The sequence below is a fragment of the Megalobrama amblycephala genome, linkage group LG1 (assembly GCF_018812025.1).
Source record: "Megalobrama amblycephala isolate DHTTF-2021 linkage group LG1, ASM1881202v1, whole genome shotgun sequence".
In the NCBI taxonomy this organism is placed as follows: Eukaryota; Metazoa; Chordata; class Actinopteri; order Cypriniformes; family Xenocyprididae; genus Megalobrama; species Megalobrama amblycephala.
Window position 1 is genome coordinate 40794148 of NC_063044.1, and position 144179 is coordinate 40938326.

At 37.1% G+C, this 144179-nt stretch overlaps 3 protein-coding genes across 8 annotated transcripts; all 3 read left to right on the forward strand.

The window, feature by feature from the left end:
- The first annotated feature begins 514 nt into the window (after positions 1 to 514).
- ints1 (integrator complex subunit 1) lies at positions 515 to 39341 on the forward strand. Of its 5 annotated transcripts, none has more exons than XM_048192882.1 (49): positions 515 to 642; positions 1044 to 1134; positions 1230 to 1517; positions 1658 to 1854; positions 1940 to 2077; positions 2156 to 2315; positions 2405 to 2510; positions 5453 to 5639; positions 5733 to 5878; positions 6969 to 7110; positions 7340 to 7516; positions 7602 to 7710; positions 7959 to 8009; positions 8480 to 8600; positions 9793 to 9870; positions 9965 to 10122; positions 10271 to 10367; positions 10587 to 10678; positions 10764 to 10824; positions 10905 to 11102; positions 11189 to 11318; positions 11394 to 11573; positions 12168 to 12317; positions 12400 to 12579; positions 12671 to 12775; positions 12868 to 13035; positions 13115 to 13226; positions 13309 to 13467; positions 14673 to 14819; positions 14906 to 15004; positions 15138 to 15262; positions 17956 to 18210; positions 18303 to 18462; positions 18626 to 18757; positions 21920 to 22100; positions 23267 to 23390; positions 24088 to 24218; positions 24301 to 24388; positions 24766 to 25013; positions 31355 to 31484; positions 31587 to 31720; positions 32712 to 32904; positions 33157 to 33278; positions 33741 to 33850; positions 33940 to 34056; positions 34659 to 34729; positions 34826 to 34917; positions 35005 to 35114; positions 38977 to 39341. In XM_048192882.1, the coding sequence occupies exons 2-49, from the start codon at positions 1080 to 1082 to the stop codon at positions 39090 to 39092; spliced, it is 6630 nt and encodes a 2209-aa protein (XP_048048839.1). In that variant the 5' UTR covers positions 515 to 642; positions 1044 to 1079; the 3' UTR covers positions 39093 to 39341. The 5 variants fall into 5 exon arrangements, with proteins under 5 accessions (XP_048048839.1, XP_048048869.1, XP_048048855.1 ...); XM_048192898.1 differs by having other exon boundaries at positions 529 to 642; positions 1050 to 1134; XM_048192891.1 differs by lacking the exon at positions 515 to 642 and adding an exon at positions 649 to 844.
- An 11520-nt stretch (positions 39342 to 50861) lies between these two features.
- Positions 50862 to 56270, forward strand: si:dkey-43p13.5 (paired mesoderm homeobox protein 2). The gene is made up of 3 exons (XM_048192927.1): positions 50862 to 53132; positions 54073 to 54230; positions 55377 to 56270. The coding sequence occupies exons 1-3, from the start codon at positions 52907 to 52909 to the stop codon at positions 55800 to 55802; spliced, it is 810 nt and encodes a 269-aa protein (XP_048048884.1). The 5' UTR covers positions 50862 to 52906; the 3' UTR covers positions 55803 to 56270.
- A 3910-nt stretch (positions 56271 to 60180) lies between these two features.
- On the forward strand, positions 60181 to 79250 carry micall2a (mical-like 2a). Of its 2 annotated transcripts, XM_048192942.1 has the most exons (19): positions 60422 to 60560; positions 60778 to 60915; positions 62416 to 62464; positions 64060 to 64201; positions 67319 to 67641; positions 67782 to 67912; positions 68041 to 68550; positions 69965 to 70161; positions 70500 to 70572; positions 70978 to 71138; positions 71234 to 71338; positions 71414 to 71512; positions 71736 to 71797; positions 71887 to 72010; positions 75580 to 75682; positions 76313 to 76386; positions 77668 to 77782; positions 77920 to 77966; positions 78190 to 79250. In XM_048192942.1, the coding sequence occupies exons 4-19, from the start codon at positions 64117 to 64119 to the stop codon at positions 78273 to 78275; spliced, it is 2295 nt and encodes a 764-aa protein (XP_048048899.1). In that variant the 5' UTR covers positions 60422 to 60560; positions 60778 to 60915; positions 62416 to 62464; positions 64060 to 64116; the 3' UTR covers positions 78276 to 79250. The 2 variants fall into 2 exon arrangements, with proteins under 2 accessions (XP_048048895.1, XP_048048899.1); XM_048192938.1 differs by lacking the exon at positions 60778 to 60915 and having other exon boundaries at positions 60181 to 60560.
- The last annotated feature ends 64929 nt before the right edge of the window (positions 79251 to 144179 follow it).

The following is a 144179-nucleotide window of genomic DNA, read 5'->3' on the forward strand; positions in this document are numbered from 1 at the left end:
TATGCTTTTTTAGTTTATTATTTTATTTTATTTTATTTTATTTTATTTTATTTTATTTTATTTTATTTTTGGAAAAGTAAATGTTTTTTTCAATTTCTTTAAACCTCATAAAAACATAAGCTTATCATGTTTCATTATGCTTTTTTAGTTTATTTTATTATTTTATATTATTTTATTTTATTTTTATAAGCTTAAGCCTATTTTGTTTCATTAAATTATATATATATATATATATATATATATATATATATATATATATATATATATATATATATATATATATAATAGTTATAATAGTGCTTTTCTGCTGGTTTGCTTCAGGACCTAGATTTTATATATAATGCACATGAAGTGGCAATCCAACACAGTACCAATTACACACAGTGATTGTTAATTGTACAAAGTATCCCTAAAACAACTAATGAATGTTTACTGTTTTTAATATTGTTATTAATTTTACCTTTTGTTAATGTCCATTACTGCCTGTACATTTTCTCTCGGTCACACCGGTTGGCCGCTGAGTCAGGCTCCAGAGCTGTAGGTGGCGCTGTCGCACTTTCAGGAAACTCTCCCACTGCAGGAGCAGAAGTAGAAACACACCGTACACGGCAAATCATGTAGCAGCGCCTTTGAAAGACTGAGGTAGTTTATAAATATTATTTTCATATCCTGCACTTCCTATGTCAGTAACGTTATATTAAACATATTCTACTGTTAGCACTAGATGTTTTTTTTTAAAGTACATTGCGGCTAAAGTTTGATGTTTTTGCTAAGACGCTACCTGACAAGTACATCTTGTAAACAAACACAGAGACAGTCGAATTTAAAATAACAGCTATTAAAGGTAATAAAAGGTGTTTTTCATTCCTTCTCAGTGTTACAATGTCAATGTTACCAGCTCCAAATATGCCATATCAACAGCATACAAGCTCCATACAGCATACAGTTAACCTGAATGCAGTTTTTGTATGGTATGATAATATCATTGTAACTTAATTCCTCTAATGTGATTCAAAGTTTTTGGTTGTTTACGTCTCTTACAGTTACAGTAAGTTGAAACTTGTGGAAATTGTGTAACAATGAATCGACCAAAGCCAACAAGCATCAGGCGTCCCAGTAACACCAAACCATCAGGTAAGAGTGTTTAGCTGTGATTACGGCAAAGACGTAGATTAATTAACCATGTGTAATATTCAGACACATCTTTATCATCCTGTGATGTCCCTCAGGTCACCCACCTCCAGGGGATTTCATTGCTCTTGGAGCGAAGAGTCAAGGCAGTGAGCCGAAAGCAAACCCGGCTCTCTTGAAGCCACCGTCCACCGTTTTGCCCCCAGACCGCAAGAGGGAGGCAGCTTCATCCCTGCCCTCTTCCTCCAGCCTGTCCGGTCTTTCCAAACGGCCCAAGCACTCTAATACTCCACCCAGTGCCCTTTCTCGCCTCGCTGAGGTGGCTGCTGTTGACAAGAGATCAATATCCCCTTCAATCAAAGAGCCATCTGTAGTTCCTATTGAAGGTGAGATTCAGAAAAAATCTATTTAACTTGGTATGTTATGTCTTACTTTAGACATCCATTTTCCAATCCAATGTTCATATTTTCATAGACGTTGTTTTTACACACAATGTGAATTCACACAACATGTGATTATTTTTCAGTCTCCCCTGCTGTTCTTCTGGATGAGATTGAGGCAGCGGAGGCAGAGGGTAATGACGACCGCATTGAGGGTGTGCTCTGCGGGGCTGTCAAACAGCTGAAGATGAACAGAGCCAAGCCTGACATGACGCTGTACCTCAGCCTTATGTTTCTGGCCAAAATCAAGCCCAATGTCTTTGCCACAGAGGGTGTGATAGAGGTAGATAGAATCTCCTGTGCTATATTACTGTAATTTACTGTTACTGCTGGTGACGTGGCTTATTGTGTTGAACGTCTTTGATCAGGCTCTCTGCAGTTTGCTCCGCCGTGATGCCTCAATTAACTTTAAGGCCAAGGGGAACAACCTGGTGTCCGTGCTGGCCTGTAACCTTTTGATGGCCGCCTACGAGGAGGATGAAAACTGGCCTGAGATATTTGTCAAAGTAAGCAGTCAATCTGGCCAGCTTTCCTATCCCACAGTAATCGTAGTACTGATACACTGTCATTGTGGTGTTCCACAGGTCTACATTGAGGACTCTCTCGGTGAGCGGATCTGGGTGGACAGCTCGCACTGTAAAACATTTGTTGATAACATCCAGACTGCCTTCACAACAAAGATGCCTCCTAAGAGTATGCTGCTCCAGACGGAAGCAGGGAGGTCAGGAGGCGACCTCAGTGCAGGTTGGTGGTACAAGACTATTCTCAGTCATGGATTGAAATGTGTAGGTTAGTAAAATATGGTTTAACTGACGCAAAATACTGTATTTTAGGGAACAGCCCTCATCCTTCCACTCCAGATGAAGATGAAGGTCAGACTGAGCTCCTAATCGCTGAAGAGAAACTCAGTCCAGAGGATGATGGACAGGTTATGCCCAGGTAGGGAAGTACAGATATTTCAAGACAATGTAGCAGTCTTTAAATTTTTCAAAAATGAAAATTATGTCATTAATGACTCACCCTCATGTCGTTCCACACCCGTAAGACCTCCGTTCATCTTCGGAACACAGTTTAAGATAATTTAGATTTAGTCCGAGAGCTTTCTGTTCCTCCATTGAAAGTGTATGTACGGTATACTGTCCATGTCCAGAAAGGTAATAAAAACATCATCAAAGTAGTCCATGTGACATCAGTGGGTTAGTTAGAAGTTTTTGAAGCATCGAAAATACATTTTGGTCCAAAAATAACAAAAACTACGACTTTATTCAGCATTGTATTCTCTTCCGGGTCTGTTGTCAATCCGCGTTCACGACTCCGCAGTGACGCTGCTGACGTAAGACGCTGCTGACGTGTTATCCGGTGCGCCCGAGCTTCGTTTACAGTCTGAGGGAGACGCACGCTGTAAACAAAACAACCTTTGCAAACATGTCTAAGGATTTCGACACAGAGGAAGACTTGCATTTTTTTGCTCAGCCATATTTATTTGAACCCGAATACACGGACGAAGAACTAAGAGCGATGGAAGAAGCTCCTACACAGCAGCAACCGCTGTCACAAGCAGCGTCACTGCGGAGTCGTGAACGCGGATTGACAACAGACCCGGAAGAGAAGACAATGCTGAATAAAGTCGTAGTTTTTGTTATTTTTGGACCAAAATGTATTTTCGATGCTTCAACAAATTCTAACTAACCCACTGATGTCACATGGACTACTTTGATGATGTTTTTATTACCTTTCTGGACATGGACAGTCTACCGTACATACATTTTCAATGGAGGGACAGAAAGCTCTCGCACTAAATCTAAAATATCTTAAACTGTGTTTCGAAGATGAACGGAGGTCTTACGGGTTTGAAACGACATGAGGGTGAGTCATTAATGACATAATTATCATTTTTGGGTGAACTAACCCTTTAATTATAAAGAACTACATTACATTGAATAATTATGTTGAGAACTTGAAGTAATATTTGCTAAATTGAGAATGCTACATTACATAGTTTTGAAGTTTGGGGTTGGTAAGAATTTAATACATTTATTCAGCAATGATTCATTAAAGGGATAGTTCACCCAAAAATGAAAATGATCCCATGATTTACTCACCCTCAAGCCACCCTAGGTGTATATGACTATCTTCTTTCAGACGAACAGAATCAGAGTTATATTCAAAAATATCCTTAGTCCTCCAAGGTTTATAATGGTTGTGAATGGCTGCCTGCATTTTGAAGACAAAAAAAAAAACATCCATGTATAAAAAAAATTAATCCATATGACTCCAGGGGGTTCATAAAGGCCTTCTGAAGTGAATCGATGCGTTTGTGTAAGACAAATATCTTTATTTAAAACTTTATAAAGTAAAATAATGAGCTTCCAGCGCGACAGTCATACGCATTCGACGTACGTCCACTATGCCATGACGTACTACGTGTTATAGCGTAGGACATTGCGTAGTACTTCATGGGGTAGTTATTTGACTGTTGTTGAGTTTAAGTTTTAAAAAAGGATATTTGTATCCTATATGAAATAATATTTTGCAATGTTACTGTTTTACTGTATTTTTGTTAAAATAAATGCAGCCTTGAAGATTTTCTTTCAAACTTTTTTAAACAGTTGTATATATGTAACTAATATGTTATATAGATATTTTTGTTCAATATATATATATATCACAGTCCAAAAGTTTGGAACCACTAAGATTTTTAATGTTTTTAAAAGAAGTTTCGTCTGCTCACCAAGGCTACATTTATCTAATTAAAAATACAGTAAAAACAAGAATATTGTGAAATATTATTACAATTTAAAATAACTGTTTTCTATTTGAATACTGTATATTTCACAAAGTAATTTATTCCTGTGATGGCAAAGCTGAATTTTCAGCATCATTACTCCAGTCTTCAGTGTCACATGATCCTTCAGAAATCATTCTAATATGCTGATCTGCTGCTCAAGAAACATTTAATGTGTACAATTGTACAAAATATTTGTGTACAATATTGTTTTTCAGGATTATTTGATGAATAGAAAGTTCAAAAGAACAGTGTTTATCTGAAATCTAATCTTTTGTAACATTATAAATGTCTTTACTGCCACTTTTGATTGATTTAATGCATCCTTGCTGAATAAAAGTATTCATTTCTTTAATTTCTTTTCAAAAAAATAAAAATTCTTACTGACCCCAAACTTTTGAACGGTAGTGTATAATGCTACAGAAGCTTTGTATTTCAGATAAATGCTGTTCTTTTGAACTTTCTATTCATCAAGGAATCCTGAAAAAAAAAGTACACAACTGTTTTCAACATTGAAAATAATCATAAATGTTTCTTGAGCATCAAATCATCATATTAGAATGATTTCTGAAGGATCATGTGACACTGAAGACTGGAGTAACGATGCTGAAAATTCAGCTTTGCATCACAGGAATAAATTACTTTGTCAAATATATTTAAATAGTACACAGTTATTTTAAATTGTAATAATATTTCACAATATTACTGTTTTTTACTGTATTTTTAATTAAATAAATGTAGCCTTGGTGAGCAGACGAAACTTCTTTTAAAAACATTAAAAATCTTAGTGGTTCCAAACTTATTTATATAATTTATTATCCCATGATTTACTCCCCCCCCCCCCCCCCCCCCCACAACAGAACATTTTTTAATATTTCTCAGATTGTGTTTGTGTCTGAAAGAAGATAGTCATATACACCTAGGATGGCTTTGCTGTGGTACTGAAATTGGTATCAAGAAATATGAATTTTCACTGGTACTGAAATGTTGGTATTATTACAACAATATGCTCAGGTATTTACATATTGTAAATCATTTTACAAAGCTGTAACATGTGTATGTGGATGAGTGTAACCATTATCTGCCTCGGCTCCAGGTACGAAGAGCTGGCTGAAAGTGTGGAGGAGTACGTGTTGGATGTTTTGAGGGACCAGCTGAACCGTCGCCAGCCCATGGACAATGTGTCCAGGAACCTTTTGCGCCTTCTCACAGCCACCTGTGGTTATAAAGAGGTCCGACTGATGGCCGTGCAGAGACTCGAGATGTGGTTACAGAATCCCAAGGTACAACAAGGTGGACAAAAGAGAGGAAGTGTCTTTGTCTGAGAGTGTGAAACCGCATATCTAAAGGTTTGTTCTTGTTTGATGCTTTTCCAGCTGACTCGGCCAGCACAGGATCTTCTCATGTCTCTGTGCATGAACTGTAATACACACGGCTCAGACGATATGGAGGTCATCTCGAACCTCATCAAGATCCGCCTCAAACCTAAAGTTCTCCTCAACCACTACATGCTGTGTGTCAGGTCTGCATTACACCTTCAAACCTGAGCTCTCGGGTTATACTCCACAAAATTATAAGTTAGTACTTTAAAGGGTTAGTTCACCCAAAAATGAAAATTCTGTCATTTATTACTCACCCTCATGTCGTTCCACACCCACAAGACCTTCGTTCATGTTCGGAACTTAAATTAAGATATTTTTGATGAAATCCGAGAGCTTTCTGACCCCCATAGAAAGTAATGTAATCACCAATTTACCAAGAAAAGGCAAAGAAAAGTAGTAAAGACATTGTTAAAGTTGACAACGTGACTACAGTGGTTCAATCTTAATGTTATGAAGCGACAAGAATATTTTTTGTGCGCAAAAATAACTTTATTGTGTCAGAGACTGACAAGGATTCAAGTAAATAAGTCGTTATTTATTTATTTTTTTCCCCCCAACCACTTGTGTGTACCAGTGGAGCTTTGCTGGCATCTAATGGGGAAAATTTGGTACTGTGCCCAAACAAAATCTTACTGACTTTTTTGAGATATCTTCCTCAATTTTGGAACATAACTTTAGATTTATGGCTTTTTTTTTTTTTTTTTTCACTTTTTAAACTTTTACTTCAGCAATAATCTGCCATGGGTCTTCTTTAAAATGAGACAACTTAAGTCTGTGATCCCAATCTTCAAATTTTTATGACACGGGCATTTTTGTCTTCTAAGGACCTCAGAGTAACGTTTTAAATTGATGCACAAGGGTTAAAGTCTAAAGTAATGTTAAAGTAGTGGTACACAAAAATGATGGTTCGGTACGTACGTACTTGGATCTTGCACTTATTCGGTAGCAGCTCACTCTTTGTCCTTCATTACAACATTGAAGTATATTGATACAAAAGATATTGTCCCATCTCAGGGGGGGAGCTCTGAGTTTAAAATTACTTTCCACACACAGAGAAGTTCCACAGGTGCAGTGGTTAAAACAACACTGAATTCATTCGGTACACGTGTACTAAACCAAAAGACCTGCACCAAAAGTTTTCACTATGAATACATGTACCGTTACACCCCAAGTAAAGTGTAAATGCTTTTTTGATTTTATGTACCTTTTTGTATTTCTCATGTTCTACAGGGAGCTTCTGAATGCTCACCGAGATAATCTGGGCACCATGGTGAAGTTTGTGATCTTTAACGAGTTGTCAAATGCCAGAAATCCCAATAATATGCAAGTCCTCCATACTGTTCTGCAACATAGCCCAGAGCAGGCACCCAAGGTGACTTTTCAACCAACATCGCTTGCTTCATACACAATTACAAAAAACTGTGATCAATGTTGTTTTCTAGGGCAAGTGTCACTGTTAGTATTGCTCATACTTGTTTTTAAGAGCCCAAAACCTTACTGTCAAACTTTGACACATTCCAGATGTGATATGAACGTAAAGTACGGACCTGAGAAGTTTAATAATATTTATTTTGAGTCCTGTTGTTTTGTTTTGTCCCCAGTTTCTGGCAATGGTGTTCCAGGACTTGCTGACCAATAAGGACGACTACCTGCGAGCATCACGGGCATTGCTTAGGGAAATCATTAAACAGACCAAACATGAGATCAACTTCCAGTCCTTTTGTTTAGGCCTCATGCAAGAGAGGAAAGAGGCCAGTTACGTGGACATGGAGTTTAAAGTGAGGACTATATAGATCTCTTTATTATGTGTAGTTTCTTAAAAGAAAATCTGTTTTGATGTATTGCCTGTACATATTTTTTCAGGAGCGTTTTGTCATCCAAGTGACGGATCTCTTGACGGTGTCCATGATGTTGGGGATCACGGCTCAGGTCAAAGAGGCCGGCATTGCGTGGGACAAAGGAGAGAAGAAGAGTAAGATGTTTTATACTCTTAATGCCTCATATCCAAGGGCCTGTTTACATCTGGTCACTTCATGTGTTTTTACTGATCGGATAGCTATCTGATTTGTTAAAACGGTTCCATTTACACTTGGCCGCATAAATGTGTCTCTCCCCAAAGCGAATATATATCCAATCTTCAATTCCCACGCTATATGCAAATTTAGCGGAGTTCAGGTCAATGAAAGCAACAGATATGAGCTGCATTTTATTTATCATCAGCTAATATCAAGACCAAAGACCGCAATAGGAGAGAGAGCGACATCTGCACTGGTAAGATAATTTTGTCTCACTACTTTTAATGAAGATGATTGTGTGTTGAGCGTCTGCGACTTTCTTTCAGTTTCATTTGCGGCAGTTTGCGCGTTGGCTTGCTGAAGAGATACTCAGCTACTAATCTGCGGCAATGAGTGTTGCTGCAGCGCTGTCATATCTGGCTAAAACATGTCATGTAGCCTATAATGTGCTCTCAGACTTTATTTATTTTTTTTACCATTTTTGGAGGAGTAAAAATTACATATGTGGTTTCAACAACCAGATGCATTTACACTTGTCCAGTTTCATCTGGAATGTGTCTCAGACCACCTCCTGAAGTGGTTTGAGCGATCGGATTTAAATCAATCTCAAGTGTTTCTGAGGGCTGTTACACCTGGTCTTTTCACAATCAGAAGTGACCAGGTGTAAACGCCCCAATATTCAAAATTCTTTCTATGATAAGCATTGCAAATGTGTCTGTATTTCAGATCTGGAAGCACTGAGGTCCTTTCAGAACCAGATCGCCGCCATCCAGAGAGATGCTGTGTGGTGGCTACACTCCGTGGTTCCTACCATCAGTAAAGTGGGACCTAAAGACTACGTGCACTGGTATGGATGAGAGGGATGTAGGACTAGTTTTGTTATTGTTAAAAGCACAATATGTAAGATTTTAGGATTAAAATATCCAAAAAACATTTTTGGAGCTTGATTAAATGTTTTTTTTTTTTTATTAGGAGGAGGATGTTTTAAGCTATGAAACTTGCAGGAAGTTTTAAAGGGGACCTATTATGCAAAATTCACTTTTTGCATACTAGCCTAAAATCCACCCACTCCATTTGTTTTTTATAATCCTCATAAATCATAAACAGTCTCCAAACAAGCAGTTCCAGATTTCCCCCTACTCTTACGTAAGAGTGGGAGCTCAGAACATAAGGCAAGCATATAAGGCTCCATAGACTCCCTGCATCTGAGCCACTGAGGACACCATGGTTGAATTTCATTTATGAAGGAAATGTGTCGGTAAAGTGTTACATATCTGCGCAAATCATTTTACGCCGGACTGCTTCACAAATGTGGGTCAGTTCAATGCTTGATTTGCATACAAGATTAGCATGATGGTACATGCTATTCGATGAGTTGAATCAACTTAACTCTACATAAATGTATCCACTAAACCTTCAGAAATGTACAGTTACATTCTAAAAGCTATAACTTCTTCCTGAGTCTCTCCATCAGTGTCCGACTCCGGTTCGAACATGTAAGGCTGAACACAGCTACTGTCAATTTCTGACATTTTGGCTGCGTGAGATTCTCCAGTTTTGTTGCAGGGCATGAGCTGTTAAAGCTCCGCCCTCTTCTGGAAAGGGGGCCGGGAACAGCAGCTCATTTGCATTTAAAGGGACACACAAAAACTGTGTGTTTTTGTTCACACCCTAATAGGGGCAAATTTGGCAAGCTATAATAAATGATCTGTGGGGTATTTTGAGCTGAAACTTCACAGACACATTCTGGGGACACCAGAGACTTGTGAAAAGGGGCATAACAGGTCCCCTTTAATGGTACAAAGACCTCTTATATGTCAAATTAGTCATATATGGCAAATTTGATTTTTCATCTCATGACCTCTTTAAAATGTGAGTCAAGTTTTTTTGCAACAATAACATAATTTATTTAATATTTCATGACCTTTTAACACCTTTGATGGAAATTTTCAATTTAAACTGTCAGTTGTAAGGCTGCTCGTAAGACTTTGCATACAGCAGGTTGTTATTTTGCTGATTGCTTCATTGTGTTTCAACAGTCTTCACAAGGTGCTTTTCACAGAGCAGCCTGAGACCTATTACAAATGGGACAACTGGCCACCTGAGAGTGACAGAAAGTGAGATATCTTCTCTGATTGAACGTCGTACTGAAAGACTGGTTGTTAGTCCTATTTTTTTCGTAGATGCTAAAGCATATCTCCTGTTTGTTAGTTTCTTTCTCCGGCTGTGCTCTGAGGTTCCTCTGCTGGAGGATACACTGATGCGCATCTTAGTGATCGGTCTCTCACGTGATTTGCCACTGGGCCCAGCTGACGCCATGGAGTTGGCCGATCACCTGGTGAAGAGAGCTGCAGGAGTTCAGTCTGACGGTAAGACAGCGCTCCTGGTTCGAATGTTTGAACGCAGCACACATATCTTAATCATTAAAAAACAGCTCAGACATTTTTAGTAGTGGTCTGGTCTGTTGTTAAAGCTAGCCATGTGATGATGTTTGTCTTCCTACATCTTCAACTGTAGACTTGGAAGTGTTGCGAGTCGAGAGGATCCAGCTCATCGATGCTGTGCTGAACCTTTGCACCTACCATCACCCAGAGAACATCCAGCTTCCTGCAGGGTACTGCATTTACCTTTCACCCAGTTTATTCCCTGCTGTTTTTAACTTCTGTTTTATTATGCAGTGATTCACCAGCTTTATATTGCCAAATAATTATTGGGTGTCATGGACTATTTGCTTTGAATGTTTAAGCCACACTGTGGTCTGTCCGCTCCTGGAATCTCTATTTGTGTTTATTCTTATGAGAGGTGAAATACTTTATTAAATGTTCCATTTTAGGTATCAACCTCCAAATCTGGCCATATCAACTCTTTACTGGAAGGCCTGGCTCCTGCTGCTTGTGGTGGCAGCGTTCAACCCACAGAAAATCGGTGAGGCCAGATATGATGCAATACTTGCATTTCATAATAACATCTCATTAGAATGCTATTATATCGCTGTCACTGATGGTTTCAGGTTTGGCAGCGTGGGATGGTTACCCCACTCTGAAAATGCTCATGGAGATGGTTATGACAAAGTAAGCGTTCTGCATATTATGTGGAAATGTGGTTTTATGGATATTTCAGCTCTTGACTCTTTCTTTTGCTCTCTTCTCAGTAACTATTCCTACCCTCCGTGCACGGTGGCCGACGAGGAGACCAAAACAGAGATGATCAATCGAGAGCTGCAGATTTCTCAGAAGGAGCGGCAGGAGATCCTGGCCTTTGAGAGCCACCTGGCAGCTGCCTCCACCAAGCAGACCATAACAGAAACCAACAGCCTTCTGCTGTCCCAGCTCACCAGCCTAGACCCCAAGTATGACTTTCCATTTGTCGCTGTAGCGATAAGCCAGTGTGTTTTTAAAGAAACTGACCCTGTCTTTGGTTTACTTCTTTTCTCAGGGGACCCCCACGTAGGCCACCACCTCTTGTCCTGGATCAAGTGAAGAGTCTGAACCAGTCTTTGCGCCTGGGCCATTTGCTCTGCCGCAGCCGCAACCCTGACTTCCTGCTCAATATCATCCAGAGACAAGTAAACACTTTCATATGCTTGCGGAGCTGTTCTTTATAAAGAGCCATGCTAAACTTCAGATTTTCTCCCATCCAGGCCTCCTCTCAGTCTATGCCGTGGCTGGCTGATCTCGTCCAGTCCAGCGAAGGGTCCTTGGATGTGCTGCCTGTTCAGTGCCTGTGTGAATTCCTCCTCCATGATGCCGCTGATGACGCCTCTTCCATTGATGATGAGGAGGAAGGAGAGAGCAAAGAGCAGAGAGTGAAGAAAAGACAGGTAAAGCTCAGCCTTGACCTCACATTTCTCTGTTGTCTTCTCTTGTAATGTTGTCTTTAAACTAAAGTTTAGTTTTACATGACAGTTTTTCTAAACCCTACTGTAGTAGATTTGTTAGGGTGGGCCAAGATGCTGAATATATAAAACTACCATTAAAAAGTCTGAGGTCACACTTTTATCAGGTCACATTTTTATCAGCAAGGATGTTAAACTGAACAAAAGCTACAGTAAAGATGTTTATAATCTTACAAAAGATTTAATGATTTCAAATAAATGCTGTTCTTTTGAACTTTCTATTCATCAAAAATCTTGAAAAAAAGGTATCATTGTTTTTCACAAAATTATTAAGCAGCACAACTGTTTTCAACATTGATAATAATAATAAATGTTTCTCGAGCATCAAATCATCATATCAGAATGATTTCTGAAGGATCATGTGACCCTGAAGACTGGAGTAATGATGCTGAAAATTCAGCTTTGCTATCAAAAGAATAAATTGCATTTTAAAATGTATTTAAATAGAATAAATTGCATTAATATTTTACAATATTATTGTTTTTACTGTATTTTTTCCCTCCTCATATTTCCCATCAGAGGCAGCAGAAACAGAGGCAGCTTCTTGGGCGGCTGCAGGACCTTCTGCTGGGTCCTAAGGCTGATGAACAGACCACATGCGAGGTCTTGGACTACTTCCTGCGGCGTCTCAGTTCTTCTCAGGTGGCCTCTAGAGTGCTGGCCATGAAGGTGCGGAGTTAATTAACCGTACACCGGTGCTTGGTTCATTTAGACACTTTAATAAGATGGTTGATTGTGATGTTTGTATCAGGGGCTGTCTCTGGTGCTGACTGAGGGAGGATTAAGAGATGGAGAGGAGAGGGATCAGCTCATGGAGGAGGACTCTGGAGATGCAGAGTTATTGCCAGGCTACCAGTGGCTCCTTCAGGACCTCCCCAAACTGCCTCTGTTTGATAGTGTGAGAGGCTTGACGGCCAGCGCCTTACAGCAGGTCAGTCCACCTACGGAGTTACATGATTATCAATCTTTGTAACTTGATCAGCTTATTGTGTTTGTGTGTTTTTTTTCTCTTTTTTTGTCAGGCCATTCACATGGAGACAGATCCTCAAACCATTAGTGCATACCTGATTTACCTATCCCAGCATGCACCAGTGGAGGAGCAGTCCCTCCACAATGACCTGGCCTTGGTTAGTTTAAACCTACAGCTTTTTATCTGTCTGAAAAAAGCTCTTGTCTAACCTCTTTCTTCTCTCCTCTCTGGTGTTTCCCGTCTTCTCAGGATGTGGCTCGTCTGATAGTGGAACGCTCCACTATAATGAACTGCCTGTTCGCCAAGCACTCCTGCAGGCCAGAGTCTGACGCCGTTCTCTCCGCTCTGATCACCATCTTCTCTGCCTACATACGTCGAATGAGGAAGACAAAAGAGGGAGAGGATCTGTACAGCTGGGTAAGGAACGATTAACTGGACTTGAAATTCAAATCACTGCTTGTGCACATGATTAAAGACCACATTTTAAACCTCACAGTCAGAGTCTCAGGATCAAGTGTTCCTGCGATGGACCACAGGAGAAACGGCCACCATGCACATTCTGGTGGTCCATGCTATGGTCATCCTGCTCACGCTGGGACCTCCCAAAGGTGAGTGTCTCCTCTGCTGCAGTGTTTAGTGATTGATTCTGCCTGTACTTGTAGTAACAGCTACTGTGATTGTGGTTTTTAGGGGAAAGTGAGTTCTATATACTGCTGGATATTTGGTTTCCTGATAAAAAGCCCCTTCCTACTGCGTTCCTTGTTGACACGTCTGAGGAGGCCCTTCTTTTGCCAGATTGGCTAAAATTAAGGATGATCCGATCTGAGGTCTCCCGATTGGTCGATGCAGGTAAACATATTTTGTTTATGAATACGGATTTCAAAATACCAAATTTGATGCCAAGAAATACCAAAGTTGCATTTATTTGATTAAAAATACAGTAAAAACAGTAATATTGTGAAATATTATTATAATGTGAATAATATAATATATTAATCTATTTTAAAATGTAATTTATTCCTGTAATAACAAAGCAGAATTTTTAGCATCATTACTCCAGTCTTCAGTGTCACATGATCCTTCAGAATTGGCTGCTCAAGAAACATTTCTAATGATAAATTTTTTTCAGGATTCTTTGATGAATAGAAAGTTTAAAAGAACAGCATCTATTTTGTAACATTGTAAATGTCTCTACTGTCACTTTTGATCAATTTAATGTAGGGCTGCAACGATTAATCGCGATTAATCCTTTGCAAAATAAAAGTCTGTGTTTACGTAATATATATGTGTGTGTTCTGTGTATAATAATTATGTATATATAAATACAAACACATACAGGTATAAAGTTTAGAAATATATGCATGTATTATAAATATATATATTTATATATATTTTATATTACATATAAACATAAATATTTTATATATAAATATAACATTTTTCTTAAATACATACATGAATGTGTGTGTATTTATATATACATAATTATTATACACAGAACACACACATATATATTACGTAAACACAGACCTTTATTTTGCAAACGATTAATCGCGATTAATCGTTGCAGCCCTAATTTAATGCATCTTTGCTGAATAAAAGTATTAATTTCATTCCAAAAAAAATCTTACTGACCCCAAACTTTTGAACGGTTGTGTAGTTCAAGTCAAGTCAGTTTTATTTCCAGAGCACTTAATACAATACAGATTGTTTCAAAGCAGCTTCACAGTAATGCCAGACAAATTTAATTACAGCTATAAGCACCTCTAAAAAGACAATAGTATCATAATTCAGCTCAGTTCAGTTCAGACTTGAGTTAAATAACTGTGTAAAGTTCATCAATTATAAAACAAGTTCAATTTCAGCTCTACAGGAGACAGAAGAGTGTCATTATTCAGCTCAATTCAGTTCTAGTTTTGTTCTCATCCAATAGTGTCAGTGCAGTCAAATAGATAATACTACTGAATATTAAGTGTCTTTTAAACCCAAAAGTGAGTTAGTTGTTAAACTAAGGTTTGTGTACAAGTCCGAATGGATTTCTCTGTCATTTGCAGCCCTACAGGATCTGGAGCCCCAGCAGCTGCTGTTGTTCGTCCAGTCCTTCGGGATCCCTGTCTCCAGCATGAGCAAACTGCTGCAGTATCTGGACCAGGCTGTGTCCCATGATCCCCAGACACTGGAGCAAAACATCATGGACAAGAGTGAGGATCTTTCATTTGATTTACTCTGTTCTCTCAGCATTCAGTGTGTGAAATGATCCTAATATCATGGATGTTTTACCTCTTAGACTACATGGCACATCTAGTGGAAGTCCAGCATGAGAGAGGAGCTACAGGAGGACACACATTTCACAGTTTGCTCAGTACTTCACTTCCTCAACGCAGAGGTCAGGATCTAACGCCTTACACCAAGGGTTCAGTCAGCACTGATTAATGGTGCTGTTTTACTCAGTTTGAGTTACTGAACAGAATTATTAAATTCTGTACTAATGAGTCCTTTGCTGATCTGATGTGTTACAGACAGCTCAGAGGTGAGCAGGGCTAAGGTTACCGTTGAAACGCCCCATGGCTCCGTAAAGATGAGAGCAGTTAGTCAGGTGCCAGTGATCGGCCCAGAGGATGATCTCACTGGGATCCTACTACAGGTACGACATCTCACTTTGATCTACTTATGCTGCTTTTTTAGTGGGATTTAATTCTACTATGTTAATAATATAATAATCTTTTCAGAGCTGTGGCACAGCTGCATGTGCTTCTGGCATGGTCAGTCTTAGTCCAGCATGCATGTGTTTTGTTCACATTCCCCCATTCTCTCTCCAATTTTTGGGTCACTCTCTTCTAAGGCTGGGTATTGCCAACTACCTCACAACATCATGTAGATTTTTTTTTAGATTAATCTAGATTTTGTAGATGGTTTAATGCTGCCTTCACGTTCTTTCGGAATTATCGTAAATACAAGTTTACTAGTAAAAAATTGGACATGAACACACTCTCAAGTCGAATTTACTACTGGAAAATTCAGAGATAATTTTGAGTTTGAGTTTCTGAGTTTGGATTGCCATAAACTGTAAACATGGCAGAGAGGCGAACGATTGCTGCTGTGAGTGTGACTGGTATTCTTTATTAGTTTTCTCCACAACAGCTACATCGCCTAATGTTAAAGTAGTGCATATTTACATATAATTTATAATAGTAATGAATAATAATAATTTATGAATAGTAAATTAAAAGAATCGCCAGCAGGCTGACTAGAATATTTACTTGGTTGTCACTGAATGGGATGCTAAATATTATTTTTGCTTTAAGATTTTTCCAATAAATAGGCAACAAAGCAGAAAACGCATGATGAGCTCGTAATCACAACTTCAGAAGTGGGAAGTAGGAAATTAAATAAAAAAATACATTTGTGTTCCGAAGATGAACAAAAGTCTTACGAGGGAACTACATGAGGGTGAGTAAATGATGACAGAATTTTCATTTTTGGGTGAACTTACCCTTTAATGCATCACAATATCATTATTGAAATGTGATTAAAACAGTGTCAAATGTGTAAGAAATACTGAATCAGTTTTAAAAAGATGAAAATGAAAATTCTGTCATTTACTCTCCCTCATGTCATTCCAAACCCATAAGACTTTCGTTCATCTTGGAAATACAAATGAAGATATTTCAATGAAACCTGAGAGATTTCTGTCCCTCCATTGAAAGTGCATTAAGAAAAAAAATTATATGCTTTAAAAAGTACATAAAGACAATATACAAGTAATGAATTTAGCAGTTTACTTTAAGAGTAATGGTTGCTAAAATATTTAATTTAGACTTTTATTCCAATATAAACATTAATCAGTGCACATATAGTACCTGTCAAAAGTTTGGAAACATTTACAATTTTTTTTAATGTTTTTGAAAGAAGTCTCTTATGCTCACCATGGCTACATTTATTTAATCAAAAATACAGTAAAAACAGTAATATTGTGATGTTAAGCAGCAACACAAAGAAATGTTAAAAATTGTAATATTTCTGAACTTTTGACTGGTGCTGTACATAGAGCACAACAGAGCTCAAATATGATAAACGGAAGCTCAACTGCACATACTTGAATTTCAAGAACAAACTTCATTGGTTTGTCAGGTTTTCTGAAAAATTTTCACTGACAAGCTGTTTTGAACCACCTAAACAAACTGTAAAAAGCCTTTGTTTTTGGCAGATTTTGTTCTAAATGATGTCACACACATTTGGTCTTTGGTTTAGCTTGAAGTCCTTTAGTCTCTTGCATAGCACCACCCTTCAAACTAGCTGACAAATCCCAGATTTAGACTTTTCAGTTACGTAGATGAACCTCTTCTTCATTAAAGGTCCCGTTCTTCATGATCCCATGTTTCAAACTTTAGTTAGTGTGTAATGTTGTTGTTAGAGTATAAATAAAATCTGTAAAATTTTAAAGCTCAAAGTTCAATGCCAAGCGAGATATTTTATTTAACAGAAGTCGCCTACATCGAACGGCCAGTTTGGACTACATCCCTCTACTTCCTTCTTTAATGACGTCACTAAAACAGTTTTTTGACTAACCTCCGCCCACAGGAATACACAAGAGTTGCGTTTGTAGAGTGTGTTTGTCGCCATGTCGTCGAAACGCTGTTATTTTCATCCCACAGTCCAATCACCGGGTCTGATTCCGGCTCAAATTGATAGGGTAAAATTAAAGACATGTTTACAATAACACTGAGCGCATGCATCTCCAAGTTATGGTAAGAGGCGTGATCTTTCCGGGCAAGGTTCGCTAATCTGCTGTCGAATCACAACACGGGAACCGCTGGCACAATCAGAACTCGTTACGTATTTCTGAAGGAGGGACTTCATAGAACAAGGAAGTCATCAGCCCGTTTTTATGACAGTGGAAACAGCGGTATACAGATAAGTAAATTATGTGAAAACACTGTGTTTTTTTACACGCGAAACATGAACACATGTTATATTGCACACTATAAACACAATCAAAGCTTCAAAAATCCATGAAAAACGGGACCTTTAATTAAACTCTAGAGATGGATGAGAGAATGCAAATAAAAAATAATTCAATAATATTTCATTAAAAAAATAAAAATACATAAATTAAATAACATTGATACAATCATTCAAATGATCAATTCTGTAAAAAAACAAGAAACATTTCACATCATATTGATTATTTTTGCAAAGTCAATGTGTACATATCAAATAAATAGAAAAAAAAACATTTCATATAAATTGTGGCATCTTGTAAAATGATTTTTAAGAATATCAGGTTAGATCTTTATGACTTGACAGTGATGGTGATGATTCTCTTTCCCCATCTAGCTCTTCCCTCTGAAGGTGGATCCTCGCTGGCCTCCGCCCCCTGTCCGGCCATTGTCATTAGCTCTGCAGCAGACCCTGGCCCAGGAGGTCCTGCGGGCACGGCAGGGACACATCCAGCAGGGTGGCGCTGCCGGACGACTCCTACAAGCCTTAGCAGCCCTTCTAAACTCCGCCCACGCTGGAGCCCTGGTCATGGCAATGCACCACAGCCATACAATCTCCTGCCCTCTACTGCGCCAACTCCATCTTTACCAGGCACCTAACCTACTCATACCTACATATTCACTTTCATCACTGGTGCTTCCTTTTGCTTGCTCACTCTGTCTACTTCTCTTTTTCTCCTCTAGCGGTTGGTGTCTCAAGATGTTGGCTTCTCGTCACTGTTTTTCAACGCCGTTATGCAGATGTTGACGTGGTTGGAGAACTCAGCGGTGGAGACGGGGCCACTCCACAGCCTGCTGAAATCTCTGGCAGCACAGTACTCTCACAAACATCGCATCACAGATGGTGAGTCACTCCTATTCCTGAATCTTAGCTGTGCAGGTCACATTTGAAACCACACATTCAAACTGACAACAGAATTAGTTGAATCAGGTCAGAAAATACAGTCAGTTGATCGTTTTTAGTCTTAGCATGCTATCCAGGTGTATTGACTGTGTCTTGTCATCAGTTCGTACAGGATTTCTGCACTTGGCTGAAGCGCTGGTGTATAGACGTGACTCTGAAGTGGCAGCGAGGGGCATTATTGCCTCTCTGAGAGCTGGAGAAAAATGCAACGCTGAACCTGAACTCATACGAAAAGGTATTTAAGCAGTACAGGGTCCTCCAGTTCTCACTTAAAGGGTCACATCACAATGAATCAAATTTTGTGTGATTCTTTTAAAATTAGAGAGTTCATTGTACTGTGAAAACATACTAAAATGTTTAGAAATCCTCCCAAATCCAAAAAATGCTTTTATTGAAACTAAGCTGCCAAAGTGTCGGTGTTCGGAGGAAGTAGATTAGAAAATTAGTAGATTATTCATAAATATCTGAAGAACTGAAGGCTAAATGAAATAGAGTTCAACAAACCTTGTGTTGTTTCTGGCTTGTGTGTAGCACCTGCTGCTCTTTTTTTTTTCTGCGTTTTTCGCATCCGTGGCACGCATTTTGAGAGATGTTTTGACAATTCAGAGCCACCGTAAAAGCGAATGCCAAAATACCGAATGCCATCTGACAAGTTGATCCATGATGTCTACAGCACAAAACAGCAGCACTGTATGACAAACAAAGTGTGGAATACAAAGAGACAGAATATAAAGACAGATTGTGCCAGTAGCAAAGCATCAAACTGAGCCACTGACATCCTGAAGTAAACTCTGAATTGCTCGGGATAATCACTCAGCTCCTTCATGAGGTGAACTCTCCTTTCTCTCTATGTAATCTCAGGATTGGATGGACCCAATATTTCTTCTTTCTTTTTCTCTTTTTAAGAAGAGAGAGGACATGCTCACTGCTTGAAGACTCCATTTTGTATTGTTTTGCTAATTTTTTCGCAACGGATTCATTAATGTGCATCGGACTCAGTGTGCAAGGTCTTTATTTTTTAGGATCACGTATACGAAAATTTCGGACTCAGCGTGCAAAGGCCTTTAAACAAACCTTGGGCTGTTCCTGGCTTTGTCACTATGCAACTAAAATACACATTGTCCCCAAAGGCCCCGATATATATTCACATGTAAGTTTTTTTTTTTTGTTCTTCGCTTAGAGGTAAAAAGAAGTTTGAAATATGTGACCAGTTATATACTGTCAGCAAACATCCCGACGCCTGCCACACTGCTGAGAGTGACGTTTAGATGAATATGTAAATATGTGCTGCACGCTTTTCTTTCAGCAACAAAATAAGTAAAAATGACAGCGGTGAGAATACAGTAGTTAAGAAAGCATCTAATTCATAGCGATGTGGATGTTTGCACCAGCTCTGCAATTCGGCCCTCTAGTAAAGTCACTTTATGTTTATTTATATAGCATTTTATACAATAGATTGCAGCTTTATAGTATTAAACATGAAAAAAAAAACTGTCAGTGTCTCTTTCAATTAGAATTACAACTTAAATTTCTACTATAAAGCAGTTCTCCGGTGTGTTCATGTTTTTACTTGAGGACATCTGACCTCGACAGACAGAAGATTTAACGTCAAGCAAAGCCTCAGAGCCACGCCTACCTATTATATCATTGCCACTGACCAATGGTAGTTTGAAGGTGTTTACCAGGCTAGACTTTTCCAGAAAGTTAGCCTTGGCGATCTGTTTTGAACTCTTGAAGCATCAAACGAAAATAGTTTTGGCCTGATTTTGTTTGAACAACCAGTTCGTTCTTCAATTTCGCTTGAAGTAGGCATTCATACAGTGTTAATTATAAGTTCATAAACATTATGAGTCAACTGCCCAGTTTCCATGCAAGTTTCACATGCGAGATGTGAGAAACAGGCCTAAGGGTTAGAGAGGATGGTCTTAAGAAACTAAATCATGACTGTTTGTGGCCCAGAAAAACTTTATTACCATAAGTGGACATCAGGGGCTGGATTCACAAAACATTCTTAAGAATAAAATTCTTCTTTACTGCTAATTTCTTCTTATTTTCTATCTTAAGAAAAAAGATAAGAATATTTTGTATTCACAAAAACTTTTCTTAAGATTGTTACTAAGATAAAATTTAAGAAGTGTTCATATTCTCAAAAAAAGCGTTCTTAAAAATCAATGTAAATAGTTTCTTAAAGTTAGGATAACCTTCAGCCTATCTTAAATACCCAAATGTAAGATGTTTAATGAATATATTGGGTTGTTTCAAACATTAGCTAGCTAAATATAATACATATTACTACTAGTACCATATGTGGATGAATACTCTGATCGATCATTTGAGTGTGTATTCGTGATGCACTCACTCAAGATAGAACTAGCAGTCCATAGATACAGGACGCATTCACTCTAGAGAGAGCGCAAGAAAGACAGAGCAAATAACGGTTGCATCTTCTGAAGACATGCTCTTTTAAAATAATGATTTTAACTTGTCATGCCATTAAAAACATGATGCTGAGTCATTAACTGGGATTAATAATCTGCAGGCAGTGCAAAAAGACAGGTTTTGAGGTGTTTTTCATTCATCTAGTCTTCAGCAATACCAATCAAATAACACCAAAGACTTTCATTTTCTTCTTAAGAAAAAAACTGAGATGTTCTTAAGAAAATATTTGAGACTTTGCACTTAGGAACATTTTAAGAATTTATCTTAAGATTTTTCTTATCTTATTTCTTAAGAAGATTTTCATGAGTCTGGCCCCATGGGGGGAAAAAAAATTATGATATAATCCCTTGAATGTTTTGTGCCTTCATTGCACAGCACTTATCGGTGTATGATGTTATTAACTTTAATTATAGCTCCTCTAGGAACCACGTGGTGTACTCAATTTATGCTTTGGAAAAAATTTTTGAACTGGTTTGTGGCAAACGTAAGGCTAACAGGCGAGGAGCGAAGGGTAAGTCAGCTCTCCAGAGGCATTTAAGTTCTGTGTGTTACTGTGTGTTGGTGTTGGAGTGGTTGCCAGCATTAGTCAGTCTCTCCGGAGGGCAGCGTTTGACTCATGCACCATCATCACCACTAACACTGTCCTTAATGTTTCTCTTTATGATTTTAACATTCCGTTCTGAAACCCCACCAAAACAAAAACAACCTCACACAGGGCCACACATCCACTCCAGGGCTTGTTTACGTCCAGCGACAGCTCCAACGGCCAGGGTTGACTTTTCAAACATGAGAGTTAGCCTGGTGGGGCTGGAGTCTGGGTTACTCAGAAGCAAAGCGTGTGGTCGTTCTCATTTTTGCGATGTGGGATTGGCTGCGATGGGTTGTTTTTCATTCTTTTGGACCTGTGTGCGTTTCACAGAGTGCCGATATTATAAAATAAAAACCTTGCGTGCCTTAGTGTTGCAGGGCCTCATGGAGGTGAAGTCTCCGTATCTAGAGGAGCTGTTGTCCCTGCTTATGACCATCGGTACGGAGAACGGAACCCCAGGAAACGCAGCAGGCCCAGTTGCCATGGTGATCTCTCTGCTGCTACAGGAAACAGAGGAAAGAGGGGTGAAAATAGAGGTGGATTCCAAAATGTAAGCGCGCCATGAGTCACTCTGCGCTGCCTAATCACAGATTTCCTTACTGTGTGCTGGTGATACTGTTTCTAGGTGGGGAAGGAACACATAGTAAAATTGGGTTAACACTTTTTTTTTAACAGCCAAAGTTAACATAGTAGGCCACAGTGAGACAAAATATGCATCATACGCAGTGTGATATAAACTAGTGCTTCACAACTTCCCAACAGTAAGACTCAAGTATCCCTTCCTCAACAGCAAACCAGAAATGTGTTCCTTTATATAATATTGGAAAATCACTATTATTACAGTTATTTGTAATATCATGTTCATAACATTTAATTGCATGTATGTGTGTATGTACACACACTAAAGTTTGGAATAATTAACGTTTTTTTATGTTTTTGAAAGAAGTCTTCACCAAGTGTTCACCAAGGCTGCATTTATTTTATCAACAAAACAGTAAAAACTGCAATATTGTTAAATATTATTGCAATTGAAAAGAGCAATTTTCTATTTTAATATATTTAAAAATGTAATTTATTTCTGTGATGTCAAAGCTGAATTTTCAGCATCATTACTCCAGTCTTCAGTGTCACATGATCAGAAATCATTCTAATATGATGATTTGCTGCTCAATAATGATCAATTGTTACTGATGCTCAAATAATAGTAATATTTTTATTATCTATGTTCAAAACTGTTTTTGCTTAAAGTTCATAAGAACAGCATTTATTTGAAATTGAAATCTATAAAACATAAATGTCTTGACTGTCTTTTTATTAATTTAATGCATCATTGCTGAATAAAAGTATTATTATTAGTAATATTTATTTTTAATCTTACTTACCCCAAACTTTTGAATGGTAGTGTATATGGGTTTCCACAAAAATATTAAGCAGCACAACTGTATTTAACATTGATAATAATAAATGTTTCTTGAGCAGCAAATCATATCAGAATGATTTCTGAAGGATCATGTGACATTGAAGACTGGAGTAATGAGGCTGAAAAATCAGCTTTGATCACAGGAATAAATTACATTTTAAAATATATTTAAATAGAAAATGGTTATTTTAAATTGCAACTGGTTGGGAATCACTGACTTAATTAGTGTATTATTTATTTGCTGGAAACACTGTGTATTGTCTGGGTTGATGACGGGTGTGTGTCCTCTCTGGCAGGACTGAGTCAAAGAAGCCTGGCTCGTGTTCAGGGCTGCTGGTCGACTGGCTGGAGTTGCTCGACCCAGAGGTCACCTCTGTGTGCTCAGATCTTCAGCAGAAGCTGCTTTTTGCTCAAAACAAGGTAAAATAGTTTCTCTATACGTGGGTGTGGCTACAGATTTAGATACGTACATGTGAGGGTGCGATAACAAGTAAACGTCTTCCTCTCTGTTAGAGAGATCAGAAAGTAAGAAGCGTACAGCTAATATTCCTCTTTTTGATGCGTTTAAGTTTGTTTTATTAAATATAAAATACAGGCTAGTTAAATTTACATTAATAATTTCGAAGTTTTATGGCACAAGTAGGTTATCCATTCTCTCATAAGCAGTGTTGGGGAAATGCATTACAAGTAACGTGCATTATGTAATAAGATGATGCAAAGAGTAAAGTAATGCATTATTCCATTAATCCACCTTATTCCTGACAAGCCTACTGCGTTTTGAATTTCACTTCCGGTTTGGGGAACTTCCATTCAAAAAGACTGAAACGAATCAATTCAAACCATAAGGTTGCCCTACAAATAAAGCTTATCTGTCAGTTTGACTGAAATAGCTGTCAATTTTCCATCATGTTTTATTTTCGGACATGCTACACGTAACGCTTGGTATTTTAACGTGACATGTTATAACAAGAATATCTATGGCAAGAGCTCTGAAATGCATACAGAGAAAATGAATGGGAGAAATACTTTTGGATCCAAGGAAACAGAAACAGTGGGCTGTTGCGATCTATCGCTTCTTTATATAAGATCAGTGTGATTTTCTCATTGTATGTCTCAGGCTAAAAGCAGCGGTGTGAGTGTGGCACCCTCCTACAGGCCATACCTGTTGGCCCTCCTCACGCACCAGTCCAACTGGAGCACATTACATCAGTGCATCAGCTCTCTGCTCAACAAGCACAGAGAGCAAAGGTGAGCGGCTTTGTCAGACACAATCCCCTCTTTTTGTTCTCACACCTCCGACGTGTGTAACTCTGTTTCATCTGATCTCCAGACTGGACCCAACCTCAGCTCTGGACTTCCTGTGGGCCTGCAGTCACATTCCCCGTATCTGGCAGGGGCGAGATCAGAAAACTCCACAGGTTTGGTCACAGTTAATATTATTAATATACAGCAGCTTGGCAAGGTTGCGGTTTCTCATTTCATATGCAGTTAGTTTAGACAACCATAACAGGGTTAGGGTTCCCACAATCTTGAAAAAGCAGGGAATGTAATTTACCTGGTAAGTTACCTGGTTTAGTAGCATTTCAGGGATCTGCAGGAAAGTAGATAATGGTCATGGCAAACTAAATTATGACTGTTTTAGTGTCCTTTAAAACTAGTTATATTGTTAACCAGACCCAAGTGCCATTTGTAGTGATCCAAATGTCTGAAACTACAATGTTTGGCCATAGATTGTATATTTTTAAGTTTATATTGGCTATGGTTGTGTAAGATGGTGTTTTGTGTGTCTCTGCAGAAGCGCACTGAGCAGTTTGTGTTGAAGCTGTGTTCTGAGGAGCTCATAAGTCTGGTGGACCTCATCCTTTCTGAGTCAGAGCTGAGCTGCCGTGACTCAGCCACCTCCAAAAGCGCTCTGGACCAGGTCTCCTGCTCTCTTCTCCAGTCCCGCTTGCCCCTCCTGCACAGCTGTCTCCACTCAGACCTGGACAATGTCAAGAAAGTCTCTGAGTACCTCATCAGCTGTGTTAAGAAGTGGGGAGACAGGTACATCCTTTGAGTCTGTATATGACTAAAGTTTTTAATATATATATATATATATATATATATATATATATATATATATATATATATATATATATATATATATATATATATATATATATATATATACAGTCCCCTCCAAAAGTATTGGAACAGTGAGGGCTATTCCTTTATTTTTTCTGTAGACTGAAAACATTTGGGTTTGACATCAAACAATTTATATGAGACAAAAGATCAACATTTCAGCTTTTATTTCCAGGTATTTACATCTGGATCTGATACACAACTTAGAAGATATAACCTTTTGTTTGAACCCACCCATTTCTCATGTGACCAAAAGTATTGGAACATGTGACTGACAGGTGTGTTTTGTTGCCCTGGTGTGTCCTATTACATTGATTATTCAAACAATAAATAGCACTAAATGTCTGCACTCAGTTTCAGATTTGGGTTTTGCCTGTGCAGACTGCATTTATAGTTAGACGTGTAACCAACATGAAAACCAGAGAGCTGTCTATGGGTGAAAAACAAGCAATTGTGAAGCTGAGAGAAGATGGAAAATCAATCAGAGCCATTGCACAAACATTGACCATAGCAAGTACAGCCATTTTGAATGTCCTGAAGAAGAAAGAAACCACTGGTGTACTAAGTAACAGACCTCGAATAGGTAGACCAAGAAAAACATCAGCTGTTGACGACAGAAACATTGTGAGAGCTGTAAAGAAAGACCCTAAAACAACTGTTAGTGACATCAGCAACAACCTCAAGAGGGCAGGAGTGAAGGTATCACAGTCTACTGTCCGCAGAAGACTTCATGAACAAAAGTACAGAGGCTACACCAGAAGATGCAAACCTCTCATTAGCAAGAAGAATAAGAAGGCCAGGCTGGAATTTGCCGAAAACTACAGAGACAAGCCTCAAACATTCTGGGGCAAAGTTTTATGGACTGATGAGACAAAGATTAACCTCTACCAAAGTGATGGAAAGGCTAAAGTTTGGAGAAAAAAAGGATCTGCTCATGGCCCCAAAAATACAAGCTCATCTGTGAAACACGGTGGAGGTAATGTCATGGCTTGGGCTTGCATGGCTTCTTCTGGGACGGGCTCATTGATCTTCATTGATGATGTAACACATGATGGCAGCAGCAAAATGAACTCTGAAGTGTACAGAAACATTTTGTCTGCCAATTTACAGAAAAATGCAACCAAACTGATTGGGAGATCCTTCATCATGCAGCAAGATAATGACCCAAAACACAGTGCCAAAGCAACAAAGGAGTTCATCAGGGGCAAAAAGTGGAAGGTTTTAGACTGGCCAAGTCAATCTCCAGACTTAAACCCTATAGAGCATGCATTTTACCTGCTAAAAAAGAGACTGAAGGGAGTAACCCCCCAAAACAAACAACAACTGAAAGAGGCTGCAGTGGAAGCCTGGAAAAGCATTACAAAAGAAGAATGCAAAAGTTTGGTGATGTCAATGGGTCATAGGCTTGATGCAGTTATTGCAAGCAAAGGATTTTCAACTAAATATTAAGTCTTATTCACTTTAATCTATTTTAAGTTAATCTGTTCCAATACTTTTGGTCACATGAGAAATGGGTGGGTTCAAACAAAAGGTTATATCTTCTAAGTTGTGTATCAGATCCAGATGTAAATACCTGGAAATAAAAGCTGAAATGTTGATCTTTTGTCTCATATAAATTGTTTGATGTCAAACCCAAATGTTTTCAGTCCTCACTGTTCCAATACTTTTGGAGGGGACTGTATATATATATATTATTGTATGTGTGTATATATGTGTACTGTGTATATATATATATATATATGTATGTATAATATATATATATATATATATATATATATATATATATATATATATATATATATATATATAATTTTTTATATTAGAGATGTCAAAATTAATGCATGTGATTTATTTTTTTATTTTTTTCAGTTTAGGTCTTAAAAACGCAGCATTCGTTTTTTTCTGTCAACCTTTAGCTAGCGTCACATTATGATCAGGCTATCATTCACTCAAGTGCTTTTAAAAATTAAAGTGTGATACAACGCAAAAAAAAAAGAACTTAAATCTGTGCTAGCACCGTCCACATTGAGTTCTCTTTCATGCTTGAATGGACCAAAATACACAAAAGTATGCCAAAATGCCCACTTTGTTGAGTATCCTCGTAAGAACAGTCTTAAATGAGTTAAATAATGTCTTAAATGACCATAAAGGGCGCTATTTTAATGATCTAAGCGAATGGTCTAAAGCGTATGGTGCAGGTGCACTTAGGGTGTGTCCAAAATCCACTTTTGCTAGTTTAAGGATGGGGAAAAAAGGTCGGCGCACCCGGCGTATGCTCTAAAAGGGTTGTCCCTATTCTCTTAATGAGTAATGGGTGTGTTTTGGGTGTAACGTGCAATAAACCAATCAGAATCTCATCTCCCATTCCCTTTAAAAGCCAGTTGCGCTCGCACCATGGTTTCACCATGATTCGCTATTTACATGGCGGAATTTGCAAGCGGAAAAACTGAATGCTTCTCTAGCGAGGAAATGGATCTGCTCGTGCACGAGCAGACCATCTACGGGACAAATCGGATTCCACCAAAGCATTTTTATCTTATGCACACAATAATAATCTTTTACATTGTTAATCTTTTATTTTTAATATTTGGCATGTTTGTGTGCTGCTGCACGTCTGTGTGTGTGTAATAAGCAGAGTGTACGCGGGTTGTGCATGCACATATTACTAACGCCCCCTTTAAATAACAAAACAAATATTGCCCCATTGACTTTAGAACAGGTTTCAGTTGGTCAATGGCACAGTTTATTTCTGTTGCCTCAAAGTAGTAGCGCACCAACAATGCGCCTGAACACACCTTGTCATTGCACCAGGTGTATGATAGGGCCCAAAGAGTTGTAAGGACATCGTGCGTCAGGTCTTAAAGTGACAGCAGCCTAATAAACCTGCTGCTGTCATTGATGTTAGTCAAAGAACATAAGACAGAGAAAATCACTCACTGCTCTTTACTGAGTAACTTTTGTAGCTTGCACTTGCACTGAGACCAGTGCAAAATTAGCTGTTTCTCTGGATTTACTGTTTGTTATTTATGCGTTATGTATTATATTTTATTTTATATTATATATTATTTTATATTATAATAAAATGAACGCTTTTGTTCAACATTTCTTCCAAATTTCAAGTAAAAACAATGTCATTTAGAGCATTTATTTGCAGAAAATGACAACTTGTCAAAGTAACAATAAATATGTAATGTTTTCAGACCTTAAATAATGCAAAGAAAACAAGTTTATATTCATTTTTAAACAACACGTTAGTAATGTTCAGAAATCAATGTTTGGTGGAATAACCCTGATTTCCACTCACAGCTTATGTGTTTTGACTTTATTCCATTCCTGGTGCAAAAATTTAAGCAGCTTGGCTTTGTTTGATGGTTTGTGGCCTTGTGTCCTTCCTCTTGATCACATTCCAGAGGTTTTCAGTGGTGGTTCAGGTCAGGAGATTGGGCTGGCCATGAAAGGGTCTTGATCTGGTGGTCCTCTATCCACATCTTTATTGGCCTGGCTGTGTGGCATGCGGAATTGTCCTTCAAGGAAAAAAACAATCTTTTGAGTTGGGGAACATTGTCAGAGCAGAAGCCATTTTTCTTCCTGGATAACTCTGTACATGGCTTAAGTCATGAGTACTTCATAAAAACGATTCCAGATCATCATCAATCATCCACCAAATTTTACAGTGGTTGTGTGACACTGGGTTGTAGGCCTTTCCAGGTCTCTGTCTAACCATTAGAGGAGCAGGTTTGAGCAAAGCTGAAAACTGGACTCATCAGAGAAGATCAGAATCAAGCAGATCCATCTTTGTGAAGGATGTGTTACTCAAGCCACTTACAAGGTTATCCTGGAAGAAAACTTGCTTCCTTCTGCTCTGACAATGTTTCCAATGATCTATGAAAAAGTGGGCATAAAAGCCCCCCAAAACAGCAAGGACAACAGTGTCAGACAGATGTCAGGGTTTGTACAATGTTACCAAACACTCTTCCACACTCACCACCATCGCAAAGCGCTGAACTTCTTCTTTAAAAGCCCCCTTAAAGAGGCTGATGAAAGTACGTGATACCGTGCCGTTCCTTTGCTTACAGCAGAAATGCGCTACATCAGGCACAATAGCGGGAAGAGCTGTAATTAGTTCTTGTGGTGTGAAATGAGAGGCAGCTGAAGTCGTTCAGCGCTGTGATCTTTGAGAGAGCTCAGTGTAGTATAATGAATGCGTGAGGATTAAGGCTCCAGCTCTTCCTTTGGCTTCTGTTGTGAGTCGTAGCTCAGACTGGGGCTGTCAGAGAGATCAGACTGGGGCTCTTTGTGGTGGCAGCCCCCCTTCCTTTCATGAATTTGCCTTTGGTTATTAAACCCCCTTAATGAGGGGGAGAAAACTTTGGACAAGGTCAGACAAAAAATTACTCCCAGAAATACGATATTTTTAAGTCTAGCTAAGCTGTCTTATGGTCGAGAATGGGCTCGAGTAATACTGGCATGTAAAGCGCATGTTTGGTGGGATAAACGCTTGTGTTTGTTTGGCATTCTCCTCATATCTGTTGCTTGTGAGCACAACAGCGGATTAGCAGGCATAAACCACAATTAAGCAACAAAGTTGTTGGTAAGAAGGCCTTTGCTTGATTGGACAAGCAGTTATGACTGTGTGTTCTTCTGTTGGTAATAAAGTCTTTTATTGATACTGGCTGTTTTTTCTAGTTAGACTGTGTTAATCTCTCTATTTTTTTTAAATCTTCATTGTTTTTCTTTTCTTGACTTTAAAATACTTTTGGAAAGTTGATTTGAAATATATTTACATAGTATTTTGCAATAATTTAGAATTATAATAGTTGTTAAAATGGCCCAAAATATTTATTATTATTTGTATTCAATACATTATTTGTATTTGTATTCAATACATCATTCTCAATACAATTATTATTAATATACTATAATTATTATATACTATTATTAATATAAGCAGTTATGACTTCATGGTTTCTGGATGGTTTTAAATGATTCTCAGCATTATAAACAGCATTTTATGTATTTAATTAAGAAATATAATAGTTGTTAAGTCAAAATACCATTAAAAAATATATATATATTTTGCTATCTTTTTAACAAATGATTATAATAATTGTTAAAATTACCAAAAAATGTCATGTTATTAATATTTATTATACTACTTATGTATTTAATACATTTTTGTCAATAATAATTATTATTAATATTCAATATTAAAGTGATTTATGATGTCATAATTAATTTGGAAAGTTAACATGCTATTCTCTACGGAGGAGGATTAGGGCCAAGCAATAATAAAAAAATAAAACCATCTCGAGATTAAAGTTGTTAAATTCCGAGAAAAAAAGTTGCGATAAAATGTTGAGAATAAACTTGTTAAATTACGAGAAAAAACTCGTTAAATTTCAAGAAAAAAGTCGAGATAAATGTTGAGAATAAAGTCATTAAATTACGAGAAAAAAGTCGTTAAATTACGAGAACAAATTTGTTAAATTATGGGGAAAAATGTTGTTACATTTTTAAAAATGTTGAATAAACTCATTAAATTATGAGAAAAAAGTAGTTAAATTACGAGAACGAATTAGTTAAATTACGATTATTTGTTCTCGTAATTTAACGACTTTTTTCTCGTAATTTAATGACTTTATTCTCAACATTTTATCTCGACTTTTTTCTCGAAATTTAACGAGTTTAATCTCGAGATGGTTTTATTTTTTTATTATTGCTTGGCCCTAATCCTCTTCCGTAATTCTCTGTCTAAAATGATTTGAAATAGTATTTTGCTTATTTAATTTATAACTATAATAGGTGTTAAAGTAAAAATTCATATTATTATTATTAATATTTATATATATTTGAATAATTATTGCTTATTTAATAGTGTTTTTTTTTTTTTTATTTAAATTATAACTAATCTATAATAGTAAAGCTTTATATATAAAAAAAAAATTACATATTCATATTAATTGTTTTAAAAATTCGATTCATTCACCATAGGACAATTTAAAGTGAATTTGTGAAGGCAAAAGTGATTAAAAATGGTGAAAAACTGAAAGGAAATAGTAACCAGTCACAGGACCTTACACCTTAACTCTTGATGTTGTTGAAAAAAATGTTCATGGTCATCCATCAAGTCCCCTTCTATGAACTTGACATTACTCGTGGAGCCTCTCCTGGAACCATCTGCAATATAACGGTCAGCACTGTTGTGTGTGACATGTCTAAATTCTTCTTACTTATTATTTTCATATGTGTGATATTTCCAGTATAATGAGTAAGAGGTGTCAGACGCTGCTGCTGCAGATCTATCTGCACTTCCCAGAGGTCATCCAACACATCCGCTTACCAGAGGCCACCCTGAGTGCTGAGGGGGCAGCAGATGGCAGCACCTGCAAGGTAACCGCTGCAGCTTGAGACACCTCATGTTATGGGTTTCCTGTTAACAGCAGCTGAAAGATTAATACTCTTTATTTTCTGTGTGTACATGTGCACCTTCAGCTGGATGTTCTCGTGCATCGTCTCATCACTCTGCTAGCTGACACAGGAGACTCCAAATCAGCTGAGAACCGTGTGTCCGATGCCAATCTGGCCTGCAGGAAACTGGCCGTATCTCACCCCGTGCTTCTACTCAGGTTTATTACTCAACAATTTTCTGTTCAGTTTAAGAACCAGAAATGCTCTAGTGTCGGGTTTCCCAAATCCCTGGGGTTGATAAAAAGCTAATAATTAATGAAATCAAGGAAATGTAAAATTAAAATAAATGAATAATTATAAAAGCAATTGAAATAAAACACTAAAAAGATGAGGGTTTTTTGTTTACCTGCATGTCATGTGACCAGTAAAGGTGCTGTGTGTAATTTTTTTGACTGTACTAAAGCATACAAATTCCTTGTGTTTGCAGAGATTTAGATACATACTTATTTAGAGTTTACATACTTGTTTCTCCGAAAAACAATGCTACAGCCAGTTATTCTAAATGTGTGTTCCGGGTCAGAATGTCTGTCTTTGTTTTCGTCTGTGTGATCCCGCCCACTGCCAATTTACCCAATAGTATTTCAACACCCTGAGTTGCCAGATTCTAAACTTAGTTTAAGGCTCGTCACCTTCCATTGTCAATTGTGCTCATTCCTGATGCATGCCCTCAGGAGAAACAAGTCTCCAATATTTTGAATTTGGACTGCAGTACCTTGCTATAGTTGTGCATCTTTAACTGACATCAGAGGATCGTAATAATGCAAATGTGTTGTTAAATTATTGAAATATTAACTTGAGCTCTCAGGGACTTAAGCATATAAAACGCAACAGTATTCGAAATGTATGTAACTTCCATAATGTAACTGAATATTCAGGTGGAAATAATATTTTTCCCTGCTCGCACAGCCTTGGTCATGTAAAAAGGTCATTTCTGAAATGGAGAAAATGATTAAATTTAGAAAAAATAAATAAATAAATAAACCATTGTTTCAAAACATGTGAAAAATGTTTTACTTCACATGCTTAACATGCACTGATGAATTATGCCATTGTGACATTTATTAAGAAAATAAACAGGGCTCGTTTAAATTCCACGTTGCTCGAGAGTTTATGTCCTGAATGTGTACTTGAGCTGTTTGTGTTTTTCAGACACCTGCCCATGATCGCTGCACTCCTGCATGGGCGCATCCACCTGAACCTGCATGAGATCAGACAGCAGACCCATCTGACCTTCTTCAGTGATGTTCTAGCTGTCCTGGAGCTGCTGCAGCCGCTGGTTTTCCACTCTGACCACCAGAGGGCACTGCAGGACTGTCTGCTGTCCTTTATCAAAGTACTGCAGGTATGAAGACCTCCTCTTGTAATGGACAATGCTGCACCACATTTATCACATTTTTATTTTTAACACACCACAATATTAAATACATAGTGACATTTAATAATTTTTGATAATGGAAATGTTCTTGGCACTATTACAAACCTCTCAAACTTGCTGCTTATCTGCTAAATTAATATTAGTTTGTTTTAATGAAACCATACAAGCTGATTGTAAAGAATCTTGTGGGAATATTTTTTTCATGTATCTTTCTTGCAGAACTTTAGGAGATCATCCCGTATGCCGATCATAAACAAATTTGTGCAGTTCATCCAAAAATACATAACCTATGATGCAGCATCCGCTGTGCCTTTCCTTCAGAAACACTCAGATGTGCTACAGTAAGAGCTTTTTTTGTTTGCATCAGTCTTTGGATCTAGTTTTGATCCCAAGAAGAAAAAATCAAGTCAATTTTAATTATCAAACCTATTTCTTTTTGTAAGCTGCAGCTGAATATCATGAACAAATATCAGTAGCCTAAAGAACACAAGAAATTTTGCCTATGGTTTTCACAAAAATACAACAGGCCGAACAAAGTCCGGGGACAGAAATTGAAATCAGTTTAATCAAATGTAAAATAACACTGCTTAGTTTTATACAAATAAATAAAATATAGATGAATCCATATTAAAGCTACAAAAGTTTTACAAATTTTATTTGATAACAAGTACCTGATTCCTGATCTTAAGTATCCAACTTCAGGATTGATTCTCAGCCCTACAGAGCTACATTTACTTTCTTTTTGCAACATATTTCCCTTCGTTTAAAGAGTTTCCTTGTGTTTTCTTTTCTCTCTTTTTCAGGGGACTATCCACTGAGAATCCAGACCTGGTGCAGCTCAAGTCTTTGCTCGCTGGACTTACTCTGCCTGTGAAGTCTGGTTCCTCTGAGAGCGCTGCTGAGGACAGAGACGGTAGGGGCTCCAACACCTCACATCACAGGAGACAGAGTAACATGTGAGATGATCTTCACGAAGCCTGTCTCTCACTCTTTGTATTTCAGCTGAGGATTCATCCTCAGGCTCCCTCCCTTTGGTCAACATCTCAGCCTCCGTGCCTCTGACTGCAGCCGACATGACTAAATGCCTGAAGAAGATCTCCAAAGGAGAAGCAATTGAGGGTGAGATAAATAAATCTGTTATCAGACTGCTTCCTGATACACTGTTCTTTAGTAGATAGATAGGCCCACCGTAAATAAGTGCATGTTCTTCATATTTTCTGAAAAATTCTGTGGCATAGATTAAATGGAAAAATTGTGTTTTAATAAAAATAAATTAAACATATTAAATTGAGCTGAGAGTTCTACACTAATGTTGGAAACTGAAGGCCATTCTTTTTCAAAATAAAAAAAAAAGGTTAATTAAATTTAAAAGAGGAATGATAACAATTGCATTTGAATTTTGCAAGTTATGTAGTAATTATTATTATTATTTATAATTTCATCAATGTTTTTTATAACATCAATAAAATATACATTTAAACATAAAATAGTTTTACATTTGGATATTAACTTCTATAATTAAATATTTTTTTAATAATTATACTTGTTAAATAATTTATAAATTATATGTTTCTTACATTTTGTGTAATTGTTTTAATAAAACAAAAAATAAATATTATTTGAATATATATATATATATATATATATATATATATATATATATATATATATATATATATATATATATATATATATTTGTTTTTTGTTTTTTTTTGTTCTAGATGTGTTTGAGGGTTTGACTGAAGTGGATGAGAAATCCAAAAGAAATCCAGAAATCATTCAGTATTTTGTTGTAAGTACATTGTACAATTGCACACAAAATTGCAGAATGGAAAAAAAAAATGTAGCAAGATTTAACAAGCACAAACAACTTGTCATGTATTATCAGAATGATCTTCAGCGGTTGATGAGTTCCCCTGAGGAAGTGTGCCGCAACATGGCGTTCAGTCTGGCCCTGCGATGCATCCAGAACATCCCCAGGTGAGATGCCTCCAGGGAAGTATGTAATGTATATTAGATCGAAATGTCATGTACAAATACACTCACCATTATCTTTGCTAACTCTAGTATGGCTGCTGAATTCCTGCCAACTTTCATGTACTGCCTGGGAAGCGGAAACTTTGATGTAGTGCAGACTGCTCTGAGGAACCTGCCTGAATATGTGCTGCTCTGTCAAGGTACACAAACAGATGATGACCTTATTCATTAAGAAACCACTATAATTGTAATTTTTCCATTTGTTAAATGAGTTTTGCAGGTTCAAAACAATTTAAGCTCTGTTGACAGCATTTGTCACATGCTGTTGATTACCTCGAAATAGTTATGACTCATCCCTCAGTTATTAACATCAAACAAAATACAAACAAACAATATTATTTTAAAGCTCTCCCAGTGGAAGTCTTAAAGGTTTAGTTCACCCAATATGAAAATTACTCCATGATTTACTCACCCTCAAGCCATGTTAAGTGTATATGACTTTCTTCTTTCAGACGAACACAATCTGAGTTATATTATATAATATCCTGGCTCTCAAAGCTTTATAATGGCAGTGAACAGAGAATGAGATTTTGAAGCCCAAAAAAGTGCATCCATCCATCATAAAAGATATCCACACGGCTCCAGGGGGTTAATAAAGGCCTTCTGAAGTGAATCAATGCGTCTGTTTAAGAAAAATATCTATGTTTAACAGACGGCTATACACGTCGATTTGCGATGAAAAGGATAAACTCTACCCCAACGTATTGACAAACATGGAAGCGTAGAGGATAGAGCAAAACAAAACACCGGTCACAAATTAGAAGTCTAAAACGAGAAATTTTAAAGAGAAATTCAGAGGATTTCGATATAAGAGAAGAAAGGTAATTTATTCCTGTGATGCAAAGCTGAATTTTCAGCATCGTTACTCCAGTCTTCAGTGTCACATGTTCCTTCAGAAATCATTCTAATATGCTGATCTGCTGCTCAAGAAACATTTAATGTGTACAATTGTACAAAATATTTGTGTACAATATTTTTTTTCAGGATTATTTGATGAATAGAAAGTTCAAAAGAACAGTGTTTATCTGAAATCTAATCTTTTGTAACATTATAAATGTCTTTACTGCCACTTTTGATTGATTTAATGCATCCTTGCTGAATAAAAGTATTCATTTCTTTAATTTCTTTAAAAAAAATAAAAATAAAAATTCTTACTGACCCCAAACTTTTGAACGGTAGTGTATAATGCTACAGAAGCTTTGTATTTCAGATAAATGCTGTTCTTTTGAACTTTCTATTCATCGAGGAATCCTGAAAAAAAAAAAAGTACACAACTGTTTTCAACATTGAAAATAATCATAAATGTTTATTGAGCAGCAAATCAGCATATTAGAATGATTTCTGAAGGATCATGTGACACTGAAGACTGGAGTAACGATGTTGAAAATTCAGCTTTGCCATCACAGGAATAAATTACTTTGTGAAATATATTTAAATAGTACACAGTTATTTTAAATTGTAATAATATTTCACAATATTACTGTTTTTTACTGTATTTTTAATTAAATAAATGTAGCCTTGGTAAGCAGACGAAACTTCTTTTAAAAACATAAAAAATCTTAGTGGTTGCAAACTTCTGGACTGTACTGTACACTCAAAAAAATAACTTGTTGGTCTAACTTAGTTCAATTATGACACCTATTTCCACACAGTTGAACTGATTTATTTGAACTTAAGCTAGGTTAATTGTACTAATTGAATGAGATCACACCAGTTTCATTTGACGTGTTCTGTGAATGTTTCCTGAACATAATTCATTCTTGTTGATCCAACCAGTGCTATTGTAATTCAGACTGGTGCCCCGTGTGCAGAGTTGCTCAAGTTTTCTGCGCTTTCAAGGAAATGGAAAGACCTGTTAGTGTTTAAGTGTTTAATGTTTAGTTATTTTGAACATTTAAAAGAGTAGCGTATAAAATATATATATATATATTTTTTTTTTTTTTTGTTACCATCGTGATGAAGATGTGCACTTGTGCTTAGGTTGTGAGTAGCTGTTGTACACACACATACATGTTCCATGACCGTTGAGAAGGGTAAAGCTGATGACAATATGTAGACTGTGTAAATTATGTGCTGGCTCTCAAACTAATTTATTTATATTTCTATAAAAACTAAACTAAACACTTTTTCATATGCTAAGTGTAACATTTGTAGCATGCAAGTATTGATCAGAAAAAGAACTTCTCATCACTGGCTTTAGCACAGTTAAAGCTTGTTGAAAACAACGTAGATATATATCATGTAGCCACCCAGAGCCTAACCACAAGGTCTACGCTTCTTCAGCATAATGGTAACCTCAAAAAATTGACATAACATAAACTCTTTTAAATGTCAAATATAACTGAACAACAAACTTTATAAGGTATTTCCCTTTACTAAAAAACACATTAAACAGCACTTAATTTCAACATTTACTGTCCCGATCTATCCCTACGCAAAGCATGTGGGGCTGTCAATGGTTTTATCCATCAGCTGGAAAAGTAAATCATTCTGAAAGTGATTCCAACGAAATCCTTCCTCTGTCATTATCGTTATAGTTGTGATGTTGTGATATTTAGAGCAATTTTTAGAACTATATCCATAAGTTTCCTACGCCCCATGAGGCCTTGCGTCAAACGTGGAAGCGTCTTCCGGTTCGAAGTAAACAAGCTGGACGTGACACTCATTCATTCAACAGTTGACAGTCATTCAAGATTTAACGATCCAAACTTGCGAACGTTTGTTTTTTACTTAAAGATTTAAGATTCCAGCATCAATATTTGAACAATGTTTTACAATAAAAAATGTTACAGTAATAGTAATGTATTAATTTATGTCAGGAGTGCACATCAATCATGCTGAATCTAACTGATATTTATATTGACATAAAAAGAAAACACAGACCTATTCAGTTGCGCCTGCTTCCTTTTATTTGCGATCACAAGAAGGCAAAAAACAACTCCACTAAGGCTTTTAAATCCAAAGGCTTAAACATTTAGAAATATATTGATAACATACCCTATGTTTACGTCACTTTTCGGAGCATTTCTATTTATTTTCCTCTAAATTATGCGATGATTGCTATCCGAGGATGTTTGCGTGATCTCTTCGTCTATCTATCCTGATCCTTTCAGCCAGAGCAACAGAGGGAGCTCATGAGAAGACAACAGGAGTTGAGTTAGTTAACCGGAGTGTGTGAATCTGTGAAAGATATGCATTTGTCAGGAATCAACAGGCACAGGGAAGAGAGATAAAACATTAAACCAAATAAATACACGATTATAATCATATAAGAATTGTCTTCGTTCCTCAAGCAGTCTCTGATATTTTCTATAAACGTGTGTATTTATTATCCCAATGGTTAACATAAGTAGCCTTTAGCATCGCATACAGTGGAAACGCGACTGGCTCTGGCACGCACGACACGTTAGGAGTCAATAATATAACATCATAAGGCTTTGGTGCTTGCATCAGTGACAGGTGAAGTATAGACAGCGGGTTGTTCATGTATTGCAGGGTCAGGATGCTCTAGTCATGCAGCTCCCCTTTTTGGAAGGTCAGTAAAGTAAAGAGCAATTAAGGGCACTAAAACTGTTTATTGTATTGTGATATTATTACTAATAAATGTACTAAACTGAGATGTTGTCCCTGAGCACCGTAACGACATCTCTCATAAAGATTTGCAACTTTACAAAGTAAACAATGATCCAAAAAACACTTAGCCTCTTCGCTAATTAGCACACAAAATACTATTGGTATGCTGCTTCCGCCGCCTCACCGGAAGTTGTACCCACGTTCTCTTTTACAGTAGCGCCCCGCGGAAACAGGTGGATAGTTATCGTCCTTTGTGTGAACGGGCCTTTAGGGGTGTTTTGAAGGGTTTAAGCAGAAATGTGCAACTTGTATTGTTAAAGTGATTATTTAAATTTTTCTGAACACAAACTATGTTATTTGGGTATATGTGTGTAAATCTGTGATAATGGACAGAATTTTAAAGAAATATCTCTGTTTTGTTTTTCCCAGAACACGCTGATATCCTCCTCCACAAGGCATTTTTAGTGGGCATCTACGGTCAGATTGACACCAGTTCCATGATAGCAGAATCCATGAAGGTCTTGCGCATGGAGGCAACGACATAGACGTCTGTTTTAAACATGTTAGTACACAGAGCTTCGCTTTGAGTCAGAAGTGTCATGCACTGTTGATCCTGTTCAGATCTGTGTTCAGATATAGCATTCCACATTCAAATTTCTAAAAATGCCTCAGATAATGAAAAGCATTTGATGTTTCCAGTGAAATTCGTGTCTGCTGGGAGTAAAGCCTGTCATAATTCGTTTTGTCTTCTGCTTTGAATAATAAAACAACGAGTTGTAGAAATGCTCCTAAAATTGTTTTAGTTTTGTTTTACTTCATTTCCCTCTCTCTCTCTCTCTCTCTCTCTCTCTTTTAACACTTCAAGATTGGTATTGTTTGTAAAATAACTCTTTCCATAGCAGAAGAGGAGAAGGCTGTGATCTTTTTCCTTTGCATGACTGCAAATGAGTGAGTCTGTGCTTTTTGGTCCCCCCCTTCCTTCCTTCACATTTTATCCCTAACAGATCTCAGCTATGCTGTGAATGCTGTGATGGAAAGTCTATTTGCCATGAAAGTGCAAGTTGTTCTTGTCCAGTGTCACTGATTTCATCTGTATGGAGACGAGAAGAGAGAACAGCGCGCCGGCATGCCGGTGAGAGCCGATCTCAGCCACGGCTAAATTAACCGTGGCGGTAATTGTTCAATCACACAGACCAAAGTCCCCTGTCTGAAGAGTGCATGAGGGCAGGCTGTTCAGAGCCGGGCTGAGAGTGAGTGTGTGGGTGTCTGGTTACACTGGGGTCTGAGGAAGCGGGTTATCTGTGTTTTGTAGAGAGCGATCGGTGGACATGCCCGCACTGGCGGCTGGAGGACTGACAGGCTCTCAGCGAGCGCGGCAAAGTCCGCCTGATGAAAGGTGCTTCTTCCTGTGTTCAGTTTCATGCTCTCTGCTCTGCTTTTAACATGTCATATAAGTGGAATTTATGAATCTTCGTCTCTTCTTTGTTTTTAACTCTGCCTGGCATTTTCCACAAACTGACTACAGGAAGGTGTCCCCCTCAAACCCCTTTAAGAACTGTGTAAATTTTTACAGCATTGACACATGAGATTAGCATGTACAGGATGAAGGCATGGCATTAAATGTTGCATACATTGCAAAAAAAAATCTTCTTTTTTATTTTTGTCCTGTTTTCGAAAACAAATATCTGAAGATGAAATTAAAATACATTTACTTGAGATGCATATGTGAAATGAAGTCTGGAAAAAAAATGGACAAAATTAAGTGAGTTTATACTTAAAACAAGAACAAATATCTGCTGAGTTATGAAAACTTTCATTACAATTAAGTTGATTTTTCAGAGCCCACTGGCAGATATTAGTTCTTTTTTTTTAATCATAAACTCAACTCAGTTTGGTAAATTTCTCAGACTTCATATTTTGTGTCTTTTTGCATTTCAAGGAAATGTATCTTGATTTTTTGGATCTTTAGATATTTCTAATGGCGGTACGATCAGGAGATACTGTAAAAGTTATTTCCATATTCTAGTGGCTGGGAGCAGAGAAATTAAAGCTAATTTTTTTGCAAAATTAATTAAAAAGTAACAGATTTCTGTTGAGAAGTCGTATTTTCAAACTCTGAAGTGTTGGTAATACATCTCATTGTGTTTCTTCTTAGACAATTACATATAGAAAACATATTGATGTATTGCTTCAATAAATATTAATTCCATAAATTTCCTTTTCTTGGTTTTAAAGAGGTCTTCATAAAACCTGCAGAAACCCTATGTTATGGAAAATTAGTAGAGAAAATGTGACATTAATGTAAAATACTAAAATACATAAAATACTAAAGCACATTTATGCGTTTTGATAAATGAATAATGGCAAATTAAATAGAATTACACTAAAATAGATGTCTTATACAATAAATATATCTGAATTAGTAAGTAATATTGTGAAATATTATTACAATTTAAAATAACTTTCTATATTTTAAAATGTAATTTATTCCTGTGATCAAAGCTGAATTTTCAGCAGTCTTCAGTGTCACATGATCCTTCAGAAGTCATTCTAATATGATGATTTGATGCTCAAGAAACATTTATTATTATTATGTTGAAAACAGTTGTGCTGCTTATTTTTGTGAAAACGTGATACATTTTTTTCAGGATTATTTGATTAAATAGAAAGTTCACAAGAACAGCATTTATTAAAAATGGAAATCTTTTGTAACATCAATGTCTTTACTCTAGTTTGAAATGAAAAGTTAAATTAAATATTATCCACAAGTCTTCCATTAACAAATTGGCATAACCTTTCATGTAACATATAAATACATACATCATTTTTATCCGATGACAAAAATTAAAATTAACCACATTTTTAAGCACTTTTTCAACATTTTTAAGCTTCTAAGTTCATCAATTACAAACCATAATTTCACCTGAAACCATCTCAGTCTACTGGGTAAAAGCTTATTTTAGGCATTTTTGATTTGTCTTTTGTTTTGTTGGTTGCGAATTGCAAACCTTATTGAAAACAAATAGAAACAAGGTTGACAGTCGACGTTTTATAAAGGATAAGTAACTCCTTTCATTGAAAAAATGTAGGTGCTATTTTTTTACCCTAATCATACAAAGTGCCATCCCATTGATTTGTTGTGCCAAAGAAAATTGCTGCCATCCAACTTAACCTTCACATTCTGTGATAAATTAGACAAGAAAACACCCTGCTGTCATTTGTTCACATTTGTACAAAAAAATGATTTGTGCATAAAGGGTAGATGTCATAATTGTCTTTTCTAGTGTTATGTCTACTTAACGCTAATTTCCTTGGAGATGCTGTAGTCAATTTCCATCATCATTTGTCTTGTGTTAGATACGCTTGATCAGTCTTAATTGCACCTGTAAGGTGTCACATAACACGGGTTCCTTTCAAAAGTGCTGTTGGTGGAGTTTCATCGGTTCAGACGCTTTAACTGCCTGTGCTTTTGGTCAGATTCCCAGGCAGGTTCCCATAGGCTGGCTCGCACTGGGGTGGAACGGAGATGAGTGACAGCATGGGTTGGGTGTGAGTGAGGAGTGAGTGTGATGAGCCACTGACACATCGATAACCACTAACCTTTTCATGAGGCATGCCCTTGCTGCTCCGTAAAACAGCTGCACTGCCGTGTGTTGTTTTAACATTTTTTTTTATAGTTTTTGGCACGTAAAGGTGAAGAACATTTTAATAATCTAAAGAACACTTTCTGCTATAAAGAATGGAATGGAAAGGTTCTATGGATGTTTAAGGTTCTTCACGAACAGTGTTGGGGGTGACGCATTACAAGTAACTTGAGTTATGTAATCAGATTACTTTTTTAAGTAACTAGTAAAGTAATGTATTACTTTTATGACATTTTTTCAAATAAATAATGCAGGATACTTCGTTTTCCCATTGACTGACAGCTCTCCTGTCCCCATGTAGAGAGAAATCAGGAGTAAGTGTAGAGGCGTTGTGTGCGCTGTGTAAACATGATGCTTATTGTAGTTCTAGACTAAATGTGAACAGGCCAAATTTGCCATTTTGTCCGACTAACAAACCAGACAGGAGAATTGGTAGATTAACGTTGGTGGACTTTAACTTGTAAAATGATCTGTATTGACATCTTTCCGTGGTTGAAACAACATACCTTCTGATGTTCATTCATGTTTATTTTGTGCTATAACTAATAGGAAGAGATGATCGGTTCATTTGCTGCTTGAACTGAGGCATTACAGCGACCTGTCTTGAATTTATTTAAAAAATGACCATTTTTAAGCTGAGACATTTCATACCAAAAGTAACGTCCTCCATCTTGTCCGTCGATGTGTTGTCAGTGTCCTCTTTGGTCCGCAATGTATTTTTCACTGCGTGAGAGCACCATGGCTTGTTGCAACAAAGGGGGGCAGATCTTTGTGAAGGGTCAGTTAGTTACTTTTTTAGGGAGTAACGCAATATAACGTTACTTTTAAAAGTAACTTTCCCCAACTCTGTTCATGAAACTTTATGAAAATAAGGAATCATTATTTTTAGAGCATTTGAATAGCAAAACCAAAGACACGGGTTTGATTCCCAAGGAACACACTGGAACACAAGAAAAATTGGTGTAGGGTTTATTTTTAAACAGTTTTCATGTGGAAATTGCATTTAAATTTACAAAATCATTACAAAGAAACAGCAAGTAACAGATCAGAATAAATGTGAAGTTGAAAGACTCATAAAACATAATCTATTGATCTTGTTTGTTTGTTTTGTGAAGATTGTTGGTTATTGGCCAGTTTTTTTATTTATTTTATCAATGTATTGATCAATATTGAATTTACATGGTTCAATGTTGTATATTTAATTGTGCTCATTTCCCATATTTTTACATTTAGTTTATCTTTCACTTCATCTAACGCTCAACGCTGTGATGATGTGATGCCTGACATGTAGCATGTGTATCTATTGATATTTATTTTATTTTTTATTTGCTTTTCAAAAGATGTAATATAAGTCTAAGGTGTCCCCTGAATGTGTCTGAAGTTTCAGCTCAAAATACCCCATAGATTTTTTTAAATTATATTTTTTAACTGCCTATTTTGGGGCATCATTAACTATGCACCGATTCAGGCTGCGACCCCTGTAAATCTCTCGCTCCCTGCCCTCCCGAGCTCTGGACTATAAGTGCAGTTATACAGTGCATAAACAAAGTTCACACAGCTAATATAACCCTCAAATGGATCTTTACAAGATGTTTGTCATTCATGCTGCTTGCATGCTTCAGATCATGTGAGTAAAGTATTTATTTGGATGTTTACATTTGATTCTGTATGAGTTTGAGGCTATGCTCCATGGCTAATGGCTAATGCTACACTGTTGGAGAGATTTATAAAGAATGAAGTTGTGTTTATGAATTATACAGACTGCAAGTGTTTAATTATGAAAATAGCGACGGCTCTTGTCTCTGTGAATACAGTAATAAACGATGGTAACTTTAATCACATTTAACAGTACATTAGCAACATGCCAACAAAACATTTAGAAAGACAATTTACAAATATCACTAAAAATATCATGTTATCATGGATCATGTCAGTTATTATTGCTCCATCTGCCATTTTTCACTATTGTTCTTGCTTGCTTACCTAGTCTGATGATTCAGCTGTGCACAGATCCAGACGTTAATACTGGCTGCCCTTGTGTAATGCCTTGAACATGAGCTAGCATATGCAAATATTGGGGTCATACATATTAATGATCCCGTTATGTTGAGATTCGCCTGTTTTTCAGAGGTCTTTTAAACAAATGAGATTTACACAAGGAGGAGGAAACAATGTTGTTTGAGACTCACTGTATTTCATTTCCATGTACTGAACTCTTGTTATTCAACTATGCCAAGATAAATTCAATTTTTGATTCTAGAGCACCTTTAATATCAGTACCATTTCAGTTATAACTTTAATTATTGGTATATTGCATAAGACAGTTTTGATATTGTTCATTACTAACAATTTTTGTCTGTATTTAGCCAATAGATGCTGCTGTCACAAAATTGTCACAAAATAGCCTTAAAACCTTGCCATGCAAACATGTTGATGTGTTACTTTCCAACAGTGTAAGTTGCATAATTTTGTCCAGTATTGTCTTAAGAGCATCTGACCCAAATTTGATGAAGATTTTCAAGAAGTTTCAAGAAAACCAACATATACAATAGCAGTTTATGTACCCTCTGTGCTTTGGCCTTTGGTGAATATGAAACAGTTTTTTTGTACAAACTGTAATTTTGACACTAAACTGCACTTGAAAATGTATGAATTTTATTGGATTAGACCACAAAAGTTGCATGATGCTAAAAAATTCCTTAAGACATAACTTCACTTTTCTTACCCCAATGGTCCCAGTTAAGGGACCATTTACATGACACTGTTTTCAACTAAAAACTGCAAACTTTTTATGCATTTTGGCTGTTCATTTTGGGGCCTGAAAATGCAAACATTTGAAAATGGGTTTCAAAGTGCAAGTTTTTGAAAAGGATACCGTTATCTTCTCTGTGTGAACTACAGAAACGTGAATTGTGAATTGTGTCTGTAGGTGCGTAGTGTTTCTTGACAAATTGACATCGCCAACTACTGGCCTGGCATGAATGATACAGCATTTTTAGTTTGTGTTCTCAGATCTGTGTAAAAGAGGATTGTTTTGTCAATGTTCACTTGTATACAATGTTTTTAGTACATCATTGTCATGTAAACGTGTCTAAATATGATTTGGGGCAACTGTAACAAATTGCCAAACTTTTATTGTTGTTACAGAAACTCTGTTAACCATGATTAATTGCCCTGTTAATTTTTTGTAAGGGTAGCAAAATCTCCACAAGTACCAGCAGGTGACCACTAATAAAAGTAAAGAGCCAGAGTGGAGCAGAGAGGAGTGAAGCACTGCTTATGTCTCACCTTTGGGAGGGACAGAGATGTGCCACTACCTGCCTGTGCACACCTGTCGGCTCTGTGTTCCTCAACAGCTCCTTCGCTTAGATCATCTCCTCTTCCTCCATGCATGATTTGTGCCTGGCTAGCGTGGAAAAAATGTGGACCGGCTCTCGCCTCCCTTTTCCCTTGTGCTTTGAAGTGTAAAGTGTGATTGCTTTTGGATCGTGGCCGCTCTCCTTGAAGGTTTTGACATGAAAAGCAGGCAGGGCTCTCAGGTTTATCCCATTGCCAGTGATCCAGGACTAAAGCAATCAGCTCACTGCCTGGGAGATACAATTACCAAAGAGATACTAAAGATGACAAAAATATTCTTACCTATATATTACTTTTGTTGAGAATCACATGGTGATTTTTGTTTGAATAGGAAAATTACATTTTGGTTTGCATTGGCTCACCATATGGCCATATGACTAATATGGCCATTCACCAGAAGGCTGTCTAGTGTCTGTAAAGAATGGTTAATGAAAGGAAATGGAAGGAATTACATCCTGTTGTAATTAGTGACTCAAATAATGGATTAATTTTCACTTGCACTTTGGATTTGTAAGAGTACAACAGCAGTTTTTGTCTGTAAATGAAGGCATTTTCCCATGACTCAGGGACAGTCATCTATCATGTTTAGTGTTTCAGGTGTTGTGTATACTTAAGTGTCACTCCAATGAGTATTAATGTTATTATGCATTGTTCCAAGAGCCTGTGCTGGCATATCCTCAGGAGAATTTGATCGCTTCAAAGCTGATATCAGAGGCTGTGGATTGAGATAAGATTGAAAAAAAGATTTTTATGTTCACCAAGAGTAAATTTATTTGATCAAAAATAGAGGTGAAAACAGTAATATTGTGAAATATTATTACAATGCAACATTAAAGGATTAGTTCACTTTCAAATGAAATTTTCCTGAATATTTCATCCAAGATGTTCATTTCTTTCTTTCTTCAGTTAAAGAGAAATTAAGGTTTTTGATGAAAACATTCCAGGATTTTTCTCCTTATAGTGGACTTCAATGGGCACCAAACGGTTGAAGGTCAAAATTACAGTTTCAGTGCAGCTTCAAAGGGCTTTAAACAATACCAGACGAGGAATAAGGGTCTTATCTAGAGAAACGATCGGTCATTTTCGGAAAAAAATATAAATGTATTTGCTTTATATAAACAAATGATCGCCTTCCATGTGCTTCCGCAAAAACCACACTTTTGTATTCTTCAAAAAGCTTACGCTATATGTCCTACACCTTCCCTATTCTACTTACAGAAAAAATTTTCATTCCGTAAGTAGAATCATTTCTCTAGATAAGACCCTTATTCCTCGTCTGGTATCGTTTAAAGCTCTTTGAAGCTGCAATGAAACTCATTTTGACCTTCAACCATTTGGGCTCCAGTGAAGTCCACTATAAGGAGAATAATCCTGGAATGTTTTCATCAAAAACCTTAATTTCTTTTCCACTGAAGAAAGGAGGACATGGACATCTTGGATGACATGGGGGTGAGTAAATTATCAGGAAAATTTTATTTGAAAGTGAACTAATCCTTTAATCATGTATTTCGAATCAGTGGTTCGGAGCGTGTATCAAACTTCCAAAGTCACGCCCCGCAGTGGTGAACCGTTGAAATTTCAAAACACTTATGATGTAACGAAGCCTCGTTTATCATGTGACAGTTTGATACATGCTCCGAACCACTGATTCGAAATAAAAGATTTGTAAAGCTTCATGAAGCAGTGTTTTGAAATCACCCATCACTAGATATTGTTGAATAAAGTCGTTATTTTGTTTTTTCGGCGCACAAAAAGTATTCTCCATCACTTCATAACATTAAGGTTCAACCACTGTAGTCACATGAACTGATTTAAATATGTCTTTAGTAGCTTTCTGGTCATTTAATGTGTTAATTATCTTGCCGCCAATGGAGGCGTCACTGAGCCATTTTTGGGTGAACTAACCCTTTAATGTTGAAAACAGTTGAAAATGGTTGAATAGTGATTCTTGTGAGCAGGAAGTTTGGAGAACGACATTTATTTGAAATAGAAATCTTTTGTTGTATTCATTAGTTTAATTTTTTTATGAACTCAAAGCATTCTTAATGAATAAAAGTAAAAAAAAAATCATACTGACTCCAAACTTTTGAATTATAGTATGTACAGACATTATTTATTGATTGATTATTGACTATAATAGTAAAAAAATATATAATCTCAAAGATTTATTGTAAGGACATTTAGTTTAGTTTTTAAATGAACAATGTAAAATCTAGGTCCTGAAGCAAAACTAGTTGAGAAACGTTTAAATTCACTTCAGTTTTGGTATAGGATGCAGACCGAAGAATATGGCTATAGTTTTATGGGGTTTTCATTAGTGAGTTACCTTTCTCTTTGAGATTTTAACAAGAAGTTTATTTCTGCCTTCAACAGCCACATATTAATGCAAGATTCATTTCCAATTTCTGAAGAAGCAATTAACCCCTCTAAATTATAATCCAGCATCAGAAATATATCAATCAAGAGAACTTATGCCACATTAAGAAACATTTGAAATGGGAAGCGGCATCTTGAATTAAGCCTATCAAATAGTATTCTCTGTTTATTGTTTGATGATGTTGGACGACCCATTCAGGCAGTCTTATATTTCAATGATTTGCTTTAATTAGGATTCGGTATTAAAACAACTGACATTAGAGACTTCACCCTCAGTGGAGTTTTCACGCTCTTGTCTTGATTCCTCTGTCTGATTTAAAGAAAACTTAATCTCTTTGTATGTTTTCGGTAAAGCCCAGAAGCACTTTGAGTCATTGTTGATGCTGTGAGTTGTTGTTAAGCCCCTGTGTATTCAAATGACGGCACACAGTCTCGGACAAGTGCGAGTCTAAAAGATCAATACAGGCCTGCATGATCTACTGCCATTGTTGCCCTAATGCCTCCTTCGATAATGCTCTAAAATCTCTTTGGCTCCTTTTTTTGGTTTCACATACAATTTTTTTTCAGGCCTAGTGGTTACAAATCTCGGCTGGCAACTGGAAATTTGTAGGTTCAAAGCCTGCAAGTAGTGATTTCTAAGCTTTCACCATTGTGCCATTTAGGAATGTAACCCCAGGATGTCCCACGCTTTGGATAAAAGTGGCCTTTCTATATTTCCAGATGTATTTGAACCCTGCCAGATTGTTGCTGGAAAAGGATATACAAGCATTCTCTGATAATTACCATTCTGAAAGTATGAGGAAAGCAGGTAGGACTTAGATCCCTCGATGTTTTGACAGCTGCATGAAGAGTTTTTGTCCTTCAGTGCTGTTGTGGCCTTAAAGTCAGTGACTCACTCAACCAAGATCTGCCCAGCTGTGTACCGTGGATGTCTGGATCTGATCAAAGTTAGCGCAGGATTAGCGGTTAACACCGATGCTGGTGACAGCTCTTGAATCTCTCCGCAGTTTGATCTGATTAGCGGATAGAGGGTGGATAAAGATGATTGCGAGGTGAAATGTTCCTGGGAATTAATTCACACACCTGTGTTTTGTTCTCAGAGAGATCATGACAACTCTTCGCGTATCCGTCAACAACAGGGATGCAGATGTTTGGCGTGTGATGCTGTCTGCTTTCAGTATAAATGTCTGAAACAGGAAGAATTTCTGTTATTCCAAGTTATCAATCATCCATAGCCTCTTTTTAAACATTATTGTGTTGTAACCAGTCGTTTCGGTGTGACTTCACCCACATATGACACTTCTATCATCATTTACTCACCCTTGTGTTGGTCTGAATCCATGAGACTTCTATAGGACACATATTTTGAGTCTTCTGAAGTCATATGATGGCTATGCATTATGTACAGATCACAATTTTAGTTGTTATACACTGATCATTTTTATTTCCAGTGAACTAATACAACCAGATCATTGAGTCGAGGAACTTGAAGCTGCAATATGCTACATGAATTTTGCCCCGATTTACAATCTGGAAGAATTGACAATAGTGGCCGGGCAGGTGGAGTGTACACTCTAAAAAAAGCTGGGTTGAAAATGGACAAACCCAGCGGTTGGTTAAATGTTTGCACAACCTGCTGGGTAGCTTTATTTCACTCAACTATTGTTTAAAAATTACTGTATTGCTTGCTTAAAATGAACCCAAAGTATGTTGAAATGAAGGTGAGACACCCCAGGTGAATAGGGTAAAAAAATTAATTAATAGATATCACCATACTTCCCCAGCTGATTGATTACATAAAAAATTGCAAACATTTTTTGTATCGCAAGTTTTATAAAATGTAATGTTTAAATATGCAAATGAGACGTTATCTAATTAAATATGCACTAATTTGCATAAATTTCTAGAACAAAAATCGGAATATTGGATGATGTCAGGTTCACAGTTCTCGTTTAATTTTTTGGACATATTAAATTCAAAGGTTTTTATAGAGGGAATTTTGGATATCTCTTTTTATCACTCCATAAATCAGAAAATACTATCAACAGCCCGAAAAATATATATATTTTCACCATTTATTTTAGGAATAAAATGTTGTATAAAATCAGGCAAATTATATATCATCAAATCCCTCTGTAAAAACCTTCAGAATATAGATAGGGATAAAACTGTAAAGTTTGGTTTATGTAAGTTCTGCTGAAGTGGAGATTTCTGACTCAGAGCAGGAGAAAAAACTCATTTTGAGAAAACGGCCTTTAAAGATATTTACTGTAACTGAAATCTATAGATGCAAATAGATAAAGTGCTATAAAATGTACACTTAAAAGTGCATTTTGGATGTTTTCTTTCCACCAGTCTGAAAAAAACACTTTATGAAAAGCCAAAAAGTGCAAAATCTCAAAATTGACAGGTGCCTGAAAAAACAGTGTTTTTGGCTGTAGTGTCTCCCCTTAACATTTATTAATGTTTAATAAGTGAACGTTTATTAATAAGTTTAATGAATAATAATTAAACAATAAACATTTATTAAATTGCTTATTAATAAATGTTCACCAATATTTGATATTGTTGCATCTAGTAATTATGAGTCTGATTATTAATTTCCAACCTATTTTGGGTTCATTTTAAGCCAGTCATATAGTCATTTTTAAACAACAGTTGGGTTAAGTAAAACTGCCTTTGTTGGGCAAACATTTACCCAACTGCTGGGTTAAAATATAAGCCAATTGCTGAAATGTCCATTTTTAACCAAAACTTGGGTTGTTTTTAACCCAGCATTTTTTATGTGTTGGGCACAAACTCAGATTTTTTTAAGTTCAGACTATCTTAGAGTTGTCAAAAGTGCCGACTTTGGTACCAATCGGTACTGAAATTTTAAAAATGTGACACTTTGACCGCTGTTGAGCGGATTCGTAAACACCTCTGATTGGTCGTTGTGTTGTGATTGGCCCACAATGATCAACGCACGGGAGCATTTGAAAGCACACGTCTATCAGCGGACTGGTTCGCGATAGACGCCTGCTTTCAAACGCTCCTGTGTGTATCTGTGTAAGCACTTGGTGAAGAGCTTCATTGATGACTTTTTACCATGTTTTTGAAGCGTTGATCATTGAAGCCGATCACAGACATATCTGATGAGTGCGTGAACACAATGGCCAATCAGAGCAGAGGTGTTTACAAATCCGCTCAACGCGTCATATTTTTGAAATTCCAGTAACTAGGTACCAAAGTCGGTACTTTTGACAGCTCTACAGAGGATATTAAACATGTTTGATATTTTGAGCCGATTTTAGAGCACATATTGTTTTCATTTGTCACATCTCCTAATTTTTAGCGAATTGAAAGTCTTTTATTGCACGATGCCCAGTTTTCTCCCTGTAACCATTTACAAAGTTGCCAAATATTGTTTTAAAATCTGTTCAGATTTTAAAAGTTGTGTAGTGTATTCCAGCCTTTAAGAATCATTCATGCTAGTGAATTGGGATGGTCCAAGCCATTGATTCATCCATGTCATCAATACTACACATCAGTTTTGGAACTTGACACTCTCAATTCTCAATAAATTTCAAAATGGAAAAGAGGACGTTCTTCAGAAATTCACCTTTTGTGCTCATGCCGTCATGCAGTCAAATACATGAGGGTGAGTAAATGATGACTGAATCATGGGTGAAGTATTCATTTAACAATTCTCTATTATCTACATGAAAAGAGTATAATTTTTTACTCTGTTTGACATGCTGTAGTGAATAGTGTGGCATTCCTCTCTAAGTACAATTTGGTCTTAGTTGGGAAAGTGATCTGTTTTCAAAGACCGGAGATCCATGACCCAAAACCATTGTTAGTGAACTCTGTCCTTAGCTCAGGACTGAACAATACACCTTGTTTGGACAGGTGATCTTATTCCTAATGTGAAGAAGGCTTTGAGTGAGATAACAGGCTTAGGCGTCTTTTGGAACAAAGGCGTTGGGTTTTAATCTGACAGCAGAATTCCCGGTTGATGCCACACATTCTCCATTTCAGAGGGAAAAACGCTTTCGCCATGTTGATTATAAAAACTCATCAAAGCCTTTCCTGAAGGATTTTTTCATTTAGTCATGTTGTATCGCAAATGAATGTCATACAAACACCCAAATGCTGCAAATGGGCTTGTAAATGAATGTCAATTATGTGGGCCAATTAGTGTGATGTGTTTACTGTGTAAACAGAGGCTGTTTGTTTGTGCTCTCTGCAGATTTCAACTAAAGCTCTGTTTGTATTGGGTTTCCTTACTGAACGTTTCTCAGCTGTGAACCTTTTGATTCTCCCTTAATGATTTAATATCCATCTGTTATATCTGCGCGTTTTAAGATCTAAACCTTGTACGCGATTACACAGAAAGCAAAGCGAGAGCGCCAAACAGGTCTCGCTGGCGGTTGTACGTGTCTTTGAAAGCATTTGCAGCTCACGAACGGTGCATTTCCCCCCGTTTTCTCACCGCACTCCAATTCCAAATGTCTGCTTTGTCATATTAATAAGTGAACACAGAAGCTGAAGAGTGCCCAAACTTGTCCATGGAATACTTCAGAATGACAGGCCTTTCCATATACTCCTCCCCAAATGGAGCTGGGAGATATTACTCATTTACTCCTTCAGCATAGCCGAGGTGTGGATTAGGAGGCATTAGGTGTCACCGTGGATGTCTCCTGAAGAGTGATGCTGAAGAAGCCTCTCTTAAATGAAGCATGGATTTAATGGTCCCCTATGATTGGGTGCTTCCCTTCAAACCCAGCCCTGTTTTACTAGGATTATTGGTCATAGGTGAGTCATGTGACTCAGGGAGAGGGTGGGACTCACACCTGATTCAGGTGAGAAAAGAAGTCTTGACTCTGGAGCTATGAAGGTCTTCTAAGGAGCTCTCTTCCAACTTTGTTCTTCTGTAACCCTTCAGACCATCTATTTCTGGAATTTTCTCTGGACCAAAAGGACCTTGCTGAACTTGGGCCATGTTTGGCACTGGGCATTTGGTGTCTCCTCTTTCTTCTGCAGTTTTCCACTCTTCGGCTGCACACTTCTTCCCAGCGTTCCCCAGCAGGTTGAGCTCACCACAGATCCTCATCCCCGGGCCTCTGTTCAGCTACGAGCTCCTGCGCAGTTACCTGCAGCCTGAGCCCTGCAAACAGGCTCTGCTATTGGCCGCTCAGTCTGTAGGACACCATGCTGAGAATATCGGTGAGCTCAATGCAACTTATGGGTCATTTATGTTGTAACAACTAATATTTTATATGAAGTTTTCATTTGAGAGTGTATATATATATAATGTATAATGTATAATATGTGTGTGTATATATATAATATACATTATATATATATATATATATATATATATATATATATATATATATATATATATATATATATATATATATATATACACACACGCACACATACATATATACAGTACATATATATATATATATACATATTAGTACAACCTGCCTGTCATGTTTTGTGATAATGACTGTCCTACTGTACATTTTCCCACTTGCTACAAGATAAATAAATATATGTGTATGAAATATTTATTTTGCGTTGAAATCACTTTATTATGTGCGACGACAGAGGCCACATAGTGATACGAGAGACATTTAGGAAATTGATTGCCTACAGCAGCAATCAATTATACAGTTTAATAAATATTTGACCGCAGAACCGTAACTGACTAATCAGAATCAAGTATGCCAGAGAGCTGTGTAATAAAATATATAAATAATATATGTGTAATAAAATATGTAAATAAAACCTTTGAGATAAGATTGCTCTCTTATATAAGCTTGTGTTGTGTGGGGGAAAGCTTTGACTAGTGAGGTATAGCTTTGGGAGTTGTATATTTATTTAGGTGAGTTGCTCTTAATAATACATATGTGTAGCGTTTATTAAGAGAGGCCATTTGTAAATCATATTCTCATAATTGTCCATCCTCATTTTACAGCATTTAATAGGATTCAAAATGTTTACAAAGGATTGGCTAACAGCTCGTAACTAACAATCAATTATCCGGCTCTGCTGAAGAGGGCTTAATGAACGCTGCGCTAATTATCCAATCTAGAGCCATTAGTTCCTTGTCAGCCTCTGGCAATTGTCTAATTGGTGGCTGCGATGTGGCTTCCAGATGAACCCCGGCCAGTGAAGCAGCGGCGAGCTCGGGCCAACTACAGCAGCTGGCAGCTGGAAGAGCTGGAGAAGGCCTTCGAGAGCACCCACTACCCAGACGTCTTCATGAGAGAAGCCCTGGCCCTCAGACTCGACCTGATTGAGGCCAGAGTGCAGGTCGCCCTCGCTCTGCTCTCTTTGACTGCTGTGACTCACGGAATAATATGAATTTTAGATAAATATTTATCTGAACCACTGCTAAGATTTTATTTTTAATTGTAATTTCTTTAGCTTTTTGTTTTATTTTCACAAAATTTTAAGCATTGTTCTGGTTCAACGTTCAAAGTGCTTGGTTTTTCCCTCAACATTTTTAGCGAGGAGATGCTATAGTGACATGATAACATTGTAAAAACTTCTAAAAATACAATAATTAATATTTATTACACTATTAAAATGCACTTTTTATATTTTTACTTTTTTTTTTCTACTAAACATACTTAAAATATATTCATTTTTAATATTAGTATTGACTAAAAATTAAAAAAAAACTACTTGAAAGGCAAAACTAGAGAAAGAAAAAAATTCTTAATGAATTTTGACTGAAAATCCTTAAAATAATACTTAAAACTGAACACTGAAAAAAAATTAACTTAAAATAAAAAAAATAAAAAAAAATTATGACATAAGAAATATGTACTTAAGAAGTAAAACTGTGAAAAGGAAGAAAAAAAAGTCTTAATGAGTTTTTTAATTTTTCTTCAATTAAAAATAGTCATTTTTATTTTCTTCTACTAAAAATACTTAAAATAAGAAAAAATCTAAAATCTGGAAAAAAAATTAATTTTGACTAAAAAAACTTGAAATAATAAATGAATACTGAAAAAACTAAAAACTTAAAATAATAGAAAAAAATCAAGTGTTTTGGTTTTCCTATTGATGTTTTAATTATTGTTTTTTTATTATTTTTTTCTACTAAATATTCTTAAAATAAGAAAAATCTACTTGAGAAGAAAATCAAGGGGGGGAAACTATTTTAATTTTCTTAATGAGTTTTAAATAATGATTTTTTTTTAATGAGTAATTTTTATATATATTTTTCAAGTAGGAAGAAAAAAAATCCAAAGCAAAGAGTAAAGATCATGATTAAGTTTCTTTGAGTAGACTTATGTTGCTTTAAGAATTTTAAGGACCTTGTTTTATTTTTATTTTTACAGGAAAACAAAGAGATATTAATACTAATATTGTAAATATTTGCATTATTTAATCTAACTCATATAATCTAAAAAAAGAAATGACAATATCTTTTTTCCTTTGTTCCTCTAGGTGTGGTTCCAAAACCGCAGGGCTAAAATGCGCAGACAGATGAAGCTTCAAAGCCAGGCAGGGGAACAGTGTGTCCAGCACGACAGTGACGACAGACAGATTGAGTCGTCCAGCAGGAACACAGCTCCAGAGGTCCACAGCAGCAACAGCCCATGCTGTGACAGGAAACAGGACAGAGGAAGCCCCACTTGGCCCAAACCCTCCTCATCAGTTATTCACAGCCCTGTAAGCGACGCGCTTCAGCGACCGAGAGATCAGGACGGGTCAGAGGTGCCCAGTGCGGAGGACTTCCGCTGCTGCAGCATTGCCAAACTGAGGGCGAAGGCCAGGGACTATGAAGCAGAGATCCACAGCACTGTGGCCAAGGCCAGCAGAGAGAGGCAGCTGAAGACACGGGTATCTGCCACAGTCCTGGACAGAGACTGAAGCAGCTGTGGCCATCATCCATTACCTCACTCAAATCCCATTCAGTTCATTATTTATTATTATGCACAATTACACACTCAATGAGGTTAAACAATGTGACTGAAAAAAGCAAACAGAAATTTCACCACTCTATTTTGTTCTCAGATTGTCATGATCAGTGTTGGGGGTGACGTATTACAAGTAACTTGAGTTACGTAATCAGATTACTTTTATCAAGTAACTAGTAAAGTAATGCATTACTTTTAAATTTACAACAAAATATCTGAGATACTTTTTTAAAAAAGTAATGCAAGTTTTTCACATGTATTGACTGACAGCTCTCCTGTCCCCATGTTGAGATAAATCGGGTGTAAGAGGTGTTGTGTGTGAACATGATGCTTATGGTTATTGTAGTTCTAGACTAAATGTGAACAGGCATTTACTAATCTCACTTGCACAAAAACAGATTCAGTATTCCTCAAAATGAATAAAAACAGTAAAATGCAAACTCAGAATATTATGCAGAACTGCAATAATTATGTTAAAGGTGCAGTATGTAAGAATTCTGTCCACTAGAGGTCGCTAGAGACCTATTCAAAACAAAAGCGTAGCTTGATGACGGCAAATTTTTATTTTTTAATTTAAAGGGGATTTAAAGGGGCCGCAGCATAAAATCGGCGCGTTTATAATGATGCCCCAAAATAGGCAGTTAAAAAAATTAATAAAAAAAAAATCTATGGGGTATTTTGATCTGAAACTTCACAGACACATTCAGGGGACACCTTAGACTTATATTACATCTTTTAAAAGCATAATCTAGGGCACCTTTAAATGCTGAATGGCTTGTGTTGATAAATGGCATGCAATTCATTTTAAAATGTATTGTATGATGGAGAAAATGCTGTATTACTGTTACTAAAAATAAAGCTGCATCTGATTATGCTATGTTAGCTACTTCACAAAATAGTGTTTTTCTCGAAGGCATGGTAAAGCATGGTACTCGCAAAAAAAAAATCAAGAAAATTAGATTTAAACAATAAGACTAAATGTGTTGAGCTATATAACAATAATTCGTTTTCTGTCTATAAACGTAACCAAACAGTTGTTCCCTTGTCTATTAAAACATGTAATATGTTAAAGCGTCTTTGGTGTTTCCATGGTTTCTACAAAATAAAATGCAATTGACAGGCGACTCCTCACACGTCCCGGAGCCTTGGTTAAAATTGCAATTTTCTCACGATTTACAAATAGTTGGAAACATTTGGGATATTGTAAGTACTCAAGTGAACAAAATATATAACACTGGCCTAGTGGTATTTGGATATTTTACTGCAAAAATATTACATATTGCACCTTTAAATAATACAAATACTTTATGTATTTAATCTCACTTTATTAACCAATGTATTTGCTGTTGACCTTCGATGATCCAATTCCACTATACTAAAAAGCTGACTTGAGATAAACATCATACAACAAACTTCAGTGTCCTTTTCTTCTTTAATCCAGAATGGCAGCACAGCTAAAAGGTTTGTTTGAGCTGCGCCCTCTACTGTACAGGTGTGAAATTGCATTTCCTTCAGCCTGAGGCTTATTGATTTCACTTTTGGTGTGAAAGGCCCTTTACATTTGCCAAAACTTTTTGTTGTTGTTGTTATTAAAAAAACAAACAGCCCAGCACAGGTGAGAAAAAGTAACGTAATGCATTACTTTCCATAAAAAGTAACTAAGTAATGCAATTAGTTACTTTTTTAGAAAGTAATACAAAATTATAAAGCATTACTAAAAAAGTAACTTTCCCCAACACTGGTCACGATGTCATGTATTATGTATTATTTTTAGTTGGTCAGCAGTGTTGCATGTATTTTGTAAAATGTGCAAATACTACATACTAGTTTTGTTTTACTTTTTTGACTACAGACACATGTGAGGTTTATTATTCATTTTAGGTTTTTTAATTTCGTATTTTTATTTGAAGTATTTAATGTTCTTTGATTATTATGATTAGCAACAATTCATACACAGCCTTTAAATCTTTTTGTTTGTTTGCTTCACTTTATGCCTACATCTACACAGATAACAATGTTTTCTCAAATGTTGTTGGACTGACAGCTATAGAGTGAAGAAGAAAAACTATAAGAGGAAACTCTTAGTGATCTCACCGATGGCCAGCTCTTCTATCAGCTATCCTGTTACCCTGTGTGGAAACACAGGATGTCTGCAAGCTGCCACAAGCCCTCCATAAACACAATGGGATGACTGAAAAAATGCCTGTCTTTTCTAACAAATGCTTTTTAAAGATTTCAACACACTTTTTTTTTTTGTATGTATGAAACAACAAAATTCCAAGGCACTTACATGGTTAAGCATAGAAGGCCTTTAATAAATTAAGCTAAATCATTAAAACATTAAAAAATTGTTTCAGCTTGATACAGCCTTCCACAGGATAGACTGTTTTATGTATATTTTTCCACAATAGATACTGATTGTGCTCGTATAATTATTGCATGCTTTTGGAAATCACCTTTATCCCATGTTTCATGCTTAGCATGCTTTTTAAGAAAATCTGCTACTTAAATACACTTCAGACAAGTCCTGGGAAATGTTTGTTCAGGGCTGCGACCCTTGGGAACAATATAACTTCTGAACTGCAGGACCCTGCTGGTATATTTGAAAATGTGGACACTGCACCTGTTCCATGTCAAATGAATTTAAAGGTCCTCAATAAGGGAATTTCCTGAGGGATCAGCAGAATTGCAAAGTCAGCTTCATGCAGTGTTTGTGCAACCAAAGCCCTTGTTGAAGAGCCAGCAATTGCATTTGTCTTTAGGTCATTGGTTCTCTGAGCCAGTGTGGCGTAAGAGTGCCCTCCTCTGGGCAACAAGGTCCTCTTGAGTTTAAGCAAGTCTGTTTGATCAGAACAGTCATTACTCTGTCTATTGGAATATCACGCATGTGAAATCTGGGAGAGGATTTAAAATGTAACAGGTAGCTCAGATTGTCACAGCTTCATCATACTCAGGTTTCTGTCTTTCTGAAGTTCGGTGTCAAGCTATAAATAATCCCATTGATTCTGCGCCCATCCACAACTTGAGATGCTCACTTGAGTCTAACTTAAAACCATCAGAGGAGGTGGATCATCTGAAATTACACTGAAAACAATCTCTCTGCCTTGGGACAGCTGAATGCTGCTGCTATTTCTGTCCACACAAGGATTATATACATCCTGGACATCAACACATATACATATAAATTGTGTATTATGTTTATTAAATAAGGTTTAGACCATTTTAAGCAAAAGATATGTTATATTATTGTTAAAGTACAACAAGATCTCTTCATTGCAGGGAGCTGAATGTTAAAGGGTTTTTGCTTTGTTTTTCATCAGGGTTTATATATACGCCTATGCAAATGAGATGGGCAGTCTGGCCTTGTTAAGAGGCCATTGTAAACATTCATATTCATGCTCTAATAATCTGAATTTATGCTAATGGTTGTAAACATCTTCTGCTGCCCCCTGTGGTTTCATCCTAAACACATTCCACGTTGTTTACACTGCCTGTATCATAAAAATATGGGCCATTCTTGTTATGAAGTACCTCTTGAAAAAATTAATGTGCTTTTGTTAGATTTATTTAAGGAAATATTTATATATATATATATATATATATATATATATATATATATATATATATATATATATATATATATATAAAGAATACACCAGGCTTTCAGATATATATAGTCTGGTTGAGCTGAAGCACAGAAACTTTATTAATTATAACATTTTTTTACACAGAATTATCAGGAAAAGCAAATTATAACACGAAAGGTGGTTGATCAATATATACTGCAATTCGTTTTTTCAGTTGCTTAAAGGATTGAAATAAATTTCATTTTCAAAATAATTTGTAATAGCCACAAAACTTTAAAAAATATACCTAATTACCTATAGCCTAGGCTAATTAAAAATATAATTACATAAAAATGTCTTTGTTTTGCATAAAAACACCAAGCTTAACAAACTTTGTTAGTCAAAATAATATGTATTCATAAAATTGAAACATTTTAATTTGAATGATTTTATATATAACTTGACAGTTTTTTCATGTTAGTTAAATGATTTTAAATTTACCCCATTTTAACCTTTTTTAATTTTATGACAAAAGAACAATTTCTATCCTTATATCCTTTTCCACTGTAGGTATTCCACTTGACTGCAACAGCATTACTGGATTGGCACATACATTAATGTAGGCCTTAATTTCATCGCATTCCGCAAGTCTTTTTTTAAAAGAACATGCTTGTCATATTAAACAGATACATCAACGACCGAAAAAGAAGAAATTAAGCATTTAGCGTTTAATTATTGATGATTTGAGGCTCCTCCCCCTTAATTTCTTCTATTCCACAGGTGCCGCGCGCTGCTCTGCTGCAGTGAACAGATCTGAGGAGACGCACGCCGGTTTCAGCTCACAACCGCTTCAACTCTTTTACTCTCTTTCACTGTGACTTTCCGCACTTTCTCCGCAGTCATTTTCGTCGACGCTCCGTTATTTCGTCGAACAAACGCCGTCTTTCATTTACAAGCCATTCTATCCCGTGTTTTGGCAGTAAGTAAGGGCGTTTGGAGAGGATGGCGGCTATCAAGGCGCTCCAGCAGTGGTGTAAGATTCAGTGCGATGGATACAGAGACGTGACCATCAGCAACATGAGCACATCGTTCAGAGATGGACTGGCCTTCTGCGCTCTCATCCACAAGTTCAGACCGGACCTAATGTAAGAGTCGTTTATTTATAAGTTGTTAACTTAATATATGAGAGTAGGGTAACAAACAGGTGTTTATGGGAATAAAATTGTGTAACTCAAAGATGATAGGCAAATATTTAACCAACAAGAGTTTTAAAAGTAGTGTGGAATGTTTATACTTCTGGTGTGGTTTATAGCAATTATATGCAAAAAAGTATTTGGACATTTACATTTGAATCCATGTCAGGTCACAATTAAGACAAAGTATTTGGACACTTTGTGGAACATGTTCAAATCTGATGAGCTGCTCCTGTAGTTACTGTGAACTTGAGGAGAACTGACTTCATACATCCACTTGAGTGGCAGAAGAAAGTGGCAAAGAAAAGTTAGTACACTCTAGCATTGTTTGTTTACAGGGTAAAATGAAGTGTTGTTTGTCAGTTTTTAAAGGATTAGTTCACTTTCAAATGAAAATTAGCCCAAGCTTTACTCGCCCTCAAGCCATCCTAGGTGTCTATGACTTTCTTCTTTTGTATCTGAGCTTTATGATGGCAGTGAGCGATACCAACAAATATGAGCTGAAGAAAGTGCTTCCAACCACATCCATCATATCCTTCTGAAGTGAAACGTGTTTGTGTGAAAAAAAAAAAATTCCATATTTAACAAGTTATGAAGTAAAATAACTAGCGTCCGCCAGATCGCCTTCCGTATTCAAGTTACGAAGAAAGTGTAAACTGGCGTCGCTTTTTCCGTAAGTTGAATAAGGAAGGTGTAGGACATAGCGTAAGCTTTTTGAACTGTGAGAGTTTTACACTTTCTTAAGAGATTTTACTTCATAACTTGTTAAATATGGATTTTTTTTTTTTTTTACACAAACGCATCGCTTCACTTCAGAAGGCCTTTATTAACCGGTAACACTTTACAATAAAGTTCATTCATTTGTTGACATTAGTTAATGTATTAACTAACGTAAACCAACCATGAGCAATACATTTGTTACCTTATTTACTAATCTTTGTTAACGTTAGTTAATGAAAATAGTAGTTCATTGTTTGTTTGTTAGTTCACAGTGCATTAACTAATGTTAACAAGATTTTAGTAATGTATTAGTAAATGTTGAAATTAACATTAACAAAGATTAATAAATGCTGTAGAAGTGCAGTTCATGTTAACTAATGTAGTTAACTAATGTTAACTAATGAACCTTATTGTAAAGTGTTACCCATTAACCCCTTGGAACCGTGTGGAGTATGTTTATGATGGATGGATGTGGATGGAGACACTTTCTTCAGCTCATACTCGTTGATCCCGTTCACTGGCATTGTAAAGCTCGGATGCGTCAGGATATTTATTAATATTTCTCAGATTGTGTTCATCAGAAAGAAGAAAGTCATAAACACCTAGGATGGCGTGAGTGTGAGTAAAACGTGTGGTAATTTTTATTTTAAAGTGAACTAATCCTTTAAGTATGTAGCTGAATTGTCCAAATTTCAGAGGCTAATTGAATTATGAGAGCAGATTCATGGGTAGTTGACATCCTGCAATCTAAAAATATTTTTTAAAGTGTTAAAGCAGCAGCTTTTATGACTTGATATTTAGAGACTACATGGAATAATATTTTAATGTAGTATATGTATTTTTCACATTTAAAGGACTATTTAAAATGAACTAGTAAAGGCAAAAATGTAATACAAAAAAAAAAAATGATAAACTGACTAGTCAAGGGACCTGTCACACTATTACATTTAATTTGCAGTTTTGATGGTATTACACTTTGAAACTACACCTCCTCCTTTATTTCTGTGTGCTTCAACTTAATTTAGCATTTTACTGTAACGCTTCTCAAGGTGTCTATCTGGTGATTCATGTCCTTGTTTTCTTTCAGAAACTTTGAGTCTCTCTCCAAAGACAATGTGTACTACAACAACAACTTGGTAAGTTATTGTGTTTGGCCTTGATCTTAGGAAACTACGACAGACTTGCCTCATGCAGAGTGACTCACTGCTTACGTTTCACAGGCAATTTTAGCTGTATCCTGTACAGATGTGTGTCTGCTACTGGCCTGGTTATGCGCACACTATTGAACTTTCTTTGAAAGACTTGTTTTTTTTTTTAAACATGTTTGTAACCCAGCTTTGTGTAGTTTGCAACATTCATGCATTGTTTCTTTTAATATTGACCTGAATAAGTGAGCTTGAGACCCTTTTCCCACAGCTTGTGAAATGCATGTGATCTAATTTTGCAGCATTCTCAAAAGAGACTTGTTGCTGCTGAATAAGAGTCTGTTTATGAGTCAAGTCTTGCAGCGATAGCTTTTTATCATGATAAAGATATCCTTCAAGTTCTGCAAAAAGTGTCTTTCAGCAAAACTGTCTTAAGTTTCAGACTTGTCATGTGTATTGACATATTTATTTATTTTAAAAATTCCACACTTTAAGCATTTTATCTGTCACAGGCAACTTTTAATCTTCAATTTACTTGTGTATAACATAAGTCTGTTAGTGTATATTTCAAATGGAACATTGTATTTGAGTGTAGGCACACTGTCCGACCAGGACCGATGCCCTAATTATTTTTTTTTTCCCTGTCAGGAAGTGCTTATAAGACATGTGCCACAACTGGGACTTCGTCATAATGATGAGCTCTTTCTCTGGTTGCTTCCTCAGAGACTGTAGATTATAGGCCACACACTCCGAGATCTGTTACAAACCCTCGCCACTTCTATAGGAAGCGCACCGCTGTAGTTTGAACCCGAGCCTTTTGGAGTCTGTCCAGTTAATGCATTATAAAAAAGGGTGACAGTCATCTACAGGGCACCTGATCCTCTCCGTCAAGATTAACTTACCTCTGTTCTAGTACTGTCTTTACAAATGTTAGTTCATCAGTGAATTTAAACACCACAGAATGGCTGTTTTGCGAGTGTCCTTTGGTTAAACCCAGACAGTTTTTGCCTGAAATGTTTATTTCATATCATTATTCCTCTCCGTGCTTTAGTACAAAAGAGAAACAGGAAGACACAGCTGCGACTGCATCATGAAGGATATGCCGTCTCTCCTCAGCTGTCCTGTAAAATGAGCATGTCCAGGTCAGACCTAAACAATGCCATGGCATCCCCCTATTCTATCCCTGTTCCCAGGCCATGGCGCGCTCAGGAAATGTGCTATTCATTATGCGCTCCCTGGCCGGGTCGTCCTGATATGGTGCCAGATTGTACTGCTTACTGGCCTATTCTATTTTTGACAACTCCTTTTTTTGTGCCTTGTCTGTGTTTACAGTTAATTGGCCAAGTTCCTTTCCCCTAGAAAACCGGTGCCACGGTGTGATTATGGCGGCCTGAAACAATCATATGAGGTCATGTTGAATGAGGATGTTCAGTGGTGGTTATAAACACAGGGAGTCTTGTGTGTGCTTGTCTTTTGTCGTTGTGGTCGTCTAATTGTTGTTTTCTTCTGTATGGATGCATCCTCCTATTATGTGGTGTTTTAGTTGGGAACTTAATGGCTTATTTCTGTCATGTGATGTACTCCAGGCGTTCCGTGTGGCTGAAGACCATCTGGGAATCCCGGCTCTTCTGGATGCAGAGGACATGGTGGCTTTGCCTGTCCCAGACAGACTCAGCATCCTCACATATGTCTCACAATACTATAATTACTTCCACGGCCGCTCACCAAGTAAGACTTGTTGTCTATATTTTAGACCGTTCATACTGGAATACTACTAAACTGCTTACTATAGGCCTGGGTAAAAAAATATATTTTATGAACAGATATCGATTCTTAAATCTAGGGATGCAAGGTTACCTTTTTTTTTTTTTTTTTTTTTTTTTTTGGTGATGTAGTTTTCCAAGCACAACACAGTGAGACTAATTAATGTAGGACAGCTTCTTTATTACTCCAAGTAATAATTATGTGCTTGTCACAAACTCAAACAAAAATTTCAGTGTCCAATAGCTTTCTAAGTGCATAATTACCAATATATAATTGTTATATTGTTGTTGTATAAAAAGAAATTTACAAATTACAAACAACAAATAGATGCAAATTAAATAAACTTGTTTTTCAGATACAGTAGGTTTATTTACCATGTATACATTCATTTTTAACGTATTTTGTTTTATTAACATTAATGACAAATATAGGCTACGGTCCCTTTAAGACCGAATCCATGGATACTAACACACACCCTGTTTTCACCCAAATGTTTACATCCACTTAAGCCATAACCGACTGTATTTACGTGAGATACTCCACACGACGGACATTTTGACAAATATGTGTGCATTGAACCTATGATTTGAGAACTGAGCTGTCTGTGAGAACTGGGATTGGTCGCAAGAAAGAGAGAGGGCGTGTGCGAGAGAGCTTCTGGTCTGTCATTCAGCGTGATTCCACCTATCCCGCCTTCACTAATCGATAACGAATTGTGATTGAAAGCATGCAGTTCGCAATGTGTGTGTTGTCGTCATTAATTTTGAAGTATTTCCACACCTTTGAGGCTGACATTGTTTCTGCTTCTGCCGTCGATGTCAGGTATTTTCGTATCAGGTATTTTTACAAGTACATGAGCTAGGTATCGGTATCAGTGCACCCTCCTTAAATCTCAAGAATCGTTCCTTTAAATCTCAAGAATCGATCCTTTAAATCTCAAGAATCGATCCCTTAAATCTCAAGAATCGATCCCTTAAATCTCAAGAATCGATCCTTTCAATCTCAAGAATCGATCCCTTAAATCTCAAGAATCGTTCCTTTAAATCTCAAGAATCGATCCCTTAAATCTCTAGAATCGATCCCTTAAATCTCTAGAATCGATCTTTTAGTCTACACTATTTTCAGTTGATGAGTGAACAGAACATTGTAGTGTGCCTCCCATCCCTGCTTTGTTACTTCTGATATGAAACTCTCAGATTTAAAATTGTCCATTTTATTAAGAAATTCAAACAATGATTTAACGTTTTGATGCGCTTTAATTTGGCGTGACCGAAAACGCTGGTTTAAATTCCACTCTGAGCCGTGCAAGTAGTTGCCTGGCAAGGCCAGACTGATATATTTCCTACAAGATATATCAGTCTGGTCAGTCCGCGATTCGAGTCCACTCCAAACCGTACCTTGCAATCAGATTCATTTATTTCAGTGACGCAAACAGCATCACTCTAGTGCGGCGAAAGTCCCTTCAATATCAACAAAGATTGCGCACGGGAGACCCGAGAGTTTGTTCTATTCAGCCGTGAATTCAGTTTTAAATGACCAAAAAACACATTAATAATTTACTTTTCGCTGTTGACTCTCTTGTCGCTTTGCTAACATCATATCCGCCCTTCTCTGATTGGTTTACTCCGCTTCCTGTTTGCTTGGATTTGCTCCGCCCTAGAAATCGTATTGATTCAATGGCCGACCAGACTCATCCGCTGGTACAGTGGTGAGGCTGGATTTTTCAGGCAATGCAAGTAGAACCGGAGGGGGTTAAATTGGTGCCGTGACTCAGATGGTGGTCAGTTTAACAGAAGTGTAACCTCAGATGCGCACTAGAGGCTGCGGTCTTTAGCATCCTTTTTAGCTTGCCTGCCTCCCATGCCAGCAATGCCGGTTTGAATCCCCACTCAGAACAGTGCAAGTAGAAACAGAGGGGTTACGTATGCATAGTCACAAGATCTCATTACATTGCATGTAACTCTAATAGTGGCACTCAAACTCTGAATATTAACTGTGTAAATGTTTTAGCTTGACTCCAACTGCCCATGGTTAAACGAATTGCATTGTGGGAGACTGTATTCCTCTTAGGCTATGGCTTTGTTAATCTGGATATATTTGAAAATGCATGTTTTGTCCTGTCTATGCTAACAGTGTCTGCACCCAACGAGCCGCAACAGCTAAAAGCTGTCTAAACTGAACGTGACAAACTGACCGTTGCAAAGCACTTGGACTACGTTTGAAATAGAACAGGGAATCCGTTTACTGTCGGGAATTTTCGGGAACATGCGCTGCGCCACATCCAGTGTAGACTTTATTGCTGATTAATTATAATGGGTTCTATTGTCTTTTGACATGTCGTGCCGCTCGCGTCCGGTGTAGACACTGTGTAAGACGGTGATCTTGTCCTAAGAAAAAAGTTGTGGATAAATTTGAAAACGCTGTTTTTGCGGTATAGTGTGGAGGTACTTGAAAGTGATGAGGCAAGTTTAGTCGTGATGGGTCTTGTACGTATAGATGTTTAAACATTTTCACAGTGTTTCCTACAATAAATGTTACTTTGTAAGAACGTAAATATGAAGATTGTACAAAGATGACAAATTTACTTTCAGTCGCTGTACTGTCAAAACATAAAGACGGTTGTGTTTTAGTCCATACATCGAATGGCTATTTTGAATACTTGGAAGCACCAGTAAGTGTTGATATCTTGCTAATAAAATAATAGTGCGAGGAAGAATAGTGTGAGGGCTTTCTCTGTATCATCTCAGTGAGCTTCTATTACTATTATGCATATGCAGTAAGATGATGTTTTCCGACGTTTAGTGTGGGTGAGAAACTTTTAGAAAGCACTTACACACTGATGCAGACGGAGAGCGTTTTGAAAAGAAAACATTGTTTTCAAATATATCTGGATTAACGTAAACAGGCTTAGTGTTGTCCGCCATATATGGCCCATTTTGTCTGCATTCCAAGCATACAAAAAGTTTACATACTGTGCACGGTATACATGTATTCTGCAGAAGTTATGTTTGCGTGTGATTTTAATTTTTCTGATGTATTCAAATTTCTAAGACTTTCTTCTCAATGGTCTCTTATTTTCAGTCGGGGGAGTTGGAGGTATCAAGCGGCATGCTGAAGACTCAAAGGAGGTGCCATCAGAGAAGAAAAATCTGCCTGTGGTTGCCAAAAACCTCAATATCAAAACAAATACAGAGAACCGTCCTCCTCAAACTGAAATGCCAAAAACTATCAGAGACAACCGTCCATCTCTTAACATCCAGAAAAGTGCTCCAGAGAAGCACGTTCTAGCTACTCCAGCTAGGCAGACTGGCACAGACTTGCAGAAATCTCCAGGGGCGAAATGTGTGCAGGCGCCCATCACACCACTCAGAGCGAGATCTCCACAACCACACAGAGATGCTGAGGTGTCAATTTGGCTTTCCCTTGATTATTCAACATCCAAATGACTGGTCTTTCAGAGCTAGTTATAAAAGGATGAGTTTAGAATGATTCAGTCATGATTTAGAAAATTGATTTATTTTTTTTTTCATCTGATCTTTTATAGAAAACTGTCTTGGTGGAGAGCTCAAATAAAACCGGCACATTGAACAGTAAATGTGCAGTGTGTGGAACTCATGTACATTTGGTCCAGAGACACCTGGTAGATGGGAAGCTCTACCACCGGAGCTGCTTTAAGTGAGTTTTTACTGGTGGTTCTTGGAAAGTATTGCTATTATTGCTCATAATTATTGTAGTTTGGCATGTAACTCATCCTGCAATGTTTTTTTTTTTTCTTTATTTTTTTTTTTTTCTCTCTCAAACAGGTGTAGTGTATGCTATGGGACACTGAAATCAGGGGCATATAAACTGGGAGGGGACACTGGCTCACTGGTCTGCACTATTCACCAACATGCCCAAAACGGCTTCAAGCCTACTGTTAAGCCTTTTAAGAGCAGTGGATTTACGCTTGCTGATTTGGTGCCCAAATCTGATCTTGGAGATCAGCCGTCTGCACAGCGCTACATCTCTGTATTATCTGCACCCATCAAAGCTGTGCCCAGACCAGTGGAGCTCAGTCCCGCTCCACAGTCATGGACGGCCTCTGCTCAGAGGACTCAGGCAGCCAGGCAGAAGTTCTTTCAGTCCTGTGGCCCAGCAGCAGAGCATCAGCCCGCCACAAGACCGCAGTCAGGCCCCTCAGAGTCCTGCACCAATCAGAACACCAGTCTGAAGATGGAGAAAGACAGAACCTGTGCTCTGACAAACGGAAAACTACTTGAAGGAAACGCAAACAACAACAATGCGCTTAATTCTAACCCAGGAGCACACCAGCGGTGAGTGATTAACTGATTATTGTCATGGTTTACAGTATTATTGATCGGTGATCAACCGTTTCTCTGGTGAAAAGTTATCAATTTGGTCAAAGTCCCTTTTAAGACAAGTAATTTCACTCGGCGGCCATCTTTGAAACGCCTCTCAGGCATTCTGGGCATCATGCAATCTCTTTGAATGGGGAAACATCAAATTCTCCAAAACTGTTCGCCAACCTTATGATTAAATTTCATATTTGATATCACCAATGAAATCTAACAACAACCGGCTCATAAATTTAGTTTCTAAACGCTCGAATCATGAAAAAAAAAACTGTATTTTTAAGGCTGGATCAAGCTCATGCGCAGACCATCTGACTGTTTCTATAGAAACCGGTGATTCTAACGGCCGCTGAAATGACGCGATGACTTTACCAGTCGGCGATTGGCTCTTATTTAGAAGGCGGGACTTATTCCGCCATATTGCACATTTCACTTTCTCCCATTCAAAACAATACGAGTGACGCGTCTTGTGTTATTCTATAGTCTTTGATTTGGCTTTTCAGACCAGGAATTAACTCCTACATAATTTTTAAAGTCTGGGTTGTTTGTCACTGTTTACAAATTCTGGGTTCTTAAGTTAATCCTTGGTATTTTGGTTTCATAATTTCTCAGACCCTGTGTTAATGTTCTTGTTTGCATATTTACAAGGTTAATAACACTGTTTTAATAACATTGATTTGGCAAGTATAACAGTTAGTGCATTTGCATGTGTTTTTTTTTTTTTTTTTTTTTTTTTTTTTTTTTTTTTAAAAAGAGGTTCCTGATGCCTTTTAGAAATTACAAGAGAAAAACTTAACTTAAGCTTTAACCTGGCTTTAAAAAAGACATTAAACATACTGTAAAAAATCTTTAATGAATGCTTGGGGAGAACTGAGATCATGTTTTGAGTAGGCAAATAATTGCCATTCTACAGTTTTATTTATTTGAAAGAGTCTTTTATGTACCCCAACGCCCGGTTTAATTAAAAATGTAACATTTGAAATCATGATTTAAAGTAACTTTTCTATTTTAATATTTAAGATATTTATTCCTGTCAAAGCTGAATTTGTATTTTCAGCATCATTACTCTAGTCTTCAGTGTCACATGATCCTACAGAAGTCATTCAAATATGATGATTTGATGCTCAAACATTTCTTATCAATGTGTTGTGCTGCTCTAATTTTGTGGAAACTGTGGCAAGTTTACTAAAACAACTTTTTTCCCAAAAGTGACAGGAGAGACTTTTACATTACTTTAATATGTCCTTGCTGAATAATAATTAAAAAAAAAAGTACTGAACCCAAACTTTTGAATGTTACTATACATCAGTAAAGCTGGCTTATCTATCATGGTGTGAATGCTGAATGTAAGTGACCTCGATACCATCTCTCACAGGCTAAAAATTGGATGCTCTTCTGCGGAGGTCTCTAGCTGGCGGCAAGAGTTACACAGACGAGATGCAACAGGAAGGGCCGCTCCATCCAGCCCTGCTATCAGCATTAGCAGCATGAACACCAAAGAATCCCTCTACCTCAGTGCCATCAGCAAGGAGCGCAGCAGACCTCCATCCCTCCTGCTTTCTACTGCCAAAGGTGCTGTTCGCTCACAGATGACCTTTGCTTGTATGGATTGTGGTCTTTTTTTAAAATGGTTTCTAAAGGTCACATAAGAAATATTACCATAAACATACGTAATAAGCAGGGGACGAGAATATAGGCAGGAAAGCGGTTAAATTAAGCCATGGGCTAGCATCCATTGTTTTTTTTCTCATGTACTCCACAAGAGTAAGATTGAATCTCAAAACTGATTTCTGCCCTGTAGTATTTTAATCCTTTCTGTTTGACAGCATGGCTTCGAATGGCATGATTTGATATTGTGCAACTTTTTGTTTTTCCGTAATTTTCCTCCCTTCTCTCGGCTTCAACCACAGAAGTTCAGAGCTGCAACGCCCCGACTGACTGGAGATCAAAGCCAAAGGCGGCTCCAAATGGACCAAGACTAAAGTAAGTTCGATCAGCCTAGTTATCCCTAATGCTTTCTAATCCACACGAGGGGAAGCAGGCAAAGTCACTCGGGTGTGAGCTGCAATGACACTTCAGAGCTGGAGTACTGACAGTGGGGCCTTTCATGTATCCATCCTCTAGCCGGCGGATGCCTCCTGCCTCCCCCATAGTGTTTGACTGCCTCCGAGCGCATCCGCTCACTCTATCCCCAATCCTCAGCAGTCCCAAGGAGTGCTGCGCCTAAACCAGCCCCTCTGAAACACTGTGCTCTTACTTTGAGTTCCTCTGATTGTTCTTTTAGTTTTGTTTGCGTCTACTGTATCTAAGGTGAGCATCTGCTTATGCTGGTTTAAAATGATTTTGAGTCTCAGTCGTGTTGTATTGAAGTTATTTTGCTTTTTGTAGATCTCATGATAATGCCAAGGATGTCCCGACGACTTGTGGAAAAAATGAAAGTGACCCTTGTTTAAAGGTGCAAGATGCTCCAACCTCCTCTATATCAAACAACTCTCATTGCTCCAATGTTGCCCAGAAAACTGAAAGGGAACAGCAGCGAGGTACCTTGGGTAAGCCAGTCACTTCACCTCAAACAGCAAATGTCAGATACCAAATGATGTACCTTGAACACTGCATAATGTTTACCACTTTATTACCATCTCAGTTCAAAGTGGAGCATGTACACCACCAGGTACATGTGTACATTCTGCCCTTATCCAGCCTTTCAGTCCTGTTGTCTCATGCTTGGTAGAGACCTGTCATGGGCAAAGTAAGTCCAGGCCACATCAGATGCAGCATGGTAGGATTTGAATTCATGATGATCATACTTTTCTTATCTCCACAGGTTCAAAACCGGACTGTTGTTTGTCCTCATGTGTCTTGCCCTCTCAGTCCTGCCACAAACCTTCTCCAAAACAACCTCGCCGCAGGTCGACGACGTCCAGTAAGCATTTTCTAAACTTAATCACACGATATTTATTTTTGTCTTATTGTAGTTACTCACCATCTTGTATAGACAAGAGAAGCATGGTTGTTCTAAGCTCTGTTTGTTGTTGAACTTGACATTTTTCTTTTGAGGTATTTGTTTAAAAGAAATTGCAGTAATTCATGCATTTTCTTCAGCTTTTCATTTACACTAAAATCAGTTTTGTCTTTTTAAATTTTAGGTTACGACAATGGAAATATGTCATCTAAAAATGGTTTACTCTGTGAAACAAGGTCACCTACTGTAAGTTTTTGTAAATGTTTAATACTGTCCTTGGCCAAATTATCAAATATCCTATCACCATGGTTTAATTATATTACATATCTTTTCAGATAAAGCCTTGCCACATCACACCAGACCAGATCTCAAAAGAGCTCCAGGACATTGAGAACACACTGAATGATTTGGAGAACGAAGGCGTGGAGTTGGAGAGGAGACTTCGCATTTATGAAGAAGGTTTGAGATTAGATTAGTAGTTCATGTAATGGTAGCATTCCTCATTTCTTGAAGTTTGAAGTAAAATATGAAGGTCCTGAGCAGTGTTGGGGGTAACGCATTACAAGCATCTTGAGTCATGTAATCGGATTACTTTTTTTCAGATTAACACATTACTTTTGAATAGGGATGCACCGATACCTTTTTTTTAAGGACCGAGTACAAGTACTGAATTTTTTTTTCTTTTTTTCCTTCTGTTACTCGCCAGTACTGATACCGATGCCTAGGGCTGGATGATTAATCGAAAAGTAATCAAAACCGAAATTCAGAACCTCTAACTGATGTAATTTTCCCATTTTGTTTTTTTTAATCCTGTTAATGCTTCCCACTTAAAAACATACTAGTATGCATGTTGCCATGTGACTCCGCCCCCTCCAGTCAACACGCAGGTGAACGCAGAGTCAACACAGAGAAGGTGCGTGAGCGGTGAGCCTTGCGTCTTCGCTAAACTTCAGTCAGTTGTATGTGTATTACGGTTTGCCAGTTTAGACATTCAAACGATTAGACGATCGGATGTGTATTATATCGAGTTACCGCACTCGCACAGCGGCATTGTGGCACAAACACTCATACAAACAGTAGCTGCACAAAACGTGAAGATTGTGTGCACTGAGGAGCAGAAACTAGTTGTCAGTGCTGTTCTGTGATTTATCACTAAAGTAGTTTAGAAACTCAACTTATTATAGCATATATTTTTCTACTTTTGAAGTAACTATTTACAACCCACAGCTTCACAATTAACAGAGACGGTATGACTAATTCACACATGCAATCGCTCTCATTACTGGTACTGTGCTAATTTATCTGTATCTGACTTGCAATGAGCAGAAATCAGTAATAAATGTTATGAACCATAGATAAAAAAAATTAGCTGTTATGTCAGATCACTTTCAAAAGAGAAAAAAAAAATACCACCTTTTAATAGTCAAGCATATTTACAGTACAAACCTTTTAAGTGAACTAAGAGGGCAAAAAAAACACAAACAAAATAATCGTTCGTTAATCATAATCGAGGTAAAATGTTCAATTAATCGAGGTTTTGATTTTAGGTCATAATCGTCCAGCCCTACCGACGCCTATACAATTATTCATTTTAATTCATTTAATTTATTAGTTTAGTGTGTGTGTTTTTTTTTTTTTTTTTTTTTTTTTTTTTTTTGATGTACTTTTCCAAGCACAACACAGTGAGACTAATGAATGTAGGACAGCTTATTTATTACTCCAATGAAAAAAGTAATAATTTTTGTTGTCACAAACTTAAAGATCAAGAATTTCACAGTGTCCAATAACCTTCAAAGGGTATATATAATATAATATAATATAATATAATATAATATAATATAATATAATATAATATAATATAATATAATATAATATAATATAATATAATATAATATAATATAATATAATATAATATTGTTGTTATACAAAAAGAAATTTACAAATTACAAACAATACAACAAATACTATAGAGATACAAATTAAAAATAAACTTGTTTTTCAGATACAGTAGGTTTATATACCATGTATACATTTAACATCTTTTGTTTTATTAACATTAATGACAAATATTTAATTAGGCTACGGTCCCTTTAAGACTGAATCCATGGATACTGACATGCATCCTGTTTTCACCCAAATGTTTACGTCCACTTAAGCCATAACCGACTGTATTTACGTGAGATACTCCACACGATGGACGTTGACAACTATGTGTGCATTTGACCATTCAGGCACGAGGAGAACTGATCGCGCGCGCTGAGAGAACTGGGATGATGTGCAAGAGACAGAACGTGCACATGAGAGAGCGAGCACTTCTGGTCTGTCATTCAGCACGATTCCGCCTATCCCGCCATCACTAATCGATAACGAATTGTGATTGGAAGCATGCCGTTCGCAATGTGTGTGTTGTCCTCATTAATTTTGAAGTATTTCCACACCCCTGAGGCTGACAGTGTATCTGCTGCTGCCGTCGGTGCATTTGTGCATGGAAAATTGTCAGTTACGTCACGTGAGGTATCTGTCTTTGGTATCGGTTATTTTTACGAGTACACGTACATGAGCTTGGTATCAGCCCGATACTGGTATCGGTATTGGTGCATCCCTACATTTACAACAAAATATCTGAGTTACTTTTTCAAATAAGTAACGCAAGTACTTTTTTTTCCATATATTGACTGACAGCTCTCCTGTCCCCATGTTGTGATAAATCGTGAAAGTGCAGAGGTGTTGTGTGCGCTGTGTAAACATGATGGTTATTGTAGTTTTGAGCAGGCATTTACTCATCTCACTTGCACAAAAAGAGTCAGTATTTCTCAAAATGAATAACGGTGAAATGCAACCTCAGAATATTGCACAAACCTGCAATTAAATATATTAAATTAAACAAATATGCTTCATGTATTTAATCTCACTTTATTAACCAGTGTCTTTGCTGCTGACCTTCAGTGATCCAATTCAACCATACTATTAAGCAAAATGACTTTAGATAAACATCACATCTGTTTTAGTTTTTAAAAAAAAAAAAAGTTGTATTATTATTGCTAAAGTAAGAGTGAACTTTTCTTCTGCAATCCATAATGGCAGCACAGCTGAAAGGCTTGTTTGTTTGAGCTGCACCCTCTACTGTACAGGTGTGAATTTGCTCTTCCTTCAGCCTGATTTATTTATTAAAAAAACAAACAAGCAAGCCCAGTCCAGGTGAGAAATTAACATAATGCATTACCATTCAGGTTGTTTAGGACAAGATAAGCTCTTTTGGATATCAGATGTTCCTTTTGGTGCTATTCAAGACTGATCATTCGATGTGTTTTAGACGGCATGTAGCAGCACCGTGTGTGTGTGTGGTTCATTGAGTTCTGTGAGACGCGCACTCATTCCAAACCTGTTAGCTGAGCCCGTCCACCTGGGAGTCGGAATTCCAGTGTAGCCTTTAGGGGAAGGCTGTGGCCAATAAAGGGCTCTCGATTCCAGCAGCCAGGGCCAAATGAGGCGAGGCGCAGGGGAAGCTCCCTTTCCTCCTGTGGGATGCTGGGATGAAAATGGAGAAGAGGCGGTGGGCTGCAATGAGAGGCTGCTAGCTGTATGGGGCAAGGGCACTTGATTGGCTCTTTTCAAGGTCACCATGGCACAGTAATATCATCTCCAGTCACCTGTCCTGCTGCTAGCAGCCGGTGGGATTTCATAGAACCTGACTGCCTCTCGGTCCCACCAAGGCCAAAACCACCACTTGATGAAATTAAGTTTGTGTGTGCGTGCGTATGATTGTACTTGTATGTTTTTTTTTTTTTTGTACCACCTCAAGGCAATGTCAATGGAAAACATGCTTTTTAGACCGTATTACAGTGCTCTATTAGGAAACAAATAGAATTCAATCATAGCTCAAATAGAAGTTGAAAGTGAGTATTTGGAGATGCCCGTCTCTAGAGCACTTTAAATTGTGGCTCGAGGTGGAGTGTCTCTTATGTGGTTGGATGTGAACGGTGCAGTTAGGGCCCTGGTGTCCTTGGTGACTTTGGACTGTTTTACAGAGGGTCATGGGGACCTTCTGATGGATCCCTTGATGGTGGACTGGTTTAACCTGATTCGGAAAAAACAAAGCTACATACGCAGGGAGTCAGAGTTGATGTACATGTAAGTACTTTTTAATGTTTTCACCAACTTTTTTTATCTAGCTGTCTTATTTTTGGATGAAAACATTTTCGGGTTAGTTCACCCAAAAATAAATTGCCATTAATTACCCTCATGTCGTTCCACGCCCATAAGACCTTCGTTCATTTTCGCAACCACAAATTAAGATATTTTTGATGAAATCTGAGGGTTTCTGAAGCACACATAGGCAGCAATGTCATTGCACCTTTTGAGGTTCAGAAAGGTAGTAAAAACAAGGTTCAACCTTAATGTTATGAAGCGGCGAGAATATTTTTGTGCGCAAAAACAAAAATAACGACTTTAAGAATTTGAACTGTTGTCATACGCAGTTGACGTAGTGAATGCACTGCAGGCTTGCGTGTTTACATCCGAACGCCGACTCATTATTATATTATAACCTTTATAATATAAGGGTTAGGTTGTTATAACAAGGGTCTTACGGATTTGGAACAATATGAGTGTGAGTACTTAATGACAGAAATTTCAATTTTGGGTGAACTAACCCTTTAATATTGATTAATAAACAAAATAATGGAGAAAAACAGCTAGTGTGTCTGCTTGCTGTCTAATTTGGTCCTTACAGATCTCAATCTTTTTATTTATTTTTTTTAGAGCAAGAACACAGGATCTGGAGGAGCAGCAGCCGGGAGTAGAAGGAGAGCTCAGGAGATTAATCAATAAACCAGGTAAAAATGAAGCAGGGTAACTAGTGAAAAGTGCTGTAAAATTTACTCGCCAACTTTTTTTTAATGAAATTAAAATTTAAGTTAAATCATCCCTCCCCGCAAGTACATTAAGACCTTAACACTGTGAACTTATTTAATTGGAATCAACTAAAAAGAATGTTTCTTAATATAAAACTATATGTAAAATTGAAATTGTATGACACTTGTCTCAATCAGTGCAAAGGGACTTATATTGCACTTATTACAATATATTTACAAATGAACTATTATGGTCCCACTTTATATTAGGTGGCCTTAACTACTATGTACTTTTATTTTTTTAATGTAAGTACAATGTACTTATTGTGTTCATATTGTATTGTAAAACACTTTTGCTGCTATTGAGGTGGATACGGGTAAGATTAGGGACAGGTTTGGTGGTATGCGTAGGTTTAAGGGTGGGTTAAGATGTAAGGGATGGGTCAACAGTGTAATTATAAATGTAATTACAGAAATTAATTACAGATGTAATTACATGCAGGTGTTTTAAAATATAAGTACAAAACATGTACGTACACAGTAAGTGTATTGTATCAAATGATTAATTTAAATGTAAGTACATAGTAGTTAAGGCTGCTTAATATAAAGTTGGACCACTATGGTTATTATTATTTTTATTAATTTTTTTTCTACCATAAGACATTGAAGCATTAACTAAATTGACCTGCACTAAACTTTCTTAAATTACAATGAGCTTTTTAATTTTTCTTTGTGAGGTATATCTTCTCTCTTTGGTTGCTATGGTAAGTCTGTATTTAGAAATTTAGCACCAATTATAAATAAAGCTTATTCGTAGATCTCTTGTGACACATTTCTCACTCATGTCTGCTGCTTCAAATCATATCAGTAATGGTTTTAATAATTATGCATTATGATTTTAACTAGCTTTGAAAGGTGATACAAAGTGGAAAAAATAACATGTTAACTATTCTAGTCTTTATAAAGGGTAATGTAATAGCAGTAGTAGTTTAATCTGCTCGGTCTCTCTTTGCATATTTTACAAGACCTGAGGAGAAGTCATAACATGTGTTTGTGGTTCAGGTAATCCCTACATTGTGGGCTGCATTTCTGGTCCTTCATGTTTTGTAAATGTTTTTTGAAAATGTAAAAATGCAGAAAGTTTTCTGTGAGTAGGTTTAGGAGATGGGATATACAGTTTGTACAGTATAAAAATCATTGTCTATGGAGGGTCCCCATAAAACATGGAAGCCCAACGCGTATATGTGTGTGTCTGGCTGTTAGAACATCTCAAGACTCTGGAAGAGAAGAAGCGGGAAACTGAGCTGTTAAACAGACTGATGAAGATTGTGAATGACAGGAACGCCATTGTTGAGGGTCTGGAGGAGGACAGGTTAAGGTAAGTCCTGAAGAAACCACACCAAATATCACTCTGCTTATGAAATGCAATATTTGTGAAGATTAACAAATTTGTTTGCAAGTTTTTAAATGTGGTTAATGTAGTTCTGCCAAGTAAATGTAATCTTACATTTCAAGGGAGGAGGAGGAAGATCAACAGTTGAATGAAATGATGCAAAGACTGGGTGAGAACTTGCTCTTGTATAGTATAATATAATATAATATAATATAATATAATATAATATAATATAATATAATATAATATAATATAATATAATATAATATAATATAATATAATATAATATAATATAATATAATATAATATAATATAATATAATTTCCCTTGTAAGATCTACTATGGGTTTAAACATTAACACGAAAACATGCTTTGTTTCTGTCTGTATGCAGGTCTTCAGAAGTTTAAAAACAAACGCAAGTCGTCCTTTTCAAAGTTATTTCGACGGAGAAGTAAAAAAGCCTCAATGGGAGAGTGAACTTCAGAGCTACTGGAATGAAGTGATCCAGATCTTCTGCTGTAGTCTGGTGAACATTTGCCTAAGAAAGTTTAAAACAAGGTGGGACTAGAATCACAACTCTGTCAGGCAGCTCAGTGAGGTAGTTTGAGTTCCTTGAGCAAAGGGTTTCTTTAATGACACCCCAGCCCCTCCCCCCTAGTCCTGTTCTGATAGTTTTCACTTATTTGATTTAGCTAATTCTAGTTCTATTCATTTGCTGTACGTGTTTAACACTTATGTTTACTTTGTTTATTTTTGCCCTTCGCTTTAAATGTGTGGGCTAGGTTAAATAATTGTTCAAAATATACATTTCTTTTATTTCTTTTTTTTTTTCCTCTCTTCCACCCCCTCACTTGTTCAGATGTTAACTTATATTAGCAGATAAACAGATGTCCAAGATTGGCTGAAGCATGCTACTTGACTGTGATCCAAGAATCTGTTGAGCATCTTAATTTAACCCTAACCTCCCCAAGGAAAAAAGTTGAACTGTGCGCCGCTTGCTAAATCTAGAGTAGTTCAAGATGCAGCGTCTGCAGTGAACTGAAGGGGGCACTATGAGCTCGCATGCATTTGTATCAGAGTTTTCCAGTTTCTTATTTTATATTCCTGAGAATGCTAAATCAAGCTGGAGATTAGACCGCAGAGGAGCTTGTGTGCTGGAGAGGCGCGGATTATTGGTTTTATTCTCTTTTTAAGTCCCCTAACCTAGTTCAATTAAAACTGTACCTCATTTAACTTATCTAAGAAATATAGTCTGTCCAAAGATGTCTTTTACATGGTGTTTAAATATAAGTATTTGACTTAACTGTTTGAAAAACCCACTGAAGAAATGTTTTAAGAAGTTTTTTTTAAAGTTCTCTTGAGAGATGCTTACAAATGGATGTGCTTATTTATTGTATATTTGACTTTTAAAATGAGTAAATCCAATAAATCTTAATGAAGTTTCTTATTGTATTGCACCTCAAACAATTTTTAGAGCTTTTTTTTTTTTTTTTTATTGAAAAACTAAGTTTATATATGTCTTCGTGCTCACAATCTCTGAATTTCAGATGTCTGCATGTGAATTGTGAGGCCCAAAAATGTTAAATGGAAAAACCCATCCATGCAGAAATGGTCAGAAGTACACAATAACCAAAATGCCCAGTTTATCCCAAACTTCCAGTCGGTTCCCTTCTCCGAAAATTAAAATGACACCACGCTCGCTGCGGCAACCATAATTGTTGTTCCTATCATCGCTCGTGCTGTAAAACGGCCGTTTATACAGCCATCATTTAATATGGGTTTTAGTAAAAATGCATTAAGATAATTTACTCACATTTAATATCATGCCACTGCTTACAGGCCATCCATCCCCAATTTAAGATGCATGAAATTGTGATCATGAACTTGGAACACCATCTCTCTCTAGCTGAGAGGAACCGAGGAGGATATTGGTGCAGAACGCCACGCGTGATGCGGGTGACAGTCGAGACTGAATACGTGTGATATTAGAGTTAATTAAAGCTTTGCGCCCCATCTCCTGCAAATGCTCGCACTCCTGCAATTAAGAATCAAAGGCGAGGGCTTAGTGTCAGGGGGGTGTCTAATACATGGTTTTAACAGGAATGGGACCTGATTTGCCAAGCTCCTAGCGACAAGCATTAACAACAGCCTCAAATTAGGCGGACATTAATATTCATAAGTAAAACAATTCGTCCTGTGAATGGCTGATGAAATGAAATTCTCCGAGGTGAGCGCTCGCGTCCACGCCGCCCGTGTCCATCAAAAGATGCCATTACTGATCAAGTGCTTAATGTATATGAGCCGCCTGATGAAATTGAAGGGATAAAGGATGCCGGGGTTCGACTTGTTTGTCACCAGCCTGATATTTCAAAATCGGTCCGCCAGCTCAAATGCACCATCGCTAACCTCAAGCATGCGCGCACGCGTCTCTCTTTCGCTACATAACTGAATGACATTTACATATTTGCTTGATCAAGGCCAGCTAAACGGAGGTCACTAACACAAAATGGATTTGAAAATGGAGTGTACTTAAGCGTTTTTTTTTGTGTGTTTTCGGTGGAAAGTGCGCTAATGCGACGCTTCGCAAGCTTTCAGTGTAATGCGACGTGGTTTAATTGTTTAATTAAAAGCATACATTACACTTATCTGACGTACAGTTTATTCTAAAGGTCAAACTCTGCTTGTCCAGCGGCGGCCGCTGAGCTGTTTGTTCTCTTCCTGTAGGTGTGCGCGCGCGTGTTGCAGATGTGGTGCTAGTGCTTCTGCCACTAGTCTGTAATTATGATCCTCAAGGTAATTTTATCAGCCTCATTAGCTCTGATGAGTAAACGAGAAGCGTGCTTCTAATTTATTAGCCATCCAGACTGGAGCCCTGGCTCTCATCAGACGGATCATAATGTTTGTATAGCGGAGCTGATATATTCCGTGTATCATCCAGCTGCAGGAAAGATTCGGAATTGGTAACTGCATTCTAAATGCTGGACCTGCTTGGATTGCTTAGTTTGATTTTTAGAGCAGTGGTTCTCAACCTTTTTCACTTTAAGGCCGCCCACTGGCAAAGGCAATATTTGGAGGCCCCTCAAGAAATTTTTGGTACTTTTGCTGTATTGGCAAAACATTTTTTGATCATTTTTGGGTTTATATGAATTTATTATATAATTTTATTTATTTATTTTTTTTATTCATTTATTTTTATTTACTGATAGGAGTCTCAATATATATTATATTAATTATAAATAAATTCCATAATTCTAAAAGTTTTAAACTCAATGTTCTTCAGGTTTTACACTATACTGCCGATGATTTTTAACAGTTTGTATTTTTAACGGTCAAATAAAACGCCTTCTACCCAATTAAATTATTTTAGAGCTTGACATAACTAGAAAAATTGGTAACGTAAAGTTCCATTTGTTAACATTGTTTTTCATTAGTTAACATGAAGAATCATTTAAAATCAAATTTCTTTCTTTAAATTTGAGTGAACATTAACTAAAATTGAACAGTTTAATTTTTTTTTACTAACATGAGTAAAGATTAATAAATACTAACATTTATTGCTCATTGTTAATGCATTAACTAAATGTGAACTAATTAGACCTTATTGTAAAATGTTAATGACAAATATATATTCATTTATAAACTTCCATGACTTTTCTAGGTCTAGAAATCACCCTTTTAAAAATCCATTCACATCCAGGTTTTCCAAGACCGTGAGAATCCTGGTTCTTAAATAAAATAACCGTTACAGGGATAGTTCACCCAAAAATGAATTTTATTCCATGATTTATTCACCCTCAAGCCATCCTAGGTGTATATGACTATGTTCTTTCAGACAAACACAATCTGAGATTTAAAAATATTCCTTAGTCCTCCAAGGTTTATAATGGTTGTGAATGGCAGCCCAAATTTTGAAGACAAAAAAATGCATCCATCTATATATAAAAAAATAAAAATAAATTGCATGTCCAAAAAGCATTAAAGGTGCCCTTGAATGAAAAATTGAATTTATCTTGGCATAGTTGAATAACAAGAGTTCAGTACATGGAAATGACATACAGTGAGTCTCAAACTCCATTGTTTCCTCCTTCTTATATAAATCTCATTTGTTTAAAAGACCTCCGAAGAACAGGCGAATCTCAACATAACACCGACTGTTATGTAACAGTCGGGGTGTACGCCCCCAATATTTGCATATGCCAGCCCATGTTCCCAACATTATAAAAGGCATTAGACAAGGGCAGCCAGTATTAACGTCTGGATGTGCACAGCTGAATCATCAGACTAGGTAAGCAAGCAAGAACAATAGCGAAAAATGGCAGATGGAGCAATAATAACTGACATGATCCATGATATCATGATATTTTTTGTGATATTTGTAAATTGTCTTTCTAAATGTTTCGTTAGCATGTTGCTAATGTACTGTTAAATGTGGTTAAAGTTACCATCGTTTCTTACTGTATTCACGGAGACGAGAGCCGTCGCTATTTTCATTTTTAAACACTTGCAGTCTGTATAATTCATAAACACAACTTCATTCTTTATAAATCTCTCCAACAGTGTGTAATGTTAGCTTTAGCCATGGAGCACTATCAAACTCATTCAGAATCAATGTAAACAATATAACAGTATACAATACTCACATAATCCGACGCATGCATGCCGCATGCATGATGAACACTTTATAAAGATCCATTTATATTAGCTGTGTAAACTTTAAGGCACTGTTTAAGGCAAGCGCGAGCTCTGTGGGCGGAGAGCACGGGAGTTAAAGGGGCCACAGCATAAATCGGCGCGTTTATAATGATGTCCCAAAATAGGCATTAAAAAAAAATTATTAAAAAAAATCTATGGGGTATTTTGAGCTGAAACTTCAGACACATTCAGGGGACACCTTAGACTTATATTACATGTTTTAAAAACATAATCTAGGGCACCTTTAACTTCCGTGACGTAGTACACAATGACATGACTTACTACGCTAGTACATCATGTCATTGTGTACTACGTTGCGTAAGTTAACGCTTTTTGGATGTACGTCGAATGCGTATGGCTGTCGCACTGTAAGCTCTTTATTTTACTTTATAAAGTTTTCAATAAGGATATTTGTCTTACGCAAACGCATCGATTTGTTTCAGAAGGCCTTTATGAACCCCCTTGGAGCCATATGGATTTTTTTTTTTTTTTTTTTTTTAATGGATGGATGCACTTTCTTGTCTTGAAAATTTGGGCTGCCATTCACAACCATTATAAACCTTGGAGGACTAAGTATATTTTTAAATATCTCCAATTGTGTTTGTCTGAAAGATCAAGGATGGCTTGAGGGTGAGTAAATCATGGAATAATTTAAATTTTTGGGTGAACTATCTCTTTTAAGTGAATGAATTAAAATAAACTAAAAGCTTTTTTTTTATTTTCAATAGTTGTAAGCCATCTTGTAGTATGCTGAGGCCCCCTAGTGGGTCCTGGCTCCCTGGTTGAGAACCACTGTTGTAGAGATAAAAACTAAAACAGATTTTTCCACTTCTGATGTACTTGCGCCTCAACATATAGTACAATATATAAAAAGCTTTTCATCTGATCACACTGTAAACTCAAGTTACCCACCCCAAAATAATTTTTTGCAGAGAAAAAGTCTGTGTCATTTGGTGTGTTTAAAGAGAGGAGGTAATGTGCTCACAATTTCACTGTGTGAACATTTGCATTGAGGGGAAAAATATGCACACTGGCTCCTAGGAATGAGATGGAAAGTGCATGACTGGGAGACTTGACAAGTGCAGCTTTTCATCCTTCTCAAATGAATAATTTTCCCTTCCCTTAAACATCCCTAATCCAAGCATGTTATCAGCGCCAATGCAGGATTCTGCCCGACTCTGCTCAGCGGCAAGGCAACTTTTCCCTCTTTACACGTTCGCAAGATCTGCTGCTCCTTACACTGGCACAGAGACTTGCCGCTTTATCCTTTCGGCTGGTTTTTGTGGATCAGTGGAACGGGCCCCACAACAGAAGTGATACATATGGAAACTCTTCACAAATGCCAAAGTCTCTTTTCAGCCACAATCTGAGCTGGCTCACTAGATGTCCAGCATTGGCACACAACTCCTGACAGAGATATCACAGCATTGCGCTGAACAGAAAAACTGTCATTTCATCTCGTATCACATGTTCTGCAATTGCAAGTAAATGTTCAGCATCTCAGTTTTGATGTGGGCCTGTATTATTTTATTTATTTATTTCTTCAGAATTTCAAATGAATATATTTAGCTTTCCAGTAAGCAGCTGGAATCTGTTGAAATGTCTTATGTTGAAATTCTCAGCATGGGAGCTCTTTCTTGTGACACTTTCTGGTGAACAAATGCTTTGCTATACAATTGAATGGCTGTTGAGATCTCATGGCGATTGGTAATGAGACAGTCAACGCTTTTAATAACTCCAACATTTACTGCATGTTAACCTCATTTCCAGGTAACTTTCGGATGCCACAACATCTCATCTTAAAACGCCAGAGGAAGCTTTTAATTTGTCATTTAGTGACATTTTAAGCCTTTTAACTGAACCCAGACAGGGATTTACAGTTCCCTCCCAAGAAAAAATAATTTTGTTCTCTTCATAGCAAAATGAAGGGAGAGATTAATGGAGCACATGCTGTGTTAGAAGAGAATTTTATGCATACATCAATGCTTTAGGTGTACAGTTTTGGTAGACACATATTAGACACAAGTCTGGAGGTGGCTGTACCAAGGAAACATTGCATCACGGGTGTTTTCTCCGAAGAGCGCAAGGGACGCAGTGCCTCCTTAAAAAAAAAAAAAAAAAAAAATTGGATAAGAAAATAATTTATATTATAAAAACAAAACAATGCAAATATTACAAAATGTGAAAAACTAGTGATTTATACACTTTTTAATCTAAAGTAAAGCCTCATGCACACCGGGACAATTACCGCGCGCTTATAGCTAGAGACGTTTTTCAAGTTTTTGTGCGATTCTTTTTCACTGGCGACGTGCCGAATTCACTCCCTGACAGTATATGGCGCTTGTGCTTGGGGCAAGTGAACAGTAGTGCAAATAAACATTTATGAATTAATAAAATTAAAAAGATAAAAATAGATGACACATACATGACATGAGATGGTAGTCAGAAACGGTAGTGCAAATAAGTCACGATGACAGCAGTGCAAGTGAACGGTAGTGCAAATAAACACATTTATGAAAATGGACATTCTCAACTATATTTCTTGAATGTGTTTAAATAAATAAATAAATAAATAAAATACAGAAATAAAATGGCATACAATACACATCTATTGATGTGGCCAAGAACTGGCAGAGCACCCATATGCCTTGTCCAAATTCCCACACTAGCGGTCTTGGCCACTTGAGAGCTTGTGCACGCGACAGGAAGTAAGTGTGCAAGACTGTCCCATGTCTTAAAAAAGCCCAAGTGCAGTGCCCTTAATGCACACTAAACCCACACTATCTTGAATATAGCTTCTGAGTGATATTCAAGGCTAAGTGTATCCCATCATGCATTATGTTCGGGAACTCGCATGCCCTGAAATGTCAAGGAAAACATTACGACTGTAAGTTAAATTAATTATATATATATTACATATAATTTGGTAAAATATAAAGTGTTGTGCAGTTTATTGATGCAAAGATGAGTAGGCGGTGTATTTTGTACAACAATTGCAACTGCTTTTTATCACTCGAAGCACCACAATTTTAAAATTGTCTTCTGTTAGTTACATAGCGACCACTAAATGTCTGTTCAGAAGTGTATTTTAAAATGCAGAGTATTGAAAATAAGTTCTACACACACTTGTGGTCTTCAAGCCCACTTGAACACTTGGGCCAAATACAGGAAATACGTTATGTAAGTAGACAAGTGGTCAAGTGCAAAGACTGCAAGTGTGGGTATTTGGACAAGGCTATAGTTTGTAGGGGTCTTCTTCGTCTACTTTCTCTTCGTCGTCTTGGTATCAGAGTGTGCTCAGCAAGACCGTTTTGTGCTCGAGTGCCACCAAGTCGTGTTTTACTGCAGCAGCTCCAGGCACGTGAACAAAAGCACCAATCTCATTGGTCGGCCAGTTTTTAACACTGCACATCAAACCAAAAAAAGCGAACCTGAGGCTTTTTTTTTTTTTTTTTTTTTTTTTTTTTTTTTTTTTTTTAAATGATGCTTTTACGCCTGCTGTTTTGCACGTCGGTGTGCACACTCACATTTGTTTAGTCACGAGGCGTTAAACGTCGGTGAAAAGCATGTGTGATAGTCGCCCTGGTGTACACACGCCTTAACGCTGTCCAACAGCGACACCTGCAGGTAAAATTACAGCAGGAGGTCTCTGCCTCCCCTGAGCCCATTGAGTTTTAACAGACGCCCTAAAGTGGGCTGTGGGGTTGGTGGGGTGTGATTGAGAATGAAGGGGTGAGAGGAGGCAATGCCTCCATTGCGCTATGATTGGTTTGTGCGATAAATCCTGCCTCTTGTTTCCATGTGCATTCGTGAATCAGTCACAGTTTTTAATGTGTATTTAACCAGGAAAATGACAATATTGAGTGTAACTGGGACATGAAAAAACATTTTTATATACAGTGATTTATATTATATTTTATATTATATATTATATATTATATTTTATATATTATATTTTATATATTATATATTATATTTTTATATTATATTTTATATATTATATTTTTATATTTTATATATAATATATAATATAATATATAATATATAATATAATATAATATATAATATAATATATAATATATAATATAATATATATATATATATAATATAATATATAAAATATAATATATAATATAATATATAATATAATATAATATATTATATAATATAATATATAAATATAATATATAATATAACATATAATATATAATATAATATATATAATATAATATATAATATATAATATAATATATATATATATAATATATTATATAATATATAATATATAATATATAATATATAATATAATATATAATATATATATATATATATATATATATAATATATAATATAATATATTATATTTTATATATTTTATTTTATATATTATATTTTATATATTATATATTATAATCTCTCATCACCGTGGTCCTTGAGTACCCCCAGCACTGCACAGTTTAGATCAATCAAACCCTAATCAAGCACATCTGATTCAACTCATCAGTTCATGTCAAATAAAGAGAGACATCAAAAATGTGCAGTTTTGGGGGTACTCCAGGACCAGGGTTGGGAACCACTGAAGTCCATTTGAAAGACCATTTGTGAGCAGTTACATCACTGTTTTTCTGCCAACACAATGTGCGCGCAACTGCAGTGGTAACAAGTGGAGAAGAACGGAAGAGATCCACTGAATAAGAGGGGAAAAAATGTCCGATGGATGTCAGAATTGGAATGCAAAAAGATGGTCGAAGATGCCTTTTAAATTGAAACATGTTTATGGTTGCAAACCTTTAAACGGACAGTGTGGACTGAAATCTGCTACAATTACTCTACTATTAAAGCATGAATTTGATGTAAACAGTAACTACGTTATTCACATATGCAGTTCATGGGGACATAATTTATTATCCCTACATTTAAAGCATTAAATATTTATACCTGTAACATTTTACATAGTAATTAAACCTATAATATTTTTACCTCAATTGACTTTTTTTTTTGTTTTTTTTTTTTGTTTTTTGCAGAATTGTGATATAAACTCTCAATTGCGAGGGGGAAGTTCTGATTATTTTCTTTGTCTTTATTCCTCAAACTTAAATTGTATATGTGTTTTTTCCACAGATGTTGATCATTTTGACTCAGTTTTGTGTGGTCTTGAGTTATGCATCAAGTTTATAATAATTAAAAGGAATATTTAATGTAAACCTGTGGGCCATCAGGAGTCATCAGAACTTCATGGTGACTCTTCCAGCAAATGGGATTCCACACATACTGGGCAACCGGTAGCTGCTTTTCTTTCTCTTTCTCCAGTTAATAGACAGTTTATTTGTCTACAAAAGGTCTTTTGAATCCTGGAGAAAAAAAAATCATTGTTATCCGAAGGTTTCACTGGTTCTGTATGACCAGTGAATTATGGTTCAAATTGTGGTTTTACGTAGGCCTACATCAAATTTTGTTCCATTTTTAATGTTTCAGAATCTGTAACTGACTTTTTTGCCCCACCCTCTTTTTTTTTTTTTTTTTTTTTTTTTTTTCTTTTGGACTGTCAATGCCAAGGATCATATAAAAGCTGGATCAATAAAACAAAAATTTGAATTCTTTATCACACCTTAACCCTAGAATCCATAAAGGGGTTGTGATTAACTCACTTCTGGTGCTTATAATGACAGACACAGAAGCAGCCCTGATATGCTAAAGAGAGCTCATTGAGTGTTTTGCACGGGACACTGTGTGTGTGGTCGTGCTTATGTCTGTTTGATGGCCGCTGTGCGGTGGAGACTCTGCTGTCTTTTCTCTCTGTTGGCTGGCTTCGTTTGATGCTCTACCTCTCTTATCTTGAGCCTGGCAAGGTTAATGAAGTGCTAGCACTCTTGGAGGAAGTAAAAATGAACTGACTAGCAGAGACCAGAGGAAGCTTGGAGATGAAACGCACATCTTGGAGCGGCTCTAAGTGGCAATTTTGGTGAATTACTGAGACAATGAGAGGAGGAACGTCATCTTCTTAGACACAACGACACTGGGTATCAGGAATGGTCGATTGGATCTCTTTAAACCCGGCTCATGTGGAATTACATTAGCATTTTAGCCTTGCTTGTAATATGATCTGTCACACCTCTTCGCCAGCCAGTGGTGGCGGGGCCGGGTGCTGTTTTTCTGGCATTGACAACCCACTCCTTCATTTTCTGGATTTTATGCGAAGTACGATGGCTAATTGATTGTGTGGGCTGAAATATTCAGGAACAAACACAATGGGGAATCTTTTGCATTGAATTTGTGTTGATTAATCAACTTTAAATACTTAATTTTTTCCCTTTTTTTTTTTTTTTTTTCCTCTAAACTATGGCAGACACCTACTAACATTTAATGAGGTGGATGAATTAAGAATCATTTAGCGACTATGTCTTATTCGCTGTGCATGTTTTTGACTTTGCCACCAAAGTCAATTCAGGAAAATGGTCATTTACTGTATGACTTCCAGCTTGGCTCTTGGGTGCTGCTTAAATAAAACAGAAATGGCTCATAATATGAGATTAATAGAAGGAAACATTGTGCTAATACTTTTGTTGCCCATAGCTCCCCCTTCCCCGTCCTTTCCATTTCCAATATTCTAATGTCCCTTCGCATCTATATGCACTAATAGGTAAACATGAATCTGGAAGGTCTACATTCCAATGAATTAGCATATAAATGACTTCATCTTATACAAATAGAGCTCTTTTGCCCATAAGTCCCAGTGCTAAGCAAAAGATTGTGTATGTAAAATATGTCAGGGGAAAATGTAAATTAATCTGTCCCACTCATCGTTCAGTCTAATGAGAAAATGGTTTTACCTTTAACCCGACTTTTCTATTTCCAACGGCTCGCTGACATCACTTTCACCGATACGCGCCATAATTGTTTCAAGCGAACGTGCAGCAGCTGTCAATAACAAGCAGGTCTTTTTGGTACAAAGCCCGAATGGAAGAAACAAACAAAAGCTTCAGTATCGCGTTTCTATTTCATACTTTCGGAGCCAATAAGTCTGTCGCAGTCATGCCATTCTTCTGCTTATAAATATATGGATGGTAATAGTCTCCGACACAATAACATTCATACCACGCTGGCCGTCTCATTTAGCTTTTCATACTCACGGTTGTAATTAAGCCCGTACTTTTTACATGAATTCAAGCTATTTGTTACATAGCTAGAGCTAATATGTTAGAAGAGGCTTATCGAATTGGGTCAGCTAATTAAGCAATTAGCTTATTTCAGCTCAGTACTGACACTTTGCTAATCTAGGCCATTGTGCTCAGTGATATGCCAACACTGAGGAAGTGTTAGTCTCTACCACAGCAGGGCTCTCTCTACCCTCTCGCTGGGAAGGGCTTTTCAAAGCCTTGCCTCCGCCATCAGCTCGCACTTTGAATGACTACACACATCCTTCCACGTTAATACTCCCATTTCTCATGCAAATCCCTGGAATTGAATAGGTTGTTTATTGTGCAGTTAATATATTGAGACATTCATGCGGTGTTGTTGGAGTGTTTGCTTTCTACATTTTTAGCTGTGTTAACACACGTGGAATCCCAGACAGATTACAGTGCGATAGTGCTAAAGCCCTGACGAACGTCTGCTTCCGCGTGGCGTTCAAGGCGACCGCGGGCTTCGTTGCGCTCTAAAGTGTCGAGGTTTAATGATAAAACCCCAACGCCATCTGTAATTAGAAATGGATCTTTCAAGTCACTTTTTCCACTTGGTCTGCTTTTGAGTATCTCGGGGATTTTATAAGCATTTGGAGAGCAAACAAACAGTTTGGGATGTGTGCTGTCCAAATAGTTTGATGGGAGTATGCTACGCGACCCACTGTATTGTCGTACGTTAAATTTAATTGGCCATGGCTCGCTGAAAAATGTTTTCTGTTCAGATGTCTATCATGGAAAGAATGCTGTGAAGCGATGTTCGTTTAATGAATAAAGATTTGCAATTAGAGCCTATAGGCTAAGGAATGTGAGTCGAAGCTTGGAAAGCCTGTAATTATATCGCAATAAGCATCTCCTAGCTGCGTTCTTGTGTGAATGTGCAAAAGTGTGTTTGATGTGGAAAATAATTGCACTTTCAAGTTCAAAGCACACTATTACACCTTTATCAATTGGATTTATTTATTGCATGCCGTGCTCCTTGTGAAGTCTCATGCGTATTTCTTTTTTTTTTCATATTTGTTGTTGTTCCTGTAAACACACAAATGCAGGTTAAACTCATTTTAGTGTTGAAAATGCCTTGCTGAAGAGGCCAAGCGGCCTGTCTTGTTCACTAAAGCCATTAAATCGTGGTATGTATTAGAGTGTGTGCTAATTACAAAAGAGCTTAACCTCTTTATAGAGGAGGATAATGTTTGCTTGGTTGGAGAATGTTTTTGAATATTAGTATGTATTGGGTTTTCACAATTTTATGAAAAATACTAAATATGCACTGCAAAACCTTTTTCTTTAATTACAATATTTGTTTTCCTGTTAAAAAATAAATAAATAAATAATTAAATAAATAACCTATTTAAGTATTCGAATACTTAGCTTGATAAAGCAAAAGAGGAAAAATTATCAAAAAATATTAGCACTTTATTATAAAGAATGTTTTAAGTTTCTTTTATACTTTTTCTGTTCAGATATTTTGACTGGAAAATTAATAAATATGTGACATTTCGCACAGGGATATTTGTAGCAGTAGGCAACAATACATTGTATGGGTCAATTTTTTTTTTCCCTTTATGCCAAAAATCATTAGGATATTAAGTAAAGATCGTGTTCCATGAAGATATTTTATACATTTTCTACCGTAAATATATCAAATTTATTTTTGTGAGTGGATATGCAGTGCTAATGACTTCATTTGGACAACTTTAAAGGTGATTTTTTTTTTTTTTTTTTTTTTTTTTTTTTTCCACCCTCAGATTCCAGATTTCAAATATTGTCCTATCCTAACAAACCATATATCAACAGTAAGCTTATTTATTCAGCTTTCAGATGATATATATATCTCAATTTCAAAAAATTGACCCTTATGAATGGTTTTGTGGTCCGGGGTCACACATAGTTGAGATTTTAGATACTGTTCAAAAGTTTGAGTCAGTAAGAAGATATTTTGTAAATTTCCTACCATAATGTATCAAATTTGATTTTTGTGAGTGGATATGCATTGCTAAGGACTTCATCTAGACAACTTAAATGCAAATTATTTATTTATTTTTCACCCTCAGATTCCAGATCTTCAAATAGTTGTATCTCATCCAAACATTGTCCTATCCTAACAAACCATACATCAATGGAAAGCTTAGTTATTCAGCTTTTTCAAAAAATTTATGACTGGTTTTGTGGTCCATGGTCACATACAGTTGAGATTTTTAGATACTGTTCAAAAGTTTTAATCAGTCAGGTTTGAAAAAAAAATTTTCTTTGAGCAGCAAATCATCATATTAGAATGATTTCTGAAGGATGTAGTAGTAATATGTATTGGGTTTTCACAATTTTATGAAAAATACTAAATATTCACTGCAGAACATTTGCTTTAATTACAACATTTGCAATTAACCTATTTAAATATTTGAATAATTAGCTTGATAAAGCAAAAGATTAAAAATGAGCAACAAATATTCAGAGAATGTTTTAAGTTCCTTTTTATACTTTTTCTGTTCAGATATTCTGACAGTAAAATTAGACACGTGACCCTGGACCACAAAACCAGTCATAAGTCGCACGGGTATATTTGTAGCAATAGCCAACAATACATTGTATGGGTCAAAATTAATGATTTTTTTTATTTTTATTTTTTTATGCCAAAAATCATTAGGATGTTAAGTAAAGATCATGTTCCATGAAGATATTTTGTAAATTTCCTACTGTAAATATATCAATTTATTTTTATGAGTGGATATGCGTTGCTAATGACTTCATTTGGACAACTTTAAAGGTGATTTTTCTCAATATTATTATTTTATTTATTTTGCACCCTCAGATTCCAGGTTTTCAAATAGTTGTATCTCGGCCAAATATTGTCCTATCAAATCATACATCAATGGAAAGCTTATTTATTCAGATGTATAAATCTCAATTTAAATAAATTGACCCTTATGACTGGTTTTGTGGTCCAGGGTCACATATAGTTGGGATTTTAGATACTGTTCAAAAGTTTGAAAAACTGAATTAAATGTTTGAGCAGCAAATCATCATATTAGAATGGTTTCTGAAGGATCATGTGACACTGAAGACTGGAGTAATGATGCTGAAAATTCAGCTTTGACATCACAATGCTAAAATAGAGATTTTTTTAAAAAAAAAGTTTATTATTGTAATATTTCACAATATTACTGTTTTACCCCCAAACTTCTGAATGGTATATATTTTACATTTTTCAGCTGCAAGATAAGCCCTCTTAACGAAATGCCATTTATTTCCTCTTTCTCCCTGGGAACACGCAAATATCTCTAAATAAGCCCGAGTTCCAGAACTGTCCATACAATACCCAGAACCTTTTTCCAGTTTAGCTCCAAAACAAAAATGTGTAAAAGAGCTGCTCTTTACACTTCTAATTCATACTTCCCATATGATCAAACTAGCTTGTTATCAGTATGACGCAATTCCCAATGGTATTTGATGTCATTAACATCAAATATAATGTGATACATCATTGTGTTGGGTGTTTTAAAGCTGTGTTTTTTCAGTGAACAACAAAAGCCATCCTACAGGTTTGGAACAACATGAGGGTGAGTAAATGATTTATTTTTGTGGCCTATTCCTTTAAAACTTGTATATCTTGCTTTTTGGTTGCTTGACCTATCGAGACACACAAATGCTCAGAAGATGAAACGCAAACCAGTTCACCTGTGTTTTTAACACATGCTCTTTCAATTTTTTTTTTTTTTTTCCAGTGTCAGGGGTTTGATTTTCCATATAGACGGTCGGAGGCAGCCTACATGGGGGGTAAGTAGCCACAGCTGATCACAGAGGTGCAGGAGGACGCCTGCAGCAGGGGTAATACATAATGCGGGTCATTGCTCTGAGGTGACATTTATCACATGCTGTGCAATGATCTCCTTTTTGAATATGAGAGAGCGAGCGCCTCAGTCACACAAGTATGGTAATGCGTCCAATATGATCCACTTATTTCCCAAAAGCAGAACCGAATCCAACATGGCTGACTCGTGCTTCCCTTGAAAGCATTGATTTGACATGGCAGAGCGGCGCAAAGCCTGGTGAATGGATCATGCTTAAACACGCATCTGGCAGCTCTGTTTGGCTATGCAGAAAAAGGAGCGTACAGCATTTTCTTTTGTACGAGTCAGGGGAACGGTTGTTTCTGTACATGCCCGCTACTGTACGAGGCCCAGAGCGCCATCTCTGTCCTCTCTTAAATCTCTCAGAGATTTCCCCACAGAAGCAACCTGATTTTCGAAAGTTTCCAAATCGGTTGTGATGGATTAAGTCGTTCCAGGCGGATCCGACACCGTTTAGCGCTTGGCAATGCGTAACGGTCATTTTGATGATTAACGGCGGATTTTACTTCCCGAGGGACTGCGAATGCCGAGAAACCGGAGATATTCTGCTAGTGACCCTTTGACGGATCACACGTTCAACACCATTATCATCAAAACTCCTCTCTTTTCCGCTCTCGCCTGCATTGTTAGTATTATAATGCCAAAAATGATCCATTCTGGTATACATGTAGGCCGCTGTACCCCGAAGCCTAAGTGATAATAAGATTTTACTGACTAACCTGTGCGTTGTAGATATGAGATGTTCAATCATCTTGAAGTTGCTCTATTTAATAATCCATCTGCCAATTAAGCCAGTCAGTGGTGTTGAGGCCCACAAAAGGTTAATAAGCCTCAGCTGCAGTGTGGTTATCCTGGGTAAATGTCACTTAGATGAGGGGCACGCAGGGTCAAGATCTCCCTCCAGATCTAAATTTAATCACACCGCGTGTCCACTGGCCTCCTCTTCACCCTAATTAGTGGCTGGCCTGAGTCAGAGCGTGCGATCGGGTTCTCCTCACCCCCTCCACGCGCCTTGCACACGTGACCGCCTAACAAACTAACGCTCAAAGTCAAGCGCAAAGCCACCGGTGCCTTAATTGCCTGTTCGGGCCGAGGGTGTCTGTATCCTCGGAGGTTGTGAGATCATCAGTGGGATTTGGAACCATATGAGGTGGTAAATCTTGTAAGTCGTCGTGTTAGAGGTTTGTTTAGTTTGAAATGCATGATTGGACTCGCTCGGCTAACTTCATTAAAGACTTTGTCAGAGTAGTTAACGTGGGGAGCAGGGGTTAATGCTGCCATATTGTTTGTTTGCTTGGTAGACGATGCCGCCGTGTGTATTTCTGCTCGCGATGTGCTACTGTACGTTCTATATGCGCTGTGGAGGAAACAGATGGACCTATTGCTTAAGTATTTAATTTCAAATATTAATATAAATTAGACGCAAAATGGGTAATCATTCTCCTGCCCTACAGAAATGATTAACATAATTCGGATAAATAACCAGATGGCAGAATCACAGAATTGAGGTAGATTTATCTTAATTAATATCTTGAATCTACTTGGAGAAAGGTAAATGACTCCACCGGGGCCGGAGATGTGTGTTTATCTGTGAACCTCTCTTAAAGCGGGCCACGTAGTGGCTGCCGGGAGAAATGAACACACTCTTTCTTGGGATGCATGACACTCTCGCAGATTTTCTCTTTCTCCATCTCCGCCTCCATCCGCGGTTTTATAAGCCACACAACAGTGTCTGTTAAATCATTTCAGCCTAATGGATAGGAGATTTAGTGTAAGAAAAGTGCTGTGGAAACTTGCCCAGTAATCGCTGGCTTGTGCATACAGGTATATTAGAAGGTAAATCGCTTCTCTGCTCTTCAAATTGCGCAGAGGTCTTTATCCTATCAGTTATTCTCTTCCAACTCGTGTATAGCAACTTTCCACGCACTTCCAGGCGGATGTGAAATTCCTTTATTCCATCTCATTGAAGCTTGTTATTTAAAATGTTAATCATCTTATGCTAGAACCGCACAATAGAGCCTAAATAAATTGATGTATTGGCGTATTTTTAAATTAATTCATTTGGTTTCCTACTGTGTTGCATAATTATACTTAAGTGCTTAATTACATATTTAAATGGTGCCTTCAATTACTCTGGCTTAATAAAATATCATTAGCATGTCTCCCAAGTTATAAGCTTCAGAGACATATATTAGTCTAGCAGCCTAAAAAATATTTGATTATGGACAGACAGGGGTTTGGCAATAACCCAGGTCCAATCTACAGTGAATCTCTGTTAACATAGAAGCCGCTGCTCACATCAAAAATTGACATCGGAGTTAACAAACAATGTGAAATTTACATATTAATTAGCACTGGGTACTGTGGGCTGAATTTGAATATCCACTCTCAGTCTCCGTGAAGTGTCTGTGTGCAGTCACACTGCCGCCGTGTGGAGGTGACTTCTGGATTTAATGGACCCCGGCTTCACCTGCACTGTCATTATCCAACATCTGCATTTAAAATAGCCAGCTTCAGCCACTTGTATGTAAATAAATATTGCCCACAGCTAGAACTTTCACCATTTTTTTAGAGCGCAAAGGTTTACATTGTTCCACAGAGTACCTTTTCACTTTTTTTTTTTAAGCTGACATTTTTCAAAAAGAAAAGAAAAAAATAAGATCTGAATGAGAGGGATATTGACATATTAATATTACAAATATAACACTGTCTTGATTATAACGTCCTTTATATAATTAAAATTAAGGACATGTTTACAATAAAACATTTCAAAAAATAACTATTGTACATTGCATCAAATCACATTCTGTCAGAATGCTGTATATTACATGTACTGTACAACATACTGAATCCGTTACTTTGTCATGTGACCTATAACGCCAGCCCTCTCGCTGTTTCCCACCATTTACAAATACAGCTCTGACTTTCCCATGGCCTCATACAATAGTAAAGTGCCCATCAGAAGCACACTTCAGAATCACTGCAGATGTAGTAGGTCATTAGAGTTTTTTTTTTTTTTTTTTTGTCTAGTTTTATGAATATTGCATAATCTGCCATACTATTAATTCTACATATTGCTTTTTACATTTCGCCTACTGTTTTTAGTGTATGAATAGACGTATTCGGATCCAGGGAGATTCCCTGGCATAAAAGAGTGTTGCACTAAAAATAATGAATCCGCCATGATGGTTTGACGTCACAGTTGTTGCAATATAGTGAATTTTAGAAGCACTGTATTGACCAATTAGAAGCCAGGACTGGAATGGTCCTTTTTGTAGTGTAACATCAATTTTAATTGCCAAAGATTTAGATGGCAGACTCAAAGGGTTTACAAAGACAATGCAATTAAAATCAGTATGATCATAAAGAAAAAAGTTTTACATTGTCACCACAAAAGACTTCTATTTCAATTAACTGCTGTTGATTTGAACTTTCCATTCATTGAAATCCTAAAAAAAAAAGTTTCTACAAAAAAAGTAAGCAGCACAACCATTTTCTACATTGATAATAATAAGAAATGTTTCTTGAGCACTAAATCATCATCATAGAATGATTTTCTGAAGGATCATGTGACACTGAAGACTGGATTAATGATGCTGAAAATTCAGCTTTGCCATCACAGGAATAAATTACATTTTAAAATATATTAACACAGAAAACTGCTATTTTAACTGTAATACTATTTCACAATATTACAGTTTTATAGTAATTTGATCAAAAATAAACTCAGTTTTGATGAGCATAAGAGCAAAACAATTTTATTGACTCTTTACATTTGAACTGTAAAGAGCTGTAAAAAAAAAAAAAACAACCCATCAAAGAACCTTTATGTGTATATTTTTCATTGGGCATTTGGGGATAATATACTCTGAAAAGATTGAGTTTGATTATTGATTATTGATTTCAGACCTCCTACGCGCAATGATTCCTTAAGGTTTCATGCAGTTAGTGGCTGGCGAATAAATGCAGATTTTGCCATTGTGATCATGAAACCTCACAGCAGCATATGGGGAGAAAGACCTTGTCCTCTGCCCTCCTAATATTCACTAATATTCATTTAATTTATCACCCTCAAAGGTGCACAGAACTGTTGATTAATTTCTTCCAGTTATGGTGCAGAATGCTTATTAAACTGATTACAGCAGTTCCCACATATCTACACGTCTTTTCGTATGTTTAACATCTACTCGTAGTAGACGGTGAGGTTCTATAGCAATGGCTCCTGGGCAAATCGTTATAATTAGAATGCAGATCAATTGGGAAGCAGGTAATTTACCTTTAGGGAAGAAAGTCTAATTATTGTCTTTTGAAAACCTAATTTAGCGTCAAACACTTCAGGTGTCTCTTCGCGAGAGGGGGAGATCTGTCCCGGAGCATCTCAGCTCTTCTTTGTCTCCAGTGTGATCGAGGAAACCTGAGAAGCCTGCTGAAGAACATGGCATGTTCTTCCTCATCTCCCTCTCCTTCTAGCTGTGAACGAGATCTGAGATGGGAGAAGGACTCGTCGCCTCTCAGTTAAATGCTCCTAGCAGGTAAGGCCGTACCTGACAGATGGTGTTTGTGAGTGATGCCCGTTCCCAGTCGAGCAAGGCCCCAGGAAACGCCGGAGGAACGTCTCCACAGAGCGCTCCTCGCAGCCTGATGGCATATGCTCTGCAGTGGCCTACACCTGCTGAAGGATGGCGCTCACACCCACGTCCCTGGGCGGCCCAGCCAAGCTGGGGTGTTAATCACAGCTCAGCCCCTCGCTCAGACTGGTAAATAAAGCCGAATACGCTGCGGCGGGAGGGGCTGCCACCTGGACTCGGCGTGAGGAAACATCTGCACAAGGTCTGCTCTTATCCGGTGGTCGTTCTCTCACGGACGTGAGCGTACGGCTCCGCTCTAGTGGTTAAATTCGCCAATCTGCGGATTGGAAGGTCACCAAGACATCCTCAGCTGAAACAGTGAAGAATACTCCAACTGTCTGCGGTTAGCCATGTCCAATTGGAAAGTGTTGAGGTGACAACACAGAAAGTGGCGATTAGGCCCCACTCGCCTGAGTCCGAGCCAATTCGGCAGTCTATGAAACCTCAGGCTAGGGAGTGCGATCTGGCGCTCTGTCACAGACTGAGTCGTGCCGTTTCCAGCTCCAGACCCACTCCACTTTCCAAACCATCTCCATCTCAGCAGATCTTGGCCGTCTTCGGTCCCCGCGGGCCGCTGGAAATATAATATGCTTTGTCTGGGTGTGTGTGCGTGCGCGCATGTGTGTTTTGCGCCTCTCCCGAAGACAAATACGGCCTGCCTTCATGCTATAACAGCCATTACTTAATTGTGCCGGATTTTCCGAGCAGAGTGTTGCTTTAATTAAGCAGCTAATTGCAATGTAGTTCTTGATTAGCTTTGGGGGATGGGAACGTTCAGGCAGGCTGATATGTTGTGCACACTTCAGAATCATTTACAGAAATTGAAGCTAATTTCACTCTCTGTGTCTATTGCTGCATTAATTTAATTTGGGTTGCTTTTAGCTCATTAACACTTCTAATTAATACGTTGACATCACCATTAAGATGTCTCTTTGAAATTGCTGTCTCCAGATAATCAGGATGGAGGAGGCTGACGGATGGCACCAGAGACCGAGTGGAGGAGAGGTTCGGGAAGGACAGGGACTCCCCCGTACTCGTTTGTAAATCAGCAGCAGCGTATGATCATGGACTCTAATAGGGCTTTGTGGCAGGCGGCGAAATTGGAAATGAAAGGCAAGTTGATTGTTTTAGATTTGACGGAGGTTACAGTGTGTAGAGGTGTTTGTGGCGGAGACGGCTGCGCTTGGGGTTGCCGGTACGGGCCAGATGCTGTACACAGCTGAATCTCACGCTTGACTGGCTTTGTGTTTGGGTTTGTCACTTTAATGAGCAGAATTTAGTGACTGTGGGAGTATAATCCTCAGGGTGAGGCTGCTATCCAGTTCATCACACTGTCATCACATCCCGCTCTCTCCACACTCCACGCTCATTTCCACAGCCTCGGATCAAATAAATTTAGCTATGTATTTGTATTTAATTTTCAATGCTCAAATATCTGTAAATGTTTGCTCTGTAAAGAAGCCCCTTTAGCTGTGAGGAAACCCATTGGTTTTTTCCGGCTCCCATGGAGGCCTGGCCTTCAGAGGAATTATAGAAGTTCGCCAATGACTATTTAATTAAAATCTGCCAGAGATTATAATATAAAAAGTGAACTTGTCACCCTCAACCCTCAGATGTGAAATTAAGTAGCTGTCAAATGCCAAGGTTTGTGAGCGTGAGTGCTATAGGCAGACGTTTTATAAACAAAGAGTGCGGTAAAATTAGTGACGTTTTTGCGCCGTCCTTTTCTTTATGGCCTTTTTTTACGTTTAATATGTCAACGGCTGAAGTCTCGGTCTCATTCTATGGATCATGTGCTTTTAGCTGGCAACAGATGTGCATAAACACCATTTTTCAGTCATTTTTTTTTATTGTATATGCATTAAATAACAGCATAAGCAGCTTAGATGTTATGTTTTTAGCATGCAAAATATATCTTTATGCGCACATAGTAATAGTGAGTAATCCTGTGTAAAACGAGGAAAAAAAATAGGGAGTGACTGACTTTCTGTTGCCTCCAGCCCCCCATCAGGAGCTGCAAATCAACAACATGGCGATGTGGCAAAAAAGCTCTTATTTAATGCGTAAATCAATGGTCATCTGCAGAGCTTTTTCCTAAAAGCTGCTCTTTAGGTTTGTTTTGAGGCATTCTCCAAGATACAAACCTACTGTAAAAAGCCTTCTGTCTAACACTTCATTAAAAAGTGCCTTGGAATAAGAGTCACAAGGGAGATGAACCCTGCATCATGTGTAAAAGCTATCAACAGCTGCATCAATTAACCTCCCGGCCCCTCGGGGCCCATTAGCAGGAGAAACACCCTTTAAAATTGCATATGCTTCAGATTACACAGGAGCAACTAGCACCATAAATGGCCTTATTTGCTTTTCCTATAGAGTTTGGTTTGTTAAACAATTTCGTGCTAAGAAGACATCTTTATTATTACTATGTGTGGGTGTGTGTACGTATATGTTGGAAGTGTAAATTTATCATGTCTTGTTCACTGCTTGTTATGGAGAAAAGGGAAATGTTTTGCTAAGAGACCCAAGGACCCTAAAGACCACAGACGTGCACTGTGGTTATAACTGACCTCTGACTCCTCTGTGCCGTCACCACTATTCTGAGCAGCAAGACAGTTTATTGTATTACTACTATTAGTTAACTCTAAATCATTCTGTTTCATAAAAGACTTGTTTGTTTGTTGTAGTTTTGATTTAGAAGGTTTAGTATTACTCAAGTATTAAGCTTTAATGTATAACTCGTCTCGCATTGCTCTACGAATGTATGATACGTCAAATTGTCCGGCTTTTTGAGAAGAGGTGTGCAATTACTTTTCCAAGCATTTGATTTAAGGATTTTTGCTCGACAGGCAATAAAATGGGGGGGAAATGGCTGTTTTCCCTTGGGTTAGTTAGCAATCACCTCAGATCCTTAACTGCATAGTAAGGTGCTAAAAACCACTTTGAACACCTTAGGCCCTGTTTACACCTGGTATTAAGATGTGTTTTGGTCGATCGGATCACAAGTGGGTGACTAAATACAGGTGTAAACGGGGTCTAAAACTGTTTGAGCTTGTCAACTTTTGACCATTTCGAGAGGTAGTTGAAAACGCATTCGACTGGATTGCTTTCATAGTGTAAACACTCATGTGGTCAAATGCGTTCGAACAGCCACAAAAGACCACCTAGCCTACTCTCCGCCAACTGACCTAAAGCTTAAACATTACGAGAGGCACACTAGCCAGATGAGATTTAAACTTTGTCGGCTGAAGACCCAAGTTTGGTTTGAAGGTGAAAAATGTACCAAGCACAATGTTCGCTCACCATTCCTGATTTCTAACACGCACTCGCAGCATTTTCCGTGGTCTTGCGGCTGTCAGAGCAGAAACGAAAGCTGATGCTCTCCGTTTTTCCATTGGGGTTTCTCTGGGCGTGTTCATATGTAAATTGCGCAAGCTTATTTTGTCCGTTAGATCGAAAGATCTGAAAAAAAAACCCATACTTTTACCCACCCGTAGACCCTCACTTCAAAGAAATCAGTGCAGAAGTGGTTGAAAGTGGACAAAAGAGACAGATTAAAATACCAGGTGTAAACGGGTATGTCTCCTTCGTCCACTTGTGAGCCGATCAACCAAAACGCATCTTAATACCAGGTGTAAACAGGGCCCTCGTATGACTGTGGCGAGTTTTGTCTTAGCAACACTCACATTGTGTTTAGATAATATAAAAGTCTAGATGTTGTTGTTCCCTGACAAGAGTTAACCAATCAAAAGAATCTTTTAAAGAAGTTGATGGCATTGAAGTAGGTACTGTGTCATCGCTGTGTCAAGAGAGGCTTTACTGTTTAAGAGTTATAACAGTCCTAATCCAGTGATTGGCCAATCTTTTAGCACATTATTGAAATAGTAAATACTACAAAGCAGTGTGTCAGCTCTATGGGGAGCATGAGAATTTACTCGACTGTTTGTGCTCCCTGCTTCTCAGCTTTCATAGAACGATTCAGAGTGGAAAATTAGCATTTTACAACTCGATTGTCTAATATCTGAATATATTTCTTTAATGCTTAGCTTTTTTGACCTAAAAACGCTGAATAAACGACTATATAAAGATCCATGCTATGAATACTGGCAGATGTCCCTTTGATCCTTGAGCTTAAATATTTTTGATATTTTGGATGTAATTAATAGTCAGTTATTCGTTTTAATCCAAGGTGAAGCTCATTAATTCAACTTTATTTTTTGCCTTGTAAAGTGATTTCTAAAGAAGAGGTAGCCTATTTTGAATGTTAATACTGTGACTTGCTCTAATGCAACAAGACGTTTTGAGGACACCTTGGTGTTTCTAGGGTGGGGTAGAAACTCAAAAACCTCAGACCATTTTAGATGAGGCATTAAAATGACACGCCTCCATCTCAACCGTTTCCACTTAATCCCGACTATTTTGTTTCTGCCGCATATTCGCGGCGTAATTCAGGCAAGTTTTTAATGATTTTGAGTCTAAATCCACGGCTATCATCCGCGCTATTCTCCACCGGCTCTAGTGCTCAATTATGGTGTATTTTTAGAGGTGAGCAGCACGTTTGTCTGTTCGGTTTGAATATTCCAGTTATGTGTGGGATCTCAGGTGTTGGGTGGGAGAGAGAATAAACAAACCCCCCTAGCAGTTGTCGACGCAGTGCATCCGACGGCGATGTTTATCCCTCAATTCGCACTGACGACACAACCCAGATGCATTAGCAAACCCCAGACCAAATCAAGAGTAATAAAATCATTCATTTTGGTTAATGAGGATATTAACAGCAGCAGTTGTGTTTAAGCACAAACAAGAACAACAACATTAATAATTGCAACTCTCTAGCGCTTGGCTGATGTAAGCGTTTAATAATTAACAACTCTGTGTCTTATCCCCCAAAGGTTTGCCTCTTATTATCCAACTGAGTTACGAACGGGTAATTACTCTGCCACTGGATGGTCAAAACACTCGTCTCGAATGCATTCAGGTCTGCGGTATCAAACCTCTCATTCAATCAATTCTCTGTTCGTCTCATGTTTATTGTTATAAAGTAGAGAACATGCCGTTTCGATTTATTTATCTCCTTTTTTTTTTTGCTTTCACTGGAGGATTACTCTTTTACCTCCTGTGTTTACATATTAGTGCTAATCCAATTGAGTCAACAAGGGCACTTAGCATTGACTGAGGAACTGAAGGGCGGAGGGGTGGTTATTAATTTAAGACGTATTCCAGATTTTAAGCTTTCGGGGAAATAGTTCTGAAACATCTGTTCTGACAATCCCAGCAAATGGTGTGTTTTCTGGGTTAATGACTCAGCTGCGTGTCAGGGCTGTGTGCTTTTGAAGCGTGCTTCCGCGACCGGTCTGCAGAGGGCGCAACGGAGCCCCCTCACCCCTGGAGAAATAACATCAACTGTTGTTTTGACATTAGCACTGGGGGCATCGGGAATAAAGAACGGACAAACAAGCAGCGATGAAAGAGAAGATCTCTGGGAAAGGCTCTGTGTGTATGACAAACACAGGGCTGTGGGAGACACAGTGGATGTCTGCGTTGCCAGGTTGATTTAAGGGCAAACGGATCGCTGTAATGAGGATTCTGATCCCTGAGCTCTGCCACGACCCTTCTACTCCCCATCATCCCCCTACAATCGGTCGGGACCTTTGACCTGAAGGACACACCCTGTCAGCTGAAACTAATTAGAGTTTGATGACGTGTGACCGGAACGCTGTCTAATGGCAAAATGGGGCTGTTTAGAGAGAAAAAGACATAAATGAAAATAAGGGAAGTGTCAAATACTGTGATGTTAAAATGGACAGCACCTACCTACCAATAAGAGGTGATAACGGGTAAAATGGGGTGACTAAACCACATATTCGGCTCGGGGTCTCGGAGACCCCCAGATGTGCTCAAAATATCAATATAACAAGTTGTTTGTTTTTTTTTCTTTCTTCTACAGTGTTTTTGTTAAGGTTAAATTAATCCCACACAGAAACATTACTAAAATGGCTATCAGTCACATTTCAGAAAAGGGAAAACGGAGCTTCTACCATCTGTTTTGATTATATCAGAACTTCTTAAAAGAATTTGAAGGCAAAGTAATAATAAATATTCAAAAGTTTGGGGTCAGTATCTTTTTTTTTTTTTTAAAGACATGATTTTTTTTTTTCAACAAGGATGTAATAAATCAATGTTTGATTCAATCAAAAGTGAAGCCATCAAATCATATAATGATTTCTGGAGGATCATGTGACACTGAAGACTGGAGCAATGATGCTGAAAACACAGCTTTGATCATAGGAATAAATTACATTTTAATATATATTTTATTTTTTAATTGGGTGAACTGTCCCTTTTAGTGAACTGCTGGTTTTTAGTAATACAAATAAATGCATAAATAATGAGATAAATGATTACGCTTTAATTTCACCCAAACAAGCACTTCTATACAAATGTAACAATCATCATATGCAGTGTATCGATGGATCTCGAATAAACAGACGCTATTAAACCGACTAAGGAAGTCTCATTTCACCACACCACATAAATCTCTCTGATGTGAGGTTCCAGAAGATTGAGTAAATTCTCAATGAGAGCATTTAGCTGACAGATACCCTCATACGCCGTTTCATTTAGTTTAGCACAGGCACTAACAAGTCTTGTCTGACACCTCTCCATCTATCGCTGAATTTATGCCTCTTGCAGTCTATTGGCTCATCAGTGGACCAATATTTGTGTACTTCAACCATTTATCCTGGCCTAATTAGTCCTGGATCAATCGGCCAATTGATTTAGCAATACACTTCGAGTTTTAGAAGAGGTGTCATATACTGGCATGGTGTGCAGACTCGCCGTTAGAGGCTTAATGCACTGAAATAGGAAGCAACATTAAAGAGGAGTAATCCTCGCTGTACTACACGTGGACTCCGCTGTGACATGTAGTGTTGTGTCAGCGGTTGTACTCAAATGGAGTTTTATCATTAATCATTAGTCGTTCTCTCCCTGTCTCTCTCGTTCTCCTACAGGGCTGGGCTGATTCTGGCTAATTAAGCAGTAGCGGGTGTCAGCAAGGCTGTGAGGCTTCCTTCTCATAGCTGTGAAGCCATCCCAGCAAACATGGCCATGAACAGAGAGAGGCTTTCATCACGTCTGTGTCTGCACAGGGCTGCTTGGAACAGCAGAGCGACGTTTACACCCACTAATATAGTTAGTCCATGAAGAACCTTACAATTGTGCGCAGTTCCAGAACCTTTTGGGAGAAAGTAGGCCGCATCCCTTGGAAAGACCTAATAGGTGATCGTATTCCAGTGAGTACAGCAGTGACCTTGTTTAGCACTTTATTGGAGTGCCGGTGTGATTGCAACCCACAATTACTTACTCGAGTGAAATTGGGAGGGTGGCGTCGGTGCGTAAAACGCCTTTTGTGCGAGGTAGGGACCGCACTAGCAGAGTAACACCCATTAAAAGCTCATTTGCACGGGTAGGCAGTTCATTAATGCAAAGGATAGTGAAATCACACCAATAGAGCCAAGTGTAACCCCAGGGCACTGGCAGAGGCTGAGGTTCAGTGTGCCAGCACACTCACCATGATCATACCTCATTTACACTGGGAATCACAACTAGCCAGGCTATTTGTTTTTACTATTTACTCACATGAGCAGCTTCGGTTTGAGATATTAGTCATTATTTTTCACACACAATTTGCATGATAACTTTGTTGACGTTCTGACAGTTTTGTGGTGGGCGAGTGAAACCACATGAGATTTTCCACTATTTAGCCTACAGGAATTATGAGGATCTTTAATTCATTTGAATGCGTTTTTATAAAACAAAAAATATATATGCTGTATGACACTGGCTGTTTTTAATATATTAAACATGTGTTGTGTTTTTAAATGTATAATTTAATGACTTATGTTAAATCAAATTAAAATATAAATTCTAGAATGTATGTTAAAATATAACTAATTATTAATAAGTGTAATGATTTTAATGTTGAATGGAAATATTAATAATTTAATGTTTTTTAAAATATCTAAAACAATAATAATACTAATTCACATTCTACACTGAATTATAAAATTACTATTATTGTTAATAATGCTAATTGTAATATTGTAGTACTTATAATGTTAAATGTATATTATTAGTATCATTCTTGTAAAACTATTTTAATAATTTTTTCAAAATTTAAACTTGTGTATATTATTAAACTTAATAAACCTGTATCTAAATATGTATAATAATAATGATGATAATAATAATAATAATCATATTCAACACAAATTATTACTTTATTAATAAATTCTTTTTTGTTTTAATCTAAAATTCAATTGTAGATTATTATTAAATTCACACTCTACACTGAAATTTAACATTAATATTTAACATTATTAAAATTTAACAATAATACTAATTCACATTCTACACTGAATTATAAAATTACTATTATTAATAATAATAATGGTAATAATGTAATACTTTTAATGTTATATGTATATTATTAGTATCATTCTTGCTGTTAAAAACTATTTTAATTATTTTTGAAATATTTAAACTTGTGTGCATTATTAAACTTATTAAACCTGTATCTAAAGTATATATAATAATAATAATAATAATAATAATAATAATAATAATAATAATAATAATAATAATAATAATAATAAAATTAATAATAATAATAATAAAATTAATAATTAATAATTAATAATAATTAATAATAAAAAATATTCAACAAATTACTCTATTAATAAGAAAAAGGTGGGGGGAATTTTTTTTGTTTGTTTGTTTGTTTCTTTAAATCTAAAACTCGCTTGTATATTATAAAATTCACACTCTACACTGAAATGTAACATATAATTAAAAATGATAATAGTAATAGTGTAATACTTTTAATGTTAAATGTGTATTATGTGTATTATTAATGTTTGTTTTTTTTTCTTTCAAAATATTAACTTATCTAAAGTATGTTTAATAATAATTCATAATAATAATAATAATAATAATAATAATAATTAATAATAATAATAATAATAATAATAATAATAATAATAATAATAATAATACATTTACATTCAACACAAATTATTACATTAATAATAAAAAGGTGAATAAAAATTAGTGATTTAAAAAAAATATATATATATATATATATATATATATATATATATATATATATATATATATATATATATATATATATATATATATATATATATATATATATATATATATACTAAAACAAACTTTTTTCTTTTTTTTTTTTTTGATGACATAACACTGCCTCCCAGATTTCCTTGACTCCTTCAGGACAGGTTGCAGTTCGGTTATCATCCAGCAGATGCCAGATTCTCTCTCCGAGGCCCCTCTCTCCCCAGCGGACCGTTCTGTCTCGGGTCTCAATGAATTTCCCTTTCTTTTCATCACTCGCTGATGTCCAGCTGCTCCTGTCAACACCTTCTTACAGCAGGCAATTCATCGCTACACACTGGCAGCTGAGACCCCCGTGATGAACTTCAATCTGCTATCCGCAGAGGGGGCTGCACCCCAAGTTGGGCTAATCAAGGGAAACACCCCTTCAAGAGGGAGGGGGAGGGGGCACACAGACAGATTGAGCCCAAGTTACCCCCGTAATTATCCTCTCATTGCCCCCGTGCCGCAAGCTGGTGCCTATGAATGTGGCGAACATTTACCCAACACCCCGCGCCATTGTTGTGCTCCCGTCCCGTCCGCATGGGCTGCAATGCAAGTTCATGTGTTTCAAGCAGCTTTGGCACGACGCGACCATGCGGCAATTTTATTTATATTTTTTTTAAAGGGCTCTGATATGGTGAGGCATTTACTATGCTCTCTGCGATAACGCGCCGCAAATGTCTCTTGCCGCGGGTTTTGATTATTTTCAAGTTGGTAGAAAACACCCCCTGGGGCCAGTTCTCGGGCCCTGCGAATTTTATTAAACCCTTTCTACAGCTGATTACTTGCAGTGAGGTGCACAGGTTGGCGCATTTTAGGAGTGGAGTGCAGGCCTGACAGGGTCATGTTTAACATGTCCACAGGCAATCAATTCACCTTAACCCCTCGTGGTACTTCAGCCTTCTCCACCTAAGCTGTCCTTAATAACCAGGCAATGGTGAATTTCTGATAAGGCGTTAGGGTCTCTGACCTATATATCCGTCCTTCTATATATTGGAAAAATCCATCCAAGGGAGAAATGTACCTTTTTAAATGCATATCCTGAAATTAAATAATTTTTCACAATGAAAATGGAGGGAAAAGCATTTGGTGTCAGTCTGTTAGCTGGATAAAAAAAAGCATAATGCAAAAATGTGTGTTAAAATGTCACTCTCATAATTTTAAATATAAAAACAGGATAATCGCGAACTCGTAATCTTGATTATATATTGTGAGAAATTGCAGAGATCTGACGTCAATGAATGTCAGTGCTGTTAGATTATAGCTCACTCATATAAAAAAAAAAAAAAAGATAAAAATCACTTGTGTGAACGAGTGCTTGGTGGGGTGTCTGATACCAAAATGTAGTTTCTCTGTAGGTAATTGAAAAATCTATATTTCAAAGTGAGCAGAGCTGCATTGCAAGAGACAGTGACATTTATTTTGGACTGGTGTACTAGTGAAGTGTTTGATTTTCAGAACAAACGGAGGACAGGTGCTTCATAAGTGCCTGTTCTTAAAGGGTCACAATGGTGAGCTATATTTAATGGAAGATAATTTAAGACGCCACATCATGCCGTCGCCTTTGTACAACAAAGCCAAGAGATAGCCAAGCGATCTTTCAAAATGCAATATCTCGCCCAGTTTAAAACGCTTTTTTTGACTGCAAAAGCATAAATATAGTGGGATTAAGTAATCGCGAGTTATGTAATCAGATTACTTTTTTCAAGTAACTAGTAAAGTAACGCATTTTAAATGTATAACAAAATATCAAAGTTATTTACTTAAAGTAACACAAGTTACTTTGTTTTCCAGTTTTATTAAATCCTGCCCAGTTGCCATGTTGAGAGAAATCGTAAGTGCAGAGACGTTGTGAAAGCGCCCTCTACTGTACAGGTGTGAATTTGCATTTCCTTCAGCCTGAGGCTTATTCATTTCACTTTTGGTGTGAAAAGGCCTTGCCAAAGAACTTTAAAAACAAACAAACAAACAGCCCAGAAAAAGTAACGCAAAAGGAGCGTAACACATTACTTTCCATGAAAAAGTAACGCAATCAGTTATTTTTTTAGGGAGCAACGCAATATTGTAATAATGCATTACCTTTCCCCAACACTGATTATTTCCAAATGCAACACTCCTTTTCGTCGTTCTTCCCACAGTTCCAGAAGGATGTAATCTATGCGAATTCTGTGCTGAATTTCTTCATTGGTTATTTTGCAGTAAAAGAAAACCATATCCTTTAGGCTTTAAGAAATAGTATTGTTCCTCCAATGAAGCGGTGGGTAATGCTGTATTTTCCTTAGTGTCACTGACCTCTGTGTAGATTTTTACCTAACAAGCATGTAGAGAGTGCTACATTTGCCCCTATTTGACAGTGACTAATTGCTCAAAGAGTGCGTAGTGCTTGTTAGGCCGGTGGAAGTTTCACAGACTCCGCAGCCAAGCTAAATTCATTATCCTCTCTTCGCTAGTCACTGCACCCCTTCAACTTACAGCAACCAAACCAGCCTAATTTGAATAAGCCAACCAGCTCCATTACAATGAACCCAAGTTTTTGGTTGGGTTTGGAAAAACATCCAATACTGTACATGACTGCTTGCTTTTTTTTTTTTTGTGATTGTTATAATTGTGAACACCACACGTCCACTTGAACGATACGTTTTCAAGCTGTTCATGTAGTTTGGTCAATTATTTTAAACTGAGTTAAAGGGTTAGTTCACCCAAAAATGAAAATTCTGTCATTTATTACTCACCCTCATGTCATGTTCATCTTCGCAACACATATTAAGATATTTTTGATGAAATCTGAGTATATATATATATATATATATATATATATATATATATATATATATATATATATATATATATATATATATATATATATATATATATATATATATATATATATATATATATATATATATATATATATATATCCCTAATAGAAAGCAACGTTATTACCACATTCAAGGTCCAGTAGTCAATGTGACTGCAGTGGTTCGACCTTAATGTTATGAAGCGATGAGAATACTTTTTGTGCACAAAAACAAGGTAGAAAAGAAATTGTTGAATAAAGTCATTGTTTTTAAGCACAAAAAGTATTCTCGTCACTTCTTAAGGTTGAACCACTGTAGTCTCCTTGACTATTTTAACCATGTCTTTACTACTTTTCTGCTTTCTATGGGGAATAAAAAATAAAAAAACTCTTGGATTTCATCAAAAATATCTTAATTTGTGTTCTGAAGATGAAATGTTTTACAGGTTTGGAATGACATGAGGATGAGTAATTAATGAGACAAATTTCATTTTTGGGTGAACTAACCCTTGAACTATGCCGCTGTCAAGGTCGGGCCCGATTGGTCAGTACCGGGAGCAAATGCTGTAGCAAAACGGGTCAAAGAGAGGAAGTTCCCCACATCAATCTCGTCTTCCGTCCCACCCTCTTATTACCTGCCTGCTGTTTGCTTATTTACATCCTCTGTTTAGCCAAAACACACATAGGGGGTACAGCAATTAAATCAGGGTGGGATCCAAGCTGTGGATGGTCGCTAGTGAGTTTAGCGTCGATGCTACGCGGTTTGACCCAGAAAGCGTCAATGAGGTGACGTAGCAGACAGATGGCAGGCTCCGAGAGGGTGGGAACAGAGTCTCTGCCAGACTGTACCTGACAGGAGCGTCATAATGCGTGATGGGTGCCAACGCGCACCCTCGGCAAGACAAAAGCCGGCTTTCTTCTCCGTTTCAGTCCGTCCGTTCGCTCGCTCGTTCGACACGTCTCTCCTCCCCCTCCCCGAACCCCAGTGCGTCCCTGGACAGGTTTCAGCGTTTAAATTTGAAAATGATTTGTCCTGCCCTCTTAATAATAGATGAGAGCACATAGTTGGGGTCCCTTCAATAAACTCCCTCCTCGCTTTAATTAGTGAACAAAAAGCCCAGCCTGCTGAGGACTCGGGCTCGGGCGCTGTGTTGGTAATTAAAACTGAAACCACCAAAAGGAGAGGAGGGGAAAGGCTCTATTTTTATCGCACAGGCTGTTTGGTGCTGAGTGCCCATGGAAGGTTTTGCAATAAAGAGTGATAATGAAGGTGTGAGACCTCTGGGGGCCAGCCGGGCGCTCGCTACAATGGTTGCTCTCACACCAGACTGAAATACAGGGAGCAATTAGTGAAGGCAGCACACAGACTGGTCACTGGAGATTAGTTAACACCTCAGGAGCTGCGCTTCAGGACGGGCACATGCTTGTTTTGCTTCCACACCATTTGCTTTTAAAGAATAAACTAACGGCTTAATGAAGAGAGACTGTGTTTTTCGCTTTGAAACTGTATTTTGTGCGAAAGAATCGCTGAGGTCAGCGACGCCGTCGCGGGCGGCTATGTTAGCACGCTACCGCGTGGCTCGTTGAAATACCAGATCTCTATCTGGAGTGGTCAAGTTTGCAATCGCTCTTTCAGGATTACGGTCCCGAGGAACATTTTTGAAGCCCTTTCTCACCGGATGCTCCTAAAATCTATGATGAGCTACAGCTCAGTGCCAGAAACCTTAAGCCCAGTCGCTAATCCAAAAGACATTGTTAATAGAGGCCACATACGAGCTGCTAAGCCTGTATGTTCATAATGTTATATAATTGAAGTCATAAAAAGCCAATTAACTTCACCTTCACTCGCACACACATTTGTAAACCCGCTTAAGGGAGGGCGCAAAGCATATGTGGCCATTGAAACTTGCTGGTTCCGCATCACCGAGCTTTACCCTTCAGGTACCGTCTGTGTGGTGGACACACGTGAAGGGTCATTCTATAGAACCGCTGCCTTTTGTGTTTGTCATTTAAACATTTGTATGAAGTGGTTTACACCTTCACTCTTAAATAAAAATGAAGGTTCTTTATTGGCATTGATAGTTCCGTTTAAGAACCTTTAACATCCATGGAACCTTTCCACTGCACAAAAGGTTCTTAAAATTCTTTAAAAGATTTTTGCCATCTGTATTTTTGTTACTTTTTCTTTGTAATAAGATTGGGGTAGGTTAAATCAGAATTTGTTCTTCATCCTACTCCTGAGTTTGCACTGAATGTTTAATGTGTGTAATTATTTTAAAAGTTGTTATTATTTTTTGATGAATTTGTGCAAGCGCAAATAAAGTAAAGTAAATTATTAAAATGTTCTTCACGCTAAGAAAAAAATGGTTATTTTAGGATCTGTTCACTGAAGGTTCTTCTATGGCATCGCTGCAAACCCTTTTGGAACCTTTATTTTTAAGAGTGCATTGTAAGTCACTTTGGATTAAAGCGTCTGCCAAATGCATGAATGTGAATATAAATGAATGCAAGTAATGAAGAGATGAAGGTCACACTTTATTTTACAGTGCCATAGTTACACATTACTACATGCACTTACTATAGTAATAACAGTACATTATGCATAATTACAAGTAACTAAGTACATGTAGTTAATTACTATTACTCAGTACTTATTTGAGTAATTACAATGTAACTGCGGCACTGTAAAATAAAGTGTAACCAAAATATATATATATATTAGGTGACACTTAATTTTTCTTGTTACAGGTTACACTTACTTACTACAGTAATCTCAGGTGGAAAAAAAAGTACACTTCGATAATGTACTTAAAGTGCTCTATTTTCATGCAATAATTTTGTACTTTAGTATACAAAAAAAAAAAAAAAATCAGTTACACTTTATTTGGTAACACTTTATTTTAGTGTCATTGTTACACATGTTACACGTAGTTACTGTAGTAATAACTATAAATTATGCATAATTTCATGCAATTAGCCTTAAACCAAGCCCTCAGCCTAACCCTAACCCTAAGTACATGAAGTTAATTATTATTACTCAGTACTTAAATGTACAAGTACACTGTAACACGGACACCTTAAAATAAAGTGTAACCCTTTATTTTAAGGTGTAAGTGTTACAGTGTAATTATAATTGTAAGTACTGAGTAATAATAATTAACTCCATGTACTTACTAAAGGGATAGGGTTAGGCTGAGGGTTTGGTTTAGGGCTAATTGCATGAAATTATGCATAATTTAAAGTTATTACTATGTAACTACATGTAACATGTAACAATGACACTAAAATAAAGTGTTACCAATTTTTCTTTAGTAGTTTTTAAGATAATCTTAAGTGTACTCAACTGTGCTATTTTGAGACACTATGAATATGAACTAAAATGTATTTTTAACATACTATCTGTGCATTTAAAAAATGTATGTTACTACTTATATACATATATAAACAAATCAATGAATCAGCTGACATAATATCATTATCCTTTCAAACAGTGAACTCTTATGTTCTTTATAAGGATGAATGATGATACTGTCATTATAATATTAGTGGAGTTTTATTTGTTCTAAAAATGGCGACCGTTACCATGATGTTGTACAGCTGATATATTAGCATTACGTTTTCTTTCTAGCACAAAGCTTGTAATGTCAAATTAAACTGTAAAATGGTCAGTGCTGTTACTGTCTGAAGGCATAATTATGCACATGACTGATAGAATGTTTAAAATTATACACAAATTTAGATAAAGCCACCTTATCAAACTGGTAAAGCCACCCGTTTCAAAGAATGACCCAAAGGACATGTTACTGTGTGTTACCCAGATGCCTGTGGAAGAAAATGAATAAATCCTCCAAAGTGCACACAAAAAGACACATGCTTTCTCTCTCCCTCACATCCTCTTCTTCCCCCCACCACCACGTAATTTTCTCGCAAGAAAGGAATTTTGCCAAAATGTTTGCTTTAAGGAAAATAACAACAGTCAAACGCAATATTGGATCAGTCAAATTCAAGCCATTTAAATTTGAATGCGAGTGAAGTGGAGGAGGCAGCCGTTGTTAAATATGATGCTTGAATGAAAATCTAAACCTTCCAATACCTCTAAGCAATGTACCTCAATGAGATGAATTAACTGTAAATGGCTCCCTCTCTGTGTGAGTGTCTTCCAATTTAAAATCTCATTATTCGTAGAAGATCCAGAACAAGGTGACTCTTAGGATAGATCGAATAAGTGAAGATAATCTTACCGGCCAGTTTTATGCAAATAGGAGATGTATTGAATCAACTAAAAGAAGAATGGCGAATCAAATAAGCTAATAAAGCAAGGTTAGGTTAAAAACTCAGCATGAATTGCGGTTCTGACGGCGAGCACCTCGGCTCTCGGCTTTGTGCCATTGTGTGCCAAGTTGCAAAGTGTATTAGGACTGTCGTTGAAGTTCGACTTCCGCTATAGTCCTTCATTTAAAGTATTAGGGAAATCTCTGCGTGAAGCCTCGGATGGATTTGAGTAAGTTTTGGCACGAGAGAATCAGGTCCCTCTGGGTTGTTCAAACATTCATTGAACATGTTTGGGACAGAAAGGTACATAACGTTGGATGCGATATCCCAGTTCAATAACTACATTAATGAACTTGCAAGCAGATCTTAAAATGGAGGGTCTCATAGCTCAGATGGAGTTCAAGTATATTCACCATTCACATCATTAATAATGTAAGATTCATTACACAAAAATGTGAAGCTGCATTTTTCTTTTTCTTTTTTCACCCAGCCTGAATATAAAGCTAAAATATTAAGTGGTGCAATTTGTTCTTGACCCAAAGCATGAACTGACGTTACATCATAACCTTCCCATATATCTGTACCCTGCAGACAAGGAAAATCATACAAGGCCACATGTTATGAAGTAAGGCAGTTGTTGTAACTTATGAGATTAACCTTGTCTCCTGAGCATATCCTATGCTGTGCATTTAAAGGGATATTACAAGTTGCTGAGTCACAATAGTGACTCGTTCCTTGTTTTCTTTAAAAAAAAAAAAAAAAGGAAGATTTAAAAGCAGAATTGTCGAGCTTATAATTTGATGTAAGCACTTGCATCAATTCTTCTGTATTATTTGAGCTGTAATCTTTTCTTCTTGTTTTTCTTTATGGTTGTGAAATTGGATATAATTTACAGAGAAAATGTTAGTAAGCTATTTTTCACACTATAAGCTCATGTTAACATTACTTTTTGAAACATTATGCAACATATGCTGTTGATGTGAGCTTGTATTGAACCTTAATTTGTCATTTTTCTTTTTATTTACTGCATGCTTGAATCTTGTGGGCATAGCTTTGTTTATAAGGTCATTTGGATTTTCATTTTGGGCAGTCAGTTGACCGCAACTTACATAGTCTAATTCAAATTAATTATCAATTTATTTCCACAGAGGGCTGAGATTTTCTAGCAAGTAAAGCTGAAGTCCTACAGCATTTTTTTTACACTTCAGCTAGCTGTTCAGAGCTTTGGTAATACTGCACAAAGAAGCCTCTGGAGAGACATTTTTTTTTTTTTTTTGTACTGTGGATTTACAAGATTTATTGCAAAGACAGCTGTGTGTCAACCACTTTGAGCTCCTGCAGGCCTCCCATCATTCCATATTACAACTCCTTTGAACATTAGTGTACTTCACTCTGAGCTGCTGACATGCCGTGTGAATCTGAGGATGTAAAATTATACACATTTAAGCACAACTGCTCGGCATTAGGTGCGAGATGAGAGGCTGTAAAGATGCATTGTGGAGTTTGCTGAATATCAAGAGCCGCGTGATTCACCACGGTGTTGAAGGTGCAATGCCAGTGTTTCCTCCCCATTGATGTGCCTGAAACTTATGATCTCTTACCACGCAAACTCATGCCAGTTGCAAAGAATGATAGGCTTTGAGTGAACTATGAGAAAATATACAGTATCTAAAAAAAAAATCACACGGAACTAATCTAAAAATCAGTATAAGGGTAACCTTACATAAAGATTATATTATTAATTCCTAAATATAAAAGGTTACAAAAGGATTTTACAGCCTGATGCCATAAGAGCTTTTTTTAACTTCTGATTGCCATTGGAGGACATTGACATTGTAGGAAAAGATTTTTATGCTCCTGTGATGTCATACTGTGGTCTACAGCCAAAATGCTTTGGAATTGAATGTAGTCACACTTGACTAATTCTGGGTCACTGAGAACGAAAATTATGCTGAAAATTGTTAATTGGCTCTAGGCTGTTGGGTCAGTATATACACAACAGTATGAACAGCCTTTAAGCTGTTTTGTGTTTTCTGCAAAATGACAATGTTTTGCCATCAATTCCAGTTGGTCATGGAGTCCATATGAAGGAAACGTATGATAACTTGAAACATCATAAACTATGAGCAACATCAGTGGCAGCTTTGTGGCAATTTGAAGACTGTTGCTCTCTTGTTTGATCTGCAGATGATACACAACGTATTGCTGTTTTCTCTGCGAATGGGATAGTTGTGCAAGAGATTCCCACTAAATCAAGAATGACTGGCCACTACCTAGGAGGAAAAGTGTTCAACATCCACCTCTTGTTGAATCAAGGAAGATTTTGTTACCACGCTTACACATCAAGTTGGTTCTGATGAAGAACTTTGTCAAGACCATGGATGAAATACAAGCAGCTTTCAAGTACTTCCATGGTAAATTACCAAGGATAAGTGAAGCTAAGATAAAGGAAGGTGTCTTTGTTGGTCCTCAGATTTGTGAACTTCTTTGAGATGATGCATTTGATCATGCACTGTGTGGCAAGGAAAAGACTGCATGCAAAGCCTTCCAGTGGCAATTAATTTTCTTGGAAACAATCAGGTAGACAACTACTGGTTGTTGGTGGAACACCTTCTCAAGGCATATAAAAGCCTTGGGTGCAACACGTCACTAAAGATTCATTTTTTGCACACTCATCTAGATTTTCTTCCAACTGAACTGCGGAGCAGAGAGCAATGAGCACAGCAAGTGATTTAACCAGGACATTGCAATTGAGAAACACTATCAGGGCAAATGAAGCCCATCAATGCTTGCAGACTGTTGCTGGATAGTGACAACAGATGCTCCATTTAATGAATACAAAAAACAAGCCATGAAGTGCTGAACTGACTAAACTATGTACATAATAGTTTTTTCCCTTTTGCTTCATAATACATTTATTTATATAACCCTTTTGCGGTGTTACATAGTACCTGTCACTTTTCCTGTTTATCTATATGTAAAATGTAAAAACCTAAATATCTTGGAAACAGTAGCCAATCATTTGTTTTAATTGACCGAGACCCATCCCTTTTAGCTACTGTTGCTATGTCTGACAAGCCATGCCGCTCTCAAGCCATACATCATTTTTCACAGAGTGAAAAATACATTGTGGAACAAAGAGGACACTGAAAACGTGCCAACAGACAAGACAGAGTAGGTTACTTTTGATATGAAACAAAGTCTCAAATGTCAAATTTTGACATTTTTAAAGAAATTTAAACAATACAATTTTGTATTGCATCTTTAAAGGGTTAGTTCACCCAAAAATGAAAATGATGTCATTAATTACTCACCCTCATGTCGTTCCACACCCATAAGACCTTTGTTCATCTTCAGAACACAAATTAAGATATTGTTGATGAAATCTGATGGCTCAGTGAGGCTTATATTGAGAGCAAAGCCATTCAACCTCTCAAGGTCCATAAATGTTCTAAAAACATATTTAAAACAGTTCATGTGAGTTCAGTGGTTCTATCTTAATATTATAAAGTGACAAGTATACATTTTGTTTGCCAAAAAAACCCAAAATAACGAATTTTCATCAATATCTATATGGGCCGATTTCAAAACACTGCTTCATGAAGCTTCTGCGCTTTATGAATCTTTTGTTTCGAATCAGTGATTCGGATTTCTTATCAAACAGCTAAACTGCTGAAATCACGTGACTTTGGCGCTCCGATTCACTGATTCGATTCGTAATTTAGTTTTTTTGCCATACAAAAAGTATTCTTGTCACTTTATAATATTAAGACAGAACCACTGAACTCACATGAACTGTTTCAAATATGTTTTTAGTAGCTTTATGGACCTTGAGAGGTTCGGTGGCTTTGTTCTCAATAGAGGCCTCAATGAACCATCAGATTTCATCAACAATATCTTAAATTGTGTTCTGAATGAAGATGAACGAAGGTCTTACGGCTGTAGAACGACATGAGGGTGAGTAATAAATGACATTTTCATTTTTGGGTGAACTAACCCTTTAATGTGTCGTGACAGATCGCCTCAGTTCAAGCGGCTCGTGAACCTATCATCTCTTCCTAATTTATAGCATCAAATAAACATGAATGAACATCAGAAGGAATGTTTCAACTGTGGAAAGACGTCAGTACACACCATTTTTCAAATTCGAATCTACCAACATCTACTAACTACTAATCTACTAACTCCCCTGACTGCTTTGTCTGACAAAATGGTGGATTTGGCGTTATGATTGGTTAGATCGCCTGTCAATCAAACTACCTGCGAAGGGTCATATTTGAATTCAGCACATCAAAATACATAATAAATAGCACATTTTATCTCTGAAGCAGATGACTTCTAAACAATTGTGGACCAGTGTTATTTCTAGGATCCTATTACATCATAGGAGAACATCTCAAGCATTGAATAACACTGGCATTGTAAGAGAACATTTCTAAGCGCCTATGATATCATAAGAGAATGTTTTTTCGAGCTCCAATTGATGTAATTTGAGAACCTTTTTAAGCTCATAGGGCATGTTTACACGTGGTCACTTCATGCTTTTTCTCTAATCGGATAGCTATCCGATCATGAAAAGAAATGCCCTCCGAAACGCATTCGAGACGGATTTAAATCCAATCGCTCAAACCACTTTAGGAAGTGGTCTGAGACGCATTCCAGACAAAACTGAACAGGCCTAAATGTTGTTGAAACTACATATGTAAATTTTACTCCTCTCAAAAATACAAAAAAAAAATAAACGTGAGAGCGTGTTATAGGTGAAATAAATATAACATGTTTTAGCCAGATATGACATCGCTACTGCATTACGCATCACAACCGATGAGTAGCCTACCTCTTCAGCAAGCCAACGCGCAAACTGCTGCAAATGAACCTGAAAGTAGGCTAGGTCGCAGATGCTCAACCAGTGTTGCCATGTCCGCGCTTTTCCCGTGGAATTGGTCTACTTTAATACTGTTGCCGCGGGTTGTTTTTCATGTCCGCGGGTTGAAGCGACCCCAAATAACATGATATTTAGCACCTGGAATGTGAATTTTACCAGGGGAACCCTGCCAAAAATGTGGATTTGACCCCCCAGAATGTGATTTATTTTATTTTTTTTTTTTTTTGGGGTACCCCCCGAAACACTATTGGGCTGGTTTTGGACTAGTTTTGGGCAGGTTTTGCCATGAAAATCTAGTAGAACATTTTAAACTACTATGACATCATAATAGAACATGTTTAAGCTCATATGACATCATAATAGAACATGTTTAAGCTCATATGATGTCACAGGAGAACATTTTTATGCTCCTCCTACTGCTATGGTGAACATTGGCATTGTAGGAGAATATTTGTAAGCTCCTACAATGTATGACATCATAAGAGAAAATTTTAAGCTCCTTTAATGTCATAGAAGGGACAACAGCTCTTTTGAGAACATTGATGTTGTAGAAAGGCATTTTTGGCTCCTATGATGCGTTGAAGAACACTAGCTCAAAAATTTAGGTGTCAGTGACCACATTGGACTACACTGACATTGTACAACACTTTGAATCTCTTACAGAGCAGTAGGTATGCTGTAGAGAACAATTAAAAGTTATTGCTAGAACCAATAAAAGGACCATCAATGTGTCCAAAGATTTTTAAGAACCATATAGCAAATTCAAAACTCTTGAATACAGAAGCAAGAAATTATTCTTGACAGTAAAAGGGTTCATTTCCAAACTTAGGATGCTGTAAAGACCTATTCAAAAGTAGGTACAGAGAGGGAGAGAACCAGCAACATGATTGATTCTTCAAGCCTGTCAGCACATTAGTAGGGATGAAAACAAATCCAGGGTCAGAGTTGTACGGCAGGCCGTGAAGAATCTTCTCTTCCTCTTCCTCCTGCAGTTCCTGCCAAGGAAGGGATCAAAGCTGCAGCAGCGGCTCCATGACTGCGCCGTCCTCCGTCAGCTGAGCGTACATGTCAGCCGTGATGAAAAGTCATGATTTTATGGGTGAAAATGAGATTTATGAATGTGTTCATTGCAAAATACATTTGTGAGTTACAGTAGCTGTGAATTTGGCAGGGTGGTTTGGATCTGTGAGGAGAAGCCAAAAACAATGACAGTAACATGGAAGGAATTTGGTTGAAATAATCCTCTCTTTTTTTATCTGGCTGATGCATCCTACAAAACTGAAACAGATTACAAAATGTACAGAGTATGAGCACAACACTCTGCCCCTCTGACTGGCTATCCTATTTGATTTGGCAGGATATTAATCATTTGTGTCAATAAAAAGCGTAGTGAATGCAAATATCCGGGCTAGCCGTCAATAAGTAACCATGAAACCAGTGCAAATTAACCTCTAAATGTCATGGGAAAACCCAATACCAAATCCATTATCCACTGATAGGTAGAAAATGCTCATATTACTGTTGCTCCAGAGACGGAAGAAGAAGAAAAAAGACCCCTTCAATGCCTCAGAGAAGAGACTTGTTCAGATTCCAGCCTCCAGTGTTATAAACGACACCAGAAACTGCTGCTTTCATTACTTACGTCAACATGATGAAACTATGAGCAAGTGCAAAAACCAGCAGCACAATCACTTTGGTGCATCACCGATGATTTTGTTCTGTGTGAGCTTCTATTGCTGCACTGCAAAAATCATTTTCCTAATCAGTCGTTTTGTCTTGTTTTCCAAAAAAAAAAAAAAAAAAGAAATTTACAAATCATAGTATGCACAACAATATGCAACATTATATTCTCCCAAAATAAGTCTTATAGGGATAGTACACCCTGGGAAAAAAAAAAAAAATTCTGTCATTTACTCACCTTCATGTCATTCCAAACTCTCATGAATGAGTCAAGTAGTGATATTCAATTTTAGCAACTAACAACTTACATTTCGGTCTGTTACTTACACATCTGTTACTTACACAAAGCAATTCTTCAGTGTTAGGGGTATCGCATTACAAGTAACGAGTTACATAATCAAATTACTTTTTCAAGTAACTAGTAAAGTAACACATAACTTTTTCAGTTTACAACAAAATATCTAAGTTACTTTTTCACATTTATTGACTGACAGCCCTCCTGTCCCCATGTTGAGAGAAATAAAGTGCTGAGGTGTTGTGTGCGCTGTGTGAACATGATGCTTATTGTAGCTCAAGGCTAAATGTGAATATGCATTTACTCGTCTCACTTGCACAAAAACATTCAGTATTCCTCAAAATGAATAAAAACTCAGAATCTCAGAATTGTATGCAAACCTGTAATAATTAACTATATTAATGCTGCCTTCAGCTGCTATCGGAAATGTGATAATTCCCACTTCTGAAGTCATGATTACAAGCTCATCGCATTCAAGTTTCGAAATGGGATGGCATTCATATGCAATTTTTACCTAGGAAACTCGTATTTACGATAATTCCGAGAGCATGTGAAGGCAGCATTAATTCCACAAATATACTTTATGTATTTAATCTCACTTTATTAACCAGTGTCTTTGCTGCTGACCTTCAATTATCTAATTCAAGCTAATATTATCAATTATCTAATAAGCAAAAATTACTTTAGATTTAGAAATAAGAGTGTTAAACTTCCTTCTCCTGTATCCTATTCTTCTTCAATTAGAATGGCAGCACAGCTGCAAGGTTTGTTTGAGCTGCGCCCTCTACCGTACAGGCGTAAATATGCATTTCCTTCAGCCTGAGGCTACGTTATTTTCATAAACGGACATTTCAATCTCTCCGGTTTCAAAAATAACATTGTGCACACATGTCAGTTTTCAGAAAAGTGTTCATTTACACGTACCCGTGTATATATGCCTATATACATGGGTTTCATGTGACGTCACTGTATTCTATCGCCGCCATATTTGGGACCGGTCACAGCTGCGCGCCCTGTTTAAGTCTATGGTGACAGCAGCTACAACTACCAGAGGAAGGCCAACGAAACGCTTTCAGAAGGTTCACAACAAGTTTATAATATATCTTGGATATGTGGTGCTGTTAGCCGTTTCAACAGTCGTCAGAACTACAAATTTATTTGATCCCAAAGTAGTTAGATCGGCAGAATTATTGGCTTCATTCAGAAGGGACCACACCACTGGCAGCCAAACAGCAATGCACAACATTAATAACTGCTGGGACTGTCATTTACGTAACATTATAACGAGGACACTATTGTAATAAAATGTTGTGAATTCTCTGTGTTGTTGTTTCAGCGTGTTGTTGTGGTAAGAGCGCGTCGACTGAGTTAAACATTGATTACATAACTTGTTCAAACTTCACTTGTGCATTCGCGTCATTTTGTACAGATAAAACTTATTAATTTTATTAAGTATAAATATCTGATTATTCTCATAAAGGATGTGTTTCGTTGAGGTAAATAACCCACAGAGCTGATGATCATCTATAGCTTCAGTGCGAGCGCTCAAAAAGACAAAACATTAATATGATTGGGACTGTCTTCTTCTTATACATGATATTATAATCGTATATACTTGTAAAATAACGTTGTGAATTATTTGGGCTTATTTGCTGTGTTTCGGAGTTTCAATGAGGTTACTTCAAGTTCATCTGTGCGTGATTTTGTGCAAATACTAGTTGTAATATTATTTTTATTTTGTATTAATATCTGGATTATTTTATATAGGATGTGTTCCGTTGATTAATTAAAAAGTTGAAAGTTAATTAACTTTCAGTTTATGGGTTTTTTTTATTCTCTTCAGCTTCAGCGTGCGCAGCTCAAACAGCAATGATTAAGTCATTAAAATGTTTAACGTTACTACACAGTATTATTAAAACTTTAATATTTCTTTTAGAAAACGAATGCATTATTTTTAATAACTAGCTCTTATATTCTAGTATTATTTTCATCAACACATAGTTTGATTAATAATAAGGATCATGAACAATAACAGATTTTTTTTTGTATACAATAACATCAATAACAGATTCATTTTGATAACAGTATTATTTGAGCTGCGCGCGCTGAATGAACACCCGTAAACTGAAGCGCTTTGCTAGAAGGTTAATTAACTCAACAGGACACATCCTATGGTAATTCATATATATTTATACAAGCTATACATAAAATTACAACTTATATTTGCACAAAATCATGCACGCATGTACTTGAACTAAGTAATGTAGTCAGCTGGTGTCGTGAATTTGTTCATCCTGTAACACGCCGAAACACAGCAACTAGAATTCATAATATTTTCAAATAAATCAAATAAATTTGAAGTTCTGACGACTGTTGAAACGGCTAACAGCACCACATATCCAAGATCTATTATAAACTTGTTGTGAACCTTCTGAGAGCGTTTTGTTGGCCTTCCTCTGGTAGTTGTAGCTGCTGTCACCATAGACTTAAACAGGGCGCGCAGCTGTGACCGGTCCCAAATATGGCGGCGGGCATAGCGGAAGTGACGTCTTTGAAACCCATGTATATGTACCCGTGTATATATGCCATATATATGTTTCTCTGCATTTATTATAAAGCAGGTTAGAGTGTTATCCCATCAAGAATATTTTATGGAAATCGTGTAATTTAGAAATCCAGCTAATATTAAAGCGGAACTCAGTAAGATTTGCGAAGCTCCCCCTACAGTTTCCTTCAGTGAATCACACTGTAAATACTCCAAGCGCAGCTCTGGACTACAACGACTACAACGCTCACCAGCGCAGTAGTTTTGCAAATACAGTACAAGAAAGAGGAGGTGGGTAATTTGCAAATACAGTACACTTGATGGAGGTGGGTAATTTTCGAAATTGTCTAATAAAGTCATAATATATACATTGTTTTTGAATTACCGTAAAGCATTTTGTCACTCTCGCGTGAACGTGAACATGAGGCGAGATTGTTTCGGGTCGGTGCAGCTCAAGTTGCAAGTGATGTTTTCTGGCGTAGACGTGCCAGAGGGGGTTAGTGCACACCTCAAATACACCACTACAAGTCAATTAACCATCATAAGGACTTAGAAAACTATTTATGAAGGTAAAAAAAGTTACTTAGTTCTGCTTTAAAAGTAATGTCACACACCAATATATGCCGTCAAGAGCATGCCAAACCTGTAGGTGGCGGTGTAACGCGAAGCTCAAGTCCACGTAAGCCAATCATAGCAACGAATAATACACAAGAAGAGTTTGCACCAACATAAATGCATAAATAGCAACGAATAACAACATAAATGCGACTGCTACTCTAAACGCTTCCTTGATCACATGCGAGTTCTGGCGCATACTGTGACGTTGGCTGCCTAAACACCCGTTTGTCTCAGTTTACATGCAAACGTGCAAATGAAGATTTTCAAAATCTCCACTCTGGCCGGAGTTTTTAGAAAGACTCGTTTTCAGAGGCGAATTCTCTGTTTGCGTGTAAACGAAGAGCGCAAATGAAGGCAAATGTCTCAGTTTTTCAAAATAAAACGGGGCCTGAGGCTTATTGATTCACACTTTTGGTGTGAAAGGGCCTTAACCTTTGCCAAAAATAGCACTTTTTTGTTATTATTAAAGAACAAACACGCCCAGCCCAGGTGTGAAAAATATAATGCATTACTTTTTATAAGTAACGCAAATTAGTTACTTTTTTAGGGAGTAACGTAATATTGTAATGCATTAAAAGTAATTTTCCCCAACACTGCAATTCTTACACAAAGCGAGACTTGGAAAATAACAAAATATTGTGCTGTAATAGGGCGTTCACACTGAATGTGTTGTTTATGCCTTAAAACAGAGGTCTTCAACCCTGCTCCTGGGGACCCACTGTCCTGGAGAGTTTAAGACCTCTGCCTTAAAAATGTGAAATGCAGGCCAGTGGAATGGAAAAAATGCAAGGTTTTAAGATGGTTTTTTTTTTTCTTTTCTATTTTTAAAAAGCCTGTTCACTCCAAGGATGATAACTATAATTTTAATAATCGTTGTCTGTGAGAATAGTGAAGTCACTATAACAGTTACGGAACAGAGGATCAATATAGTTGGAATCACTTTCAGAATATTTTTTTTTTTCAACTAATGAACAATAGAAACATTGACAGCCAATCACAATCCATCTTGCTTCAAAGAGCTTGAGCATTTAAAGCATCAGGCAATGAAACTACAGCATAAGCTTATAATAAACAGAACATTATTGTGCATTAGTGCGGATGCTAATATAAAAACGCAAAAACATTCGAATGGAAGTAAAGCTGCTTTGAATTCATTTGTATTGAATAAAGCTCTATATAACCAAACTTGATTTGACATAAAAGTTGTGTGGACCACTTTCATGCTCCTTTTGTGTCCTTTTCGAGTCCCAGTTCAATGCAATTTGCATGGCAATGAGCTGCCAGCACAGTCTTCAGAGTATCTTCAATCATGCTCCACAGAAAGTCATGCTGGTTTGGAAAAACATTGAGGTTGAGTAAATGATGACAGAATTTTAATTTCCGGATGAACTATCCATTTAATATGCTATGCAATTTTGCTTCTCAAGACCAAACTACTGATTAAGAAAATGATTTTTTTTTTTATTTTAATTTTCTTTCTGCCATGGACATATAGGAGAGTTTTTCCACCGTGTGAAACGTGTGTAAAGTTTGGCTGTTATCCTCTACTTTCAGCCCGTTACTGTGGCAGACACCTCTCTAACGTGGAGTCTATTTACGAGCGCACCCTCTAATCCATTAAAAGGGATTCATGCGCAAACTAATGTTTCTCTGCATAATTTTAATGGCACAAAGCTCTTCAGTGTTAACCTTACCAGCCAAGCTTTATTATAAAGCAGGTTAGAGCGTTATCCCATCAAGAATATTTTATGGAAATTGTGTAATTTAGAAATCCAGCTAATATTAAAAGTAATGTCACACACCAAGGTCCTAATATTCATAAGCGCTTGTTTCATGCGTCTCATTAAGTGTTTATATTGTGTTGCGTCGGTGAACTGAATGACTCCAAAGTCTTTGATAAGGTCACTCAGCTTTTTTGCAGCGTTTGTGCTGTCGCAGTTGTACAGTGACTCCGTTTCGGAAACCAGATCCGAAAATTTTTGGTAAGCCGCGGTGATTCAACCAGTGACAGGTCATCTTAAATCGGCCATTGAAGTGTTGATGATAAGCCTTGGGAGAATCCATGTCACTGCTGTTCTCTTCAATGACAATATCAACACAAATGTCAACACTGAGGTGGGCCGGGATGCCTGAGTAATACGTGACATGGGCGGTCTGGCGTTTTCTGAGCCGCTCGGCTTTGTTATTATCCGGCTGGGTTTCTAGAGACCACTCCATTGGCCATTCTGACTATAGAGGGGTCGCATGTACATATATGCTTTGTTTAGATGCATAATGCTCAATATATTCATTGCTGTTTTTGCGCCTGCTCCAAACTTCCAAATTTATTTCTCTGTGACATTTCAAGATTGATCCCTTGTTTCTTCTCTATATGTCTCTTCCCGAGTTATTAAAGACATATGAGTCTCTATTTAAAATGAAGAGGCTGTGTTATGCTCTTTGGAATTATATTTCATTATAGTCCATATGAGAAATTTGGTGTTTGTTTGCGGAGACGGTGAAGCTCTTGAGCAATACAGAATTCTTTTGCATATATTACTCAAGGGTATTACCCAGCAAGCCAAAATATACTTCCTCACCATTCAAACCGGCTTACTCTCCCTCAGCCACTTAAAGGAATTATGACAGATGAGCTGTTCCAGAACAACATAATTTGTGTGTTTATGTGTGTATTGTCTAAGACATGCAAATTGTTTGCTTCCCATTGGTTTCGTCTGTGTGGTGTAAAAGGCTTCCAGCGCCTGTGTTTTAAAAGCCTCGCCTGGATCGGCTTGTTTCCGTGTTGTCTTTGGCTCATGCGTATGCATTTTTCATGTGTAGATAACACTGACGAACTTGTTTGCCTTCTCATGATAAGATTCTCTTTGGAGCATTTGGCAAATAAAGAAAATATATACTTGATGTTTTCAAACCATGCGAATGGTGCCTCAGCATCTCAGTGGCAAGCTTTTCATATTACTTACTAAAGCTTGAGTAAAGAGTATATTATTAGAGCAGATCCATTAATTCCTGCATGTAGACACAGGGCTTGTGCAGAAAACATTGCCAGGCTCATTTGTGCTATTTCTCTTGTTTTACATTCAGCTCTCTCTGCACAAGTGTCTCTGGTACTGCAGTGAAATGCATCCTGACATTTCACAAATCTATTTGTTATGAGAAAGGTTATTTAGTTTCCTTGTTGTTCGGCTCATTGAACCGCACAGGGGCCGCGCGCTCAAACCAGACGAGGGTTGTCTAACCACCGCACAAGCTTTCGTATTCCCATTGGCTGCACTTTGAGATGGCTGATTGATATGTTCAAACAAGACACTGGCCATTTATTGTACTCTTGGCTCATGCGTTGCCAAAAAACATTAAAGCAGCAGAGCTCGTCTGGTGTTCCATGAAGAATTCCACATCGTCTGCAAGTGGACTAGCTAATTAAAAAAATATATGTATAATAATAATAATAATAATAATAATTATTAAATAAATACGTAAATAAAAAGACATGAATTAAGATAAAATAAAATAATATAAAATAAAATTAATTAATTAATTAAATAGTTCAAAATTTTAGGTCTTTTTTTCTCTTTGGGGTGAATAAATTAATACTTTTATTCAGCAAGGATGTATTAGATTGATCAAAAGTGACAGTATTTACAGTTATGCCTTTTCTAAAAGATCTATGATGTTTTCCACAAAAATATGCAACATTGATAATAATCAGAAATGTTTCTTGAGCATCAAATCATCATATTAAAATGGTTTCTGAAGGATCATGTGACACTGAAGACTGGAGTAATGATGCTGAAAATTTAGCTTTGACATCACAGGAATAAATTACATTTTATAACATATCAAAATAGAAAACAGTGATTTGTGCTGTGTTTTTTGATCAAATAAATGCAGCCAGCAAATGCAGCCAGTCACTGTGCCCTCTCACCTCTTGATCCTAGCCCCGGAGCGGGCGCACAGATTTTAGTTTGTGAGCTACTGCCCTGGGAAGATCTCCCACTCAGAAGTACGAGATAGGGAGTGGAGGCTGTCACATACATGGATTAAAAACAAATTGTTTTCATTTCGGGGTTAATTCTTAACAAAAATTATTATTTTTTTTTCGTTCAGCCAGATTCCAGAGTGAAATAAAAGAATGGAATAGCACTAATTTGCTTTATAATGAGAGTTTGTGCTAATAATATTTGAAGATAACAATAAAAAGTCAGAGACAGATGCAGTTGTAACCTAAACATGTTATTTGTTTAGCTATTTAAATGGTCTCCGTACAGCATTAGAGCTGTCAGCACAGTGTGGGCTGCATATCTTCAGTTGCAGATGCTGCCTTTAGCTTCAGATAATGATTCTAAATATCATTTAGAACTCGCTTTATTTTCCTCATTCATCTGAAATAAAATTACATTATTAATAAAAATGTATATATACAATTATTTTATTGTTAAATTATTTGTTCACTAAATTATAGCTTAAATTATTATAGGTAATGTGATTTGTTGTGATTTTTTTATTTTTTATTTATTCGTTGACATTTTATTGTCATACGATAAATTCTGACAATTAAAACAAAAACCAGGCTTGTATATTTATGACATCAGTTAAAAGGTTAGTTCATCCAAAAATGAAACTTTTGTCACTAAATACTCACCCTCATGTTGTTCCACAAAAACAAAATAACGACTTATTTAGTGATGGCCGATTTCAAAACACTGCTTCAGGAAGCTTCAGAGCATAATGAATCAGCGTGTCGAATCAGCTGTTCGGAGCGCCAAAGTCACGTGATTTCAGCAGTTTGGCAGTTTGACACCCGATCCGAAACATGATTCGACACAGAAGAATCATAACGCTTCGAAGCTTCCTGAAGCAGTGTTTTGAAATCGGCGATCACTAAATAGGTCATTATTTTGTTTTTTTGGCGCACCAAAAATATTCTTGTCGCTTTATAATATTAATATTGAACCACTGTACTCACATGAACTGATTTAAATATGTTTTTAGTACATTAATGGATCTTGAGAGAGGAAATGTCATTGCTGGCTATGGAGGCCTCACGGAGCCATCGGATTTCATTAAAAATATCTTAATTTGTGGTCTTACGGTTGTAGAATGACATGAGGGTGAGTAATTAATGACAGAATTTTAATTTTTTGGGTGAACTAACCCTTTAACCACCACATTCAAGGTCCAGAAAGGTACTAAAGACATCGTTAAAACAGTTCATGTGACTACAGTGGTTCAACCTTAATGTTATGAAGCGACAAGAATTTTATTTGTGCGCCAAAAAAAAAAAAAAGCGACTGTATTCAACAATATCTAGTGATGGCCGATTTCAAAACACGGCTTCATGAAGCTTCGAAGCTTTACGGATCTTTTATTTCGAATCAGTGGTTCAGAGCGTGTCAAACTGCCAAAGTTATGTGAACTATTGAAATTTTGAAACGCTTACGACGTAACGAAGCCTCGTTTACTGAAATCACATGACTTTGATGCTCTGAACCACTGATTTGAAGCAAAAGATTCGTAAAGCTTTGAAGCTTCATGAAGCAGTGTTTTGAAATCGTCCATCACTAGATATTGTTGAATAAAGTTTTTTTTTTTTTTTTTGGCGCACAAAAAGTATTTTCGTCGCTTAATAACATTAAGGTTGAACCACTGTAGTCACATGAACTGTTTTAAATATGTCTTTAGTAGCTTTCTGGGCATCGGATTTCATCAAAAATATCTTAATTTGTTTTCTGAAGATGAACGAAGGTCTTACGGGTGTGGAACGACATGAGGGTGAGTAATAATGGCAGAATTTTAATTTTTGGGTGAACTAACCCTTTAACGTTGAAGTGGCCCACCACCTGAAAAACTTTGAGAACCACTGCAGTAAAGTTTTCAGCTTCTGGACATGTTGGATTTATCATGGAGCCCCTGTGGTGGGAATGGTCAGAGGTGGGAATATTTAACACAGGGAGGGATTTCTCCCTTTGAGAGTGCTAATTACTAACTGAGGACAACTCTGTCCCCATCACTCACTCTGTCACTCAATATTAATACGGCCACGCATTGATGTCTGGCAAGCTGTCTAGACATCACCTGAGCCATTAATCAGAGCTGCGTTAAAGCAGAGACGCATCTAACTACACAGGCTACCGTTAGATAACCAGAACTAGTCTCCATAGCACAACCAATGACTGACTAATACAACCCCGATCAGCCTGCTTAAAGTCCTGTGTTAACATTTTAAATCTACGGGCTCATAAAAGGTTAGTGCAAGGAAACGTTGCACTAGCATTTCCCCAAATCACACACTCCTTGATTTGCAATTCCAAAAAAATCTGGTACATAAATAGAGCTTCACGGCCACGGCGTGAAACCAACTAAAAAACCTTGAATAGATTGTGAATTTTAAAGTCAAGATCAAATGAAAATCGCACAAAGGAGGCAGCAAGTGGAATTGAAAGTGTGATACAGAAGAGGGGGGTGTGGATAAATACAGGATTAGACTCCGCAGGCCTGGTTCCCACAGATTGCCTGAAACGGGGGTTACAGATTTAAAGCAGGTACCGGTTGTTGACAGGTTCAGTTGTGCACCCCCCCATTTTCTGCATGTCTTACACATTAAAGCAGACCCATGTCAAAACCTGTTTACATGTAATCAGAAGGACTGTAACATGTTCTGCTGTGCCACACATGGGATGATGTGACAGTTCGACTCTCTTTGTTTCTGGAGGGGTTGGACTGACGGCGCTGACAGAGATCATTTTGTTCTCCAGATTCTCTAAACAAATACAAGCTACAAGCTCCTGTTTTTAGTTTTCACACTTTTTCTTAAACTCTTTGCTTCAATTTCTTTACATACTAACAGGTTAGGGCTTGCTTTCCTGTGCGTCAGCAAGTTTAGCAGCTCCGTGTTTAATGGGATAAGGAGGGACATGTGGCTCACTTCAATCCCAGGCCAATTGAGTGTTTTTAATGCAATTTGTGGACTAGCCTCTGCTAGTAGGATTTGTTCCATACTGTTAGATGTGGAGTCAATTACACAGTATCTCTGGAGTGAATTTAGAGGAATTGCTCATCTAGCTATAAAGATGCTTATGACTAGTATTGAATATGTGAGCTTGACATGACAGTTTGAAGTCTCTACTTCAAACTATTTGTAGAGGAGACGGGGACTGTTGTAACACTTCACATCTTCTTCAACATCTGTTTTTTTTTTTTTTTTTTGCAGTATGAATAATATAAAAATATCATATAAACTCAATATAATATTCTTATATCTGTCTGCTAAAAAATTAAGTAGATTAGGAATCTACTACATCTTCCTAAACCGTGTAAATTAATGTCAGAAACACATGATCTCCAGTTTAAATTTTGTGCATGAATTTGGTGATCAATTTTACTTATACCATCACCCATCACCAAAATCCATCCTTATTAAAAAATAAAAATAAAAAAAATAACTGAGTTCAAAATGCCAAACATAAAGGCCGTAACCATGTCTTGGACATTGGGGTTTAAATAATAAAAGATTGAAAGGGATTTCAGGAATAAAGAAAAAGAAATAAGAACAGTTAAAGAAGTTATAGGTTTAATATAGCCTAGTTGTGAAATAATATTTTATTTAAAAATATGCTCACATTCACTCTTATTTATGTCAAATATGTCAAAAACACTAAACATTTCTTGCCTCGTTACATTCAGTTATGAATTACATGGATCATGTAAATTTTACATATTTTTATCTCAAAATGGTGAAAACAAAAACATATCTATCCTAAAACAGTAAATGTTTTGCTATTTAAATCTGTGTATATTAAAAGAGGCAAGGATGTAGAGATACATTCAAGCTATTTTAAGGCATGAAGAAACTTTTCACAGAAAAAAACAAAAAAAAAACTTTTAAATATGTCATTTTGATGATCAAAGATGAGTTTTCAGGGATAAAATTATTGACTACAGAGTTGCGCGTAATGGAGGCCAGCAGAGCACCGTCAAGAATACTGAGGGGTACAATTTGGCCATTTCTAATTATTGATATTGATATAATAAATCAGTATCACTTTTGTAAGAGTATTTTATGGCCATATACAGGCTTTATTAAAAAAAAAAGGTTTAACAAACAAGAATTTAATATTCAGTAACTTACATTTTAGATGCAATATTGGCAGTTACTTTGTCTGTTTTTGGTCTGCCAATGAAAATTATTCCAAACCTAGCCACTAAAGATCCACTGCAACACATGTAGTGCTGTTTCGCTCCTGAATGATGTGTTTTTGAATGAACTGGAGTGAAAGATTCACTGACTCACTCATAAAGACTCTTGTTTCATTCCTGATTAATTCTGTATTTTTAAACAGTTGAGTGATTAATTCAATGATACACCCCAAAAGACTCTTGTTTTGACACTTGAATGAATCAGTGTTTTGAGCGAGTTTTAACTTAAGTCACTTGTCGTGACCTTTCTGGCGTAATGTAACCTGCAGAAACAGTCACTGAAAAATTCCAATCACTAATGCACAGAATAATTAAATAAACACTCCTGAAACGCTTCTATATGTACACATGAATATAATTAATATGAACAATATGGTAAATTACAATAACAATGTGCTGCTCTACAACATAATTGTATACATGGCTAAATGTTGTTTATAGGCCTATATGTTGAACGCTGTAAAGTGTGGTGTTATTTTGTGTTTTGGCTTTTTGATTGTGCTGTTTATCTTCTCAGCAAGTGCATGCCCTGTAAAACGTTCTGCCTGTGTGTTTGTGTTGTGGAGAAGAGGTTCCCTAGTGCCCTAAGTGTTATATCACACACATCTCACACCCCCAGCTGGAGCTCCATACATTAATGTATAAACTGCTTGTGCAGACTCAGCTATTGTTTGTTTGTAAGCTAGAGGCCATATCAGTGGGGAGCACTACAAGCATGCAGGCTCACATTCAGATGGAGGTATACGCGCATTAAGTGACATCAAATCGTCCTTGTGTCCATATTTTCATTAAAATTAGTGTGTAATGTTGTTCCATGCATCATGTTTTATGCAGTATTTTATGCATTCTGTTAAAATGCAAATGCACTTAAAATGTAAATATATGTTTAGATTTTTTTAATGGATTATTCAATTTTCCAAAACAAAACGGGAAAAGAGCCGTAAAAGCCACGCATTTGAGCTCCGTCCAGAGAGAGAAAATGAGCCTGAGGAATGTGCATGAATCACCATCAGAATCAAGGCACTTATTCGCTAAACGAGGGTCTACTTTGTTTAGACCCAGCAGTAAATAGAAAGCCTTCACTCCTTAATATCGTTATTATTGAAAATGTTCTATATGATTAATCATAGATTTGAAGCACCCCCAATGACTTACCGGATAATGTTAACAAATAATTCTCCCTCGAGGGGTTCTATTAATAATTTTCATATTCTTTCCAAATATTATTCCACCCACCTGCTGGGTAAGATTCATTTTTTTTTCTTTCGTTTTGTGATCATACATTATTTAGTCCCGTGCCACATCTAATAAATGATGTTGACATATGCTCTAGGAGGGAGCAGAGCCTGGAAATGTTGGATGATAAGCTTCTTTGCATTCACACTGGATCCAATTTTGTCCTATCAGTGCGTGTGTGTAGGGCTGCAGACATAGTCCACTAGGCCCTGAGATGTCCTGGGGCTTGTGATTAGTGAAAGCAGCGCCGAGGAAAAAAAGCATGAGGCGGAATCAGCAAGGGACTTGAAAAACAGAGCCCACGAAACTGTCCTATCACAACTGCTATCAGCTGTCACAGTAATGTTCCCCCATTGCTGTCGAGTGCTTGATTTCCAATTTCCTTTCAATATCTGCGTATATTTTTTTGTATTTCATCAGGCCGTCTGCTATCTTGTGTTTGTTTTTATTTACCCTTGGGAGGTTATTGCATTGATCTGCTATTTCTGCTGTTTGTGTTCAATCGATTCACACTTGCTAAGAAATAATCATTATTTATGTATGTAATTATGTCTCTTAGTCTCTTTTTTAAATGGAATTATGCTATGAAAAGTATAGATAATGAAAATATTTTAAATCTTATAAGTTATACATGTTAGACTTAGAAAATAATAACATTTTAATGTAATATACAGTAAAACTATTTTTACTATTTCACGTATTGTTTAATGTCTGCAAATTTATATATATATATATATATATATATATATATATATATATATATATATATACAATATGCATACACATACATATACACATATATGCAGTGTGTATATATATATATATATATCAAGTAAACCTTTGTTGATTTTATATATATACAGTGGGTACGGAAAGTATTCAGACCCCCTTAAATTTTTCACTCTTTGTTATATTGCAGCCATTTGCTAAAATCATTTAAGTTAATTTTTTTTCCTCATTAATGTACACACAGCACCCCATATTGACAGAAAAACACAGAATTGTTGACATTTTTGCAGATTTATTAAAAAAGAAAAACTGAAATATCACATGGTCCTAAGTATTCAGACCCTTTGCTCAGTATTTAGTAGAAGCACCCTTTTGATCTAATACAGCCATGAGTCTTTTTGGGAAAGATGCAACAAGTTTTTCACACCTGGATTTGGGGATCCTCTGTCATTCCTCCTTGCAGATCCTCTCCAGTTCTGTCAGGTTGGATGGTAAACGTTGGTGGACAGCCATTTTTAGGTCTCTCCAGAGATGCTCAATTGGGTTTAAGTCAGGGCTCTGGCTGTGCCAATGAAGAACAGTCAAGGAGTTGTTGTGAAGACACTCCTTCATTATTTTAGCTGTGTGCTTAGGGTCATTGTCTTGTTGGAAGGTAAACCTTCGGCCCAGTCTGAGGTCCTGAGCACTCTGGAGAAGGTTTTCGTCCAGGATATCCCTGTACTTGGCCGCATTCATCTTTCCCTTGATTGCAACCAGTCGTCCTGTCCCTGCAGCTGAAAAACACCCCCACAGCATGATGCTGCCACCACCATGCTTCACTTGTTGGGACTGTATTGGACAGGTGATGAGCAGTGCCTGGTTTTCTCCACACATACCGCTTAGAATTAAGGCCAAAAAGTTCCATCTTGGTCTCATCAGACCAGAGAATCTTATTTCTCACCATCTCGGCAAACTCCATGCAGGCTTTCATGTGTCTTGCACTGAGGAAAGGCTTCCGTCGGGCCACTTTGCCATAAAGCCCCGACTGGTGGAGGGCTGCAGTGATGGTTGACTTTCTACAACTTTCTCCCATCTCCCGACTGCATCTCTGGAGCTCAACCACAGTGATCTTTGGGTTCTTCTTTACCTCTCTCACCAAGGCTCTTTGTTTGGCCGGACGGCCAGCTCTAGGAAGGGTTCTGGTCGTCCCAAACGTCTTCCATTTAAGGATTATGGAGGCCACTGTGCTCTTAGGAACCTTAAGTGCAGCAGAATTTTTTTTTTGTAACCTTGGCCAGATCTGTGCCTTGCCACAATTCTGTCTCTGAGCTCTTCAGGCAGTTCCTTTGACCTCATGATTCTCATTTGCTCTGACATGCACTGTGAGCTGTAAGGTCTTATATAGACAGGTGTGTGGCTTTCCTAATCAAGTCCAATCAAACACAGCTGGACTCAAATGAAGGTGTAGAAACATCTCAAGGATGATCAGAAGAAATGGACAGCACCTGAGTTAAATATATGAGTGTCACAGCAAAGGGTCTGAATACTTAGGACCATGTGATATTTCAGTTTTTCTTTTTTAATAAATCTGCAAAAATGTCAACAATTCTGTGTTTTTCTGTCAATATGGGGTGCTGTGTGTACATTAATGAGGAAAAAAAAATGAACTTAAATGATTTTAGCAAATGGCTGCAATATAACAAAGAGTGAAAAATTTAAGGGGGTCTGAATACTTTCCGTACCCACTGTATACATATATATTTATATTTTTATATATATATTTTACAGTTTACATAAAGTACATGTGTGTAAAGTAAAGTAAAGTAAAGATATTACAAAAGATTTCTATTTCAAATAAATGCCGTTCTTTTTAACTTTCTGTTCATCAAAAAATCCTGAAAAAAATGTATCTCAGTTTCCACAAAAAAAAACAATTGTTTTCAACATTGATAATAATCAGAAATCTTTCTTAATCATCCAATCATCATATTAGGATGATTTCTGAAGGATCATGTGACACTGAAGACTGGAGTAATGATGCTGAAAATTCAGCTTTGATCAAAGGAATAAATTACATTTTACAATATATTCAAATAGGAAACAGTTATTTTAAATGTGTGTATAAACACACACACTATACATATGTATGTATATATACACGTATCATGTGTATATATATATATATATATATATATATGTAATATGTGTGTGTGTTTATACACATTTAATAACTGTTTTATACAGCTATGGTGCTACTGCCTCGGTATATATATATATATATATATATATATATATATATATATATACACACCAACACACACCAACATGTGACCATGTTTAATGGCTTTTGATTTCTTCTTCTATCTCAATTTAATGAACCTTTGGTAATTTCAGTTTTTCAAAAGAATCGAGTAAAATGAGCTTTGCTTCCCTTGAATGTGCAAATGTTTTCAAAGATGTTCAGGGAATTTGGTTCCGAAAGCCTTGCCGGCAAATCAATTCAATCAATTCCTCTCCACCAATTGTTTGTTATTTTTCTGCTGACCACACTGCAAGGATTAATATTTGATTAGCCTTTAGGAGAAGTGGAAAGTACTTATTAACCTTATTTGTCAATCTGTCAGTGCCACTCTGTGTATTGGCCCTTGCTGCAGGCAGAGGAATAGGGAACAGGAGGAGGAGCGTTTTAATTTCCTCTGATGGCTCGCAGGGTAGCTCGCAGGTATCTCACAGGGCAGCGCCACCATAATTAGCCACTTAGGCTCGAACATGCATGCATTTGCTATCAGTTTTCCATGACTGTAATCTGATCTTTTAAAGCAGCTTGCCTGCTGTGGTGTTTGAGATCAACAAATTAGATGTACGCGTAATTATGCACCGGTAACAGACATGGTGCTTGGTGCAACGCTAAAGGCATTTTTGGGTATATGAAAAAAATTGAAATCCGAATGTTCTAGTTTTTCATATGGATGGTATAGTACGAGTCAGTATTAGAACAAATGAAACTCTCTCCAGGGACTCGGCCTCTAACAGTTTTCAGAGTTGTTGTGTGGTGTACACACCATTTCTTCCACATTGGATCAAAGTGATGTGGAGTGAATACACATTGATCCAGACTAATGAGGAAATCCTCAGCCCACACACGGATAACAGCCTCTGAGACCCGAGCGCCCCACTGTCTCAAAGAGTAGTAATATTCAAGAGCCAACAACTTTACCTCCATATCTGCTCATATAGACACCAAACAGCTTGTGTTGGACATCAGGACTGGTGCAATTGTGTCATAGGAAGGAATACTGAGAGTTGGGACTCTATTAAAAGCCCTTACCGTGCATGTGAGGGAATTTGTGTAACGTAATGAATAATAGTTTTCATTTTGACTCATTATATAGTTCTGATATATTTGAATTGGGCCTGTGGGTTGTATAATTAATAATACCTTTAATGTTTCCATTTATTTGTAAATAAATCATGCTTTATTGCAAGTAAGGTCATTTTCATTACCTTGCCAAAGTAGGAAGGCAAAACATTTCAATTCCCTTATTTGAAAATTGATAAGTACGGCTCCTTGCAAAGACTCGCTCATTTTTCATTACTAATTTTAATTAAGTCGTCTGCACAACATAGAAATTGACTGTTTGTATAATTGTTCATTATGGGTCTTGTTTTCCTCAATGGGTAGATTAAAATTCCCCTAAATAGAAGAATTTAAGAAATGATTAGTCTTTTCATCCCAAATATATAATTGCCTGCTCCAAGAGCAAAGGCATTGTGAAATGAGAATAAATTAAAGATATTGATAGCTGTGCCTAGACAAAACCAAAAATGAAATCTGATACAGCAAAATATGGATTCTGCAAATTGCTTCTCCACACTTATAATGAGACATTGTTCCCTATTAGTGACAAAGGAAGAGATTTCAGCAATAAATATTCAGAGTTGTGGTTTAATGCTCTAATTATACCTACTACTTGCTGTTGTGGAAGTTTGCTAAAGAATTAAATAAAGGTAAGAGAGGAAAACGTGTCCACTCGTTGACCAGCTTTCATAAACGATGTCCCAGGTGCTTTTATTTATCTGAACCCTGGAATATTCCTCACATCTCGATAAGCTCTTCTTTCCTCCCCTGAGCTCACTGGAGGCCTCATCTGCTCAGCCGAGTTTTATCAGGGATCATCCACCCCCATGCCATAGCATCAGGCTAAAGACCGTCCCACAGTTAGCCGTCTTAATTACAGATCCTTTGATGTGATAGAGCACAGCCCTGTTGAGATTGATTACTGTTAGAGCTAAGTTGTCTACCAATTACTTAGACAATTAGCCAACTAATTAAAATACTTACCCAGTGCATTTGAAAAGGAAGAGAAGCGGCGCTATGAGAAGCTCCCCTGACAGATGAGCTGCCTGGGATTCTCACTATAGCTCTCTTATAAAGACAGAAGTCAAAAGAGGGCCATGATGTGTTTATTTACCACACTGTGGCTAGTGCTAGCAGGTTAGAGATGCAAGCTCTCCTCCAAAACCTGCCTCGCTGTTTACTAAGGCAGCATTCTAATTGAAATGGAACTGCATTTGTAATTGATTCGGAACACTAGGATCCATGTGTGTCAGAAATAGCCCTCTGTATGTGAAGCACATCATTGATTTCTATACGCAACACAAGAGTAGTATGCATATAGGACACATAAATTTGAACGTTTTATGATGTTATTTATTTTATTCATATAGTAATATTTAAATAAAATAAATATTTGTATTAATTTATTTGTTTTATTATAATAAATGTAATTTAATTTAATTTTTTAATTGTATTCACAATTGATTTGTATACAGGCAGTGTGCTCCTATATAGTTTTACAAATTAATTATATTTTCAACTCGAAAATTAATATGCGTATAATGTAGGTAATAATTTTTGAATTGTTATTTTGTAAATAAATTAATAAATCCCATCAAATTTACTACCGTCACGTGTTGTCACGTGATGAATCTGCATATGGCTGATAACTCCATAGATATATAAACATGTACATAGCCTGTCTAGTATGGATGACAGCCCAACAGATGTCTGCTTTGCAGCAGAGGGTGAGTATGTTTTACTCCTTTATTTGCTTAATAAAAGACTACTTTAAAATATCGTGTTTATATTGCATTTTCAATGTGTTTATGTTTAGCGCGGCAAAACAGACTCATCGCAGCCCGTAGCCTGCGATGTATCTGGTTGCCATGACATTTATAGTAAAATCACTTCAATATTACTATATATGGAGTTAAACAGAGTGTGAATATATAGGTTTACTATAGAAAAGCTAAAATGTAATGAAAATGGCGACTGACCAACGCTACTGTCTGCCTCGGTCTGTAATTAACGTTAAATTACAGAAAAATTAGTAATCCCATACTCTACTTTTACAAGGGAAAAGTAGGCCAAATTAAATTACAGTAATTAATTACTTAGTAATTATATACACACACACACACACACACACACACACACACACACACACACACACACATATATATATACACACAATATACACTGATCAGGTATAACATAATGAGCACTGACAGGTGAAGTGAATAAAACAGATTATCTCTTCATCATGGCCCGACACCTGTTAGTGGGTGGGATATATTAGGCAGCAAGTGAACATTTTGTCCTCAAAGTTGATGTTTTAGAAGCAGGAAAATTGGGCAAGCGTAAGAATTTGAGCGAGTTTGACGAGGGCCAAATTGTGATGGCTAGACGACTGGGTCAGAGCATCTCCAAAACTGCAGCTCTTGTGGGGTGTTCCCGGTCTGCAGTGGTCAGTATTTATCAAAAGTGGTCCAAGGAAGGAACAGTGGTGAACCAGCGACAGGGTCATGGGCGGACAAGGCTCATTGATGCACGTGGGGAGCGAAGGCTGGCCCGTGTGGTCCGATCCAACAAACAAGCTACTGTAGCTCAAATTGCTCAAGAAGTTAATGCTGGTTCTGATAGAAAGGTGTCAGAATACACAGTGCATCACAGTTTTGTTACGTATTGGGCTGCATAGCCACAGACCAGTCAGGGTGCCCATGCTGACCCCTGTCCACCGCCGAAAGCACCACGTGAGCATCAGAACTGGACCACGGAGCAACGGAGCAAGGTGGCCTGGTCTGATGAATCACGTTTTCTTGTACATCACATGGATGGTCAGGTGTGTCGCTTACCTGGGGAACACATGGCACCAGGATGCATTATGGGAAGAAGGCAAGCCGGCGGAGGCAGTGTGATGCTTTGGGCAATGTTCTGCTGGGAAACCTTGTGTCCTGCCATCCATGTGGATGTTAATTTGACATGTATCACCTACCTAAGCATTGTTTCAGACCATGTACACACTTTCATGGAAACGGTATTGCCTGGTGGCTGTGACCTCTTTCAGCAGAATAATGCTCCTGCCACAAAGCAAAAATGGTTCAGGAACAATTTGAGGAGCACAACAATGTACTCATGAGGTGTTGACTTGGCCTCCAAATTCACCAGATCTCAATCCAATCGAGAATCTGTGGGATGTGCTGAACAAACAAGTCCAATCCATGGAGGCTCCACCTCGCAACTTACAGGACTTAAAGGATCTGCTGCTAACATCTTGGTGCAGATACCACAGCACACCTTCAGGTTCAGGTTTAGTGGAGTCCATGCCTCAACAAGTCAGGGCTGTTTTGGCAGCAAAGGGGGACCAACACAATATTAGGAAGGTGGTCATAATGTTATGCCTGATGATGAATATTGATGCAGGGCAACAACTCCCTGTGCGATGAGGTATATAGAATGCAGATTGAATATCCCTAAAATTCAAGATATGGGGGCAAAAATGTTTATCTCATATTTAGACCATATGAGTTAAGTCAGGGGTAGGCAAGTTCGGTCCCAGAGAGTCGCTGTCCTGCAGAGTTTAGCTCCAACCCTGAAAAAAAACCTTCAGCTGCCTATAGCCTTAGTAATCCTGAAGAGCTTGATTAGCTTGTTCAGGTGTGTTTGATTAAGGTTGGAGCTAAACTCAGCAGCTTTCTAGGACCGAACTTGCCTACCCCTGAGTTAAGTAATATCACATGAGTAACAAGTGCAATATTACACGAGTGCTGTTTTTGTCCTTTATATAACGAGTGCAAATACAATAGCCTACTGATTTTATACAACAGTTCAGTAAATAGGAAGTGAATATTTTGTTATTTTAGACACAATACTGTTTCGTTCAATTTTGCCAATGAAAATATAAAGACGAAGCGTCTCAGCGCAATACCGAAGATGTTTTAATGAATCGAATGAATGAACGAGCGACTTCATCAGTAAGACATTTACTGCCACCTACTGGCAGTTTTAGTTTCTTATTTAGGGTCTATTTTATTTATTCATTTGTCCATATTAATAAAATAAAGTATGATTCAGCCAATAATGTAAATTCAGTCATCCCTTACTCAACCTCATAATCCAAGAATTCACATGTAACAAATTCTATGTTGAATAAAATAAAATATTTCTTTCTGAAGCTACTTTTTTGTAATATCTATTTGACATTTTACATAATAATGACTTCAGACTATATTTTAGGGGTAATTTCTCAGCCAAAATTGATGTGCGATTAAATTGTGATAAATTAGATTAATTAATCGCCACATCATGTAATTAATTAGATAAAAAATTTTAATCGCTTGACAGCCCTAATATATGTATATATTTATATATATACACACACAGTAAAGTATACAGTATAGCACATCTACATTTGTGTTATTATTAGTTATTGTATAAAATTTTAGTTTAATTATTGTATTACTATAATAATATTATTTAAAGAAAATACAATATAATTTTAATTATTTTTTATAGGTACTTTTCAGTATTGAATAAGTATTGATATATTGTAAATTAGGTATGTAATCAACATTTCTCCTGTTTGATTATTTTTTTTCTTTTCTATGATAGTACCTCCTAAGAAAAGTGCTACATCAGATGGCATTTCAAAATCAATCAGATGTAAGCGTCTTATAAGACAGAATGTTATGCAAACAGAATTCAGACATGTCTTGATGTTTTCCTCTATCATATACTGCCATTTTTCAGGTTTTAGACAGTCATAGACCTGTCAAAAGCTGCACCTTGTCTGAAACAGGACATTGTGCAGTTGACAGTCTGTCAAACGTCATTGTGCAGCAGAGATTGTTGCTGAAGTTGGGTATCATGTATAGGTTAAGTAGCAGTAAGGTCCTTTTATATGAGTCCCTGTACTGTGTTTATGTACTATGATAAAAACTGTCAACAAACATTTTTGATTATTCGTTCATTTAATTTATTTTTACTTTTATTATAGGTACAAAAGTCGCAGAAGGTGAACATTTTGCAAGCAGGATTCAAACCTGTGCACTATGTTAAGGCAAGTGTGAAATTACTTTTATAAGAAACTGTACTTACTATTTTCCTAGTGGATGGTAAAAACATTATCTTAAGAAATCCAATTGATGAAATATTTGTTTTCTTTATGTGATCTTCTAAACAACAACAACAAAAAATCTTTCTCAAACATATTAGATCCAAATCACCTTTTGCACCAATGGAAATTTTGTTCCTATCATATAATATAAACCTGCATGATACGAATGCATCCCCCTCCTTAAATTCCTCAGCATAGTCACAATTGACAGCTTCCTGTCTGGGCTCAAATGGTATCTTCCACCAATTTAAGAGTGGTCATTCTGACTAAAATAAATACATTACCCCTATTCATTTTGTTCAGAATGATAGTTGACACTAAATGTTCATTTGTTCCCTGCTATCCCTACATTGTTTTTTTTTTCTATTCTATTCCTGAATGGGCTGTCAGGCTCAGGGAAATGGCTCAAGCATGTCTGATTGAAGTTGCCAGGGCAGGTTGGATCGAAAGGCCCCCACTGATTAGAAAGGGTGTGAACTCTTAGCGATCAAACTCTTCAGCTTCATCCTCTAATCACAGGCAATATAAAACAATCTAAGCACCACTTAACCTGAGCAGAAGCCCTGTTATGACTTTGCAAGCCCTGTCTCCATTAATCAATCTGACTCCGTGTCTGGAGAGCAGAGATGCAAATGCATGGTAATGCCCCCTCCTCCATCCTGGATCATTCCTCTCTGTTTTCCACTCGCTCACAATTTGTGCATGTTCTTTCTGTTGTCGTGATGGCCGGAGAGCACATCCCAGACTGGTCTTTACGGAAAAGTGCTGCCGAATGTGTCTTGCAGCCAGCAGAAGTGCCAAAGTGTTGGAATGAGTCTGTAATGAGGCAGAGGTGGCTAGCAGACAATCCCCTCCCTTCTCTCTCTCCGTTCAGCCTGATCTGGCCTGGGCAGAAGGCACCCTGCTGGTCAAGGGAGGCAGGGAGCTTGTCCAAATGGCCGGCCATCCCCAACACCCAGGCCTCTCGCCGTGCTGATGAGTGGCCACATAAACAAAGGCAAAAAACGCAGCATCTCTGCGAGTTTTCCAGGTGCTTAAGCGCGCTGTTGCTCATGATGGCAGGAGTTATTTAGTCCTTACGAGAGGGCAGGATGTCTCTGGTGTCGGCGGCGGGTGATTAATGAGCGGGAATGGCTGCCTCCTGCTGCCGTGGAGCACACGGTCTAG

Excerpts from the sequence above, each read along its gene's own strand:
- ints1 (XM_048192882.1), top strand. The coding sequence starts at position 1,080 with ATGAATCGACCAAAGCCAACAAGCATCAGGCGTCCCAGTAACACCAAA. Across the intron at positions 13,468-14,672 it reads CTCCCGATTGGTCGATGCAG|CCCTACAGGATCTGGAGCCC; the intron begins GTAAACATATTT and ends TGTCATTTGCAG. Across the intron at positions 31,721-32,711 it reads CACCCCGTGCTTCTACTCAG|ACACCTGCCCATGATCGCTG; the intron begins GTTTATTACTCA and ends TGTGTTTTTCAG.
- si:dkey-43p13.5 (XM_048192927.1), top strand. The coding sequence starts at position 52,907 with ATGTTTGGCACTGGGCATTTGGTGTCTCCTCTTTCTTCTGCAGTTTTC. Across the intron at positions 53,133-54,072 it reads ACACCATGCTGAGAATATCG|ATGAACCCCGGCCAGTGAAG; the intron begins GTGAGCTCAATG and ends TGTGGCTTCCAG. Across the intron at positions 54,231-55,376 it reads TGATTGAGGCCAGAGTGCAG|GTGTGGTTCCAAAACCGCAG; the intron begins GTCGCCCTCGCT and ends TTGTTCCTCTAG.
- micall2a (XM_048192938.1), top strand. The coding sequence starts at position 60,418 with ATGGCGGCTATCAAGGCGCTCCAGCAGTGGTGTAAGATTCAGTGCGAT. Across the intron at positions 60,561-62,415 it reads AAGTTCAGACCGGACCTAAT|AAACTTTGAGTCTCTCTCCA; the intron begins GTAAGAGTCGTT and ends GTTTTCTTTCAG. Across the intron at positions 67,642-67,781 it reads AACCACACAGAGATGCTGAG|AAAACTGTCTTGGTGGAGAG; the intron begins GTGTCAATTTGG and ends GATCTTTTATAG.